This window comes from Struthio camelus, chromosome 17 (assembly GCF_040807025.1).
Source record: "Struthio camelus isolate bStrCam1 chromosome 17, bStrCam1.hap1, whole genome shotgun sequence".
Taxonomy (NCBI): Eukaryota; Metazoa; Chordata; class Aves; order Struthioniformes; family Struthionidae; genus Struthio; species Struthio camelus.
In genome coordinates, this window is record NC_090958.1 from 9722412 (window position 1) to 9861538 (window position 139127).

At 50.4% G+C, this 139127-nt stretch overlaps 8 protein-coding genes and 1 long non-coding RNA gene across 13 annotated transcripts; 4 read left to right on the forward strand and 5 right to left on the reverse strand.

Moving 5' to 3' along the window:
• Positions 1–660: 660 nt before the first annotated feature.
• Positions 661–52970, reverse strand: DGCR2 (DiGeorge syndrome critical region gene 2). 2 transcript variants are annotated; one of them, XM_068910971.1, is made up of 11 exons: positions 52595–52836; positions 35838–35870; positions 31047–31169; positions 20438–20563; positions 17950–18160; positions 16913–16989; positions 13795–13971; positions 11511–11714; positions 7529–7681; positions 6641–6877; positions 661–5867 (listed from the first exon to the last, which is right to left on the reverse strand). In XM_068910971.1, the coding sequence occupies exons 1-11, from the start codon at positions 52671–52673 to the stop codon at positions 5626–5628; spliced, it is 1662 nt and encodes a 553-aa protein (XP_068767072.1). In that variant the 5' UTR covers positions 52674–52836; the 3' UTR covers positions 661–5625. The 2 variants fall into 2 exon arrangements, with proteins under 2 accessions (XP_068767072.1, XP_068767073.1); XM_068910972.1 differs by lacking the exon at positions 35838–35870 and having other exon boundaries at positions 52595–52970.
• On the forward strand, positions 11721–15461 carry LOC138061366 (uncharacterized). The gene is made up of 2 exons (XR_011135029.1): positions 11721–12454; positions 14266–15461. It is a non-coding gene; the product is annotated as an uncharacterized lncRNA (long non-coding RNA).
• A 180-nt stretch (positions 52971–53150) lies between the features above and the next one.
• Positions 53151–62369, forward strand: LOC104138928 (testis-specific serine/threonine-protein kinase 2-like). Of its 2 annotated transcripts, XM_068911136.1 has the most exons (4): positions 53151–53268; positions 56757–57757; positions 58919–58961; positions 60024–62369. In XM_068911136.1, exon 4 carries the CDS (start codon positions 60117–60119, stop codon positions 61332–61334), a length of 1218 nt encoding a protein of 405 aa, XP_068767237.1. In that variant the 5' UTR covers positions 53151–53268; positions 56757–57757; positions 58919–58961; positions 60024–60116; the 3' UTR covers positions 61335–62369. The 2 variants fall into 2 exon arrangements, with proteins under 2 accessions (XP_068767237.1, XP_068767238.1); XM_068911137.1 differs by having other exon boundaries at positions 58919–61595.
• Positions 61819–71169, forward strand: LOC104138877 (testis-specific serine/threonine-protein kinase 2-like). The gene is made up of 2 exons (XM_068911138.1): positions 61819–61901; positions 67441–71169. Exon 2 carries the CDS (start codon positions 69415–69417, stop codon positions 70603–70605), a length of 1191 nt encoding a protein of 396 aa, XP_068767239.1. The 5' UTR covers positions 61819–61901; positions 67441–69414; the 3' UTR covers positions 70606–71169.
• Positions 71170–71258: 89 nt separating this feature from the next.
• Positions 71259–80533, reverse strand: ESS2 (ess-2 splicing factor homolog). Its single transcript, XM_068911135.1, has 10 exons — positions 80318–80533; positions 80013–80181; positions 78799–78894; positions 78049–78215; positions 76220–76337; positions 75367–75500; positions 75072–75174; positions 73604–73713; positions 72557–72672; positions 71259–71981 (listed from the first exon to the last, which is right to left on the reverse strand). The coding sequence occupies exons 1-10, from the start codon at positions 80465–80467 to the stop codon at positions 71696–71698; spliced, it is 1449 nt and encodes a 482-aa protein (XP_068767236.1). The 5' UTR covers positions 80468–80533; the 3' UTR covers positions 71259–71695.
• Positions 80534–81070: 537 nt separating this feature from the next.
• GSC2 (goosecoid homeobox 2) lies at positions 81071–84645 on the reverse strand. Its single transcript, XM_009666823.2, has 3 exons — positions 83476–84645; positions 82400–82647; positions 81071–81810 (listed from the first exon to the last, which is right to left on the reverse strand). The coding sequence occupies exons 1-3, from the start codon at positions 83777–83779 to the stop codon at positions 81706–81708; spliced, it is 657 nt and encodes a 218-aa protein (XP_009665118.1). The 5' UTR covers positions 83780–84645; the 3' UTR covers positions 81071–81705.
• Positions 84646–89182: 4537 nt separating this feature from the next.
• Positions 89183–105898, forward strand: LOC104138924 (tRNA (32-2'-O)-methyltransferase regulator THADA-like). Of its 2 annotated transcripts, XM_068911148.1 has the most exons (31): positions 89183–89326; positions 89457–89634; positions 90316–90402; positions 90688–90715; positions 91062–91210; positions 91428–91550; positions 91822–91942; positions 92225–92376; positions 92922–93006; positions 93349–93485; positions 94031–94228; positions 94835–95549; positions 95645–95797; positions 95898–96007; positions 96191–96351; positions 96627–96793; positions 97062–97247; positions 97891–98036; positions 99198–99338; positions 99573–99677; positions 99887–100087; positions 100393–100543; positions 100788–101007; positions 101153–101389; positions 101494–101716; positions 102031–102237; positions 102550–102788; positions 103036–103218; positions 103944–104210; positions 104712–104917; positions 105113–105898. In XM_068911148.1, the coding sequence occupies exons 1-31, from the start codon at positions 89223–89225 to the stop codon at positions 105394–105396; spliced, it is 5664 nt and encodes a 1887-aa protein (XP_068767249.1). In that variant the 5' UTR covers positions 89183–89222; the 3' UTR covers positions 105397–105898. The 2 variants fall into 2 exon arrangements, with proteins under 2 accessions (XP_068767249.1, XP_068767248.1); XM_068911147.1 differs by lacking the exon at positions 104712–104917.
• Positions 105899–108770: 2872 nt separating this feature from the next.
• LOC138061422 (somatomedin-B and thrombospondin type-1 domain-containing protein-like) lies at positions 108771–112705 on the reverse strand (the record flags this gene model as incomplete). The annotated part of the gene is made up of 5 exons (XM_068911504.1): positions 108771–109869; positions 109991–110146; positions 110238–110328; positions 110416–110598; positions 112489–112705. Coding segments are annotated over 5 exons (753 nt in total), but the record flags the coding sequence as incomplete, so codon positions are not given.
• Positions 112706–114645: 1940 nt separating this feature from the next.
• On the reverse strand, positions 114646–133378 carry SLC25A1 (solute carrier family 25 member 1). 2 transcript variants are annotated; one of them, XM_068910980.1, is made up of 9 exons: positions 133202–133378; positions 120743–120850; positions 120264–120363; positions 119368–119506; positions 118482–118566; positions 118041–118145; positions 117315–117430; positions 116672–116745; positions 114646–116185 (listed from the first exon to the last, which is right to left on the reverse strand). In XM_068910980.1, exons 1-9 carry the CDS (start codon positions 133311–133313, stop codon positions 116071–116073), a joined length of 954 nt encoding a protein of 317 aa, XP_068767081.1. In that variant the 5' UTR covers positions 133314–133378; the 3' UTR covers positions 114646–116070. The 2 variants fall into 2 exon arrangements, with proteins under 2 accessions (XP_068767081.1, XP_068767080.1); XM_068910979.1 differs by lacking the exon at positions 133202–133378 and adding an exon at positions 125557–125593.
• Positions 133379–139127: the final 5749 nt, after the last annotated feature.

Sequence of the window (139127 nt, forward strand, 5' to 3'; positions counted from 1 at the left end):
CCTCACTTAATAAATCTACTGCAAAATTTGGCTCAGGCTTCAGAACAGACTCTCCCCCCAACCAAACTGAAGGGATCAGCACAGCTGGATCTCTTCACTGTACTTTCCTTGGAGCAAGGTGCACGCTTCCTCAGCATCTGCCAGCTCACATAGGCAGGACTCGGTCAGCACTAATAGCTCTTGCACTGCTCTCACAGGTAATTATCCCCTGCTGATTTCACATCAGTTCTCTGGCAGGATCAGGCGATCGGCTTGCATTTCTGTCTATCACAAGAACCACACTGGTCTGTCCAGGAAGCAGCTGGTGGGCTCCGAGAGGGGTTTAGCACCCTCTCACATCCTAACACGACCACGTGCATTTGCTTCCCACTGATTCCGGATGTTTTTACAGATGGGTTTGGGAATTTTCACCAAGGCAGCAGAAATGGGCTGTACTTTTCCTTCTCAGGTATAAAAACAAAAAACAACATTGATTAATATAGCTAAATTCCACTGGTATTTCTATGCAACAGGACTTCTACAGCCTCCCCATTTGAAGTTAAGTGCATCTGTTGATCTTTTTGCAAGATCATAGTTTAGAAGCATAATATGACAAGAATTCCCTTCGCAATGATGAACCACCACACTGATGCAAAAATCAGGAGACATTACAGCAGACCATTTCTCTTACAGAACACAATTTATTTGGCATTTGGATGAAATGTTTCTCACAGCATCTTGAGAAAAAAAGAAAGATTAGTGCCAACCCCAAAGAAAGAAGTTAAAACAAAAAACAATGTCACAGGGACTGAATTATTATAGTATCAAATTTAAATTCTACATGGTATTTCACAGAATATCAAAATCTTTTATACACTGCCACAGTTAAATCCAGTCACAAACCAACTACACAGGAGAAGCCTGCAAATGCAGCATTGGCTAAAATTATTTTCCAAGAGAAGGTAAAAAGCAGTGTCTCACTCTCTCTCAGCCTCCCAGGCATACAGAAGTCGGACATTCAGGTTACAGTGTGGCGTGGCCATGCACGCAGACTGCAAGTGCAGCATCTCTGCTGGCATCAGCTCCAACCCGCTCAACTTTCAAGGTGCACAATACTGAAAAATTAAAGCTATGTCGTACCGTAGCAGGCAGTTAACGTAGAATATTGATAGGGGAAGCAGATCTTTACTGTTGAATGCATCTATTTCAAAGAAATGCCTATTTCATTTGGAACCAGGTTAAGTGTGAGACCCAGAACATATGAACTTTGACTGATTTGCCTCCTCTACACCAATCTGCTCCAGTTTTAGGTTCCAGCTCCCAACTTGGGAGGGAAATTTACAAGAAATTTCTGGATATACTTCAGGTTCCTTAACTGATGAGAAAAAAAGATTTTTCAGAAGCTAAAAAAAGAAACGCGTGCTACAAACTGTATGAGACAACATTAAAACTTCAGTGCTTTGCCACTGAAAATCCCCATCTAAAAGATGAAAAACATTTTAAAAACAGCTTCAAATTTATTTAACATTAGATGGGGAAAGAACAGCAATTACTGGTCACAAAAACAGTTTCTTCCCAAGTCACACTTCAAAGACATTTGAACGGGCAATCCTGTGATCTTTACTCAGACAGAGAACCCAATGACTTAGTGAAGAATCCTGCCTGAACGGAGACCAGAAGACTAAGCCTTCGGAAAAAAAAAATTTTACCTACTTCGTTTTTCTTCTAGATCAGTGTCCTGTCATGAATGGATAAAGGAATAGTCTGAGGCTCAAAAACAGACAAGACTGAACATTATGCAAACAGACACGTTCTTCATACATCTGAATGACAATTTTGATCTTCTAGCATAGCATTAAACCCACTGTCTTTCTAACATTACAATATTCTACAACTCGTCTAGTAAAAAATTAGAGGCTGCTGTGAGACTGTGTACATGTATCACTGAGAACATTGATACGAGTGAATATCTAAAACTGTTCTTGAAGGAAAAGCAAAGACCTCAATATGGCACCACAGTATGTAGTAAGGAAGGGGAATCTGAGGAAGAGTTTTGTCAGAGGCCACAATGGAATGCATTAGCCCTGCGCAGAACAGTACTGAAACCTTACAAAATTAACTGCCGCCAAGAATACTCACAGAGAAATGAACGCTTTGCTTACTTGCGCTGCTAGGAATGCTCAGGTAATGGAATCTCCTCCACTGTGTCTGGAGGAAGATTTGAGATGCACCAGAATTTAAGAAAAACATCCAGAGAAGTGAATGCTGATGGGACCGGGCGGGAGGGAGGGGAAGAGAATGCGCTAAATATAACTTCAAAGATCCAATCAATGTAGTGACAATCAAAACAGAAAGGTCTTCCTCAAGCAAGCATCAATCCTCTGTAAGTGGTGTTCACAAATGAAACTTCACACCGGTCGCCTTGCCAAGGGCGAGGAAGTCTTGTTGAGAAGTCAGCTGCTATCAAGAAATATAACTCTTCCTCAGTTGGTCCAGAAGTCTTAGTAGTTGTGACATTTTCTGATACAAAGGCTCTTACTCTAAGAGAGAGGACCCTGTGTGAAAAAAATCTACACTAAAAAGGGGGGGAAAATAACAGCTTTATTGCCAAATTAGAAGCTCACTGAGAGGTAAACAAGAGCTGTACTTAGTGAGCTGCTCTGTTCAAGGCAAAACTTCCCTTGTTTAGAGATAAGATGAAGGAGGATAGGGAAAAGGAAAATAGCAGCCTCTGTGCCAATACTGAAGTGGGAAAGGCTCAGAAGCTACGAAAAAATATTACACTGAGGCTTCTACAAAGAAGCCTACATTTGGAATAATTACAACCAGGAGCCATCATGAAGTTGCAAATTGTTAAGAGCTTATTTTCAAATATATTCAACCACAGAATTGAAAGTAAAAATAAAAAAATACTGAACAGATTCCCACAGTCCTATGAGATGCGTGAGGTAAGGTATCTGTTCACCTTAACCACAAAATACAGCTTTAGAGACTAAACCAAGCCAAAAGGCCTTTTGTTATTGCGCTAGGATACTACAAAGAATGAATATTCCATCTGGCTTTAAAGGAAATTAGAAGTTTTCTATTTTGCACTGCTAACAAAATATTTTTCAGGAACAGACTGTAGTAGCATAGACTTTGCATCCTACTCAAGTGTACACTATCACATCCTGTCCTACAACAGAGTGTAGCCAGCTTTAGAGAAGTATTAACTCTAAGAGTCTAGTTTATATCCCAGTGCTTAGCTTCACCTAGCTGGACGCAGCACAAAGGGTACCATCTACAGTATATATATATATATATATATTTATATATATCGCCACCCAGAAACACACACACGCACACACACATTCGTACCTATAAAAACTAAAGAAAAATCAGTACATACAATGTATAAAACGTATGAATGTGCTCAAAAATGCACAAAACCCGCTTTATTTTCATACTTCAGAAATGCTCAATAATTTGTATGCATGGTTCTGACTACTGCTATCCATCCACTTCATTAGACCAGGACTCGAACTCAAGAGGAGGAGCCGGTAACAGACCCACAGGGTGGAGAACGGCTCCTCTCATTTCGTGCCACTCACGTTAGAGTCAGTCAAACCAGAGGACAGGAACGCACCGCAGTGTTAAGCGTCCAAACAGAGAGGCTTTCCTAACAGTGTTTCCTCCTGCTCGTGTGCCAGCAGCACACACGAGAACTGTGATTCACACTCTCCAATGGATTCAAGATTGTTAGCAAGCGTCTGAATGTCAAGACACTGGATATGAGCTGAATAATGAAAGTCACAGTTTTCTGTGCAAAAGGAGTTGAATTGTCAAGACCAATCCCCAAGTACAGTATAAGCCTATAGGCAAGACACAGAATAGAAAGTAGCAGCATATTCCATGGGGAAAAAGTCAGCTGCACTGGAAAACCACAATAGTGGGTCAGGATTTGTCATACAAGAATGATTTCTCATCAGTACTAGAAAAATAATTCACATACACACCCTCATGCAGTGTTTTCTTCCTGTCCCTCTAGGCTTGTGTACCTTTCATAAGGTATTAGGAGAACACTCGCAAGGGGCACTCTTTACAAATTCCTCATAATCCTTATAGTTTATCTCATCTGCTGACTGCAACAGTAAGTCAGGGAAACCCAGAGGCAAGAGGAGGATGGGGGAGGAGAAAATTATTTGCACATTAAATTTCCACTTAAAATTAAAATCGCCTGTAAAGATTACTTTGCAGTCTTTACCAAAGCGAACAGTGCTGACTTTGGGTTTAGTAAGGATGTAAATGAATCTCACTTTGCCATACATAAATTACCTTAGCTAGTTTAAAGCGTTCAATCTGAGGGGAAAATTTAAGATGGCATATCAGAGTGAAAGAAAGCACTTTATTGATTTAAGTACACTAACCTCATTATAACCCATCATGGGACCTGGATAAACATTTATTCAGGGGGAAGGGGGAAGAAGTGGGGACTAGGAAGAAACCCTAGAACAGGGTTGGCAATTTATAGTATTAGAATAAGGAACAAGTGTCCAATTAGAATTGAACATTATGTATAGTACACGATCACTGTTTTTAAACAGTATTTGTAACACCTGTAAAGAAGTGAAATGCAGGGGAAGGAACCAGCATGCTAAAAATAGCATGCATTAAGAAAAGCAAGAACAATAGCCTCTTTATCCAGGCCAGTCTTGTGCAACTGTTCACTGTAAAGAAGCTACACCACAAAGAAAAACACCTTAATCTTCCTGATGGGGTTACAACACAGGAGCTTGAGATAGTGAAGTTGGATTGTATCAGTCAGAAAGCTAGCTGCTCCCTATCTCTTCTCTATGGTGCTACCTAACGCATAGGAAGACTCTACTGAAGGGACGCAAGCATTACACAGACTCAGTTTTCTTTATGGGCCAGAAGTTTACCTGACAATACCAAATTTTGCAGCTACCAATAACAATCAATTGTAATTGCAAATCCTAGTTTTTTTAGTACCCACTGCCATAAAAAGACAAAGTCATTGCGTACATCACTTATCCTCTAGTCCCTAGGGTGTTTTGAAGTAGCGGGGCAAATCAAAACACACAGCTGTTCTATACCGTGCAACTCTTACTCGGTGGCACGTGTTCCAGCTCCTCAGTGCTCCCACTTTGTAACACAGACACCTAGCCCCTTCCCCTGCAGTTCAGCCTTCTCTGCCTTTTCCAAGCGTAGCACACAAGCAAGAGAGAAAGCAATTGATTAAACAGTGACTGCCCCCACCCTCCTTTTCCGTTGTCTGTTCCCTGGGTCCAGTGGTACACAGCCAAATCCAAGCAGCTTTTTTCTGATGTAGATTTTTGTTTCCTTTCAGGTTAAGAAAAAACTACCCATACTCTTCCTCTCCTTAGAAGTCAAAGGAATTCTCTGCACTCTTTTCCATCACCAATGGAAAAAAAGAGCAGTTTATACAATCCATATTTACAGGACAAATCAATTAGTGAATGAATAACGACAGCCAAAAAACGAGAGGCACAATTCTAAACTAGAACATAAAAGCAGTGTTCAAAAACAAAGTGGAGATTCCTTCTGAAGTTCAAACCATGGATTAGTGTTTGTCTGTGCAAACAGTTGCTAAAACTATTTCTGACCGGCAGTCAGCTTTTTATTCCTTTATACAATGGTATTGAGAGAACAGTGGCTGTGACGGCTGCCTGTAAGAGTTTCTGCCGGTGTGTTTTCACCTAGCGGTGTGTCAGGAGGGACAAGAAAGGTGCTGCTGTCAGCAGAGTCTTCCAGCTCTACTGGAGAAGGACCAACTGAGGGAGGAAGCGATTCCTCTGTAAGCTGTGGGGATACATCACAGTTTCCTAGTGATGGAGGACTGCTTTGCACTGTCTGAGAAAGAACTCCATCTGCAAAAGAGGAAAACAAGCAGAATCAGGGCATGAAGTGCATCATTTCACGTTCCCAAATAAATTTACTATTCGTATTTCTGGAAGCTCCAAATTTTTCCTATTTTTGTATTACTGTATAAAGAGATGACATTGCAAAAGAGGAAAATTATGTAGCAAATATAAAACTTTGAAATATAAATAAGATACTTGCACTAATCAGTCTTGCTTATCTTGTGAGATGTGCTGCTTTAAAAATCCCAAATTGGAATGAATTTTACAGTATGTTAATATTGCAGCTGCAAAACTGAAGAGCACCAGGTGAATCATTAAAAAAATGATATTTTTGGTTGATTTTTTCTGAAGGGAGAGAGGAACAGAGAGGAAGAAGCTGGAAATTTTAGAAAACTCTTGTACGTGAACATGCATTCTATTCTTTAACAACACTCTCTTCAGACCCATCTCCAAAAGGCCAGACAAGCTGCCAGCACAGCGGAAGCTAGGTAACCCATGTAAGTTAATATTTTAAAGTAGGTAAAGTCTAAGAGTTACATTGCTTGCAGCACGGATTTCCCTTTTAATTTAGGCAACCCAAAAGAATCTTTATTAAGAAAAGCAAGCCTAGTGATCCATGTTAACATAAGACTTTTCCATCGCAGAAATAGGAGATTGTATTGTGGAATATATTTTTCCATCACAATCACTAAAACATGTAAAATTATAATTCAAAACAAATTATCTACCCTCAAACCAAACTAGACAACAATAAGAGTAAGAAATTATTGCCTGTATACCTGGAGTAGAACAAAGGATACTGTCTGGATTGACAGAAGCCTCATAAGGGGGAGGTGGGTCATCTGGATGTTGAATATCTGGATACTTGTAAGCAGTATAGGGTGGAGGCGGATCATGGAAATGAAACGCCCCACCTTCTCCATCATCTGAAAGGTGCAGCGGAGTAAGGCCTGTTCCAAAACCATCCGGACCATAATCAAAACCAGGCATTCTGCGGCCCAAGTTAAAATGGTGCACTATTTCAAGAGAAGAGAGAGAAGAAATAACTTCATCCCATGTTTTTCTTCTTCAAGCTAAGGCAGATCAACACCTTCTTCCACTTTCACACCCCAAGAACTCACATCTCCTGAAGACCTAAAAAAAAGCCAGCTATCAAGAAGCCTGCATAACCTATACAAGTCAACTCACCTAGTTACACAACAATGCCCAGCATTGGTCCTGCATCACATCTAAATCTGAATCTAAGCTCTTCAAATCAAGGAGATCGCCTATACGTTTAAAGATATTCCACCTTCAGACTACACACAAATAACAAACTCTTTCCATTAGTGGCTAAAAAAGGAGTTATTTAAGTTTGAAGAGCCTACCAAGATACACAGATTCAGGCATGGAGAGACATGCAAGGCTGAAATTTCTCAACTTTCTACACATCAACCTGTCAACAACAAGCATAAGGAGTAAGATAAGCATTGATACAAAACTTCTACAAATCAGGATCAGTTCAGACAGCTAGCACAGAGCTACATTTGGATACAGTACTTAGCAGTATTTATAACCAAGCTTCCACTGATGCTCTCTACATAGACTTGCATTTCTTCTACTCTCTTCATCCTGAGGCACGTTTACATGACTGAGATCAAGACTCATTACGGATACAGACTACTTACAATTTGCTCCTATCAAAGACTCTATGCGCTCTCTCCGCCTCTGGCGTAGCCGGTGGACCATGAAGAGGAGCAGAGAGAGGATGAGGAAGGAGGAAATGCAGCTCACTATCAGACGCATTCCACTGGCCATCGAGTCAAACAAACTGTTGCCATCTGTTACAAGAAATATATTTAAAAGTCTGTTACTTCTGTTCAAGACTCATTTTTCTTGATGTTTTTCTGTCAGTACTAGAAAGATAAACGTAGAGTTAAGATTCATACCTGTTTAACACTTTGCTGCATTTCAAAAATGTAAAAAAATACAAATCATCATGTGATTTATCTATTTATTGTAAAAGGACCTAAATGCTTCTAAAAGTGTGTTAATCAGCAAAAGTGAGAAAACAGTGAAGGCTTCAGATATCTGAAAAAGGGAAAAATAGAAGTTTAAGAGCATTCTGGGCACCCACTTCTCTCCCTGTCACGGCTATTGGTTTTACATACCAAAGAGAACAGCAAGCCTGGAAGCTGTGGAAGAGGCCTGGGAACTGGCATGCCTACACTCTATTTCTACGTGACTTCTGGACATCTTAACTTTTGCATTTCAAACAACAAAAATCTCTACGCATTTTCGTTATCACCAAGATGTGGTCATCCTAATTCCATATGTTGTTTCTAAATTGGTGATACATTAAACGTTAGGAACTAAAATGCCTTAAAAAGGAGATTGACATGATGATAATCTTTCAGGAAGTGAGGAGATTAAGGTAAAGGGGAATTAGAGTATTTTCCTAGAACCACACAGCAAGCAAGTGGCAGAACATGAAACAGGCCCAAGAGCTTCGGACTTTTAGCTCCATTCCATAGCTACCAGATCTACCCTTGGAAAGGTGCTGCTAGCAAGTTATCACTGTTCCAGCAATACCAGACATGAAAGGCATTTATTACTCACAGTTCAACTGGTAACACTTGATTATGTTTAAGTGGCGCGCACACACACACAAATACTCTGCACAAAGAAGAGATAAAAATGACTAAGGTGACTAAAGAACTCTGAACAGGAAACACACCCAGGCTAGGTGTGGATAAGAAAAGGACAAGGCAGCTGTACCGCGTCGTCATTACGGTCACACACTGCCGGAGAACACAAGCAGGAGCAGCTCCTGAGCTACTGCTGGGCACAGATCCCCCAGCCAGACTCTGGTCACCTCTTCTTTCCCACATCCACCATGGCCATGAGAGCTCTCTCAATAACTTTCCCTTTCAGTAGCAGTAGCAAAAGTTGTGTCAAAAATTCCTTACAAAAAGGAAGCTAGAAGCCTCACAAAAACTGTAAATACTAGTTTCCTACAAACGCTAACAACAGAGAAATCCACCCCATTTATGCATAATTAAAGATACTTGGCTAATAGGCTGGTATTTATTACATAACGTGTTCTTGGCAACAGGTAATTCAAAGTGTACTGTGCAGAGAACTAATGTAACACCCTCCCAAATCCAGCCAGATTGTACAAAAACCTGCAGGCTGTCAGATCTTTCAGCATCTCTTACTGTCACCTTAAACTGAGGCAGTCATACAGCAGCAGTAACCCTCCATCCCAGCACACCCTTTTGAACAACACAGACTTGCCGTTGCATCTGCTCCGCTTTACAGCGATGCTGACTTTGTGAACATCATAAATTAGTTGCAATAAACTGTCTTAAATAAAATGTTTTAATTAAGTAAAATACATATAGTCAAGCATGATACAATCTTGTAATCAGAAACATGAGCACTTGCTGCCTTTTCCACACATTCTCTCTAAATCAGCTAAACTGCAATTCTCAGACCCTTTGGGGAGTCATGGACCTCTGTCACACTGCTGCCAGCCTGGATCCTAACATCCAACTGTTTGGCTAGATAAAACTGCTGTCAGACAAAGTCCTAGACAAAAAAAAAAAAAAAAAAGACAAAGACCTAGTTTCTACATAACAAGATAAGTCTCCATGGCTGAGACTTCCAAACTACATAAATACAAATAGATCGTTTCAGAAAGGCTGTTTTATGCTCAAGACAGCAGTAATATCCTGCGACTGCACTGCTTTAGTCACTAGAGAGTCTCCTGCACTGTCAGCTCTTTGAAAATATTTTACTCTATTTTCACAAATGAGAGTTCAAGATCTGTCTGAACGAGTGCCATGCAGAAAAAAACCTTTTCTACCACAGCCATAGAGAGCCAATAGACAGACTACCTCAGTTTCAGCACTGTGCATGAAAGATTTTCCTGAGTTATTCATCTTCAGTTAAATGAGGAAAAGCATCTTTCAGGAAAGTACAACTGTGATTGCTCAGCTTACTCCTACCACTGAAAAACTGCTCTACTACCAAGCCCTTGAGTAATGTTCTTTATCCAATTGTAATCGTTGCTCACCCACTCACACAGCAAGAGCAGATTACCAGCCAACCCAAGAGAAGGATTTATTTCCCCTAGCCTCTCCTCAGGTGATTAATTTACTTACTGTTGATTAGTAAATTTTCTTTCCTTTGCAACATAGTTTAGGGAAGATATACATAAGAATTGGACAAAGACAAATACGTGCTGATTAAAGAAAGTAATTCATTAATTTTGTCATCTGGAATAGCCATTTAAACATCCTTCTGGGTGTTTATAAATGAACTGAAATGGTTCATTTCAAAATTTCAGTGTTTATCACCAGCTGAACTGACTTCATTACAAAGGAGGTTTGACAACTGCTTGATGATTCTTCTCTCAGAAACTAAGTTACTAAACAAAGCCAGAACAGTTCAGACAAGAACATAATAAAACAGTCTCATTTAGTATCAGTACAGAAAGAGCAGCTTAAGGATCAGAAAGACCGTGGTGAAATATACTCTTCAAATCAGTATTCATGAAATAGTTAAGACCAACAGCATAAGCGAAGACTAAAGAACGCTGCACGAGGTTATCCCAGGTCATCTTATCCTGTCTGTTGGCCGATGCTTTGTTGACATTGCTTCAGAAGATTAAAAAAAAAAAAAAAGTGAAGACAAAGTCTTATCTCTGCTGATAAAAGAGTGGGAGAAAAACTGCTGCTTTGTCCCACTCTTTCCCCAACTAACCTGCAACACTAGCTACAAACATGTGCAAACACAACCTTCAGAACGAATGAGAACGACAGCAAGAAGCAGCCAGTGGCCTTTAATCATTAACACGTGCAGTTAAGACATAAATGAGAACGACTGCAAATTTGGAAGCCAATAAGCACTCCTTTTTTTGGAATAGGCCAAAGCAGAAATGACCTTCCACGTTTTCCATACTGCAAGCAGTTCTAAACAATAGCTTATTTGTGCGCTCAAGCAGGTTCTTTTAAATAGATTAGGTTCTTTTAAAGTACCAGGAAATGCCAAATACGATATAACATTTATTTTTGCCAGTCTTTTTACAGAGAAAGAAAACCAAATATCCACGTCTCTAAATGGCAACTGACAAACATTGCACAGAAGAATCAATGTAAACTTTATCGATCCACAACAAGAAGTTGCACTGAGATGCTAAATCCAATGAGCAAGGTCACATGCCCTGATGGTTACTAAATCTCTGTATAATTTCTAAAATGTACTTCCTATGTCATCCTTGCATGCAGGCTTACACACACACACACACAAATACTCCCGTCCTAAAAACAGTACTTTAGTATTAGTGCTCAAGTAAAAATATTTTCTTTTCTTGACAACTAGGCATGGCAATAGTCGCTCTATTATAAATCCACACTACTGTCAGCCTCCATACAGAATATAAGCTACTGCCTCTCTTATGTAAGGAGCATCAAAGATGACTAATTATTTCTAGCAACAGTCTGAAGTGTTTCATTTCCTGTGAGTTAAGCTTTTTCCCCCACACAGGGCTTGTGCTCGACAATGTCTAGGAATTGAAAGGATGTATCTTCTCAAAGTTATACCCAAAGATAACCAAGTTCTGCCAAGAAACATGAGTTTAGCGCTCAACTGCAGCGGTCGTCTTACCTGGGTCTAAACACGTAAATTTGCAGCACTCCTTAGGGTCTTTGCGATACTGCTGACATCCCTGGGGCCGTTCACATAAAGCAGCCACACACATTTCAGGTTCACCGTTGTGGCATGTACAGCTCAAACAGGGATCATCCCCCTTTGGGGTGAAATAGTAGCCTTCATCCACAATGTTGTCTTTGATATCAACGCAAGTCTGGCCTAGAACAGAAATGTGAATCAATACCCAAGTGTCTATGTGCCTGCCAGATAAGAGGTCCGGTTTGATCTGTAATCTGATTTGTAGATATAAGCAGAAGATTAATGTATAAGTGTGACATTTAACCAAAGAAACTTTCAAAAGGGATCTCAAAGGAGTGGGGAAGATAAATCATCCCTGCATGTGTCCAGACTATCTGTTTAATACTTGAAACTGACCAAGTAAGTTTAAGTATTTAATGGAAGTGACAATGGTTTCAGGCATTCGTTCCAAGACACAGAGACTAACATAGCAAAGTAAGCAGTCTGAGAAGGATATGCTTCACTATCATGCCTGCTACAGCTCCTTCCTGTCTGGGGAGGCTGGGTCTTCTCTGTACCAGATCTGAAAGATTTTCTTAGTAGATCAGGCCTAAGAAGGGAAGACAGGCAGTAGTACTTCCTGCTGCCACAGGCACATCTTGGTCTCTGCCCATTGTAGGAAACCTAGACACCTGCTCATCATCCTTTCCTCCCCACAGACCTAAAGGGAGGCTCAAAGCCCCAGAATCAAACAGAGAATGGAGACAGCGCTCGGACCCGCAGCCAGCCTGGAGCATCTGCTCAGGGAGGGCTGACTGCCCTCTCTGCCTTAAGCACAGGCCAGCTGGGAGGACACACAGGAGTCACAAGAAAATTCAGGTTGGAAGGGACCTCATGAGGTCTCTAGCTCAATCTCCTGCTCAAGCATGGTCAGCTATAAGGTAAGACCAGGTTGCTCAGGGCTTTATCTAACGCGGTCATGAAAACCTCCAAGGATGGAGGGTGCACAACCTTTTTGGGAACCTGTTTCACTGCTTGGTCAATGGTGAAACAGTTTTTTCTGACATCTAGCCGAACCTCTCGTTTCAACTTACGCCTGTTGTCTCTTGTCTCCTGCCATGCACCACTGTTAAGGAGCCTGACTCCATCTTCTTGATAACCTCCTGACAGGCTGCTATTAGGTCTCCTCGAAGCCTTCCCTTCTCCAGGCTGAAGAAACCCCAGTTCTCTCAGGCCCTCCTCACAGGGCAGGTGCTCCAGCCCTCTTCACCATCTTGCTGGCTACCCACTGAACTCATTCCAATTGGTCCATGTCTTTCTTGTGTGTGTGGAAACTGGATGCAGTGTTCTTCTGCTCGACTTACACATTTTATCTTTTTTCCCCCTCATCCTCTGGTTAAGATTGTTTGGCAGAGCTACTGCCTTCCTTACACTGTCCTAAGATGATGATTAAAAATTGTCATATTTTGACTAAACGCGTGGCCTTCAACACTAGATTCCAAGAGTTTCTTTTATATCAAGGCAGACAAGGCGACATCATTTCTTCCTAATTTTCAACCTTGTGGTGGCAAAAACAGGCAGAGAGAAGCTGAATTTTCCTGCCTTCCCATTCTGTAAGTTTTTTTTCCGTTTTAAAAAGAGAAAGCAAGCAGGAAATACTTTAAGAACCATAGTAAAAGTGCAACACCATATATATTTACTTTCTCCTTTTTGCAGAGGAGTATCAGCTGTATCAGAGATCTTAAATGTTATCTGAAAATACTAAGGAGTGTTTCCCCCTCTAGTGATACAAAGCTTTTTGAAGTAAGGAAAAGCAGGACACAGAACGAGCGTGCTTTTTTTCCCTTTAACTGGGAAGCTACAGTTGCCTTTCTTTTTCCCATGGTTTGAACTATTGGCTGGAAAGAATTTAATAGAAGTTGCTATATTCAAAATGAACCAGAAATAATTGTTCCCTCATTTTCATGTGAGGTTAATAGTTTAAAAATAATGTTTACTAATAAGCCTAAAAAAAAAGAAAAAAGAAACCTCATTTTGGGGCTGATACGCTTGCTTAACAAAGAGCGGCACTCTTTCATTTTTAAGTGAAAATCTGTACTACAGTTGGCAACCGACCATATGGTGTTGCTATTTAACTCAGGAAAGACTTCTGCATTTCCCCTCCCCCCCTTTCTTTATTCTCTGGGCAAAAGGAAGAAAGGATAACGAACAGATTTCCCTGTATTTGTTATGTGCATAGTTAAACAGGCAACACAGTAACACTGAACTAAAACCAACTTACTTCTTTTGCAGAGGAACGAGGATTTCTCATAGCAGTTTTCAGCATACCAGCTGTGTAAACCATGGTGCCGAAGGGTAGGAAAATGGAAACACTGAAGCTGAGCACAAAGAACGTTTTCATTTTCAGACATAGCCGTACCAAAGATAGGGTCAGGGGGCAGAAATACTTCTGAAGAGCCTAGAACAAGATGCATTAAGTATAAGCATTAAGTATAAGCAGCCTGCGGGTATGCAAAGCTTTAGAAAGGCTCTGTAATGTCACTTACTTCATGCACACCAACTCTGCTATAAGGCTACTGTCCTCTAGCTTTAGCTTCCATTAGCAACATTCCTCCGGGGGAAGGCAAACAGCAGGGAGGGAAGGGATGAGTCACTGAAAACAGTAGCTTCTTCTCTCTAAGTACTGCACAATTTTGTCATTCTGCAACTGTAGGAGTAATGTTTTGATATCTCTGCAAACACTTCTTTCCAGAGGCCTGTGGGGCTCACCTGCCAATTTCTATGGACCCCTTCAATCGACACCCAGCACAGATATGCTAGCAGAGGAAAACGGAGCAGTGACCAGCAAACCTGAGTGTCTGGCCAAATGCTGGTGGAGCACAAGACCATCAGGATCTCCTCCCTCATATTCCAAGCACCTGCTAGTGCTCCTAAAGATGCTTGCACATGTTCATCAAGCCTGGGCAATGGACTGCAGAGCTGCATTTCCATGCCTCATGTTGCTCCTTCAGAGTGCAGTGCAGAACAGTGATAAACAGTCTGAAACCTGTGCTGCTTAGTTCAGACCTGAGAACAAGGCTGCACTGCCATTTCCGCTCCGGCAGTGGTGGTATGTACCGTGTGTCCTTCCAACTCACATAGCTGTTAAAAATTTGTATTGTGATGGGCTCCATATAGTCAGGCCTGAGCAGCCAGTTATTTTTCCCATGGTAGAGGTTAGTTTATGAACATAGACCCACACAAAAGCAAAAATAAATCACTTGTGTACACAACAACCTTGTATGCTTAGATTTCCTACCAGTTTTTTCCCCCCCTTTTACTAAAAGGGGAATAATTTCCTACAATCGAGGTTTACTTTTGTATTGGCAACTTCTTTAAAACTTGTGCTTTTTAGCAACATACAAAAGTGACATCCAGTTTGGTATCTCATACTGCAAGAAGTGTCAAGGGCATCTTGTAACTTTACAAGTGTTGCTTCTGATCAGTGTCTGGCTTCACTGTTAATCAGCTGGTACTCCAAGCTGCAGAGGACTTGAAATTAATGAGAGACCAAGAGACAGCAAACTAGCCTATTTGAGATGGCTACAGACATCTACTTTTCAAACTTGACTTAAACAGCTCCTGCATTTAGCATATAAAGCAGTCTTCTCACATGATGGACCTCTCAAGCAACGTTAGGTCAGGTTTTTGGGTTGTTTTGGTATTGAAATGGCATGCTACTATCATTTTTGAGGGCTCACCTTCTACAGTTTGAAATAATGGATTAAAATTTTCAGCTGTAGGACCCTAAATCACTTTTCAAATAGATACAAGCAGTTTAGAGTCTGCTCCACTATAAGTCAATGAAACTTAAGTAAAATCTTTCAGAAGCTTCTGAAGTGCTACTAGGAACATTGTTTCATTTAGGTATCTGTTCATTAAATAAATTCTTGCAAGCAAAAGATTCTATGGCATTGAGAAGGCTGAAGTTTATATAACGCATCAAAATAAATATTCAATTTGTATGGTATAAAGCAATACCCTGACTTGCTACAATTTACGCCTTCACTGTTGTAAACACTGACAGCAGATGGCAGTGCAATCAACTTCCCAAAGAGCACAGAAAGCTCCTCTTCAGAAGAAGCTTTCCTCGGGCTTCTAGACTAAACCTATCTGCAGATAAATAGTTTTGTCCAAGCCAGGTATCACCAACCCTTATCAGGAAAAGTTGCCATTTCCTTTCTCCTCTTCCCCCCGCTGCCAAAAAACGTGTCTTAGGTGCTTTACTTTAAGGAACTGAATGAAAATGCTACTGCCTCCACAAGACGCAGCGGTTTTCTCCGAATATTCAATCAAATTTTTCTACTTCAGTGGCAGAAGAAATCAACACTTTTGTGCATGTCAGCACAGTAAAATCAGCAATGTCACTGGGAATCTTAGCTGAGTTCTACCAAACGCCTCATGTACCAAGAGAAGTATTTTTCAAGACCTAAACCGTTTAGCAAAATCCTGCTCGTTAATTATGTAGATATACATAATGGACAGTTTTCCTCACAGATTTCCCGTTCCTGAAAGCTGTTCATGAACAGAGAGCAACTTGGATTAGCTTTCAAATGCTACAATGGAATTCACAGTGTCGAAACTTAAAGAAAGGCCTTGTTTTAAACTTTCTATGATGCTAAACTGGTGCAGCATTTAGACATGTAAGAGTGTATACAATGACTTTGAGATTGACTAGTCACTCAACTGAATTAGTTTAAAAAAAATGCATAAAAAAGGATCTTTGTGTTTTCAGCAGAGGGAGCTGCTTGTTCTGTAATTGCATAAGCTGAGCCAGCAGTGCCTACCAGATTAATGTTTGGTTCTTTATATAAATCGAAATGTTTTAATCTGGGAAGTAGGCTTTTTTCTTGGTTTAAGTAAATTACCTGAAATATTTTAAAGTGAAACAATTTCCAGGTAATTATTCAAAATTCAAGTTTTCTTTTTTTTTTTAATCACATAGAAAGCTCCCAAAACACAAAAAAAAGCCAAAACAACCCAAATATCCCCTCCTAGTGTATTCAAATACTAATACTAGGAATCAGCAGTAAAACCAGACATTAACCACATAAAATGAGAAGCTTCTGAGTGGTTTCCTTTTCTCAGCTAAATCAAAGGGAAATCCCAAATAAACGGCAAAGCACTCACTGTTCCTACAAGCACTTACTGTGAACAACTATGAAATTTCCGACACTTGAAAATGAAGCATGTGCATAATGTATTAAACTCTTCCATTTTAATACTGTAAAGCAAAGCAGTTCCCCTTATCTATTTCAGCATCATCACTGAAAGAAGCAATGTTCTTCTAACAGATAATATGCAAGCTTTAAGATATTTTTCATGGGACAGTTAACTAAGTAATAATTTCAGAGGCCTACCTTTATAGGCTACTTCCCAGTGACCTTCTAGAGAGTGATTTCGATTGGTGATGACATACTGATATCCAACCCAGAACCTATAATAAAAATATTTAAGGATTCTAAAGACACAAAACAAAACAATAGTAACACAATTAAAAACTAATTATATAGAACCTTACAATTTCTACTTAAAACTAGCTTTTAAAACACTCTGATGATCTTTTCCTTAACGTTTCAGCCCATACATTGGAAATGTAGAAAGAGAAACTACAACTGAGCAATAAAGGAGAACACCTCATAGTTTGTCATGTCTGACATATCGGTATGACCTTTATTTCCACATATAAGTGGCACCTTATTCTGCTGTTATGGTAGCACTTCAGTATCTTGAGCCCAAAACCACACAAAAGCATCCAGTAGCCAAATATTTTATAAACATGCACAATTTGTGTCAGACTGCTCAGGATCAAACCATCTAAATCTCCAGAGACAGAGATAAACAATTATTGGACTACTGCTGGTGGATCACCAGCATGGCAGCACATAAGACTGAACAAGAAACCCACAGGCTAAAAAAGGAACTACATTTGCTGTGAACTAACAGTATAAAACATTTAGTCACCAAAACATAGTTCTTACAATTCAGAATGGCTCTTTATTTCTTATGTCAAGTTTGCAGTCTTTGTCAGAACTACTGGTACTTAATGGAAATGGAAACAAAAACGTTGTTGAAAAGCTTAAAGGAACATTATTTCCACACAAAGCAGATGCAGCAATATGTCATTGTAAAATTCATCTTCACTGTTGCTCTTCAAGAACACTAGTACCTCGCCTGAAAACAAAAAGACTAGGCCAAGTTGTAGCCTACTTGTTAATGCTGATTAAAGCTAAAACTCTGACCGTCACTGCCATCAACCAGCATGCTCCTGCAGGGTTATTAACCCAAAGTCAATTTTAGTTTTAGATTTTCTAAGCAAACTGAACTACCAGCATTTACAGCACACAGAAACCATTCTCCCCTAAAACACAGCCTCTGTCCTTTCCTTCCCACTCACCTACGTTGGTCCTTCCTTCCAAATGCTTTTTCTTCCAAGTCCCACTCCTGTGCCAGAATAAACCTTAGCTCCTGGTCTGCAGTGAAGGTGGCAAGGGATCCATTCACCCGCTGACATGTCTGCACAGCGTCCCAGTAGTTCTCCCCATTTAAATAGACTCTATAACAGCTGGCCGTGCCCTCATAGTGGTGCCATCCTGTTGGGCACTTTCCTAGGAAACATGAAGAATAGAAGGGAAACCATTCCCCCCAAATTAGGATCCTCACTCAAGGGAAGGCCTTCTCATCAGTTTATGACACCTTAATAGGTAATGACTTGGATAATGTATACACAACAAGCCCTGTATATACTTTACCTCACTAGGAGATGCATGCATTACAGATCATAGAAGGTTTACTTAATTAATGCTGTTGTTAAAGGAAAACTTGAAATTTGTAAAATGCATTTCAAAAGAGGCAACTCCAAGTGATGTTTCACTGCATTGTGACAGCATTTAAAGTCTTAATTAAGACTGATGATCTACTGTGGAAGATACTTCCCTGTCCACCTTTATAAATTTGATCAGTTGGATCAATCTAAGTCGAAGCAAGCAGCTAGAAGCAGGAAGCAAAAACCAGAGGTGGGCAATTTAATGCTCCTGTTTTTCTACCAGGTAGTTAGCCCAACTTCTTTTACAAACAGTCTCAGCAGTATTCACATCCTCCTGCTCTCACAGTCAATCGTTAGATACAATGGGGGTTCTGGGACAACGGTTGTTTTGAAAAACATCACTGCAGAGCGGATCTTCAGGAAACATACGAAGGAAAAGAAGGTGATGTGATGAACTGCTCTCTCTCAATTAACTCAATTAAGCAAATATGCAACAAAAAGCCTTGAGACTTTTCTGGATGAAACAGACCTGCAGGCTTTGATGACTGGCATTCTTGGAGGTGATGGGTAACGGAATAACAGAGACAGATAGGCTGATGAAACTTAAAACAGACAAGAAATATGATTTTAGCACCTGCATTTGCAATATTCATTTTGCACAACACCTAAGAAAGGTACTAAATTCACATACTTTTAAGTTTGTTGCAAGCATTCAAAAGAGGTCCTGCTCACAAGCCTAAGGACTTTCTTCCCTTCAGAAACAGTGATCTTTATCATCAAATAATGACACACAAACTTAGATTTGAAGCCCTTTAATTAAGCATATTTCTTCATTCTCCATTTATATTTAAAGAGCAATGGGAGCTTTTAAAATCTACTGTTCACATCCCTGTAAGATGGGACAGAATACAGTATCAGTCAATTAGATTGTAGAGCATTTTAGTTATTTCCACATCAATTTCTAAATTGCTTTATTGCCTTCTACAAATCTGTTTACCAGAACAGGTTAGATACCGCAATCCATGACAAATCAAGATACCTATTTTAATAACAGTCTCTTCCCTAAAATCAATGAAGGGAAGAAATTAGATTTTGCTAATCACTTGTCTCTTTCAAAATGATCACCACCTGGCAAAGCAGTCATTCCCAACTTCACTGCTTCCATGTGGTCTTCTCCGCATATCCTCTTCTTGGCCTGCCCACACCACCCCCTGCAACTAATCAGGGCTCTCTTGCCTTCCCAAATCACTGGACGATCCCTGGAGCACACAGGGACTGAGATAAGAGCGAGAAGGCACCGGACAATAAGATGTTCTTGGACCTGAAGAGATTCAGAGGCAGCAGTCACTAGGAACCACGACAAGAGGGAGGATAGCTGCAAGTTATTTGTAAGTATTAAGATAACGCTGCCACCAGGGTGCAGGCAGCGGGGCTAGCAGTACTGCAGGGGAAGAGACTTCCTGAGTGATCGATGGAAGTGACAGAGAAACCCGGTGAGAGCTACACACTTCTTTGATAGTCTTTTTCTTCAGAGAAGCAAGAAATGAAGAATTCTCCCGACTTTCCCACTCCCAAAAGAATGTTTTTTCCCTTAAAAAGAGCACAGAACTCAGAACATCAGACATGTACTTAAATTTCAGCTAATGACAGTAAGCTGATTTCTGCAAGATCATCTTCAAAATGATTTCTATTAAAAGCAATCAATTCTGTTCCCCCCTCCCCTTTCCAGGAAAACAAACCTGCATCCAAGCTCACATCTAGTGACAAAAGGGCTAGATTATGACCCCTGCTTGAAGGCTAAAATCAACACTTAATTTATTGTAATTACAGAAAACTAGGCCCATAGTTTGTAACAGAAAATTGCAACTCCTGTTTCACAAAAACATGATTACTAGGGAGAAGGGGTCTGTGCATCAGCCTGCTACATAAATTATGCAATATAGCAGGACATATATAAATGAAGTGTGCAACAACCTTAAAAAGCACCACACGCAAATAAAATCTCCCCACCCCCCAACAAAGGCAAAAATCTGTTAATTTTTCCTCGAAAGAAAAAGTAGTTTAAATTAGTAAATTAATTAGTAGGGAGATGGGCCAGATTTCCCGGTCTGCAACTTACTGCTAAATCGGACAGGCTGTGCTACATTGACAGTGTGAAAGCGGGTCGTCTCTCCTCCTCTTCCTCGATTATGCCTAGAGTCCACATTTTCCTTCCCATGGTAAGTTCGCTGGTCCCCTGTCAAGCCTAGGGATAAGAAGAAACATTCAGTACACGTGCAAGATGCAAGCAGACACAGATCTCATTTTACTAAGCTTTTCCTGGGTTTTAATTCAAGAGAAAAATACGATAAACAACGCAGGTAGGTAAAAAAAAGAACGGTAAATCCCTCCAACGACAGCTTGGCCATCTTATGCAGTATATAACAAAAACGCATGCAGTTGAAGAGAGTCAACAACAAGAGAGCCATTAAACAAGTCTTGCAAATTAAGCTAAATATTTTGGCAGATTTTCAACTGCAGTTGTGCACAGATCTTGACACCTGTCATTTCAGTTGCTGCAGCAAATGCATCATTCCCAGTGCATTTTATCTGTTCTTGTTTACAGAACTACCCACTCTCTCCAGCTGCTTAGTTTCTCAACTGTACGTGCAAGTATCTAAGACAACTCCTTCAACATATTTTCCAACACGTTCTCTGAGATCTAGGACAAAACTGAAACTAGAAAAATCTATCTTCAGCCAGAAGGAAACCGCTTTTCAATTACTCTCAAGCTTCTACAAGAAATGTTAGCTCATTATTTCTGGAGAAAAAAAAATTTTTCCTCTCTTTTAAACATACCCTAATTTAACCGTCAGGTCTTCCAAACAGGTATATGTGATAAACTATCAGATTCAAGAACTTACGAAGATGTAATTTCAGACAAGATGCTGGGAGGTCTCACATGCCTACCAGGAGTAAATAAGGAGCACACAAGTTCAGGTGCAGACACTACAGGAATGACCTTAGCCAGCAAAACTAACGTTCCTAAGTAGGAAGGCTGGATTGCTGGTGGAGAGAGACCTTTGAGAAAGAGGTGAACACAAAGATAGATTAATCTGGAAACAAGGGATTAACCCTAAAAAGAGAAAGATGAGGAACCCAGGAACGCAGGCATTAGAAGCGTCTGCTAGTACATTATTTAATACTACAAGATGTTACTTAAGCTAATATAGTTTAACCAGTGCAAAGAGCTATGCAGACATTTGTTTCTCTTTAAAAAAAAAAAAAGCTTATTTTGCTTTAAAGCTGATTAGCTTATTTACCCTAGCTAAACCAAATAAGCCAGTCATGGACCAGCTACATAGTCTTTTTCAGTAGGTTTAACGCTATCTGTTTAAACTCTATTCCAAATTATATCAATACAACTTTCTCCTTTCTGACTATCCTTAAAAAGCAAGAGGTCCACAGCAATTTCACCATAATTCAAACCCAGCGTTGGAGGCTACTTGATATATTAGCCTGGGAGGAAAGACCTCCTTGTCTCACCATCAAACAATTGCACTCTTTGGAATGCAGTCTTAGCAGGGATGGGCAAAAAAACACTAGCTGGAGCCTAAGAGCAGCAGACTAGTTTTGCCTTCATCTGGCTCTAGCATACTGACTTTGCCCTGGGTTAATGGGATAAACAGGGGATATTTAATTATCACATTATCCCAGGAGTTGCATGTCTGTAGAGATCACCCTTTAAGAAATGGCATAATACACTCACATGGCCTTACAGGAATAAAGTATTCAGTATTAGAATATCTACTTCATCACAAGCAAGATGTTTGTGTCTAGAAATTCAGTTCCTATATGTTTCAAAGGCCACAAAATGGCAAAATTATTCGACAAAGAAGATCACTGGTTATTTGCAGCACTTTAAAAGGCCAATCTATTTTTTCTTTTACAGTTTGACTGTTGTTAACCCTAATGGTTCAGTAGCAGTATTTATGCTACAATCTTCAGAGTGATAACTAAGACATTAAAAATAGCCAAACTTTAATTATATTAAGACTTTTTAAAAAATAATATTAATTAATGTAGAACGCTTTACCAAAGACAAACTGAGGTCAGCATGGGAAGCTCTGTTTTTCCATGAAATTAAATGGTAACATCTAAAACTAAAGAACCAGTAAGAACTGAACGCAAAAGAATTACTTGCCTCTCCGAAGTCTGCAGAGCAGATGCAACGCCATATGGCTGTCCCTCCAAGGCTAAACAGAACGCCCACAAGTACTTAACAATTTAACTCCCCCAGGAATAAAACAGAAGTTCATAGGTTTTAATACGCAAGGTTAAGAAAGGGTTACTTGGGATAACATGTTAAATTGCCAGAATTTATCCCAGATGCTAAGAAATATAATTGTTTAGAGCAAAGTGAGTTATCAGTCATCACCCAGGACGCAGGACGTTCATTCCCTCCACAAGATTTGCTTATATAATGTACCAGTGTCAGCAGATCTGCACCAGCAACCCAACAGAACTTGAGAGCCATCTCAAGTAAGTTATCCTTTAGGCCCAACATTGTCAGTTGCTTAATGAATTGGAGCCCTTTAAATATAAAATTGCTTCTGTTTGTACTGAATTTTCTGTCTCTGCGTAAAGAGAAGATGACAAGCTTTTCCGGGGCAAAAAAAAAAAAAAAAAAGAATATGCTAAGCAAGCCTGTAAATCACCTGATTGCAGTAAAAAGCAGCTGTATATTCTGGTGGCAAAGGTAAAATAGGGATTATTTTTCTATTGTACTATTTCAATACCCTGCAGAAGATTTTTCGGCATACTTTGCTTCCTTTATAAAATCTTTTATCTTTAAAAAGAAATGAATAGTGCCATGGACTAAGCTTTAAGACATCAACCTAGTCCAGAAGTTCACCATCTAACCACCCTGGAGTGTTTCAGAAAGGAAAACCTTAGTTTTGGTGTGCACCTTAGTGCTGGGTGCACACTTAATATTCTGAAAGCTATCACTTTTGGGAAGATGAGTTGTTTTCAAAAACTTTTATTATCTAGATATTACAACCACAAGCAATAACAGCAGAAGAAGTATCTTTACTAGCCAAGACAGTTCTATGTCCTCTTTGACTCCATACAATTATGCCAGATAAGGATTTTGTTTGTTAGTAGGTGGGGGAAGTGGAAAAAAATCAGCTCAAGGACAGATTTGTGGGGTACAAAATTTCTTCCCGTCTCCCCTGCCCCAATCCACATCATGGTAGACTTGAACATCCTCCAATCTGTTTCCAAATGGAAAAAAAATCAGAATTGGTATTCTTCTAGCTCCTTCCAAATTACAAATAGTTGCTATCTAATTCACTCTAGTATGATTACAGTCTGAGTAATAGTGCTACACATCATTAAGTTGCCCAACACTTCTGATTATGTGACTGTACTTTCAGTTGTTCAAAACTTCAAATTCCTTATTCAGAAGTGAAAGTTTACCATGATGGATGGCTCCTACTATATTTATATTGGCAATCGTTTTCAGATTTAAATCAAAACAGTTCAACTATTTTTCAGAACAAAAACGAAGAGACTGGAAGGCGGAGAAGTTTTGCCCACGCTACTAACTACGATTCTGTAGCAAGTGCTGTGGCTTCCAAATGCAAAAGAAAGCCTTGAAATCCAGCAGAACATTTTTTGCTCCATGTGTATAGTTATGCTTTTCCTGTTGGGGGCAGAGGGAAAAGGAAGGGAACAACACGCAGTTGAGTTCATCCGAAATAAACAGGAGTTTGCCCATAATTCTTTCCAGCCTCTGTGGATGAAATCCCCCACAGTCCTTCACTGTACACGCCCATAGAAATCCCTCTGCATCATGTGCCCACAGGGTCACAGCACTGCTTTCTTTGCATTTTACATCTCATTTGCAGAAGCCAAGCACACAAGGAGAGCAGAAAGCTCCTTTTTCGTACCCTCAGTGCCTCCTTCATTCAGACCAAGTAAAAGGAAACAAAAACACAAATGGAACGTGAGCTGAGAGCGGCGACCAAACAAAGCCAGAGCCGGCAGCAGCCGAGACAGGAACAGGCTGAACATACGCTTGCTGAGAAGCGCTGCATGGGGGGACAAACGCGATGGTGAATGGAAAACAGTGTTTAGAGGAGCTGGAAGAGAAATTGCAATCTGCCATGCATCCTGAAGTCTGCTTTCCACCAAATAAGGGGCAGACCGAAGAGACTGTCAGGATCTTAAATTAATACGAAGAAGCCCTTGTAGGGTCAGGACTCCTCTGGGTAGGAATGTTGAGATTAGGACAGCTGAACTGGTGTCCAGAGTTACGGTGTCCCAGTAGACAAGTCACTTAAGCCCAACACTTCACAAAGTCAGATGTTAAGATATTAAGGTCAGATGTCAGATATTAAGTCTTGCCTTTTTGCAGAACTGCTGAGATACTACACCTGTCACTGAATTCAACAGGAACTATGCTGAAGTATAGGACATGCTATCTAACATGGAGCACTTGGAGTAGTCAAACCTCCTGCAAACCTCAGGTTGAATACTCAAAGCATAACACTTGACCTCAAATCTTTGCATTGCCATCTCTGTAAAGTGGGAATACTAAAGCATCTCTCCACTGAAATGGCCTCAAAATAAAACTGTTTGTGAAGTAAGGTCGTGCAATACCTTATTTGTTCTAAGATTTAGTTTGTTCCTGTTTAAACATACAAATTCTCAAAATTTGCATGTGAAAGCTGCTTTGCTCCCTAAGACATTTCAGTGGCCTAGTTTAAAAAAAAAAAAAAAGTCCAATACAGGAGTTTTGCTATGTCAACTATGGTGGGAGGAGGAATACAGTCATCTCAAAATGAACTCAAATACTTTTAAATACACCTCCAGTAGCGGATGGTCTTCTCCCATTTTTCCCATTCTTTTATACAAAGAATATTGAATAAGGCTGATCCAGAATTTTTGTAAATAAAATCTTACAGGGCTGATGTTATTTCAATGTAGTATCAAGCAACAGCTAACTCAAATTATATGCCATGCAAATTCACTGTTTTCACAAAATTAAGAAGAATGACTCTAAGAGATCCAAGTTCCCGTTAGCTGCTAGTAATTTGTACAGTGTTATTCAGAGCAAGACCAGAGTACAAGACAGACAAATCTTATGAGGGTAGACTGCAGATCGTGGAAGTTCTTTTCTCTTATAACTACACAGACAGGAAACGTGAGGCTCATTGTCTAATGTATTACCTACCAAAAGCTTGGGAAGCATTTAATTCAATCTGGTAATTTAAGAGGTGAGGGAACTTCAGGATTATATCAATTTTTGCGCCTAAAGACTTATAAATACAGTTCACATGTCCCCAGAAAGGGGCGATTCTTCTCAGATGATGCAGCTCCATGCTTTACTTTATCAATTGCATTATGCTAATAAATAAATGCCAACCAAAAAGAGCATCCTGCTGTGCACTATTCAAAATAATAGACTGTCCTGACAGTAAAGAGCTTATAACTTAAACACAAAAAAGTAGGGTAAAAGGCTGCATCTCACACGAGTTCAGTAAGGGTTCAGAAAAAGCATGGAAGAGATCAGGGGCTTTTTATCATTATTGTTTAGCTTAAAAAGGAGATGTGCTAAAAGTACAAAAATCATAAAACAGTTTAAAGAAAGCAGATTGCAAATCTCCGCTCGCAGTACTTCATAATATATGAGCAAACGCTCAATTAAGGAAGGAAATGCCAGACTAATCAACGGAAATGCTACTCCCAACGCATGATTAAGCAAAGAGAGGATACTGACAAGAACAGGGCTGAAACCATTTTAGAAGGGATATTAAAGCTTCTAAGCCCATGAGGCAAATTGAAAATTAAATGATAAAGATATTTAGTGAAGGAGAATATACTATATCAACCACCTAAAGTGGCGTCTCGTTCCTTCATTTGAAACTTTTGGCTGTACTGACTCTCCTGAGGTGGAAGAAACTAGTCCTGATCCAGTTTGGAAGCTCCTAAGAGGGAGCTAAAAGGAAAGGGCGAATGGAAAGAACAAGAGATGAGGTGAAGCAGGTGAATTATTGGGAGAATAGGAGCTCACAGTCACTGCACGCTAAGCAGACTATCTTTGGCAAAATGAAACACAGAAAACTGTTTATGACCAATGTCAAATAGCATGCTGCAGCTGCTGCTTTATCATTTACTGGCCATACCTCCAGCTGGCTCCACACAGGAGGCTTTCCAGATCCAAAATGATACAGCATGTATGAGCTAGGTAGGGCAAGGGTGTACATACAGTATTAGGAAGAAATATGTAAACCTGCATCTTGGGGAATCCGTAAGAACAGTATACAAGACGACATCGCTCGAGAGCGGCATTCACAGTTAGCTTCCTAACAAGATTGTTTCTGTATGAAATTATGCTTTTTTCAAGTTTAAAACACGTAAAATCTTACTGCTTAACATGGAATCACAGAGCAGCTCCAAAATGATCTCCTCTAGCAACATCTTGCAACCACTGCCTACCACAGCCTTAAGGGATGGCCATGTGTCCAGCTGGATTTGTGGCCTCAAACTCAAAAAAAATATTATGAATTCAGATCAGCTACATCCAGAGAAACCGTGCCGTGTCCTCACTTCTGACCAAGAAGCTCTAGAAAACAATACTGCGACACACCCAATACAGGAAGAATACAGCATTAAGCAAGGGTGTGCACTAAAGGGCTAGCTGAAGGTTTTCCACTTCACACATAGGGAGAAACACAAGGACTGTTGACAGCACAATTTAATCACTTGTACTGGAAGAATTCTATTTATAAAAGAAAGAGAGAGAGAGAGAGAGAGAGAAAACAATGATCACCCATACAATCGCAAGTTAAAAAATTACTGTGGATAGGATTTGGGAAAAGCACAGGAATTTAAGACATCCCTTCTCTGTCCATATATAACAGAAACTAACAGCTATTATGCAGCATAAGCATAAAACACAGGTAAACAGCCAGAGCTACTCTGAACACTGCTCCACTCATACTGCTGAAAATGAGTTTTGACCAGAGGGTCTGTACAGAAGGCAGGATATTTGGAGAAGCTGATCTGACATTCTGGTAGAAGAAAAGCTGGAAATCTAATGAGCATTACAAAGCCAAATACAAAACTTGTATATGAAGGTGGAAAAGTTAAGCTACTTTTGACTACTTGTGTAGAAATGGGCAGTGCAAGGAGGTCGAAATAAGAAATTCCCATTTGTAAGTACCACCTATATAAGATACTAGCATGTTTTAACCATTTCACAGAATATACCAATTCCGGTTAAATTAGTTTTAGGATCAAGCACTCTTGATATGGAAGAGCATACAACTTTCATGAGTCTTCTCAAAAGCCTAAGCAGAAGAGAGAGTTGTAGTCACATCCTACATAAATCCTCCCAGTAATTTTTCGTATGCCAACAGGAGTAAGCAGCCAAAAGGCCTATCACACAGATAGGCTGAGGGTAATCACTGATGCAGATCCCACCAATACTCACATGCCCACTAGGAGGGGCAGGGAGAATTGCACTTTACCCACTAAGGCTGGAATTAAAAGGAATTCCATGCTTAAAGGAAAATGGTCATTTTGAAGAGAAGCAATAAGAATGAAAACAACTATGATAACACTATCTTCTGAAAAATGGTCTACCAACAAAAGTATACATTCCATATACTTCCTCAGACTGTCAGTGAATGAATGACTTACCTAACTGTGCTCTGAAAAAACACTGAAATAAATGGTCCTAACAAAAATGTCCTGGGATTTGGGGGGTGGGAGGAGAGGGGGGAAGGGTGCTCTTGCACTTAGGACAACACGATTACCAGACTAATTTATTACTAAATGATCCTCTTGAGTTAAACAGGAGTTCTGTTACTAACATGAATGAAATCAGGCATAAAAAGGTGAACTAAACTAACAGTGCCAAATAACTTACAATGGCTTTGTATTAAACCTTTGAAAAAAGCAATAGAAGAAAGTAGTTATCGAAAGACAATGCCATCAATACCGCAACCTAACTCACTGCTATTGATCTTCTTCAAGTTGCTCATAGTGGAGCGGGCCATTAGGAGCTCAAAGGCTGAAACATAACAAGTTTCCCAAACAGATCCAGAGCCCTTCCTTAAAGGCTTTCTCTTAATGCTTGAGAGAGACTTCATGCCTTTTAATTTAAGAGATGTTTTAATTGTCCAGGTTTCACAAGTCCAGGTGGCTTCACTAAGTAGTTCTTTTTGGTGTTCAGTCTGTCTTTTTTGAAATTAAGAACCTTAACTTAAAAATATTTAACTGAATCATCTCATGATTACTCATCCAAATCTAAAGGTATTTTCTAAATTTAAAGCTGCATCACTTCTTGTTAATTCAGTGACCAAAGAAGAAAGTTATCACTCCTGAGTATGACTAGGTCCTACTGCTATTATTAGCATTATTTCTCCAGTCAGTGTCTCAGAAGTTAAGTCTCTCCTATGACATCTTCACAGATGTATTATTTTCCCCAGCATAAAAACCCTATTCACACATCAGTGGTCTAAATTAACAACTGCAGGACTGTACTTTTCTAAATTTATTTTGGCCCCAGATTTACCTTTAATACACCATTAACAAGCACATCAGCACACCAACTTGTCCTTATTCTTGACAGCTGTGAATAATACCTGCCCTTCAATATCTGTTTCAGGTCACTATGCTATCCCACCAAATTTTTGTTACAGGTATAATACAGTTTTACATCCTACACCAGTAGTTCTCGTTCCTCTGGTTTGCTGGCTATACTCCTTGCTTTACTGTGCAAATATCTCAGTTCTTTCATAAATGCCACACCCAGCTTTCTGGCTGTTTTACTGAGTACAGCCCTTTCACCAATTACTTATCCAATTACTCTTCTCATCAGCTGGAGTACTTTCCTTCTCTACACTGTCCATCATTTTCCCCTCTAATATTCTTTATAGATGTTATTCTCCTCTTCCTGTGTACACATACGGAGGTGGAACAAGTCTCTCCCACTCACCTCCTCTAATTTCGTAATTTAAAGCTCTTCTCATCACGTCAGGCCAGGCAGTCCCGTGAATCTTACACCTCAACACACAGGCAGAGTCTATTTGTTGAGAACTGTTACTTTTATAAAACCCTTTTCCTAGCCAAACACCAAATATTCTTCATAACTCCAGTCCCTGAGTCATGATCATCCATTTTCCCCCTTTCTTCCACAGCAAGGTATTCTGTGGGAGACTGCATGAACAGCGTCTCCATGCAACAACATAAATTGTTAACTGATATACTAGGCACCAGAAGATAAAAACACTGTTTTCCACTAAGAATTCCCGATGTTCCATTATTCCCACAAGTCAAGATATCAGTGCTTTTTGAATAAATCAGAATATTAATGTGACTCTGCTTTATCTATCCACTAATCTTCATTGACCCCCAGAACTTTTAGATCCCTAGTCCTTCACATCTGGTCAAAATTAGCTAAAAAGGACAATAAACAACAGCACAACGATAGAAGCTTCCTTTCTTCAGGATAGCCACCCTGAAGATTAAGTATAAGTAATCTCAAAAGTATAGCTTAATTTGAGTATTCAGAAGAAAGTAACAGTTTGTTTGTTTATTTCAAATGTATATACACACACAAACTAGCCAAAAGTCTTCTAAACAGAGCACTGAATACATTTTAATTCTGTATGCAGCACACAGTGGGGAGAGGGTAATAAAGTACAGTTTCAAAGTTCAAGTGTTAGACTTACTTTTCTAATTCCCCTCAAAAATAGGAATATTTAAAAGAGCTTGTTCCTGTAAAACATTTATGTTACTATTTGGTAGCACCTCAACAACTAAAATAGCTCAAAACTCATAGTGATGGACTGAATGCTGCGATGACATTATTGTGAAGTTCACATGATCCTCTGCCAAGCACATCAAGTAGCTTAACGACAAAGAATTTCTGAAAACAGTCCTTGAATGCTGTTTAGTCACATGAGAGATACAAATTTTGAATTATGGCACAATTAAATTCTAATTCATGCTTTCAGATTCCTGCTTCACTGTCCTTAGCAAAAAAAAGGCAGGCCCCTTCTTCATTTTAAAACATATGGTGGGGGAAATTGCACTGGCCAGTTTTTCAAGAACAGAAATGAAAGTGTTCAAACTTGTGCATCTGTGTTCAGAAAATCATTTAAGATGCAAAAGTTTAGCAAAGAACCACTGCTGGGTAATAAGCTCCTGAAAGCTTGTATGACCACATGAGTTTACTAAGAGTAAATACACCAGTTTGTTTGGCGGATCAAAGTTCTCCACATATGTACATGAAGCATAACCAGTACAGAAGCAAAGAACAAGCTCTACACCTAGTCCAACAACGTTGCCCAGCACAGCTTGATATGTTCAGACAACTAAAACAGAAATTCACAATGTAACTGCAAGCTTAGATGCCATTTTGGTTAACTGCAACATAATTTCTCTCTAACATGGATGTCTTTCTAAATTACAAACTCTCCTCACCTCCAGAACATCTACTCAGACTGCAAGAACAGAAGTATAATTCAGGCTGCTGAAAAACTGCTTGTAGCATTAGCCACACAAAGTAAAGAGACGCCAATTCAAAGCTTATAAATAAGAGGTACAACCCTACGAAACTCACTCCCTTTCCAAACAAAAATAAGCAAGCCTTCTTACAAAGAGAACTGTCAAAGTACCACGGCAAAACAAGGTGACTTTCAGAGATGAACAGTTTTCTCAGCTTTACTTACCTGGACAATCAACTTCATCACTCTCGTCCTCACAGGTGGGCCATCCATCACACTGCCAGTTTGAAGGGATGCACTGGATGGTACCACTCCGACAAGCAAACTGTCCTGGGGTACAGCGGAGCTCTAGGAAACAAGCAGAAAGTTGTGGTCTGTTTGAAGTGGTATATGTGGACTTATGAGAATAAAGACTAACTGCTCCTCGTAGCATGACACTGGACAATAATAGACAAAAGCTTTGGATAATTCAGTCTGCTAAGAACAGCTTAGTTTCATACTACTTCCATGTTTTGAACTGGACGTTTATGCGTTTAATAGACAGGAGGTTCTGCTGCCTGTCTGAGATTCTATCAGATAGCCATAGCAAAAAATTTCCTCAAAAAATACCACATAAGATCTATACGGCTGATTTTTGGTTGATGCAGTCTCATCCACTTCAGTTCAACTCTCCTAGAGTACAAAAAATAGTGTTCGGATCTTACCACTGTAGCCTCTATGCCTACACTAACTTCATCTAGGAAGAATACGGATAAAATTTAGCGGTAGAGTTTCCAACTTAGGGACCGTTACTATGAATACAAGTTGATAACGTCAGAACAAAACATTTTCCGAAGTTTTCTGGTTTTTCAAAACCAATTCCAAAAACAGCACCATAGCCAGTCTTATTCCTGCTCCTTTCACGTATTTGCAAACGTGATGGTGTCTTTAACGCAAGAGGAGGAAAGAGAATCCTCATCTGCAAGGTGTTCCCAAGTCTAATTCTAGGTTGGAAAGATGAGATTTACAGGAACCAAGAGCAACTATCATCACTACGTTACCCATTTTACTTCTTTCAGGGCATAGAAGACGACTTGTTCACTCTTCTCAGAATCAAAGTTTAACAAAAATATGCTATGGTAGCCTTTCAGAATAAGAGCTAGGTTACGCCATAAATTCAGAACATTACTTCCATTCCAATCAGTAGGTATGCCAGGACCTACCTAGATTTGCACAGTTGTGCAGCTTGATTTAGAGTCCTTCTGTAAAATTATTTCTGAAATAATTTCCAGATTCATGAATCTATCTTCATTTTCTAGCTTAAGCTCTTTCTGTAGAATTCCTACATACAAGCATATCTTTTGAAAGAAACTGTCAATATCTGCAAATATGTAGTGCTTGCTTCTACAAGAGTACTGCCTACTTTCTGTCATCATACTGTCAGACCCAATTAGCTTTCTAAAAAGTACAATGTTTCAAAGCTCTTTTATCAGTTCCATCCATCAAATGCCACAATCTAATAATTCAGCTGTAATTTCAGTGTTCCTCAAAATACTTTGCAGGGAAAAACTGCCAATACAAATGCTGAACAATTTTAAGCTCATTTACAGATCGCAGGTTATCTGCCTGCAAGCCATCATTAGCATCAATAGGCTCACCTTCATACTAGACCATCATCATTCACCTTTCCTTAGGACAGCGGATGGCAATTTTCCATTCAAAGTTTTTGAACAATTTAACATGTTTTACTCTCATTGAACTACAGTAATCCCAGTTAAGCTGTTATCTACAGAACCAGCACTTTTTTTAAACAAAACAAAATTCAAAATTAATTGCTTTCAAGTAAAACATACTCATCCCTGGTTTTGAAAGAGTCAGGTAACTGTTTTGCTTTTTTATATACTAAGAAAAAAAAAATCTCTAAAAAAAATTTTAAATACAGGTATATACTCTCTCATCCACAGTTTACAACTTGAAAGAAGAAGTTTTAATTGTTAACTATCAAAAGCCAGGTCTACACTAAAAGCAAATCAAGACACAGGTTACGTTTAAGTGTTTGGACAGCATAGCTATCGTCCATTCCTAAATGACAAGCACTAATAACTGGCAGAGTTTACCAATAACGGGCTTCTAATTTGGTAGGAGACTAAAATCTATGTCTTTCAAACACATTCCTACATAAACACAAAAATTAGCAGTGCAAGTTTCTTTCTATTCAGAGCACAGATCTGCTCTTATGGAAAAATAAAAGTGGTCATATCCTCCTAACACACCACCTACTCGGAACAAACATTCAGGTCACAAAATAGCTAAGAGCTGAAACAGACCTGCTAGACTACTACTGACAACAACGTACGCTGCAGCTAGACAAGAGCACTCTGACCCATTTACAGCATTTGCCTCAGTCCATACATAGTTGACAATGAAATAACACAGTAAAAAATAGAAAGAAGTTTTAATAGCTTAGATCATAATGCAGAAAAGTTATTTTCAGAACAAGAACTAAAAAATCTCATTTACTCCAAAGAGGAAAAAAAAAAAGTTTGTGACTAGGGGAATAAACGGTTAAGCTTCATTTGCCCAATGTAACAAGAGAGAAAATTAAAGAAAAAAATGCACTTTTTAGTTAGAAGAAACACAACTCACGTTGAAAGTCTAACTACTCACATTTTCAATTCACAGAAAAGCATCACTTCTACAATAAATCACCCGCACTCGTTTTACCATTTTAATGCAATGCCAGCATGAAGCGTAAAGTTTCTTAAAAAGTTTTATTATTGCCATTTCAGGTATGGAAGTTACCTGGAGGGGTACAACTAGAGGTTTCCATTATACCTGGCCACAGGTATGTCAAAATTCAGTTCAAAGTTCAACACTTCGAATAAACTCTTGATTTTTTTATTGCTTGGTTTTAAAGGAAGTCACACACACAACCTGTGAAGTAAGCTATTCTGCAGCCCTATGTTTCACATATAACCACTATAAGACATTGAGCACGTGGTGCAAAGAGTATCTTTCGTCTTTCTACAGTTCAATACAGGCTATTACTATGTTATGTACAATTAAATACTGACAGGCTCAGATAAAAGGATGACCCCATACTAATATTAGAGGAATTAAAAATGGCAATTACATGTCATTGTCATTACTTCCTGCATTACAGACACTCCTCTATGAAGAACGTGCGTACATGAAAAAGTATTAAACATTTTTATTAAAACACCACTCAGAATAACCAATTGAATATTTTCTCCAAATGGAAACGATGCTATGTTTGATGAACTAATTATTTCAGAATGAAAAATGGGAACTGCTATGCAAATTTACTGCACTGAAAAAAACCGTCACTGAAAGAAATACTGCAAAATGAAAATCTCCATACGCTGGAAACATTGCCAGTAACGCTTCCTGAACTATCTTAAATCCTAAGCCAACATCTCCATGTACTACTGAACTACTTAATTCTTTGTGGAGTTTCATCCTCATTGTTTTGCACATTCTATCTGCTGCCTCTTGTGGTTTAGCACGAAGACAAACAACACACCATCAGCTGAGAAAACCTTACCACCTCCCTCACACTTTCATTCACCAAACGGAGCTCAGTCTGGACATCTCCAGTGGCCTGCTTGACGGTTTATTTTTAAGACCAGCCTCACTGCTGACCGAGGACACTTTTTCACTAGCCCCCGAGGCTCGGCGGCGCGGGCCGGGCCGGCTCAGCACCACGGCCAGCGCCCGGCCCGGCCCGCCCGCCGCGCACCGCCGCCGACGGCTCCAGGCTCGCACCGCCCACTGCGCAGGAGGGCGCGAAATGAAACCGACCCATACAAGACTGCTAGGTCTTCCAAACTCAATGGCAAAAATGCCGTTGTCACACTTCCGTACCCAAAGTCACATATCCCTGGCCCACACTTGCTGACAGCATGAAACAAAGAGGAATAAAAGCAAAGAGGAATAAAGCTCACCTACTCTCTTCCTGCTCTTCAACAAAAAGAAAGCAGCACTGAAAAGGCGTATTTTTCATCAGCTCTTAAAGCAGTAGTATTTTGTATTTTTGATATTGTTAGAGAGACTCTAACTCCCCAAGTTCAGCTACAACAGAGCAGCTGTTGTAGTAGAGGTATGCATACAACATTCCCTAATGGTCAGTAGTGGGCCAGAAGTTAAAGGTTCTAATTAGAAATGCAACTGCTTCCAGTGTTCATGCAAAATGTGGTGAGCTACATCAGCAGCACTGTGACTGACATAAGAGACTCTCAGATGAAAGGCTTATTTTAAGGATCAAATACAGCCTTTTCTGTGTTATAGCACAAGATTCAGTAGAAACATTAAATTTATCTGGCATTGTGGAAGGGCACGGAGGGAAAGTAATACACTGGAAATAGCAACCATCATAGTTTTTGTACTATACGTAGTTGAAATTTATGATAGAACACAAAGTTCAAGTGTCTGAGAACGTGAAAACACTTAAAGCAGTGAGGTGTCATTATAGTCCCTTCACTTTGCAGACTCAAAGCACTTCTAAAAAGTTCACCCTCAAAAATCTTGCCAAGTACTGCATCCTCCTGCAAGTGGCTAAAATAAAGTACAGAAAATTTGATAGTAAAAATTAAATATATTACCACGGACTACGTACAAAATCAGCCTAAGAGTATAAATTACCTGTCCTGACTCCAGGTTCTGTGCTTTCACTACAAGACCATACTTTTCCATTAACATCTAGGCAACTTCTCAGTTCACCAGCATGCTCCTGCTTGAATGAACATTCATCTTCCAGAAATATCAGTGATTAACCACAGTGTATTCTCTGGACAAGCAACAGTTTACTAAGAACTGTAAAGTGGCCAAAGGAAGCAAGAAACAAAGAACTACTTAAGGGTATATAAAAGAAGAAAAATTGAAATACAGATTCAGGCTTGTTATCAGCATAACACATAACCCAATGTTATATTTACTGTCAAGTGAAGGCCAAGAAACCCAATACCAATCTGTTGGGACACATTATCGGATAATATAATCTGTCCACGAGACACTCACCTGAAAGAAGTCTTGCCAAAGCTAGTCGTGGACCTGTAATTTGAAATTTAAAAGAAAACTTACAAAACAGTTGGAAACTTAATCAATCAAACACCAGAAGTAAAAGGTAAGATTATAAATAAATTTAAACAGTGTCATATAAACAGGAAGTTTCCACCTACTTTAGCTGCCAAATATTATTTTCCCAAGTTAATCAATGACATAAAATAGACTAGATTTTTGACTAACATCTAGGTTTTATACAGGAAAAAAAATTTAAGCTTTCTTCAAGGCTGTTTACAGTTTTACAGAAGGCTTTTGTTCTTACACAGATCTTCACACACTGAATGCCAGGTGCTTAACAGCACTCAACACATTTCAACACTGGGCTCAACTTTGGGGGGGAGGGGAGGTACACACATTAATCTCCAGATTTCCCAGGTACTCAAAATAGGCATTTACAACAAGTATTAGCCACAACTCATGAATTCCAGGAGGGACTTCATGACAAATGTATTAAAAAACCACACACACACATACCCCACCATTTAATTTTAATTTCCAGTATAGCTTCACAGGTTTCATAAAACAAACACATTTCCTCTATTTCAAACTGATTCAGGAAGCCCTTTTGGGTTTAATCATCTCATTTAATCTTTCTGTCTACTGAGAACGTTTTCCTTCTAGAAGGAAGCCTGAACACTGAAAGGTCACAGTGCAACCTCTTGCAGCAGATACACACTTGAAGTTGATTAATATAAGCTGCTCTGGATGTTATAGTAACTGCTACCTGCATTTTCATGCTCAGTTCGAGTCCTTTAGAGGCTTCGCATTTGGACAAGGACACTCCCTGCTTTCTTTCAAACTGAAACCAATTTCTTATTCACTGTTCCCACTTTTCACACAGAAAGACACAGGGATATCTACGACTTACTCGAAACATTTTTTTTTTTTAATTTGAAAGAAAAGGAAAGGTCCTATATCCAATATTTGAAACTACTTTTCAACAAATACAGTAAATCTCGTTTTAGGGCTTCCAATGTCAGATCAAGACTGTTATAGCCACATGAGACAGTGTTGATTTAATATAAGTTCGTCTTGCTAGTTCAGAATTTTCTGAATGAATTTGATGAGTTAGCTTCGAAACAGCAAGCTCCAGATCAAATCAGATATTGTTTGTCCACATTATTTTTAAGCCAGATCAGCTACAGTTTGTTCTCCTGCAACCAGCAAGATCACATGCTCCAACTAATTTAGCAGAAATACAATTGTGCAGATCTAGTATCAATGAATGTGAAATCAGGATCTCATAACAGTTGCTTGCTGACCAAGCTAGGGGAATAACTACTGCCTGATGTGCTTTTTTTAAGTTAGCTCAAACAGAAGACATTTTCTAATAGGCTAGGATTACACACACTTTCTCAGTGGCACAATAGCTAGTTTCAGCCCTGTGAACAGGACCGAGATCTTCCTCTGAAGGCCAGAAGTGCCTTAATTAATGACCAGAATCACAGTTTTGACCTACAAAGAGCTGCATCAGCTCGCAACAATACAGAGGTAAAAGCAGCAGCCAATAACAGGCATTTCAAATAGTTCAAAGTGGGACTGGCAAAAACCATCAAGCTCTAAAAATTTTCACCTAGTTACAGGAGCCAAATGCCCATGGATCTGAAAAAGCACCTTTCTAGTCTACAAGCACTACTGACTCATCAAAACACTTCTGAGAAGACGACCTGGTAGGCGAATGAGAACGTCTTGAAATAGTCGTTACAGGACTACTTATCCTCCCTCACTTCAACAGAGATACAAAAGAAATTCACTCCCAAAGAAATTCCAAATAGAAATGCCAGAGGCCTTGTTTCAGGTATATATAATAAACATCTCCTGTAAAGTATTACATGAACACAAAGTTTTCAAAATCTAAAATTCAACATACATTTCAAAGAGATTGAAGTTTAGTGTCTATAGTACCCATAAAAAAAAAAAAAGCTTTAACACTAAATCTCTTCTAAAGTAGAAACATTTCAGTGACAGAAAGAAGACTTCCACTACTTCTAAACCATGCGTTCCTACTTCTGATACACATACCACCAGCAGCACACAAATTCAATGCTCTATCAATTCATAGTTTCAGAAGTGGATAAACATATGAAACAATATAGTTTGAGAGCTAGAGCTCTAAACTAAAGCAGTATTTGCTTTAAAAGACATATAGGCCTCAATTCAGGAGAATACTTTGACAGAAAGGTTAAATTAAGTGACTGTTATCAGTGATTTGGAAGGTTTTGAGTTCTTCCAGCTGCAATGAGTTAATTTCTCTTTATTAAGAAAATCACCAGTTGGTAAAGGCTGATACATTAAGATATTCTTTTGGTAGCTAAGAGTACAGATGCAAGTAAAGTTTTAAAGTTTATATAGCTGAATACAGATTTGAATCTATTTCAGATTTTTTAATACTGAGAAATGCCACTTGCTCCTTTTATTTACTATGTTACTTGTTTATTCTTGTCTGCTGAGCTTCATTTGCATGGAAACTGAAATTTGAGTAAATGCACAAAACCAGCACTTAATGTTATTTCAATGATAAAGCTTAACTGAAATACATGTACTAAAAAAGATAAACTGAAGTATAAAACCATATACCTCAAACTTTTAATGAACGATGGTAGTTTTACACATACCTCATCCATACTTCACTTTGGACAAGTGAAGTCCAGCAAGACTGGATCCGATAGATCCTCTGGCATAATCTTTATTTATAGATTGAAGGAAAATAAAAGACAAAAATACTTCCTGCTTCTCAACTGAGAAGTTACTCATTGTACCAAACTGGATGAATCAACCTATAAGAGAATATTATGTTCACATTTGAAGAGGCAATTATTGCTATCAAAAGCTGATTAAGCATTAAAAAAAAACTCTAACTACAAGAGCGTAGGCCAGTAACTCTTCTCATTCAGATTTTCTTTACCTTGTCCAACAGGTCCTTCTTATATTTTATAATGGTAAACTTACATATTTAAAGTAACATGTTGATACAGGTCTTCAGTAAGTTATCATTTCACATTTTAATACATTTAAGAATAAATCTATTAAACTGAAAGTTGTTTTTTTCTTAAATCACTATTTTATATATTCTAACCCAGGCTAAACTGTATGAGTATGATTAGATTCCAGCATCTTCAGGAAGAAGCCTAACTCCCTTAGTACTTATCCCCTGGAGACTTCAGTCAACAGCACTGCTTAGTAAATAAACACCTGCAAACAAACACTAGAAACATTAGAAAACCCTGACCATCATCATTACAAAAACATACACCTCCCTAGCTAATACTTATGCTTAAGAAGAAGTATAACAAGCAATATTCCCCTAGACTGATACTCACTGAAGCAACAGAAGCCTTAAAAATATTCTCAATAGTTCCAACACAGCAATACCACAATGGTTCTCTTTAAAACCTCATCAACCACCTGAGAAAACTGTCCTTAAACTAGTCCACTGCACTTGAAAACCACTTTTCTTAACTCAGAATTCTCTCAAGTCCACAGCTGAAGTTCCCTGGAGCAGGTACTGCATCTTGTACAGGACCGACTGACCACCAGCCAGGATGCATCGCCTTACTCCGCTGCTCGTGGTTGTCAGAAGTCAGTTGCTGAAATAGAGAGCGCTTTTAATGACAGAGCAGCAAGGCTACATACTGCACTGAAGGATGTTCTGACATGGCCTCCGAACAGGTTGCTTATTTTCAACTTGTCACTGAGGTATAAGAGCACCAGTGATTCCAAAAACTGCTCTCCAAAAGTGAAGCTATACTTCAATGATCCTGCCTCTCAGCTACAGGTCCACAAATTTTCACTATCCACTCATTCCACAGCAAGTCTTTACTTCACTAGATGAATCTTATTTCCATTACATTTATTTAAATTTATCCTTACCACTCCCACTACTGCATTCAGTGGGACAGTGGAAGTAAATTACTTTCTAATAAGGCCACAATAAGAGAAAAGCAGACTATGATAACATCACCTCATTTTCAGAGAACAGTTGTTGAAAACTCACAGATCGCCATCAGATAATTATCTGTTCCACAGATAAAGTCATATTACTACAAGTTTCTCAAAACAATTGCTTTTATTTATCGTCCTTCAAATTAAAAACCTATAGAAGAACAGACTACTGCATTTTCATGGTCAGTTCCACAGAAAGATACAATGCTTGGCGGTTCATCCATGCTACTGAAAATGTGCTTAAACACAATCCTTAGGCCATGACTAACAAAAGCAAGTTACTCAGCCCAGGTGTGTTTAGGAGACTGTGAAAGCACAATGGTTACATAGTACAAAGCCCAATAAGCCAAAAATCTTATTAGGACACCACCTCTACCATATCCTCAAATTTAATTCCAACTCCTCCAAATTAGATTCTGAAGTTACGATACCATTTACTAGGAATGATCAAGTTCAATAAATAAATAATACATCTTACAGGCATCTGAATTTTCTGCATGACCTCAGCATGCAGTTTCATGAAGAATATAAGTCCTTAATAAATAACACTAATGAACATTGTTTTACTCATCAGTAGTGTTTTGTCATAGGAAGTTATGCTAGATGACCTCAAAATCCATCAAGAGATTTTACATCATGTTAAGGAACGTTAGCAGTCTACTTCCCTCCATCTCCTTTCATAGATATATACATATATACATATATAGATACACACACACACATATATATATATATACACACACACCGCATGAGCTTGGAACTGACCCAGTTTCTCCTTGCTCACAAGTGTCGCTCACTGCAATTCATTGTCTTCGTCTGAAGGATAGATTCAATGGGGGTGGGGGGGGGGCACTTAACCCTCCCGACACCCTCCCCACACACTAAAGCAGTGCGATAGACCCAGCACGCAGCCAAAGCAACAACATCAGAGCTTCCTGAACGGGAACCCTGGCTACGATTTCCTAGGACCCAGAAAATACAGACTTTGTGCTTTATGAATGTGGACACTTATTCCTCAAACTGAAACAGGAAAAATGTATTCCCCAATTCCCCAGTACCGCTAAAACCACAAACAAAATGTGCTACTTAAGCTAAACAGAAAGATTATTTTGAATTATGCAGGTTAACAGTACAGCCTAAAGAACGTTTTATTTTCATGCTAGTGAGGAAACCAACTAAGCAACAGGCTTGCCTCTTTTTTTCTAAGAAACTGTTACATCACCATAAGTAAATAAGCAAAAAGGAAAGGCAAAATACAACACTGGCACAAAAGAATACTCAGTGCAAGCAATTTATTACAGAGTTTTGAACCAAAATAGTAGGTACTCTAGAATCCTTTAAGATGGCTCAAAATTAAAGCCTACATTTCTACTCTACTAACCACCTTGTTCAGGACTTCAGATGTATTTGTAAAGCCTTACACAGGACTCAATGTTTTAGTATAACAGTGACAAGCGAGCTAAACCTGTGCCACACCAAATTTCTGACCCCTTCCCTAAAGAAGGTCTGATGAGCAAGCATATCAGTACAACTGCTGACTCTACCTCACAATTTAACTCACTAGCCAGTTTCAGCAAGCTTAAGAAAAAAGGCTAGACCAGAAAGATATGGTGTTCGTACAAGTTTTGAAAGGCCTAGAGACAGCATAAGGGAAGGAAACGACGATCGCCTTGAACTTCAGAAGGCAGGAAAACCCCACTTGTTTTGCACTGTTTAGCAGTAGCTAGGCAGACAGCACATCTGCCCATCAAGCTATCAAAGAAAGGTGTCATTTCTCAGCTGGCAGGGAAGGGAAGCGGTGAGCTGGGGGACCGCAGACTCTTACAAGACACAGCAGCACTCCCAGCTTCTTCATGTCAGAGGACATATTGCGTACAGGCTGACAGAGGACGTGGGGACGGCACAGCATTGCTACATCAGCACTGCCAGGCAAGGTTACTATAGCATAGGGCACACGGGACACAAACCTACTGGAATCCAGGCTTCATTAAACCCCGCTGCTCAGGAAACAACTTGATTTTTCACCACACAAGCCGGTTCTAAGCAAACAGAATCTTTGAGATCCTTTCAAAAAAGAGAGGAGACAGATAATGCTTCGAATTGTTAAAAATCAAACTGCAATTTATATGTTAAGACAACAGCACTGCTCTTCACATAGAATTTAACACACATGCACAACGTATTAATTCTCCCAAGAAACGCAATAACAGAAAAAAAAGTCCATGAAGACATCAATACTGAAATAGTCAGCAAGTTTTCAATTCTGTCCAGGAAAAAGCATCATCAAGAACAGTACTTTCCCTTTTAAAATTCAAATGCCCATGTCAGGACAGATATACTGTGTATGTAGGATAATCTATTTTAAACTGACAGGACTACTTTGGTACCCTCGCCTAGCTACTTCCTGGCTCCATCCCCAATCCTCACCTCAAAGCTTTACCTCGCTCTAAAAACAGCTTTTATGGCAAGATGATACTACTTTGCATCCGAATACTCTAAAAGCTTGCATTAATACACACACACACTTGCTCATTTTCAGTTTTGCACAAAAGCCGGGGTCATTCTGAACAAACATGCTGAACATGGGAAGAGAGTATGAGGTTCTCAGCTCTGTCTCTGGAAGTTTGCCACGTTATCTGTGCCTCTTTCTGCCCAGAAGGCATCCCCAATTGGCCCTTCATTGATACAGTCTCTAGCAAATTTCAGAGTCACCTCCAGGATGTTCAGAACTACACAGTGGTGCCAGCAACTCTAGAACAATCAGTCCAGTAATCAGAAACTCTTAAATAACAGAATCACTATTTCTTCTTCAATTGCTGACAGTCTTTCCCACAAGCTGCTGGTCAGAATGCCTCTAAAGAGAGATCTAGAGAAAGCAGCAATACAAGTCATCCAGAAAACATTTCTATATCCTAAGTCATTACCTGATAGCTGCCTACCCAAAACTGAGCTAAATCGATTCAATTAGTTCCTCTCCTCCTCCAACTAACTGTATTCTCAGGATGAGAAAAGTACACCCCCTTATCAAGCCAGCCATAGCTATTTCAAAACAAAAGCTAAGACACAGTATTTCTTCCCACGTGAAATATAGCTATCACTTAAAGATCACCAGGGAAAGAAACTGTATTCCCTATGCTAAATAAAGGCAGGAACAGAAAAAAAGCTAGAAAGCAACCAATACTCTGTAGAGATGAGAGAGTTTTTCATAAAGCAATGGGAAACTTAAATCCAAAGTTATTACATGAACCGTTGAATCCTGAAATAAAGAAAATACAGTACGAATATTCATCTGAAACATGATAATAGCAATTTAGGAACTATCCTAGTAACTAAGGCTATTTTGTAGAGATCGTTAAATTGAAAGCAGGAATTGCCAGATTTCAGAATTATTAGTTAGCAATCCATTTCCAACAAGACAACACAGGTTCCTATTTTGCAAGAAAAAAAATTAAAATCATATTAACCTTTTCTGTACAGGATTCAGCAGTATTTATGCATACCAAACGGTCATCACATAAGCAATCCAAACAAATTCAATGAAAACCCATACTTCAAGGTCAAGCACGCATTTACAACACCTTGCTGAATTAAACCATGAGGAACTGCAAGTCTTTAATGCCAAGTAAACAAGTGACAAAATCCTACCTGTTAAAAATAATAATAATAATAATAATTTAAGAAAACCATACTTTCTCCAAAAAACTAACCCTATTTCTTAATTTTAAAACCAAAGGAACATTGAAGAAGCTCTTCACATGAACATGGTCTTGAACAAAAATCTAACAGTTAAAGGAGTTAGAAAACTGCATATGCACATGAGCACTATTTGAATGCAGGTCACACTAAAAAAAGCTTTTGCTACGGCTTCTTTTTTTTTTTTTTTTAACATCTCATACAAGACTTGATGAGCAAGCACCGAGAATACTTAAAAGCAAAAATTTGATATACAGAAACATTCTGACCTTGAATACTGAAAACATGTTCTGTCCTTTGCAAAGTAGCTGGTGTAGTGGCTGTCATGTACTAGAGCAAATGGCTCATGCTTTGAATAGCATTCCATTGCTTCAATGAAGCCTAACACGACAGGAATGCGGTCAATATTAGTTACTATTACATTGTATGAGGTACTCTCCTTTCTTATTCTACAGTAAAGCTGTACAGAACTTTCATACATAAAAATTGCAAGTTTAATAGTTCTATCAGAAGTCAGCAAATAGAAGTCGAACACATTTATAAAATGCTGCTTAGACCTTTAAGAATAGTTTAATCAGTCCCTGCACCTTCTAATAGCTAAAACACTGCCAGTGCTCTTTAGCTCATTAACCAGCTTCTATCATGCAAGTGCCAGGTACTATACCATGAAATCTGATCTTTGCCATTTTTTAAGCTGTCAAATCAATAAAAAAAATACTAACTACATTCAACTCTTACACTTAGAAAGTCACCGATGAGCGCTCATACAGTAGAGCATCCTCGGATGATTTCTCTCCAATTTACTACCAGACTTAGAGGCAATGCTTCAAATTAAGACTTTACACTTAGGTCTTGCCAGTGCAAGAACCCTAATTTTTTCCTGCATACATTTTCAATAAGATTTTTCTAAGATCTCAGTGATACCAAAGTACATTTGTGTTATTGCATTTTAGTCGGGAAACAGTAATTTCAGCGGAACCCAAATAATTTCACAAATTCATCACAAACACAAATGCAGTTTTGACCTTCCCTAAATCCAAAAAAGAAAAAAGTTGTAACATATTTTAGAAGTTTAGCATACACGACGCAAAGTGCTACTGGTGCACAACTTCAGACTAAGCAGATGCCAGAAATAGCATGATTTTTGTTTTTCAAGTGCATAAAATAACTTTTTTATCTGCTAAAGAAATATTAGCACAGATAAAGTAAATTCATAAATGCAAATACTGAAGGACAACACTAACTCAGTTTTACTTAAATATCTCAGACACTCAAAGGCAGTACCTGACACTACTTTTATGTCACTCCGTCTATTCTCCCAAAGGGATGCAAGGGCAGAGCACAGAGCTGAGTTGGGCAGCTGGGACAAGGCATACTCCAGGCTAAGTATGCAGTAGGCTGACCTCCCTGAGCCTGTGCCTTCCTTCCACACAGCTCTAAAGGCCTTTACTCATGCGCTTCAAATGTCAACTCCTGTGGTATTGCCCACTCTGTAATGCAGATTTGTGTGTCAAAACACAAACCAGTGGAAGCTTCAACATTTCAAAGTTACACCTTAAGCTCCCTCAAGAAAACAAAGTGGCAGCCAGCACAGAAGAGCCATCTACCTTCTAAGAGAAATGCCACTCAACATAGATTTTTTTTTACTAGCTTTCGTTCCCAAAATGATCTTCTTGTCTCTCATGGTGGGAAAGATACAAAGAAATACAGCATAAGAGATACATATGAAAGACAGAAAACAACACAGGAATAAAAGTTACACAAATAAAATTATGAAAAAAAAATCAGTAACAAGAGAGCACAACTGTAGCAAGTGCAGTAAAACAGTCAGATAATTTCATGCACTAAAAGCTACTTCAGATATTTCCATCCATAAAGCTTGCTGATGAGCATCAAGCGCTAGTCAATAAATGCAGCAGAAACTAAATATAATGGTTAGCCAACCAAACTTAGTTTTAATTCACTACAAAGTTGAAAACTGTTCTGTTTAGCTACAATTAACGAAACAAGGATCATTTTCCACTAAACTTAAGAAAAGTTATGTTTCTAAATAACCTAAATGGTAGGTATCAAACTCTGTTTGACAATAACTTGATCACTCCTTAGGAGTTCCATATAATTAATACCACTAAAACGCCATTCATCCGACACAGAATTAGCAGGCTGACCCTTTAATACAAAGATAAAATGAAGAGTGTCACAGGAAACCACAACATGCTAGAGGATTTGACAGTTTGGGGAATGCAGATTATAGATTAATCCTGAACTCATGTTTTTAAAGCAACTCTTTTCCACAACTATAGAAGCTACAGTTCTTTCTACAGTTAATCAGTGACTTAGCAAAATGAACTGAGATTTCTCCTCTACTCTCAGTAAGGTCTCTACAAAATCACCACTATTATAGGTTATAAAGCAAAGCATCGAGTCTGTCACGTAAGCACCTTTAATGGTACATAAACCCTTTCCAGAGTGGTAAACAGGCCAGTGGAAGGACAGGAAGGAACTGGTACTGCCAGGTACCTACCCACACTTAGCACCAATTAAAAACTGGTGGGCCCTGGCATCAGAATGGTCTTGGGAAACTGGCAAACTGTTCTTTAAAAAGGAAAGCTGTAACATAAGAGGGACACATGCAAGATGCTGTATTTAGACAGCAATAATCAGCTGCAACTGCAGAACAAGCAACAGATTAGCAAATGGCTTCAACAGAATCTGAATTTGGAGTCTTTATCATTGAAAATCATTAAAACCATGGTAGACAAATCTCCTTCAGGAATTGTCTGGGCCTAGATTTTGTTTTGGGAAAGGAAGATGGACTACCTTACCTCTTAGTATCCTTTCTAGCGATAATTTTCTACCAGCCTACATAAAAGAAAAGAGTAAGACACAAGTCTCCTTCCATCACAGGCTAACCTTCTAGATCAGTTGGACAAAGACCGACAGAGCCATTCTGATCAAATCTGCCATTAGCCACAATCATCATTTTTCCTTTCTCAAAGAAATCCTTGTTTGGGCTATCGATGCAACAACTTATGCACGTATTTATTTCATTTTATAACACTAACATAAAATCAAAGCTGAATACACAAATTAACACTTTCCCTCCCTCACAGTACAGCATCTGCAGGAGTGCGATGCCACTGAACTATTTCCACATTCTGTTTCAGCAGCATTTCAAATAACAGAAATTAGATCCTGCATATGCACAATTACTATTGTGCAATTCATGTGAACAAAACAGGAAGTTCTACTAATCATGAAAGAAGTTATTTACATGCATCCCATAGAATTAAACAAGACTTTATAGAAGTTGCAAGAAATTACCACATTAAAAACTCAGAGATTTAGGCATTACTCAAAGAGATTCTAGAAGTAGTTACTACTCTTGAATAACAATTCAACATCAAATAACAATAACTATTTGAGATCAAAAACAGCCCTAGCAAAGTTAATTCCAGGGGACGGAATAATTCATTCAGATCTGGGTTGTGGTTTTGGCACTCACTGGGGAGTTTTACATCTTTGATATTTAGCATTTAAAATTCTTATCTCTTGAAATTACATTTGCCTTTGCCCCTAACTATTGAGAAACTTCAAAGAGGAACTTCGACAACATCCTTCTCATGCCACGGAGAAAGGCTGCAGCAGTGCTTTTTTCTCTCTCCTTTCTGCCTTCCTGGCCTAATGTTACTCTGCACCTCACTCTACCTTGTGGACATAGAAGTCACACATCTGTAAACCCTCAAATTCCCCTTTTATTATTTCTCAGAATCAAAGCAATGCATGTAAACTGCCCTCTGTCTACAAACTCCTTTCTTAACCCTTTACTTTCTAGCCACAGCGAATAGCAAACGCACTTACAGCTTGTAAGTTTTGCTTTTTAACATCAGGAATTACCAGTGAGGAAGTATCAGATCTGCTAATCTGGTACTTTCTGCCTTGTCCCTCTGCTACACTGGTAACAGCTGCAGGGAAGATTTTTCAACTGGATCAAGCTCGCTTTATGCTAACAGCAAACAGCAGAGCACAATCTGATAAAATGCATGCCAAATGATTTCAAAACCTGAAGAAAACACCTGGAAAAGAGTGCTAATATATAACAGTGGGAGGGGGAAAACAACAACAAACAAACAAACAAAAAAAGGTACAGGAAAAAATGGGAGGGTGGAGGAGAGCAGTAACACCGGAAGACAAGACAGGTCCACATCTAGCAAAACTCAGAGAGGAGGTGTGATATAAGAAAGCAGTTCTGCTTCCCAAATCGAGAAGGCCTTCCTTAGAAATTCAGTTAAAAACAAAGACAGGGATTACGGTTTGCAGCAACATGGAACTAAGTATTACTATCTTCAGCTTTCTCTCTAAGGTAAACAGATATAGTGAATCAAAAGCAAAATGAGGACTTTATGCGCTTATCAATGAACTCTTTAGAGCAGAGGAATGCTATGCCTAGGTCACATCTGATGACTGATGTATTTGGGTCTTGATTTCAATTAAATACAGTTCGGTTGGTCAAAAATAGACAAATTCAGTCACATTGTAAAAGTGGATCACCTTGAAACAATGTTTACTATGTCTTTTTATTAGTCTTCTACTCTGAGGAGCTCTGTTTTGTATTTAAGACCTATAAATACAGCTTAATTAGTCAAAAGTTAAGACCTGTAACTTTTGACAAGAGTTGGTGACTTAAACACACTTCATGTGTCAAAATACCCACACCGCACTTGGTAAGTTCTAGCACAACATTCAGCCACATACACTAAGCAAGTAACTTTAAGCTAAGGTTGGGGGGGGAGGGGTAATGGGGGGGTGATTAAATTGCTTGCATTGGCAAATCTTTCTAACTATTGCTGATTAGCTCAGTTGTGCAGGATTTTTTTTTAAAAAAATAGAATTTAGGTAATAAAATTACTTCCTGTAGCTAGCTTTGAAGTGGAGAAAAAGCTGCAAGAATGAGCACTCAGTTGGCCTTTAGCTGCCTGGCAAACGCTCTAATAAGAAAGCCCAATGACCTACATTCACAAGCCTCTCTACTGAAACACTATTACAAAACCCAATATGAAGTCTGACCATGTTTAAATGTTTTCCACTAGCAAGCAGCAGTATCTTGTTAAAGAAATAAGAAAATGGGTTGTTGTCTTTAGTAATAACCGGATTGTTCCAGACTATATTACTAATATTGCATAAAAAGACACCACCTTTGCTTTTTGTTGTAATGGGATGTTAACAGAAACAGGACCTCTCACATATTTGCAAACAACGCTGCAAAACTGAATTAATAACAATTTATATCTCTGATGTGCTTTAGGCAACTGATAGAAATGCATTAGTGTTCTGAAACTCAATCTAAATCCAATCTGGCATGAATACAGTTTATTCATGGACCAGCTAACACATCATCAAAATACTTCTTTACATAAAGACAACAGTTCTCAGCCAGCTGGTCAGATAACCAGACACAAATTTTCTAGACCGCCCTGGAAAAATATTAAGCCTAACCTTAACTGTGATAAAGCAAGTATCTGAACACCACATGCAATCAATTCCATAACAGATTAAGGGAAATATTGGGTTAGCCTTTCACTGTACACCCATATAGCTGGAGAGGTCCGATACCTTCAGCTTTGGTTCATATTAGTAGTTTCCAAACATGTAACAAATAATGCAAGTTAAGGAGAAACATCCTAGGGCAAAAAAAAAAAAAGAATCTTTTAAACAGTGCATTATAGCTAAATATAATGCACAAAGCAGGGCAGTAGTCAAAATAAGCAGTTTATAGTCAAAAGCAGAAATTCTTAAGAGTTACTGTTGAAAGTTCACAGGCTCAGGAAATCTAACCGCCCATGGTACCTTCAGGAATGCAAGTTTCTACAGCTAGTGCTGATGTCATGGTATCTTGGAAGTACCTGAAGTTGTTAGTGACAGTAGAAGGATATAGCTGACCTGCGTAACTGAGACAGAAAAATCTGGGAAAAAAAAATGACTTTTTTAATTAGTTTTTCTCCTTATTTACTAAAAACCTTCACACTCTAGAGGCGGAAAAAAATAGGTTCACATAAAATCGCTGTCTTTCAGCTTCCCTGAAAAGATGCTACAGTTGAGAAGGCTTAAAAGAAGGTTTTATTTGTCTGAGGAGCACAGCAAGAACATCGGTAAAGAGCTAGCATCACATTACCATGGAAGCACAAAGAGGTGCCTGATTTGCTGGGACTGAATTGTGAAGGGACCGCACATTCATTTCAAAGTATATAAAAATCTCGCATCACTCTGCAGCACTCTTTTGGTAGCTCTAAGTATAGACTTAAGCTAAGCAAGCTACAGGACTCCTCTCCAAGCCAACAGCACAGTTACTACAACATACAGGTTTAAGGAAGCGGCAGAAAAAACAGTACTAGCAAAATATATTCTACATCCAAATACTATCCTAACTCTTCTGAGGAAATCCTCACACCCTCTGCCTCCCTCCCCCCAAAAAAGACAGGAAAGATTTCATTACCATTATCTTTAACTAAAATGATAATTTTGGTTCTGTACATACTTTGTACTTGCATGAACCAGCTTCTCCCTGCTTGCACCTTCTGTCTTAGAATCCACCCATATACTATTTAATCTATGAAATGGCTGATCCATTTGAGCTGGTAACTTCAAGATGTTAAATGAAGCAAGTTAAAAAAAAAAAAAACACTGGCAAAAAGATGTAAGGTCACAGGCTCTCTTCTGAGGAGGAAGAAAAGGCATCACCATGGACAGCTCAACAAAGACACTTATCTGGACCATATCAGCATTCAGAGTAAACAGGATGGATGAGTGTCTTCAGAAAGAAATTCTGAAATTCCTCAAACAGCATCAGGTTCCAGCTGCAATACTACATCCCATTTTGATTACTTCACATTAAGGTAACAGCAACGTTCAGGGAATAGACATGGATTTGCTACAGAGGAAGCCCGATGCTACAGGTTACAGTCAAGAGTTGTGTAATCTGAAAATACGAGAGTTAGGGTTTGTCTACGAGAAGGATGTTCCCACCAGTATAGCTACAGCACCACAAATCTCTAAAACAGATGAACTAGAGTACCAGTGCAAAAGTTTCATTTGCCTTAAAGCACCAAGCCTCAACGAAGGACTTGTCTTTGTCCGTCAAGCATCAACTGCTGATAGACTTGATAGTACGCTAGACAGATGAGTAAATGTTCTGATCTAATACGGAAAATATTGTTTTCTAATTTCTAGTAAACGTCAATGATCAATTCCATGCCAGAGTTCAGGGTCAAATTTAACAACCTGTGTAAGCATGCACAAAGCTATGAATCTCTACTGAATATTTTTACCTAGCAACTCAGCTGTCCATAGCACTCAGTGCCAGCTATAAAGGAAATTTCCTGAAATCAGTTTCACACAGCATCTTCTCCAACATGAAAGCCTCTAACAGTAATAATACTAGGTTAGCAGGTGGTCTTTTTTTTTCCTCACTATTTAAGAACATAACATAAGCCCTATGTACACTGTACTGCCAACAATGCCAGAAAAGCAAGATAAAATGAAACAAGTCACACACACAGCAGTTTCAGCATCTAACTTAGTTATTTCAATAAGACTGCCTACATTGGCGCAATTGTGTTTTAGCTGTGCTGGGAATTTGCTTAAACACAGTTCATTAACACTCTTAGCTTTAGTAGTTTGGGTCATAAAAGTTACTTTGAAGAGAAAGAACAAGGGCATTTCAAAGTTATAATAAGAACTTCACCATTCTTACTTCCAAATTTACAGAAGAGTCTGTATCACCCAGGAATAAACTCACTATTAGCACTTTGGGAGGACAGTTTCCAAACCTTCAAATCTACTCCAGACACCCTCATGCTTCAGCTATTGATTGTCTTTGGCAAGAACACTCTAAGATATGGGACAGTTCTGCCAGCCTCCAAGTAAGATGAACATCCAAAAAGGAACTCCAACCGGGCGATGTATTTACAAAAGCAGTGGTTTGCAACCAAACACCAATCATTTCTCAAAAGTTAATTATTTTAACGTTTTAAAGCACTGTGTCTATCATCTACCAGCCAAACTCAACCATTAGACTATTTCCCTAAAAGAAGCCAAAACAGAACTAGGAAGGCATCATAAGAACTGAAATGCAACAGAGTGCTGCTCCTTTTCTGGCTGATTAAGTAGCACTTCGAAAGTGAGGTCTTAAATAAGTTGTTGTTGTTTTCCTTTTAACAAAGCAGCCAACAGTGGTTAAGAAGAAGGGGATGTTTTCTTAGATGGGAAGGAGAGAAGGGTCAGCACCCAAGGACCATAAAACAAAAGCAGGTAGGGAAGAAGCACCTCAAAACTGAATTATACTGCTGCATTTCCATTGCTGTTTTATTAGTAGGGCTAGGTATATTTTCTACATAAGTTCTCAAAGTTTGTAACAAAAACGTTTGTCCTAACTCATGTTCAACTTGTTCATCACGAAGATGAACATCAGCGAACACCGGGACTGAAGTTTTGCCTAAAAGATGCAGCTAAGCGACATCTTTTGTAAAAACTGTAAAGGAGTGGCAGAAGACACTCCCGCCTTTCAAACTGCTTATAGAGTATTACAAAAAAAAAAAAAAAAAAAAACTTGCACTTGAAACCAGTTTTGAGTCACCAAGGCACAACCTGAACTTCACCCAGCTCTCGGGCGCTGGAGCGGGCCGAGGTTCGAGCGCACGAAGGCATTTTAGCGCCACGCACTCCTGGGAAAACCCACCTCGGAGCTCAGCTCCCCCCGCCAGGCCAACTGCCCACCCCGCACGGGAAGTTGTTCGCAGCGAGCGTAACTAGAGCGGCGGCCGCGCAGCAGCGCCCGTGGCAGGCTGAGCTCCGGCGCGCACGCACGGCCCCGCCGGCCGCCCCCTCGCCGGGGCGAGCCCGCAGACCGCCCCCCCCCCCCCCCCGCCAAGGGAGGACGCGGCCGCCAGGCCACAGCAAACGCTTGCGGAGCCGGGAAAACGCCTCCAACGGCCTCCACGGCGGATGGCCCCGCACGAGGCGATGGGGAGGGAGCCTCCACCCCCCCCGAGGTCGGCGGGGCAGCCCCCCCCCCCACCTACCTGGCCGCAGCGGCTCGGTGATGCTCAGCACCAGGAGGAAGAGGAGGAGGAAGGTGCCGCTGTCCGCTTTGGGCACCATTTATCCTCCGTTCATCCTCCCCCGGCGCAGCGCCACAAACCCGCCGGGAGGGAAGCGCAGGGCGAGGAGAGGCGGGAGGAGGAGGGGCCGCCGCCACCGCCGGGCCCGCTGCGGGCCGCCGTCTGCACCGAGCTTTCCCCCCCCCGCGTCCGCCGCCGCCCCCGGGCGGGAGGCAGCGGCCCTGGCTGCGGCGGGCAGCGCGGGGGCAGCGCGGAGGTCGGGCGGCGCCACGCTGCGGGCCGCTCGCCTGGCTCCGGCGACGCACAAGATGGCGGCCGCGCCTCCCCGCCGCCTTCCCCCGCCCCGCCCCGCCCCGCCCCTCCCCGCGGCCCCGGCGCCCGTCCAATCGGCGGCGCTCGGGGGGCGTGGCCGAACGCCCTCATCTGCATGCGCCCCGCCCCGGCAGCGGCGCGCGCGCGCCGGGGGGCTCCGGGCTCCCCCCGCCCCCCTCCGCCCCCCTCCCCCCCCGCGGGAGGCCCCGGCCCCGCGCGGCGCCTGCCGGACGCGCCGGGCCCCGCCACGGCTGCGGGCTCCCGGGGGCCGCCGCGGCCCGCCCGGCACCGGCTCCGGCTCCGGCTCTTCGAGACGGGAAACGGTGAGGGAGCCCCCCCCCCCCGCCCCCCCGGAAAGCTGCCAGCAGGGGAACGACGGCCGAGGCCCGCGGAAGCCCTTCGGGACGGCCTCGATCGGTCACCCCCGTCCCCACCGGGACGGCCTCCACCGGTCACCTCCGTCCCCTCCTGGATGGCCTCCACCAGTTGCCTCCAACCCCACAGAGACAGCCTCGATTGGTCACCTCCATCCCCACCGGGATGGCCTCCGCTGGTCACCTCCGTCCCCACCCGGATGGCCTCCACCGGGACGGCCTCCGCCGGTCACCTCCGTCCCCACCCGGATGGCCCCCACCGGGACGGCCTCCGCCGGTCACCTCCGTCCCCACCCGGATGGCCCCCACCGGGACGGCCTCCGCCGGTCACCTCCGTCCCCACCCGGATGGCCCCCACCGGGACGGCCTCCGCCGGTCACCTCCGTCCCCACCGGGATGGCCTCCACCGGGACGGCCTCCGCCGGTCACCTCCGTCCCCACCGGGATGGCCTCCACCGGGACAGCCTCCACCGGTTACCTCCGTCCCCACCAGAACGGCCTCCACCAGTCATCTCCATCCCCACCAGGACAGCCTCCACCGGTCATCTCCATCCCCAGCCAGGGCAGGCTTTCCCCCTCCCCTCTATCCCCACTAGGAGGGCCTTTCCCCATCACCACCATCTCCACCAGGATGGCCTTGACCAGTCACCTCTGTCCCCACCAGGGCAGCCTTGACAGGTCACCTCCATCCAGCTGGCATGGCCTTTCCTGGTCACAGCCATCCCCACCAGGAAGGCCTTAACAAGTCACCTCCATCCTCACCGGTAGGTCTTGTCCCAACACCTCCGTGCCCACTGGGACAGCCTTAACCAGTCACCTCTGTTCCCCTTGGGGTAATCTTTCTTGGTCACCTCCATCCCTGGCAGGATGGTCTTTCCCCACCATGTCCCCAGCTAGGATGGTGTTCCCGGTCACCTCCATCCCTGCTGGGATAGCCTTTCCCTGCCACCAGCTTCCCGGCCTCAGGTCCCTGATGCCTCTGTTCGGGACAGCTGGAGCTGCACATGCCACGTACAGAAGTGAAGCACACCAGAGTTTCCTAGCAGAAGCTGACTTGTCGCTAGTCTCTGAGGTTGACCATCCTTTGACTGTTTTATCTAATCTACTCCAGACTGTCTAGCACACCCAGGCAGGGATAAGACACACCATAGTTTCATATGCTTTCACCAATTTTCCAGGGATTTTCAGGTGTGCAAGACACAAGCAGGTAACTCCCTGACACTACATTACGGTGTCCAGCACCGCGACATTTCTGCAATAAGTGCATTAGTTTCACTGTGCATATAGCTTTCGTAATTATGACAATGACAAAGCTGGCTGGTATTTTTATACCTCCTGGAAACAGTTGCATTCCAGGATCTCAAGCCCATCCAGAGAGGAAATACAGAGAGAAAAAACTAATTGTGCAGCTCATATCATCTTTAATGGCCCTGCAAATGACAGGTGCATTTAGGAATTTGACCCTGGGTGTTGCTCGACGTCAAACAGGGTGGTGGTTGTCCCTAAAGAGAGCCGCTGATATGAGTAAAGCCTCTGCAAAGGGAGGCTGCCATCCCTCAGCGCAGCAGCATTTCCTGAAGCAAGCGTTGCAGATTGCAGCCCGCTAAAGCTGGGGAGCGAGATTGTCATCTCGGATGTGATTTAGGTAGTAGTTGTTTCCGGCAAAACTGCAGCAGCGTGACCCTGAAGATTGCAGAGGACGCCGTAGTGGTGGCAGCGCTCGCGAGGCTCGGGGCGAGCAAAGCACCCCCACCGAGAGCCGCATTCCCCATAAAGCCACCATGTTTTTAGCCCCCCAGTAGTTTTTCTCTCTGTCCCACTTCATCCTGTCCCCTCTCTACTACGGTCCCTCCGTGTGCCACGCCACTAAGCTGAGCGCCAGCCCCTCCCCTCCGTCCTTGTCCTCTGACGTGCGCCATACCTTGCCGTTGAGCTACATCTTTTAACTGCTATCTTAGGCTTTTAAAAGTATAGGTAAAGCCTCGCTTTTTAAAAGCTCAGGCTGCAGCCGTGTGAGTGATCTCTTGGGAAAACTCTCCAAGCTGTTCTCCGCTCTCTGTGGACACTCGTGCTCGTTTCTCCAATGCAGGGCATGATTCAGAGCACTCACGTCAGGACGCTTTGCAATTTTAGCCACCGAGGTGGCTGGAGCCATGATTTCAGCCAGCTCGTGTGCTTGTGCTCACGTTAGAGCCGACAGGCTCCCGGAGAGTGCAGCCCACGCTGCCCAGAGAGATTATCCGTTGCTGGCAGGCCGCTGCCTGCTCCTGCCCCGGCGGTGGCCCGCCCGTGGGGGCACGCCAGGCTTTGGCAGCGGCTGCAGAGGCATCAGGGTGGCTGCTCCTCTGCTCAGAGAAACCTGTGCCACAGCAGCGAGGAGGAATCGGAACAAAATGACAAACCACCTCCACGCACAAGGCTCTTCTCTAGAAGAAGAGGCATTATCTGAGGCCCAGACCCAGGCTGCTGGAGAGCTCAAGTACCAGTTCGTAAATCTGTGCAAATTTTCTAGCCTTTTCCACCTTTCCAATGCCAGATTTCCTAGCCTGTGCATGTGTTCTGCTCTGCTGTTCCCACAAAACTTAATGGAGCCTTTTTCCTTCTTGCAAATAGGTTGATTGACATCAGCTTCAGGGACATTCCCCTGCTGACATTTAATTCAGCACTAGCACAGTTACTCTCCCTAAGACAGGACTTCAGTGTTTAATTAAAAGGCAGTAGGGAGGTAGGAAAATAGAGTGTGCTGATCCTGAAGCTTTTAGGAGAAAACTACCCAGAGCCCCTGCACTTCTTGCTTGGAAGGGAGGAAGTCTAGGAAGAGATCAAGCCGGTCAGCATCCCGCCCTTAGCAGCACCTGCCCCATCATCTGCCCACCAGCTCGGCACGAGCCTGCCTTTCCCAGCACCATGGCTGCAGTGCACAAAGGCAGAAGCACATTTCTGGAAAATAAGGAGAGCTATCCTCTCACAAGCTCCAGCTGAGGCACTAGAGGAGCTAGAAAGCAATGGCTGGTGCTTTCCACTTGCATGTGAGCTGGGAGAAATCACTCTGGTTTCATTACTTACTGAAAAGTCCCAAGATTTGATTATAAAGGATAAAAAGTCAATTTTACCTTGAACACCCACTTCCCAGATTAAGTTGGAATTTCCTCAGATGGTCTAAGAGGATGCCGTGGTAGTCAGGGAAATGCCGGAGCATCCAGCTGGACCGCAAGCTCCACGAGGGGCTAAGCGCACCGTTTGCCTTGTGGTTGCCACGGGGGGTAGGCAGGAAATTCCATCTTTTCAGTAAAATTAAATTCAGAATTGAGAACAAAGACAAAACCTGGGGAGCTGCCTGCGAAGGCCTTCTTTTTAAAATGTTGGTGAAATAAAGGATTTTGGTATGTTAATAAACAAAAAAAAAAAATCCATGTTCTTTGTTGCTTATGTTTCAGCATAACACATCAATAATGAAGGAAGCAAGCAAGCCAGTGCCACTGCCTCTGGGATCATTGCTCAATGAAGGGATGCGCTGCAGCAGCAGCTTGATCACCATGGACTGTAATTTGGTAGGGCACCCACCAAAGCCTGAGGCCCGTAGCATGCCTGTAGCGTGCCCATAGCCATGGCCCCCAGCCATGCCACCACCCAAGCTCCTTCCCCCAATCCCAATGGCTCGGGGCTGCACCAGTCTCCCCAACCAGCCATGCCTAGCTGGATTTCACTATATCCATCAGCATCCTCCAAGGAGTATCTGCACCTCCTTCTCATGTGGCTGCACCTTAAGCAGCAGGAAACGACCACTGCCTTCCTTGGCATCTTCCCAGCCCTCCTGCTCCGCACAACTCCTGACCTCGGCCATGGGGACACGGGGCACCCAGCTGACTGTGGTCAGGAGCAGGCTGCTGGCTTGCTGGCATCTTGCACAAGATGCATTTGCAGGCTTTCTTGGGCACTTGCTGCTTCTGCTCACGTGGGAGACGTCACCGTGCTTGGAGAGAAAGGCTACATCACAGGCAGCAACATAGGGGAGAGCTCCTTCGCCAAAGTTAAATCTGCCTACTCAGAGCAGCAGAAGTTCATCCTGGCAGTGGAAACTGCTGACAGAAACAAAGTGCCCGATGTGTTCCTGGACCAATTGCTCCCCAGGGAGCCTGAGACATTGGCAGGTGGGAGCCACCACTCCACCCGCCATGAGAAGTTTGAGACGCCCAGGAAAGTTTGTATCATCATGAACAGGTGCATGCTTGGAATTCAACGAGAGCAACAGGGGTTGCCTTAAGACTTAGAGCAAAAGATATTTAACTAGCTCTCATGTGCTGTCAAATACCGTCATGATCCGGATATTGTCCATAGGCACCTGAAGCGTGACAACATCCTCTGGGACAAAGGCATGGACATGAAAGTGTCTGACTTTGTTTTTTCCACGTGATGCTACCCGCGTGGGAGTGGAGAGGTAATTCTCAGCTTAGCTTTTTGCAGATCTGCTGCATATGCAGACTCCCAGAGTGATCCAGGGTGTTCAGTATCAGCCTCTAGCCTATGACATCTGGGGCCTGGGCCTCATTCTGTACATGATGATCTATAAATAAATGCCCTGTGGTAACTCCCACGTGAGGCGAGAGCTCTGCTTGCAGAAAGGGCACACACTGCCCTTCCCTGACTTTCACAGAAAAATGCAAAGACCTTATTTTCCATATGCTGTAGTCCAAAGTGCCACACCAGAGCACTGGACAGAGCAGGTTTTGGACCACACTTTGGTGTGAGGCAAGCACCAGAAACCATACAACATGCTTGAGTAAACAGTCAATAACCTACAAAGCCACATGGGAGCACCAAGGTGCAAGAGGCACTTATTTCCATGGGCTTTTCCACTGTTGCAAGCAGTAACTCCAGCGGAGACCAAAGCTGGCCTTTGCTCAGTGACCTAGGCAGCACCAGACCAGTGGGACTTGCACACATGAAGATCAGAGCAGTACCAGCGCACCAGGGGAGGGAGCCACCATTGCAAGCGCACTGGAGAGGAAGCGTATGCTCCGTTTCTTAGACAAAACTGAGGGTGGTACTTGTAGGGATGCTGTTGTTTAGCCAGACCCAAGATGGGGGTAGCGGATGATGTCCTGAAGGCCAAGTGCATCCAGCAACTCCCAGCTAGGGAGGACCACGAGCAGGCCATTCGTGGTAAATTGCACCATTTACATTCCTCTGTGCCACTCACGGCTCAGAGGTGAGGTAACGGCAGGCCATACGCAAAGAGACGATTGGGCGTTGATATATCTCCAAAACATTGGGGAGTCAAACTCTTGGGGCATCTACTTGGGTTGTCAAGTGCTCTTGGCCCTGGGGGTTGACAATGTGAAGGTGGGGATGAAGAGGAAGGCACTGGCCATGCTTTCCCCTGGCATGACATGAGTTTCTTCAGGACCTACTCTGACTCCCTCCTGGTCATTCTCTTCATGACACAATTAGTGCTGACAGGAGCATGCCTGGAGCAGGCACAAGCATTGCATGCCAACTAGGTGCTCAGCTTCATACGTGCAGCTCCTTAGGTAATCCTCATCAGCTATCACAAGGACAATTCTTGTTATTATTCACTGAGTTTTCTTTTTTCCCCTAGCACAACCCAGGAGCTGAGCAGAGGGTCCCTGGGCTCACTGAAGGTAGGAGGTGCTGGCTGTGCCAAGAGGAGCAGAGCCAAGGGAGGTCAGACAGGGAATATCCGGTGCCAGCTGTCATTCTAGGTCAAGGGCCCTATTTTTGAACTGATGTTTGCAGACTGGTTGCTATGAAGCCAGGGCCTGTGAAAAGCCCAGCAGCTGTGAATGGGGATTGATAATGAAGAGGCTACAGATGCAAATATGAGGAAGCAGTAATTTTTCCACCTTCCCTCCCCGACTGGTCAGATCCATTTCCTTTATTATTGCAGAGAAATGCCACAGTCCTCTCAAATAACAAAATATTTCCAACCACAGCTTCCCTTCTGAGCTAAGTAATCAGAGAAGTAAAAACGTGTGTTGTTTTTACATTGTTGACATAAATTTCATTTACTGAAACTCAAACAAGAGCCATCCTCCAAGCCAGCCCACAGCACCCCAGCCATCTTGCACCCAGCCCTGGCCCTCCTCTGCATCATCCGTGCCCCAGGCGCCCCAGCATCAGACCACGAGAGAGTTACTTTTGCCTCAAGGAAATACTCTTGGCCCCAAAAAAGAAGGATGGTTCAGTGCACAGGGAACTAGAGGCTTTGGGGAAGTCAAGCAAAGCATCCTGTCCTTGGGACGTGCTTCTGTAGTTTTGCGGGGGCTCAAGCCAGGACTGCATGCACTGGCTTGGGTGGTTGCTGGAAGCAGGTCATGATCTTGGGACTTTTTGGTGAGGCTAATCAGTAAGCACAGAATCTGTGCTGTTGCTGTTCCGCTGGTCAGCATTTTCTTACCTGTGCCCCACAAAGAAAAGGAGAAACAATAAGCTCTGAAGCATTCAGTGCTTTGCTTCTTTAAAGCACCTGAACGCACCTTCTCCGTAATGGTTATAGCATCTCTTCCTGTGCCCTTGCTGGCTCTTCTCTAAAGGTTCTTGTAACTTTCTCTCTTTTAACGATTACATCCTGCTGGTTTTTAAAATTACCACCTGACAAAAAAAGAGCTAGAATCCTGTGTTTTTCTTATCCACTTAAATGAACAAGAATCTCTTGTGGTCTCTCATCATCTCCTTTTTTCCAGCATGGGGCAGGAAGTCAAGCCAAAGACTACACATTCAAGCACAAATAGACTCTTTATGTAACGACATCACAGCCCTACACCACACATCACACAATGCCCCCAGTTCCACCTTGCCCCGTGGTGGGAGCAAAGCATACCAGGCAGCCACCATGGAGCGGGGACCCACAGCCTGCCAGCACAGATGACACACACCCAGCACCAGCCCCCATAACTGCCACCTCTTGCACAATGGAAGATAACATAGCGCTTGGAAAGAGAGGCTATATCGTGGGCGTCACTCTGGGGGAAGGCTCCTATGGCAAAGTGAAAGCAGCCTACTCTGACAGGCTGGAAAGCAACGTGGCAATAAAGATTATCGACAAGACGAAAACTCCTCAGGACTTCCTGGAAAAATTTCTCCCAAGGGAAATAGCTGCTTTGAAACATATGAACCACCCCTCAATTGTCAAAACCTACGAGATATTTGAAACATTCGCAGGCAAAGTGTACATCATAATGGAGCTGGGGGAAAAGGGAGACCTTCTGGACTACCTCAAGATTACTGGAGCAATGAAAGAGAACGTCGCTCAGAGAAAGTTTCAGCAGTTGGCTTCTGCTATCAAGTATTGCCATGACATGGATCTTGCTCACAGGGACCTGAAATGTGAAAACATCCTTCTCGATAAAGACCTCAACATCAAGCTGTCGGACTTTGGCTTTTCCAAACCCTTAACTCGGGATGAAAACGGGAAAATTATTCTCAGTAAAACCTTCTGTGGGTCTACCATATATGCAGCCCCCGAAGTGCTACAGGGCATTCCTTGTAACCCCAAGATTTGCGACATATGGAGCTTGGGGGTCATCCTATATATAATGGTCTGTGCATTAATGCCATTTGATGATTCTAACATCAGAAAAATGGTCTGGATTCAGAAACAGCACAGGATTCACTTTCCCAAGTCCAGACACCTGTCTCTAAAATGCAAGGATCTCATTTACCGCATGCTCCACCCAGATGTGTCTCGGAGGTTGTGCATAGATGAAGTTTTAAGCCACCCATGGTTGCAGGGTCTAGAACCCCAAATCCCTTCCCATCTGCAGGCTGCAGAAGTGGGCGAGTGTTCCCAGAATCTGCACGAGGAAAAGCCTGAGCACAAAGAGCAAACAGGCACACCTTCCACAGAAGGCCACTCAGCAAAGGATTCTTCTGCCACGGAGACAGTCCTGGGAATTGTGAATGCGGTCAGCATTAAGCCCACTGAAGAGGCAGATGAAGCGAATACTTTGACAAAAGTCACAGAAAGAAGAGCTATTGAAGAATTTAACCATTAAAAGCACATTATTATTGACAGTTTTCATGATGCTTCCTGAAGATGCTTTGGCAGTGGAAGTTAGATTTACACAATCTAACTGCAGGCACTCATTTACTGTTAAAAGTTTATGTGCTCTCTCCAGCAGCAGAAAGCTTCAGAGTCCCATCCAGAGTACTTACATTGGAAACTCTGGTGTCTCCACAGAGAAAAAGAGGAACTTAAAGCTAGATGCTTCAAGTGAGGCAGTATGAATATCTTGTCTTCAAAACCAGAGAAAAAGATTACAAAATGTAGTGTCCTTTCCAAAATTTTTCTGTTACTGTAGAGCACGCCGGCCTGAAGTCCCACCCTGGAAGCAATTTGCAAAGCTCTCTAATTCTGCACCAGTTCTCATGAAATACACGTCCTGGAAAGCTAACACATTTAACTTGTAACACAGCAAGTTAAGGCAGCAAGTCTTGCTTCGGATACCTCACTCATCTCTAATTGCTCCTCTCCAGCCTCACTTTAGAAGGTTTCCTGGCAAAGCAGGTTCACTCTCTACTTCATCATCTCAGTGGACTTCTGCACCCAACTTATGGCCCAGGTAAACATTTCCCTGGGTTCACTCGAGAGTTTACTAACCCTCCCATGAACCATCAGGATATGTCTAGCAGTGGGAATCTTCAGAGCCCTTTGTCATGGTAACATGTTTTGTTATTAGAGGAACATTTAGGTCTAGATTTGTATTAAAAGGTGTGAGAGGAGCTAAGAATGACATTTAGCAACAACTCAACGTAGCAAACATATTGCACAAGGCGACTCCCTCCCACCCATGGAAGCAGAGGCATCACCCAAGCTATGAAACAAGTCAGTGTGGCAAGAGCACTAATCCGCACCACAAGAAAGGCTGGGGCTGGACGGTTCAGCTTCAGGGAGATGGAGCAGAGCTGGCTGCAGCATGTGCTAGGCTCATATCCCTGCTCCCTCTGTCCTCTGTGAAGCTCTGCAGTCTCCCCACTTCTGAACAAGCTGCAGAGTATTACAACAAGGTATTAGTAAACTTCTGTGGCCCTAAATCCTCAGCTTCTCGGTATCATCCTTCACGCACTCAGCGTACCTTCACATTCAAAAGCAACCCACACTCTCCCCAAAAGTCCCACACAGTCAGTAGTCATCTACCTTCAAAAGATGGCTGCTGCCTTCATCTTACAGATCGCTTACCAAGTCCTTTATATCTTCAAAGTAGGCATTTGTTCTCCCAACAGCCCCAAGAAATAGCCAGCCTCACCCCACAACTGGAACAACTGCACAGGCTGGTAGGGTTAGGCAGGTGGAAGAAGTCACCATGCATGGCATACGTGTGCCTTAGTATCACCAAGAACTCACTTACCCAACAGGACTAAGCTCTAAATGCTGTTTCTGTTGAAAATGCAATTTCCAAGAAGCAGGGAGCAAGGGTGAATGAAGACCCATCCAAACACCTCCCCTCCTGTGTCAGGCCGGAGGCTCGGCTCTTCCTCATCTCACCTTCTCCACATGTGCTTTGCTCCTTACGTGCTTTCTGGAGCATCTGCAGCCAGGTGCTTCCCAGGACACAGCACCACACTAGACAGTCGATCTGACCCAATGTGGCCGGCCGGTCTTGTTCTAGCATCAAATGAAAGCTGAGGCTTGTTTCTCATCCTCTTGGAATATAAAAGTCTCCTTTCTCTGCTACAGAAGAGACAAAGATGACTGCTGGTACTGAGAATTATTTCTTTGTGAATAAGAAAATGAGGAAAAAAGGAAAGAATAGAGCTATTTAAAGTCACAGTATAGAACAGTTCTGGAGAGCCTCTTTTTAACTGTTGCTTACCCTTGCTGATACACATCCCAGATCTTGCTGTTGACCACAAAAGCAATTCAGGTGTTTACAAATAGATGTCCAGGGCTATTTTGTGCCTGGTAGAGTCTAGAACATCCACAGGGCCTGACAGACATGGAAGAGCCTGCTGCAGACCCACACTTTTAAGCAGCAGGTAGAGGCCAGCTGAGGTATCCTAACATACCAAAAAATAACACTAGAGCCTCTGTTTGGGCTGTAAATCTTTCCCATCTCTACAGATAACTCTCCTGAGGGGCTGATCTACCTTCCATTTGATTTCAGTCAAGAGAACAGAAGGAATTTATACTTGGTTAAGGATGTGTCACACTCAAGCTTTTGCAAAGCTCAAAAGATCATCACAGCCACCATGAGGCCTTCCAGAATCAAAGCACTAGCCTTGTTCTGCTTTCCCAGGAGTGGTCTCCCAAAATTAGGCACCTCTCTGCTAAAAACATCACCCACAAATCTCCCAGGTATAATTTTATACACTCCTGCTTTGAAGTGTCTTCAGTCCGAGTCTGGATCAGTCTTCAGTCTGAGCACTTCCTTGGCTTGTTGTATTTCTCCAATTTGGCCGGGTGGCCCTCCTTGTCTAAGGAAGTGAGAGTCACGCTGCACACAGGAATGGAGGAGAATCTACATGAACATCTAGATAAATCAGTATGAGTGCTGTGCTCTGCTGTTGTTTGCTGTGCTTGTTGGGGAAACCATTCCTGGTGGCTATCTGCCACCCTGTACTCCACAAAAGGGAGCATGTTAAGCGTCCCTTGTTCTCTTACTCCCCTTTGGAAGGTTGTTCCCAAGAGCCTGCTGAGGGAGAAGCACCAGAAGCAAAAACAGGCTCCAAGCCTGACTAGCCACATGCAGTATTTCTGAAAGAGAGAAGTGTCTTGGTTCTGTTTTTCCATCCAGCAGTGGGGGATGCTCAGGGATATCCCACGCATCAGCTCCACTGCAAGGTATCTCCATGTCTTACCTGCCCAGATGTCTCTGGATTGCCCCTTGAGGTCTCAGTCAGGGGAGCAAGAGGGAACCATCAAAGCAGCCAGGGGAAGGCTCCTGGCCAGAAGCCCCCTCTTCAGCACGTGTCCAAAACCCACCAGGGCCACCCCTGAGCTTCAGGGAAGGTCATGGCAGTGACACAGTCAGAGGACACAGGGATGTTCGCCCCTGTGGCCTGCTGTCCTGCTGGTTTCTTCATCCTCACAGAAGAGGGGGAACACGAGATTGCCTCTTCAAAGCTGCTTTCAGAGCTCCTCTGTTCCCAGCATTTTTCCAGCAGAGCTCAGAAAGAAATGGTCCTTATCCACAGGCTGCCCAAGCATCACCGCAGCACAGAACCACCTTGAGGTACTGCACCAGCAAGCTAACTCGGCCTCCAATTTGGACAGAGAGGCAGGTTATAGCCAGGAGAAACAAAGCACAGGGAGGAAGGCTGAAGAGAGACCCCCAGAGCGGGAAGCACAGCAGCAGGCTGGAACTGAAGCGACACACAGCACTGAACATCCTGCGCACGCGTGCAGGCCATGGCCAGGAGGGTTCGTGCAAGCAGGCAGTCACCCACCACAGCCAGCCCCACCAACTGGTGCCTCAGGAGAGCCAGGCTGCTGGCACTGCTCAGTGCCAGTAGGCTGGAGATCTTTAGAAGTGCTCTGGATGCTATTTTGCGGAAGGGAGGAAGTGTGCTTGGGCCTTGCATATAAGAAAACGCAGATATACAAGAACAACAAAAGGAAAATAAGGCATCGAAAAAGGGGGCAGAGCAGGCAGGGAAAAGCCACAAGTCATCCATAGCAGAGTTGGGTTTTTGACATTTGATTTAGCCTTGTAAGGCACATTATCTGTTAGTGCTACGCTAGCAAAAAAAAATTCTGGCAATGAAGAGTCTACTGATTCATTAATTACAGATAACAGGCTTCTTGCAATTGTTGCAGGAAGCAGAGACTAGACATTAAAGCAAGCGTTACAGGAATAGCCCATCTGAAAAGCACTATATGCCCTTCAAAAGATCCAGTTTTATAGCAATTCACTGAAAATAAATTACTTTCCTAGCAAATATGTAAAGGCCCTTCAATCTGGCATAATCAAGACTATGATTTTAGTAAGGCTATCTAGGTTAATTCACTTGAGGGAAAACACAAAGCCAGCACCCTCCCACAAGATATTTAATGCAATCTGCTTTTAAGTATGAATTGCACAATACAGATCTAGTAAGTCTCGGATATCGTATTCACCTACCTATTATTCTGTGAGGTGGCTACTTCTTGGTATGAGTATAGCTGGTTTGAAACGCCTAGATGCTTTCAGCCAAGGCATTTCTGAGCATAGAAATGGTCCTGTATGTGAGTATCATCTATTAACTACAGTCGTTGACTAAAGGAAACTGATGGTCACGTTGTCTTGGATATAATGACACAGTAACAGTGAGAGGCAGCATTAACAAGAATTTGTGGCTATGCAGTTGTGTGTGTGTGTGTGCGTGCGTGTGTGCGTGTGTGCATGTGCGTGCACGCGCGTGCACATTGAGTGTTAAAGGAGTAGCCAAATCCAGTGAATTTTAAGACCCAAGTGATTTCTCCTCTCCAACCTGCTAGATACCAGGCAGCTGCTTTTCCCATTCCCAGGTCCAGGCAGTAGTGTATACTCCCAACTGGCACACACTCACAGGAAAATACAGGCAGGACCAGCCACACACAGATGGACACAGGCAGAGAGCAGTGCCTTTACCACCACCGTATGAACACCACGATCACTCACATAGATATAAGCACCACCAACAGCCTGATCCTGTTCCTCCTCTCCAGCTGACCAGGCTTTGAAGTGGCCAGCAGACCAGGTGTCCCCATCACACTCCTGCCTTGCACCTAAACCCCCCATTCACGAGTCCCTCAGACACTGCCCAGCCTTTGCATCCCTCCACAGTCCAGAACAGAGAGCACTGGCACCCAGGAAATAGGGATAGTTTAACAAGAAGATGGAGGAGACTGTTGTGGTCAGGCACATGGGACCAGAGCCTGCTTCCACACACCCAGCCCTTCATCCCCCCTTCCTCTCTGTTTTCCTCATTCTTCTTCCCTGATCCACCTTTATACCTCCCTTTCCCCACTCATCTCCTCCCCAAAATAATTACTCCTGTAATTATTTTTCCCCATTGGTCCCAGTCTTTCTACATCCATAGGCAAATTTAGTATTTCTGATACCTTTTCCTAGGTAACCTCCACCTTGCCAGATTCTGCTCTCCAAAAGGCCCCTAGTGCTCCTCTGCCATTATCTGTGAAGTCCAGCCTTTTCTCAGGGTGCTATCTGAAACCTTTGTTAGCTGCTCACACCACTATCTGCAGCATCCAGCCATTTATCGTGCCAAGTCTAGTTCTTTCTCATGGTCGGTTCAGTGAGCTAAACCTCAGCCCAGGGCCTGGTCACCTGCCTGCCTATCCTAACAGAGAGATCCTGCATTTCATGGAGGTAAGCAGATCGTGAGATCATTAGAAAAAATTATCTAAGAAGTTTGTGGCTATTTAGCCCGTCCAGTCCTTAAAGAGCATCTCTGAAAACATGGAAACGTTAGTAAATTGATTCTCTTTACATTCATGTATGAATATCTGAATAACTTTATTGCCTAGCTTCAAGAAAAAGTTTAGCCTTCATTTATTTCTAAACTAAAAAAAGCAAAATTATTCTTTTCACACAGTAGCTATTCCTATCAATGCCACGTTGATTGGCAGATTTTTAAAAGGAACACTACAAAAATCAAGTACTTTGGAAGAGCTTTCGTAGCATATTTGCAGCCAAGGGACATGAGTTTTGGATGTGGCAAGAGAAAGCTCCCCTCCAAGACAAACAATGCATCAAACATCCAAAACCTTACAGAAGTTTGTAGGCACTGCTCAAAGAGCTGTACAAAATTTTCCCTAGGTAAGACATCACCTGATTGTAGCAAATATCAAGACTGCCAAACATTACATAGACGGTCTTGTATTTTGGTGTGGTACAAGTGTAAACATTTGGCTATGCCTACTTCCTGCTGCAAGGTGTTCACTGCTTCTCTGGGCTCGAGCACACACCGCAAGTATTCATCTCACATTCAAAGGTCAGCTCACACAGGGACAAGCACAGCTCTGGGTGCATATGAGGCATGCATAAAGCAACTCCTGGTTTTTTGGATATTATGAAAATTAGCCAAAAGCATCAAAGAAAGGGGAGGGAGAAAAAAAAGCCCCAGTTTGGCTGTCAGAGGTACCATTTCTGTTCTTTGGAATGATATTGTTATCCATTCCAGTGAACTAAGCAAGACTGTTCCTGGCCCCAGCGTTGTCATCATCATCAAGTCTTTGAACTCACACACATGGGAGCTGAAAGACCAATTTGAAAAAGCTGAAATCAAGATAGCAAAAAGCCCCAGAGGCTGATTATGGTGAAGCAATCAACATGCAAAACAACAGTAATCCTCTGAACAGTTCTGAAGAAGCTGTTAGCACAAGGCTTCCTCAAGAATACCAGAACCTGGAAGTCAAAAGAGCTCATCCACTGCGTAAGGGTTTAAGAAGGCGGCAGCTGCAAAGCCCACAAGAGCAGCCAATCATCAGATTTACAAAATACAGGAGCTGAACGAACACCAGAGAAAGCCCACCCCTTCTCATAACAAGGGCATGGAAAAAACAGTTATTGAACATAACCATTTTAAAGACAGAAAAGCAGCATCCCACATTCCTCAACATCAGAAGTTCTTCATAGATGTTCTTGCCTCTGTGGTGGCAAACTATCTCTTTTGAAGAAAGCTGACTGAAGGGGAGCGAGGCCGATATATCCTAAAAACAAGTCTGAGTGGTTTATCTCCAAGGAGTACCAAAACATGCCATTCCTTCGGAGACCTCAGGTGCTATTCACAGCTTTAATGCCTGCCAGTCTAGGAAAGGATTTCACACTGCCAGGTGTGCTGCTGTAATGTATAACTCAAACTTGGAAAAAGCGTATTTTGATTCATTTTTTGACCACAAAGGACTTCATATATATTTCTCTCCCAATCAGCACTGTATTGAGAACCTGCAGGTTTCTCAGCTATCGCTGCGACGCAATCGAGCGAGGAAACAGGAGCCAGAGACCTCCCATTCCTGCTTCTGGTTGCTGCAAGCCCCCACCCCGAGAACAGCAGCACAGCAGGGGGAAGCAGAGTCAGGGGGAAATATTCCCAAAACTGAAGGGCAAGTTTAGGGACTAATCAGATGTGCCATTTAGCACAAGTGTCAGTTAATCATCTACAGCTCCCTGAGATCTCTGAGGAAGGCAGCTGTAAGAACCAAGGGAGTTATGTGAGACAAATTTAGAAGACAGAGCATTTAAAAAAAACCTGAATAAAAATGCTACAGAAAAAAAGCCCATTAAAAAAGTCAGCTGAGACATACAAAAAAAAAAATTGTCTTCATGAAAAAAAAAATTTAAGAATAGAGCCACAGTACCTTCATTTAGTACTTACATTGTGTGCCTCACACAAGAGATGCATACATGAACAAATAACTTCTTTAGAAAGGTTTTAAACACCCCACTGCAAGGATGAAAACTCAGATATGTTGTTGTGCTCAGACTGCCAAGCCAAACAGCATAACTGAAGCATTGGTCCAGTGCAGAATGAAAACACTTAAGTCAACTAGTTTACCAATGCTTATTTTGAAAACTTAAGATACCCAGTAAAAAGTGCTCATACTAGGTTTCAGTGTATTAGGGGAAAAAAAAAAAAAAGAGAGAGAGAGAGAGAGAGAGAGAGAGAGAGAGAAAACCTCCAATAGTATAAATACTTTAAAAGCTCTACTTCAGTAAATTAAGTTAGTTCAGAAATTTTTTCCATGCTTTTATGCTTCAGGAAAGAACTTATTTTGTAAGTAACATTATGAGCAATTCCTTCTCCATTTTATCTCATGGAAAACACTTCTAAAAATGACCAAGCAAAGTCAGAAGCAGCTACCCCTCGCCCTCAGAAATGACCTGTGTGCTCATGTTAATTTTTCCTTTCATAAGCCATAGAAAATATCAAAATAAATAAAGCAAGCTTAATCATTCCCTACCAAATTATTTTAACATGCAACCGAGTACCTGACTAACATATGAATAAATATAAAAAGTATTAGAGACATTTATAAAGGAAAAACATTTAAGCTACTTCCATCTCAGCAAAACTACACATAAAGATCACTTATGAAGGAAATAGAGCACAAGCCAATGCCTCTTGGAGGCTCGATGCTAAGTTTTGCCCTGCATCATGGCATCCAGTAGCTTCCTGGGGCTGGAAACGTCCCTTCGATTCCCCGGGACGACTAAGCGCCCGGCTTGTGACATCACACAGCCGCCAGCGCTGGGTGCCCACCGGCCCAGCGCAGGAGCGAAACGTACCAGGCAGCCACCATGGAATGGCAACATGCAGCCTGCCAGCGTGGATGACACACACCCGGCCCCCCTGGCTCACCCCACCTCTAGCACGATGGAAGATGTCATAGTGCTTGGAAAAAGAGGCTATATCGTGGGCGTCACTCTGGGGGAAGGCTCCTATGGCAAAGTGAAAGCAGCCTACTCTGACAGGCTGGAAAGCAACGTGGCAATAAAGATTATCGACAAGACGAAAACTCCTCAGGACTTCCTGGAAAAATTTCTCCCAAGGGAAATAGCTGCTTTGAAACGTATGAACCACCCCTCAATTGTCAAAACCTACGAGATATTTGAAACATTCGCAGGCAAAGTGTACATCATAATGGAGCTGGGGGAAAAGGGAGACCTTCTGGACTACATCAAGATTACTGGAGCAATGAAAGAGGACGTCGCTCAGAGAAAGTTTCAGCAGTTGGCTTCTGCTATCAGGTATTGCCATGACATGGATCTTGCTCACAGGGACCTGAAATGTGAAAACATCCTTCTCGATAAAGACCTCAACATCAAGCTGTCGGACTTTGGCTTTTCCAAACCCTTAACTCGGGATGAAAACGGGAAAATTATTCTCAGTAAAACCTTCTGTGGGTCTGCTGCATATGCAGCCCCCGAAGTGCTACAGGGCATTCCTTGTAACCCCAAGATTTGCGACATATGGAGCTTGGGGGTCATCCTATATATAATGGTCTGTGCATTAATGCCATTTGATGATTCTAACATCAGAAAAATGGTCTGGATTCAGAAACAGCACAGGATTCACTTTCCCAAGTCCAGACACCTGTCTCTAAAATGCAAGGATCTCATTTACCGCATGCTCCACCCAGATGTGTCTCGGAGGTTGTGCATAGATGAAGTTTTAAGCCACCCATGGTTGCAGGGCCTAGAACCCATGCTCCCTTCAACAGCACCAGTTGCAGAAGTGGGCGAGTGTTCCCAGAACCTGCACGAGGAAAAGCCTGAGCACAAAGAGCAAACAGAACCCCAGCCTGCAGAAAGGGAAGGAAAGGAGAGGGAAAAGGGAGCCTCTTAAATATGGCTGGTTTTAACAGTATCACGACAATTGATTTAACTTGTGAACTGCTAGCTTTCAACTTCTGATTCTCTGAACCCATTCAGAAATAGTCCTTGTCTTTTGCTTTACAATCAAAGCATAGAAAATACAGTGCATCTGTTGAGCTGAATGAACAGCTTAACACCACTGTTCCCAAAAGGCCTGTCTCTGATATGGTTTGCAGGGACCAGAAGTTACTACCAAATGCACGTTGGAAAGCTTTCTCTCAGGTCACAGTGCTGCTGACTGGCATTCACAGATCATATGCTCACATCTCTCAAGTTCCTGATTGCACTGGCTGAAGAATTCACACATGCATTAACCACATTATGGATTCAGTGCCACCAGGGCAGGTTATTAGAAAGTGTGAGCTGATCTCTAAAACTGTATGTGTATACTGTTCTCATGAGGTACTAATTCTCTTGACAGGCCCCTTGTACACTCAAGATCATCAGTTTAAACTCTGGTGAAATTAAAGAGAAGCCCTCTAAAATTCTGGGTCCTGTCTCAGTATATACACAGTTGGAAGAAGGAAGTGAGGAGCTTACAGACTTGACTGCATCTTTGTTTCTAAGTCACAAGATCTACCCCCCTTTTCTGCAAAACACAAAAACAAACACGCTAGAGGAAGGTTTAGTCAGCCTTTGAGGAAGGCTTACCACATTTTATAAATAGAGAGATCTGTACACAGAAGTATTTAAATGCAGTCCACAGGGTCATGTCAAAACGAGAAAAATATCTTCACAAAATCCTTGCTGTTTTCCAAGAGTCCAAACTCTTCTCTGCCATTGCAGAAAGCCTCCTTCTGCTGCTGCAGCCCTGTGTAACACATCCATGCAGTTCAAAGGGAAGTTATACCACAGTAGGAAATATTTTGCTTCCAAAAAGCACATCATAGGCTACTTCAGATATATGGTCTAGAGTAGAGCTGGTCCCAGATCTAGCAGCTGCTGGGTCCTGTTCTGGCAGCTGCATTTACATACCCCTTACTACTGATGGATCACAAAATCCAGTTGGCACACAGCTGGGTACAGCCAATTCACTATTGCCTTGATGATGAAAGGACTACTTAGAAAAAATCAGATGCCTTCCTTCTTTTAGGAAGCTGCAGTAAGTTGTCTGTGATTGATGTAGTATCCTGAGACACTGGTGTCTGAGACACTGTCCTTGAGAGCGGGGTGCTTGTGGGTGTATTAGGCCCACCTGCTGGGGTCTTGTAACCAGGAGTTCCAGTATGGGCTGGGGAAGGAGTATAGCTGGCTCGCAGGGCTTTGTCAGTATATTTACTTGCAGTCCTGTTTACTAGCCGTTGCAAAGCTGGTGACATAACCGGGCTTAGTCCTTTTGGAGTGAGGCTGGAATAGAAAAAAACATTTTAAAAGATTTTACAGTAAAAACTTGCCATTTATCAAGAAAAGTATCAATGCTTCCACAGGAGAGCTTGGTGTCCACCCCTCCACAATCCAGAGCCACTGGCTGTAGAAGTCATTCTGCCTGCCAGTAGGTGCAGCCTGTCTCTCTAGAGAGCTACAGTATCACAGATACATCTAACATCCCTCTCAAACATGAACAGCAATGCCTGTCTCTTTTCCTTTGAGCCTGCTCTGTCCTTCCTGTGATCCAGTCAAGCAAGCCTTAACATGTCTCCTCTTACTGCAGCGAGGCAGGACACCTGTGCAGGGGCACTGCCTGGGTGGCTGTAGGACAAAACAGGAAGGGTCACAGGAGGAAGGATCAAGGACAACTACCAACCACCTCCCCTTAGGAATTAAGTCTTTTTACTTCTAAAAACTTTTAGCTTGACTATACCTCTTCCTGCTTCCAGCACTGTAATTCCTCCCTTTCTGCACACATTGATTAAAATCTCGTCAAGAAACACCCATCCCCAATTCTGCTGGCAGACTCTGTATAGGCAAAACAGAAGTCTTACCTGGCCAAGTTTTCTGTGACTTTTCGAAGTGCCTCCTGCTTTTTTGCTCGGTTTTTAGCTGCTACTTCGTTGGCCATCTTGAGTCCTAACCTCTCACGGCGCCCAGGCTCCAGGATCTATAAATATACCTCACAGTTCACTCACCAGGGTACTAATATGAGTGCTGCATAAATGAGTCAAAGCACCTTCACAGTTGTATTCCAGACCACAAAGATCTAAACTGGGGAGGAAGGGGGTCAGCCCACTCCTCCCTGCTGCTATACAGCAGCCAGAGAGGACAGAGCGAGACCTTCAGCCTGCCTTCGCAACTAACAAAAATGGTAGAACCAGTTCAGTCCAGGAAGCAGCCATTACCTCTGGCGTTTCCTCCCGCTGTCTCTCCTAGACAAACAATGTCACCTGTGTCTTGCCTAGCCTGGCCTGTAGCCAGCCAGCTCTCAGGCAAACACAGACATTGCTAAACAGTGGGAAAACCAGTCAAGGGCTTCCAAGTCTGACAAAACAGAGGCACATACAGTAAATTATGTCTTCCCTAACTGAAGGGTCTCAGACAGCTCACATTCAGTGACACCAGTAGCATACAGCTAGCATGTAGGGTCAAGTGCCATTAGGAAATCCAGGGTGCTTTTTCTACCCTCAAGTGATACAGCTGCCTCAGGATGTGACAGCCAGAAAAATTAAGATAGAGGGAAGTCCTAAGATTTCTACCCATTCATACGCTACAATCAGAGAAATCAGGCACCTCTCCAGCTTCCTCAGAAAGTCCCTCTGTCTGGGCCCATCATAAAATATCGAGTCTCACCCTCTTGCCAGCAACGAGTGTTCCACCCAGGTATCTCCACCAAGTAAGTACCTTTCATGTGGAGCCATGTCCATCTCCACCCTCCAAGCAGAACCTAGATCATTAGTCTCAAGGACTGGGAACACAGCCCAGATGTGTCACACACCTCACAACAACGTTAATCTGTGAGTTACTCAGTTCTCTTTCCCTTCTTAGTCTGTCTCCCCTCAGAAAAGAATGACATGCTGACTCTTGACATGAAATACCTTGAAAGCTGGTCCAGGTGTTCTGTCCACATACGGCGTTTCTGAACCATCTAAACGCAAAGGGGTGCTTTCGATTTCACCCCATGTCATAAGAGGAGACTCATTCACACCTAACAACAAATTAAGAGTCAGACTGATGCAAGACATTTTTGTTCATCACAAAAAAAAAAAATAGAATGGGGGAGGGGGGCAAACTATGAAATGCAGCAAATGGATCAACACACAGTGGAGCCCCTCCACCTGGAGGGGGAGGGAATCACATCCAGTGTTTAATAACAACAACATGTGGTTCCCATTAAGAGGGCCTGACCTTAAACCCACAGGATTGCTTATGGCTGTGTCACCCTCTAGGTTACAACACCCAAGCACTGTCCTTTCAATGCGTTTACTTTTCCATTTGGTGTGCTTTTGCTTAGAGACACTTTTATATTTTCCTCTACAGCATTAGTCTTCTGCTCTGCTGTGGTATGAAGGCTCCTTAAACACAGTTAACTATTTAAAAGCAGGAAAATGGGCAGAGGACTTTAGACAGATGTAACAGCCAGATATACTCTCAATTTGTCTTGAGGCTAGCATGTGACAAACTGACTATATCTTTCCTAAGCCTGATTAAATCACTGGCTAGAAAATCTTGCTGTCCAGGGTTTGGAAAAATGCATTTACACTGCAGAAAGGAGGTGTGTTGCAAATGCCACCTACAGGCTCTTCAGAGGAAAAGCCTCACTATGCTTGCCTTTCAGCATAGTGACAAAAGTCAGGGAAACAGTGGCTGGTGAAGAAAAGCTAAAAATTCAGATGCCATATTTGAACTAGTAGAAAAATAATCAATATGCTCTACCTAGAGGTACCCCACAGCTAACATATCTGAACAAAAAGAATCTACAACACACAAGCATTATTTGAAGGGAGAAAGAACCTAGAAAGCAGTAGAGCTGGAGGAAACCAGTAGACCACAAAGCAAGGGCAAGAAGCCACACCCCTGTGAGCCAGCCTGAACCATCACTCAGCAAACTACTGGACACACATTTTATCATGAATGCTCCCCATTCTGCAATATGAGCAACTGAACTTGTTGGAAGTTGAATGCTCGTGAAATGTTTGAGACCCTTATCTTTGAACACTAGAGAAGCATCGCCCAGGAATAAAACAAGCTCCATAGCACCCCAGTTGCCCAGAATGCCTCACCCCACTCTGTGTGATTTTAATGCAACGGCACAGCAGCGTGTTCAGAGCCTCTCAGACAGTGCACAACCTCTGTCTCCAGCAAGTGGACTAGAATTTAAGCATTGAATTGGTCTGGCATACACTACACACTGGAAAGCCACCAGCTCATGAGACATATACAGATAGATTGCTTATCTTCTTGTCTAAACACCAACAATGATACCCCAGTGCTGGACAAACAGTACATCAGAATAAATGTAATATTAGTCCTCTTGTAAGAGAGCAGCCAAGAAAATCCTCTTACCAGGGGCAGGAGAGGGAGTAGCCACAAATCCATATCCATTCACTTTTGGAGACTCTTGGGGTATCAGCTCTTTCCCATCTGGTCCCACTTTGCCCTGTTTGTACTGGGGAAAAAAAAAAAATTGAGAGAGAGAGAGAGAGAGAGAGAGAGAGAGAGAGAGAGATCATTCATTTGCCTTTGAAGAAAGGCATCAATCAGTTGTATCCAGCACAAACACAGTTCTCCTGGTTGATGAGCAACACAGGAAAGCAGAGTCTAATAAGGTTTTGATCAGAAGCAGTAAAAGTTATCCAACCTGGGCATTGAGGGCTGCAGCTTGTTGGAGCTGGGATTTGCTCAAGGCTTGGCTAAAAGGGTCCTTCACAAAACGGGTGTTTCGATGGACAACTTCCCTGGGCTTCTTAAATACATCATCCTCATCAGGTACACCTGGAATGGTACACAGATTTCTAACAAAGGGCTCAGGTACTACTAGGCAATGTGCCCTGAAGTCCTCAACCAACGTGAAACTGGCCATACATTTCTACATGACAAAGAATCCAGCAGCAACTGCAGTTGTTTATCTCTAGCAATCTAAAATAATATTTGCATTAAATGTATGCTGTGTAACAGCTGAAAGCTAGGAATAAATTAAGATTAGAAAATAAATTAAAAAGAAAGTCAACAAGACTTTAACTTCTGCGAAACAGAAAATACTGATGGCACATTTACCACCAGAAAGGAAGCTGGGCTTACTAAATGATGTAGTTTTCTACAGCAACCAAGAGACAGCAAAGCCAGGGAGCACTGTGAGTAGGGGCAAAGGATGAATAAAGATGACAAGAAAGTGCTTGTAAATAAGATAAACCAAACTGGAAAGGGCTATGGCTCCTGAAAACAAGTGCTTCTATAATATAGATACTGAGGGTCCCGGAGACAAATGGAACATGATCAAGCTTTGCAGTCAGAGACAAAAGGAGCAAGATCCAGAGGAAAGAGAGGAAAAAAAAAATCTTATGTTAACTTCACATATCTTAGCTTTACAGAAGAAAACCAAAACACAGCATTGCCAGAAAGAACTGCTTAGTCAGCTACAGAAATACTACAGGTATTGTTTGGAATGAGCCCACCTAAACCAATGTCTCTACCGAGGGACCTGCATGCCTCACCTGTGGGATAATACATGAGGGAATTCCGAGCTGTGTACTCCCAGGTCTCCAGCCCAGCTTTCACGTTTTCAAGGGCTTGCTGCTCTGCTGAAGGAAGTGCCAGGTTCTCATTTTGTCGCTGAAAGGATGATGAGGAGAGAGAAAGAAAGAAAGAAAAAAATCAGGTCTGAAACAGACTCCTGCATTCTTCTAAGCAGGCATACACATCTGGGAGAGTTCAATCAACAGTTCAGCTACGTGCCCTCTCACACCTTGCATCTGCATGGCAAAAGCCTTCTCTCTCTCTCTCTCTCTGATAACTGGCATTCTGAAAACATCCTGTTTCTAAGTGAGCTTGCAAACAAGAACTCCATATGAAGGTCTGGTATAAAAATCAAGCGAGGACTAAAGACTTAACTTCTCAGAAAGACTATGTTTATGACTTTGTTCATTACATCTTGTAACAACACTTATGCTGGTTCAAGGTTCTTCTGCTTCTTCTCAATCTACTAATCAAAATTAAAACAAGGCCTTCATTGTTCAAAAAGGGAACAACAAGCTACATTACTCATATCTAAAGTAATGACAATCTACACGGCCAACTGTGTAACCTTGGGAGCCCTACTCTCCTGCAACCTGTATTATTTGAAGCAAGCAGCAACAAAAGACTTCAAACTTCTTGAATGTTCTCCCTAACTCAGAGAGCTTTCCTATATTTCCATAGGCAATAGAGCTATTGAAGCATTTGACATATTCTCATTGTTACCTGCATGCTCTTACCAGAATACTAGTACCACCAATATTAACAAGAAACGAGTAGAATGCAGTCAGTCACTGGTAAGTTACTCCATTTGAGAACTGTCACACCAGTCAAACTAGATGAAAACTGCCAAAAGTTATATTAAAGAGACTTTAACTGATCTTGTCTTCAGTGGGTATCATCTATATATTTTTAAAAAGCTATGTTGTCACTGAACACATCAAATGAGGCATAGTAAATTTGTCTGCTACACTTATAGGCATGTTGTGCAAGAAAACACAAGGTCTGGTCACAGAGTACTGGCTGACAGAAAGACACAGAACATTAGCACAAGATTGGCTCAGACAGCGTCACCTTCCTATCTCTCAGTAACGTGATGTGATACCGCCCCTCTGCTTTGGGAACGTTGTCCTGCTGTCTAAACTCTGGATTAAAGCAATGAAGATATGTAAGGGGTCAGAGAGGCCATGTTATTACCACAGATTCTTTAAGGGTTTACATTAGCTAGGATAAAAAACCCATAATCCTCACTTAAAACAATGGCAGTTAAGAATGCTCAAGAATCAGTGCCAAACTTCATTAAAAAGCACTGCAGCTTACATCTGTCACTGACATCCGGCAACAGTGCCAGCTGCTTACCACTGCTGATCAAGAAAGTCATGTCAGCCCCAAAACATCTCCTGTGTCTCCTGCTAAGCTAGCCGAAGACAATTCTTCAGCATAGCTAGCCATACTGTGTAAAATATTTTGTATCACCAGCTGAACAGATTATTACTGGTAATAGAAACAGAAAGCTGAAATGAGAGAAAACATCTAACCGCAAATAATAAAAGGCTGATGGACAAAAAACTGGAACTGTTCTTCAGCTGCTCTCCATTGTATTGGTGTTTACGGAAGAGATTGTCCAGAACACTAATACTTGTGCTTAGTGCTGTGCTTCACAGCTTCAAAGGTCTAGGCAGAGACAGATCCTCAGTTCCTCAGTGACTAAGTCAATATTGTCCTTGAGTTACAGATGGAAAAAACAGATGGCATTTTCCCTTTTGTATCATTTCAGAAGAACATAGATACACTGGAGCCATTTCCCTACCTGGGCATACTCCTCTTCTGCACTGTACAACCAAGCATGCTTGACTTTCTCCTTCTCTTTAGCCACTTCCATGATCTGCTCAAATGAAGCATTATCTTCACTCGTGTGTTTTGCTAAGAAGCTGTCCAAACTGGGAAGTACATCTTTATCATCTTTTTCTCCTTCTCCTAACAAGAGGAGGGAAGAAGCCTGAGAAAGTGATTAACACTTCCCTTTCTAGAAAGGAGCTATACATAACTCTTAATCCCTTCAGAGCTAGCTTTCTACTGACCCACTAATAATTAATTACAAAGCTTGTGAGAGGAAAAAAGTGTACACACATAATAGTACAATAATAAATTCTTTTTAGAAGATGTATAACTAATTTTCACATAAAACCTTTTATGGCATTTATAGCTATTCATGTTAAAGGAAAAACACAAGAGTGACCAGATGCTAGCAGACATTTTCAGTACCACTATATGGATAGCTTTGTTCCTGGTTTGTTGCTTACTGACAAAATTAATTTCATACAGCAGGAAGAATTTACTGTCTTCAAAGAAATGTTATGACTATGTAAATTCTCAATTCAGTTAGAGATTCACAACTGGGAATTCATACAGCTGTAAAGTATTACGTCCAACTTCAGAGTGATTATTTTCACTACCATAAGGTTAAAGGAGACTCCTTATAAAACCATTACAGGAGACAGAGCTCACAACAGTACTTTCCTGCTGCTGAAGAGTTCAACGAGGAACAACATTCCCTTACCTTCCTCTGCAGCTTTGATGCCAACCTTGGGTTTATTCACGAGCGGAAGACCACCTGGATGCACTTCAGGGGTTTCAAATGTGGCTGGAGTAACATCTGTGACAAAGAAAAAGATTCCCGTGGTTACTGGAGCACAGAGCAGGACATTGCCTGTGACATTTTGCAGCATAGTAAGGATCATGTGCCAAATAAGTCATAGAAGACATATCAAGAGAAGAACTATTGAATTAAAAAGGTGCGAAAAGACTTCAAAACAGTCTATGCAATTCAATTCCAAAACTAACAAGATTTCATTTCCATCTAAGACATTATTTTTCTTCTACTGAAAACAATACAGAACAGCTGCAGTCCTACATATTTGCCATACTGTCTACAGCTTCACCCAAAAAAAGCAGGCAGCAATGTTAATGTGGTAACAACCTTAACCCAGGTCAGTGCCAGCACCTACGATAGGGGAAGGAAAGGAAGCCGCTTGGTGACACATGTCCTTTGCCATGAGAGCGAGCTATACTCCATAGCAAGAACTTACCTAGGCACTGGGCTCTAGCTTCAGAAATATCTGAACATCTTAAAGCAAGTATACAACTGCACACTTGATACTTGCTATGTGAAGCTCTGATAATAATGAACTTTCAACACCCTCTGTCCCCAATATATTACAGTGTTATACCTCTACATATACAGCAAAAATACCTAACATTGTAATAATGATTCAAAAACAGTCTAGAATTTTTGACAGTATAATACTGCAAGTTAGAGCAAGTAACAGCCTCTCAAGAACAAGACTTGGAACAATATGCCTATGGGGAATAGTTATTCTATAGCTGTTTTTCCAAAGAACAATTCCCTCAAGGAATTATTAGACACCATCAAAGTCAAGTTCAGCAGTAGGTACTAAATTACTTGGTGATCAGATACTGGCTACTGCCCAATCTAGTATATTAAACCCCCCACAACGTCAATCTTGATTCTTTAAGATAATCACTGCTTGCACAAAGTTAGATAAAAGGGAACTATAACATTAGCTATAAGCTGTTATGTCTTAAAAAAGAAAACCTAATGAATAAAAAGCTGAGGTCCTAATCTGTTAAGATAACTTTTTCTCCTTCTTGCATAGCCCTTGGCATAAAAGTGACAAAACACAAACTTTTTTGTAGCAAGCCTCTATACTCGTAGCTTGAACGTGAAAACAGCCCCAGCGAGCCAGTTCTTACAGGGTGCGGGGGTGTCCCTTGACGATTTGCCCAAGGAGGAACCAAACTTGATAGCGATTTGTCTCATTTTCTCCAAGTCACCGTTTTCTTCGGCCTCCAGATATTCCTTCTGCGCTCGTAACTTCTCCACATCAGGGAAGAAGTCCCGCTGAATGATTTTCTCTAAGCTCTGCAAACAGACAGACGACTGTAAGCGCAGGACTCCTCGGCCGGGGGGGTCGCGCCCAGCTGCGCAGCGCGGTCAGCCCGGGCCGGGCCGGGCCACGGGGGCCGCGGGTGGCCGGCTCGGGGCCGCCGAGGCTCACCTCGATGTAGGCCTCCTCGTCCAGGATCTTCTTCGGGCGCCTCGGGGCCGGCTGCGCTGCCTCCCGCCCCGCCGCCACGACGGCGCCCTCGGGCCCGGCGGGCACCAGGGCGCGGGACGAGGCCGCCGGAACCGCCGCCGCCGCCTCCATAACGCCGAGCGGGCCACCAACGCCGTGTCCCTCCTCAGCCGCCGTCGCCGACGCAACGCGCCGTGACGCAACACCGCTGCGCGAACGGCAGCCGGGAAGCCCCGCACAAACCGCCCCGCCCCACCCGGGCGAGCGGGAAGGAGGGGAGGGGGGGGGTCATAGAGCGCTGCGCGCGGCTAGAGCGTCGCAGCGGCGCGCGCGCCCCCTGCCGCCAGGGCAGGCCAAGCCCGCCCCGCGCCCTCCTCCGCGGCCCGGCCGGTTCCCATGGCAACGGCGCGGCCTGGCCCCGGGGGCGGCGGGGCCCGGCGGGGAGGGGTCTTCCTTCCCCAGAAGGGCTCGGGCTCGGGCCTGCCGGGGCTCGGGGCCGCCGGCGAGCTGGGGTGCCCGGGGGCGGCGGGGGGGGGGGCGGTTGTGCTTCGGCGGGTCCCCTGCGACGCGAGCCGGGGCTGGCTGGGGGCGGTGGGTCCTGTCGCGGCGGGAAGGGACAGGGCTGGTAAGGGCGGCCGGGCCTCGCCGCGCTCCGTGTTGCACAGCGCGTAGACGTGCGTCGGGGATAGCTTTATTCACCTCGCTCTTTTACAGGACGTGTTTTCTCTTGGGCCGGCCAGGGACACACACACACAAATACGCTAACGAGGAGCTGCACTACCAGTCCGAGCTGCGGCACGGACGAGCCGAGGAGGCGAGCCGAACTCCTGCTCTCGGCAAGAGTTACTTGTTCTCCCCTCAGGCCGTAAGGGAGAAATCCGTGTTTGTTTGCTCAAGGAGCAAATCACCCGGTCAGTGAGCTTCCACATCGACCCCAGTGGCAGCTCTCCATGCCACGTGGTGCTGCAAATCGTGAACATACATTTGCTGAATATTTTGTAAATCTATAGTAGCAAAACAAGCACAAATGCTACCTGCACAGAGCAAAGAAGCTGGGGGAAATCCCCCGTTCTCTTGAAGCACACACATTTAACACTGATGCAGCTCTGCCCCTGCACTGGCTTTTGGCAGCTGCTTCTGCTTAAGCATCTGAGGCTCATGCCTCAGGATTTATTTGCCGCATGAACTACGTTTGGAAGAACTAAGGCTTGAAAGTACACTGTCTGCTTTTACCTGCCCTCCCCCTCTTAGAATCGTGACGATTCCCTTTTGCTTCATTACTTCCCCTCAAGCTACCCCACTGCAGAATCTGATGGCTAAGGGAAAGCGATGCTCTTGGTGTTCACCCGCTGAGATGCAGCCTAACACCACTAACAGTTCTCCTCAGGGGATTTCTTGGTGCCTTGAAGGATGAGAGCTGAAGCAGATGCCCTCTTCTGATGCCGCCACTTGGCTCGTCGATTTTTAAACCAAACCTGAAAAGCAAAGAACAAGAAAGGAAGAATTTCTGCATTTCATTTGCTACTTGGAAGAGGTGAGGCAGTTACCCTCCTGGACTTTACAGGGTGGCACTAAGCTTTAGGATACACCTATGCATTTCCCAATGTAAAATCTCCTGCAAAGTACACTTGATACAAGATCTATCCAGCTGGGACCCCCATGGCAAATACAAAAGTCATGCAGGCCACAGAAAAAAAGAATATACCCTTGGGTGTAGAGTTGTATCAGCAGAATTAGGTGCGTGCGTGCGTGCGTGCGCGCGCGTGTGTGTGTGTGTGTGTGTGTGTGTGTGTATTTATATAGGTATATCTATGAGAAAGTTCATGGGGCCAGGCCACCAAAATAACCCAAGCCAGCAGAACTGTTTTATACTCTTCCATTACATGCCAAATACCCATCTGTGTTTTCTCAAATACCTAAAAGTGGTTTTTAAAATGAGGCCCTGGGTCTGCAGCCCTGAAACAGACAGAACAATGCCCAGGACTCTGTTCTCCTGGGGGTGCTTTCAGCAAACAGAATGGCAAAATACTCATCCTGGCACCTCACCAAATGGCAGGATCTCACCTCCACCCTCTCCTCCTTCAAGTGAATGCGGTTCGCTAAGTGCTCTCTGGTGATGACGTCTGGGTACTGATTCTGATGGAAAAGCGTTTCCAGGGCCTGCAGCTGGTCCTCAGTGAATATGGTGCGATGCCGGCGTGTCCGTCTCTGGATCTGGTGGAAGGTCTGCAGCTCGCTCGGGCTCCCCTGGGGACTCTTACAGGCCCTGACCGCAGAGTGAAACAGCCGCATGGGCCAGGGGAACCTGGCGTCTGCAAAGGAAGAGTTACAGTCAACACCGTTGGGGACAAAGGACTGAAATAAAGATCCTGCTCAAGGCAGTTGAGGTGCAAGCTGGATCCACACGTGTGGCTTCGAAGGAGGTGCAGCTGGCCAGCTGGAGTGGGTGAAAAGCTGCATGATCATGATGCAAGCAAGAGAAAGGCTCACGGCATCACTTCGGGAGAAGCGTGCAGGAAGGAAGTGCTGGCTGCATTTTCCTCATTTACTTAGCAGTCGCAATATGCCCAGCTCCAGAAAATCACTGGAAACCCACAGACCAGGTAGGAAGAGAAGAAATGTCTTTCAGTAATGAAATGGGGGATTTTTGAGCCTTCAGGATGCTCTTGAACCACATTTTTAAGGCTTTGCTACATTTTTTTTGCTAGATGCAGCCAAAAAAATCCTTCCCTTAAATGACAAGTGACGTTCCCCACAGCCAGCATTGTCAAGAAGAGCAGGCACAGCTCTGGCCATTGGCAGCATGACCGTGGGGCCCATGCTCCACAGAGAACTCCCACCCCTAGAAGCATCACCCTCTGTAAGTGTTCTACAATAAAACATCAGTGCCTAGTAACAAATAGCACCTGCAGTTTTTAAAACCCAGTAGCACTGCAGGACTGCCTGTTCTTAGAAGCAGTGCTGAGAACAGGTCCAGCCACCCCTTGCCGGAGCTGAGGTCTAAGAAAACCACCGTGGCAATGTGGTAGGCCAGACACTGTATTTACTATATACCCAGGTTTTCCCTTCTACCCAGTGTTAGCACCAGCTGTAATGCCCCTTCCACTGCCATATGCAGTGAATCCAGCCCAAACACTCACCCAGCCAACTCGGTGAGTCCTGCAGGGAATGGGCGCTCGTGTGAGAACAGCAGCAGCAGTTGCAACCTGCACGTTCCAGCTCTTCCTCCTCCTCCTCCTCGTCCGGCAGGGAGCTGGCTGCGACGGCCTCCAGTTCACACAGCCCCTTGGGTGCACAGTCCAAGAGCCCCTGGAGGCACAGTGGGACCAGGACCTGAGGGCTTTTTTCTGCTGGGCTGGAGAGGATGTTCTCGATGCTGAATGAACACTGCTTCTTCAGGCCTCTCCTACTGAAGTCGACGCCCGACGCCGGCTCCGAAGACATCCTGTGCCAGGCGCAGCGGCCGTGGGAGCGGGCAGCTCAACGCTGAACGGCGCTGGCTCTTGTGAACTAACTGTGGAGTGGGGTCTTACAAGGAAAAAGGCTGCTTACACTCACATAACTTTTAAAGCAGACCAGCGAAGCCATCCAGAATCACCGTTTTGCCTTGGAGCTTGAAGTGACTGTCGTTCTTGCACCCAGGTTTTTATTTTATACACACCCACACATGCACTTTCCGTCTAACCTAGCTGCTTTATGACTGAAGCCATCCTAAATATATATATAGAGAGAGATATAATCCCTTTGGAAAGAAAATCGTAAACCCTTCTGTGAATAAAATAAATTCTAACTAATCTTGGCAGCTTTGTGAAGGGTTAGTGTGGATCTAAGATTTAGCTAATCCCACAGAAATGACTCGAGAAGGAAATCTGATTTCTCCATCTCGGGTGTAGATTTGAGGTGGTTATGATCTCCATTGTGCTGGAGCCTCCAATCCAAGGAAGGGGGAGGATAGCTGTTCCCAGCCCGGAAATGGACCGGAGGATTAACTCCTTAAAAGAAGCAAATTATCCCTTTCTCTGTCCAAATGAAAGCTTTCCCATCAAAAGAGACCTGTCATATCATACAATATAACAGAGAAAGAGAGTTCAGCTTAATGAAAAATCATTTTTAGTGATAGCCTAGCCTTTGGCTGCACGAGAACTCTCTGTGAAAGTTGATGTATTTTCTGCTCAGAGCACAGAAATCGTATTTTCCCTCCTTCCCCTTTCCCCCACCTTCATTGCTTTAATCACAGTAACAATGCAGATGCTTTGCATGTATCTAACATACACTTTGTAAGGATTCAAAGCCCTTAATAAATTAGATTAGTGGCAGCTCACAGCCCCTCTGTGGCACAGATTAGTGGCATATAGTCACCTGCGGTACAGCCACCCACAAGGGCAGCAGATCAGTTGTAGCTCTGCTCAGAGTTACAGCAGAGTTTGGAAGGGGCAAGGATGAGCATTGCCTCTGCGCAAACATAGACAGCAAGGCCCTGTAGTAACTCATGCAGGAAGGTGGCCTGGATGCCCAAGCTAACATTGAAGAAAACACCAAGGGCTATTGAAAGAAAGCACCACTCTCTCCATTCAGTGAGTCCAGAGCAGCCAGAATTTTTACCCAGCATGGCCAAGAGCAAGTGTTTAATGAAACAGATTGGCAGACATGACGTGTTAAAATGTTTTCTTTGTCATTCTTCCGAATTGCTTTCTGCTGTCAAGAGTTTTTAAGGATCATATTTGTAAGATTTTCTCTGATGGTGGGAAGGCTTCAGACCCAGCTCTAGAGTCTTACATGCAAGGGTGGGACGTGACCCTGCTTTCCCAGGCTCTGCTGCTGGCTAATGCCCACTCAGATCCACTTGTGTGAGTTCAAGGGCTCTTACATTCCTGTTCCCTAACAGGAAATTAAAGCTTTTCAAATTCCCAATGCCTTCTAGAGAAAGCCCTCCTGAGGGTCAGTCCAGTCAGGTTTACACCTAATACAACACTGCCTGGGCCGCTGGCCTTTAGAAATAGCTGAGCATTGATTTTATGACTATATTGGGATGACCAAACATCTACAAAGATTTCTTAGTTCAATTACCAATGTCTCCTTCTGCCTAGAAACAGAAACTCCAGTGAGGTTATGTCCAAGGGTAGAGAGGTCACTAAACTGTGAATCAGGATGGGAAGAGGAGCTTGGAAGGCTGAACCTCTGCAGCACGAGCAGCAAGGCCTGGTATATATGGTCACCACAGAAGGACATCTTCCACGTCAGCATGGCCTGAGAAAATTCACAGCTCGAAATATCACTTGTCTTAGAGGGTTAAGTCTTAAGCAAATCTTTTTTGTTCCAGCCACCACGGTGTACATCACAGTGGGAGAGAAGGAGCTTTCCTAACTGAGGAAGACAACAATACCTCAGGTTAAAATAGCAGTGATGACAAGGTGCTTGGGTTTATAACAGAGTAGTTGGAGTTAAAATAGAGAACCTGTGTTTGAGCTCAAGTTGCTTAGGAATATTTAAACCCAAATTTTCTTGTCCTCAGTGCTGTTTAAACTAAGGTGGGTCATGAGGCTTTGGGGACTTGCATGGGGAACACTCTCCCATGCTGTATTGCTTTGTGGGGTAGACAAAATATCAGTCACACTCGTGGTGTGGTGAGGAGACACACAAGTGAATGCAGTGAAACTACGGCAGGTCAAAACGCCCGTGTGATGCCTTGTGACTTCAGGTTGAACAGCCCAGCAATACCTCCAGCAGCACACTGAAAATGAGAGCCAGTCTTCAGGAAAGTCCCCTTTACCAGTCCCCTTTCTTTTCTCTTTGGCCCTGCTTTCTGCCTGCCCTTCCTCATTCGCTGGTGGTCATCCAGTCTTGGGAACAGATGCTCAATAGCCTCTCTGCCTACAACCTCCCAATCTCTTTAAAATCTGACTTAGAAACAAAACATTATATTTTCTTCCACCTCTTTATTTGCCTCTCCTCCAGCTATTCTGATTTTGTAATGCAATTTATAACTCTGTCCTATAAATCTCTAATATTTGCTGTAGGCTTGAAAGAAAAACGTCTTTGTAGCGTCTTGGTTGGAAGTGTTTATCACTACGGTGCCAAGACATAAATGCTACCTGAGATGCACTGGAGAACTGAGTTAGTGTCACTGATCATTACAAATTGCTCCCTAGCTTTCATGTAAATACCCAAGCAGGGACACACAGGATGGATGTGGGCCAGGCTCTGCTCTCCTGCGCACCGGGCAGGTCACCTGCACAGCAGGCAAGCTGGGATCAGACCTGCTGTGGGCAGGCAGGATCCGACCCTTTCTGCTCCCTGCTGCAATAATCATACGCCCGAAGCAGATTAATTCTTATTCCCTACCCGTAACAAAGGACGTCTTTCCCTGGCTTCCCCTGCCTGTCCCTGCCTTCCCACCACACATGCACTTAGCCTATTAGTATCTCCACTGATTGCTTTCTTTCATTTCTCCCATACCTTTCACTTCAGAAAATGGACTGGTAATACTTCTTTTATCAAAGAATTATGGGATTTAGGACCCAGATCTTACAAAGAGACTTTTGATAGCTGCTGGTAATCAAATCCCGATCGGCAGACACTTCTCTGCACCCTGTTCCCGGAGAGGAATAAAGGAAGGGGATTATTGATGTTCTGTTTACTGAGCCTCCAGGAGATAGGATCGCTGGGCTATTTCATATTAGAAAAGGAAAGGAAAATAAAACAAGAAAGAAAAAAATGCAGACAAGGGAGGACAATATAGATATAGATAAAAAGGAAAGAAACAGGCTCTTATCATTTTCTTATTGGTTAAGGAGATTCCAAAGCCATTATAGAGGATTAGCAAAAAGGTTAATCTGCTTTAGCCGTTTGCTTGTCAAAAGTGAATTTATAGGGTTTGAAAATCCTTCCTACGGTGAAACTAGAGAAAACCCCCCTCTTCCTCCCCTTCCCCTCCCTCCTGCAGGCAGCACAGGGGGAATGGGACCAGGGCCGCCAAGACCCTAAACCGCACGGCGCCCTCCCGCGACTTGCCCTGTGCCTGGACACGGACACCCACGGGGAGCGGGCAGCTCTGGTTCGGTAGCGCTTTTCCCACTATTTCGCGGGTTTAAAGTGGCCACGATGCTCAGGGCAGAGGAGGAGCAAGTGTGGGAGATGTGAATGTCCTCACGCTTTGCTCTGATTTGCTTAGGGTAAATCCGGGGGTGTTTTGCTAGTTTATAACGGCAGCAGTGAGGGCAGACCTGGATGGGTTTGGACTTCCAAGTTAATTTGTAAACAGAACAGAGAGGGATGTTGCCGGTAAATGTGGCTGAAAAGCCCGGGCTGCCTGTGCCGGTCCCCGAGGGCATTGCTCGTGGCGGGAGCCGCAACCCCCCGAAGTCCTGCCGGCTCCCTGGCGCAGACGCCGTGACCTCCTGGGCTGCGCGCTGCCGGCCGGCACAACCTCCCGGCCAGCCCGTCGCTCCCGTTAGCGCGAGCGAGAACGGCACTGTGAGGAGCAAGCCAGCAAAAAACCAACAGTGCTTCAAGGTCAAAACCGGCACAGAGCGTTTCCTAGTAGTTCCTAGATGAAGTTCAGTGGCGGGTGTCACTCAGGGGTTGTATCGCCATTTCATGAAGCCAGGCAGGATCCTGCCTCATCAACCTGTTAGTTATTCAACTCCGTGTCAGTCAAAAGGAGCCCAGCTGGATGTGAGGACGTCTCCGAGGAGGGGAGCCAGGCAGGCACAGCGCGAGGGCGAGGGCGCCGCGCCGGCCCCGACCCGGGACGGGGCAGAGCCCGGGCGCCGGCGAGCGTCAGCCCGGCCCCTTCCCGGCGACAAGAGGCTCGCGGCGAGGGAGGAACCCGGCTGGCGCTGGTATACGAGTCCGTTAGCGGTTTGGAAACTGCGGCGGGCAGCAAGGAGGCAAAATTAAGACGATGTTGAATGAGCAGGTAACAGGCGGAGGAACTTCACGCGTCCCCAGTCACATCGGGGAAGGGACGATAATGGCAGTAGACGGTAATGCACAATGATAACAATTAACATCCCCTCCCGTGAGAGAGGCGGTTCTCCTTCTGAAGGCCATCGCCCCACGCGGGAGGAAGCGGCGCTCCTCTCCGCCCTGCCCGGGGTGACTCGGGCCAAGCACCCGCTAGCAGCGAGCGCAAGCGGCGCCCGAGGGCGCGCTGCAAAGTAAAGCGGCTGGGCAAGCACCCCGAGCCACCAGAGCCTCCTCCGGCGAGGAGGCGCGACGGGAGGAGACGGCTATTGCCGGCCGAAGCGCCAGAGCTGCTGCTCGCCTCTCGGCCTCGCGGCGAGCTCGGCCGCGCGCCCGCCGGCTGTCTCGGCTCCTCCGGGGTCCGCAGCGCGGAGCACCCGCCTGGGCGCCCTCCTCGGTCCTGGCGGAGGAGCCGCTCTCCCCGCTGACCCTGGGGGCAGCTCCAGCTGTTACTGCTTTTAACCCAGAAACGTCTAGGCAGGAGGAGTTAAACGGGACCAGCCTCGCTCTTCTGTCTGGCCCCCGGTGTTTCTGAAGCGGACACGACACGTGCCATCGGACGCAGGGCCCGGGCTGCGCCCAGCGGCGCTCAGGGCCGCGGGGACGGCGCGGGGCGCCAGGCTGGCGCCGCGCTCGGAGGCGGTCGGGGGGCAGGATGCACCCAGCGGGCGACCCCGACCCTCACGCCCTTGGGCAGCAACCGCCCCGACGGCAGCAGCCGGGCGCCGGCCAGCAAGGGGCCCGTGGCGGCGGCAGCGGCAGCGGCGGGGAGGCCGAGCGGAGCGGCCGGGCGGCCCGCCCGGCCCCCGGCAGCACTAGATGGGGCTGCTGAGTTTGCACAGAGCATTTCTGGACTCTATGATCGGTGTGCAGCCGCGGGGCCGGGCGCGCGGGGCCGTGCGGCGCTGCCCTGGGCCCGGCCATGGGGGCCGAGCAGGAGGCGCAGGCCTGCGCCGCCTTCTACGGGCCGGGCGGGCCTTGCCCAGCCGCCCTCTCCTGCGTGCAGAGCCTGCGGCGCTTCGCGGGGTAAGGCGGCCCGGTCGGCGGGGGGCCGCCGAGTCGCCCTCCCGCCCCGGCGCGGGCAAGGGGGGCGGCCCGGGGAGGGGGGGGCGAGCTGGCGCAGCCCCCCCAGCCCAACGCCCGTCGCCCGTCGCAGGAGCGCAGCCAAGAGGTGCAGGGACAGAAGCCTGGCGGAGGCGCTGCGGCTGTCGCGGGCGGCGAGCGAGGGGCTCGGGGCGCTGGGCGACGCGGCGGCACGGCCCCTGCTCCGCTGCGTCCTGGCCTTCCAGGCGGAGGCGACCGGCAGCTCCAGCTCCTTCCAGAAACTCGAGCAGGTTTGTCATGCAACTGGCTGCCGCTGGGCTGGGGGAGGAAGACGCTGGGCTGGGGGACGACGCTGGGCTGGGGGAGGAAGATGCTGGGCTGGGAGAAGAAGATGGTGGGCTCGGGGAGGACGACGCTGGGCTGGGGGAGGAAGACGCTGGGCTGGGAGAAGAAGATGGTGGGCTTGGGGAGGACGACGCTGGGCTGGGGGAGGAAGATGCTGGGCTGGGGGAGGAAGACGCTGTACTGGGGGAGGAAGACGCTGGGCTGGGGGAGGACGACGCTGGACTCGGGGAGGAAGACGATGGGCTGGGATTTCAGGGCAGGCAAAAGGGGCCGAGACTGCTGTCAGCACTCAGCCTGCCCAAGGGCTGAGCTGCAGCAGGAAACGTGGCGATGGAGCCCAACTTTGGGGCTAAACTAACGGCCGGGGTTAGTTTTAAGAAATCCCTCGGGTGCGGGCTGCCTGATGTCACAGCCGGCAGCCCTCTGGCTTTTCCGGTGCGTTCCTGCTCCTTCTTCGTTCTCGCAAGCGTGTCGGCATTAAGCGACGCTCCGCCTGCCGCTGGCGCGGTCGTGGGGCTGGAGGCGCGCGGACGGACGGCGCGCGGGAACGTCGCAGCGCCGCGGTTGGCGTCTCTCGGCAGGTCTGGAGCGAGTGGCCCACCCGCGCGGTTTGTCTCCCCCGGCAGATCGTCACCACGCTGGCGGCGGGGCGGGAGGCGCTGCTCTCCCGGGAGGTGGCTGCGCTGCTGGATGGCCTGGCGGCCCGCGCGGAGGTGAGAGCCGCTGATTATGGGAGCGGCGGGTTTGGGCTGGCGGCTGCAGCGTTAGCCCTCGGCGGGAGCGAGGCAGCAGCGCGGGGAGGGACGCCGGCACGCCGCGGGGTTCGGGTGCAGCGCCAGCCCCGCTGCCGGCCGGTCTCCTCTGGCCGGGGAGCTGGGAGCCGCGGCAGGAGCGGCGCTCGGACGCCGTTCTCCCCTAAACACGGGCATCCCGCACGGTGTGTCCCCGCTGCTGGCGTCGTGCCGAGCGTTAAGGGCGTCTGTCCTTCTGCCTCGCAGGTGCTGTCTCCAGAGGACCTTCAGTCAGGTCAGTCTGTCCTGCTCCCGCGGGAGCGTCTCCCGGCCCCGCGGCGCAGCCCCTGCCGCCATGCGCAGGGACGTGCCCGCCGGGGCCGAGTCCTCTGCACTCGCGGGAGGGAGGGCAGGGTCCGCTGGAGGGCTGCGGCGGTCCCCGACACAGCGCCCGCTAGCGCTGCCCGCTCACCTGGGGTGGCTGGAAACCAGACAAGCAAAAGCAGCGCCCCGAGTCCCAGCCCCATCGTCACCCCAGTTAATGGCAGCGCGGCCCTTTCTTTAGGCCGGAGCAGGGTGGTCTGCGGGTGCTGTGCCGGGCGGGAGAGGGGCAGGGAACGAGGCTCTCCCCTTGCCCGCAGTGTGCATGTTCATGGAGGAGAGCAGCCTGGGCCGGCTCCACTGGAGGCAGAACGTGGCCCCGCTGCTGCAGCGCCTGGCCGCGACCTTGGGCTGGGTGCTGCAGAGCCCGCCGGCCAGGGCCGGCCACTGGGGCTACGCGGCCGTCAAGGTAAGAGCCGTGTCTGAGGGCGGGGAGGATCCGTCCCCTGCAAGGACAGGGACCTGCTGGGACCCCCTGCCCATGGGCAGGGACAGCCTGAGGGGATCCAGCATATGACCTGCTTCAAACGGCTGTCCCGTCCCCGGGGAGCCCTCGAGGAGCAACCGGGGGTTTCTTCGGAGGTGAAGGTTGCTTAAAGCCATCCCTGTGGTCCCCTCTGCCCCAGGCCTGCCTCCAGCTCTTCCAGGCGCTGCCGAAGGACGTGGCCCCCCTGGTGTGGAGCGAGGCAGAGAGGAGTGAGACGCTGCAGAGCGTTTTGGGACTGCTGCTGCAGGTCGTCATGGGGAAGGTGCGTACGACCCCAGCGGCCCCCTGCCCGGAGCCCATGGCACCGCGGGGCAGCGCTCGCCTGGCCTGGGGAGCAGAGCATCACTGTCCTCCCCAAAACACCACTGGTGACATCCCAGTTCCCCCAGGAGGTCACTACAGAAACAGCCTGAACGTCCTGAGGGACCTTGCCTCTGTGTGTTACATGTGCATGGAGAGAAGGAGGGTTTAAATGGAGTTTTGTTTCTTAAATGGCATTTTCAGCTGTGCCTTCACCTCCCCTGTGTGTCCAGGCCCCGAACAAGGACACGCGCCTGCTGGCGGGCACTGCGCTGAGCATGCTGGTGAACACGGCCCCGCAGCCTGAGTGCGGGGCCAGCGCCGCACAGGCTCTATTCCAGCTCGCCGACCAAGGTTCGCACTCGTTCCTGAGCTGGGAACAGCCTCTTACCCAGGGGACATCGAGGCTAGGCATGTTTGGGTGTGAGGGGACAGAGGCTGATGCAACTCACCAGGAGTCCAAACCAGATTGCACAGTAGTGTCCTGCTCTCTGAGCCCCAGAGACCCTACTGCCACCAGCCTTCTCTGGCGGTAGCTCTGGGATTAGCCAGACAAGCAAGGGGAGTTTGCTCTTGGAGAAGTATTTGGGCTTGGCGCAAGTCCTTCTCCCAGCTAACACAGCCATTTCCACCTAGGTGTGGGGGAGCTGAAGTTTGGGGAGCTGACGATGGAGGCCATTTCTGTCTTGGAGCCAGACGGGCTGGAGAGGCTGGTGCTGACCAGAGGTTTGCTGACCTGCTGCAAGACGGACATCCTCAGCTGCCAGCTGGAGAGCTCCACCCACCAGGTAGGAGTGCTCAGGCTCAACAGCCAGAGATTTTGAGAGCCTTTTGTGGGAGGTGTCGCTTTGGAAACCACCAGTGAGGGTTTTAGATACCAGCAGGTAAGACCTCTGCCCGTGTAGGCAGGCTGCACCGGCTGGAGGCGTCCCACAGAGCGCGCTGCCTTCTCTGCGCATGATGCGCTAGGCAGGAGCGTGCTTTCTGCTAGAGACACCTGAGCAGTGATTTCCCTCTCCTGAGGGGCTGAGAAGTCAGGCAGGGCCGAAAGCAGCCCTATGCAAGCAAAGCAGCAGCCACGGTGTTAGCCCCCAGCTAGTACAGCATAAACCCCCGGGCTGCCCCTGGACACAGAGCAGCCTCCAGCTCTGCTGAGTAGCAGCATCTCCTAGACTTAAGAGTCGAGGACTTTCAGACAGGAAGATCAAGGTAGCTATAAGCTGCTGTAGCAGCAGAGAAACACAAAGTGGCCTCCTCTCCTGTCTCGTGGAGTGGTTTTCTTGCCCTGGATGCCCCTATCTGCCTGCTCCCTAACACGGCCGTGTTCCCACAGGCTTGCCTGCTGCTGGACGTGCTCTTTCCCACTGTGTGCGCCCTTAGCAAAGAGCAGAAGGACTGCCACTACTACTGCTTCCAAGGTAAGAGACTACAACCCCATTACAGCAGAGCAGGGGAGTTTAGAGGATTCACTGTCCTTGTGATGCACTACAGCAGCCACCATGGAGCTGCCAGAGCATTTGATCTTCTCTGGGGGAAAATTCACTTCTGACTCTAGATAACTGGTTGGAAACTGCTGTTAATATCTACTTCAGCCCATTTAATCCTAACTCACACGTACTTCTGTATATCTGCATGGGCTGATGAAGAAACTGGCCGCTTTGTGCCTAGGTTCCCCGAGTCCCCCAAACGACCCACACTGGGCCGTGCTCCACGTGAGGCTCTTGGGCTCACCGCTGCATTAGGCCACTCTCTGCTTTCAGTTTTCTCCCTGTGGCTGCAACGCCTCCAGGAGAGCCTGCCTGAGATCTGGCGCCTGAAGGGGAGCCGCATCCTGGCTGAGGACTCAGATCTCCTCAGCCAGCTCACCCAGCTGGTGTGGAACAACGCTGAGACCCCGGTAAGGCCAGGTAGAGCCAAAACCCAGTGCCACTGCAACCAGAAACAACCTTTTCTCTGCCCAGCTCAGCCTCCGTTCCTGCTACAGGTTGTGCATTGCACACCTGGCCTGTTTTTGCTCCATCTGTCCCCTGGCCAAGCACAGCACTCTTGTTGGGTCCTCCTGGAGCTGCAGGCAGGAGGGAGAGCTGTGCCCCCCTTGCCAGCAGGCTGGCTGTGGCTGCCTTGGGCTTACAGGGGAGGGGCACCTGCACTGCTGAGGACTAAGCACTCATCACACATGGCCTCTGCAGGGCTGGATTGCAGTTCTTTGACCTCCCCACACAGCAGCTGGTGGTACAGTCCCAGCTGACTGAAGGCCACGCATGGTCACACCCTGGCTCTTCTCCCACCATCCCCGCTGGTGGATGAAGTGATGCCCAGCTCCTTAACCTGTGGCTACCCAGTGAAAACACTGGTCACCACAGAACGGCAAAGGAGTTTTTCTATAAGCAGAAGGGGGAACCACCTCTAACCTCTCTCGGTTGCTGTCCTTCCCCCTGCCAGGTGGAAGGGGTGTCCGAGTTTATCCACAACTCCTTTCGGCTGCTCCTGGAGATGTACTGTCTGGAGTGCAGGCACTTCGAAGACCAGGAGAGGCCTCTCTACAGGCAGATGCTGCAGAGGGTTATTTCAATGCCGTGGCAAATCAAAGCCAGATACGTGCCTCTGTGTGCCATCGTCCCCTACGTGGGCAGTCAGAAGGTAGGGAAGCCCGGGCAGGAGGAGGAGAGGCAGTTTGGGCCAGCAGAAGGAGTTGGCCGAGCCGGGGAGGGCTGACACACGTGCGCTGCTAATGGGGTGACACAGCATCTGGCAGCTCAAGCCACAGGGTGGGACACGAGCTGGAGGCACCACAGCATGTACCGCTGATACGTTTAGGGACAAGGCCCGTTAGCTCTCAGCTGCATCCCCAGGACTGCGGGATCCCCTCTCCCTGCTGGCGACCTCTGGCAAGCCTGCATACACCAGCTCGGTGCTCCCGGGAACATTTTTCCGGGCTTCGACATGAAAAAAATTATGTGGCCCCAGGCAGGGACCCAGGGGATATTGTCAGATGTGTCCTGGGGGATTGCCAGCTGGGAGCAGAGCTCTCTGTCACTTGATGCCCCCAAAATCTGGCCAGAGCTGGCTGAAAGCAGTGGCTCTTGGGGTACCAGCAGTTGCCGGGGCACAGCCAGAAAGTGCTGTCTGTGCCGAGACATGTCCTGCCCCATATGCAGCCTTTACTCCAGTGGTGAGACGAGGGGACAATGCATGCCAGCCACCCATCAAGTGTCCGTTACAGCCATCATTTGGCTTTTCTCCTAGGTCCTGGACGCCTACCAGGACCTGCCGCAGCACCTCCTGAGCTGCCTTGCCACCAACCACCTGTGTCCGGCTGCCACCGAGGTGTACAAGGCGCTGGTGCAGCAGCAGCGCGCCGAGTGGCTGGCGGGGCGGCAGGGCCCCGAGGAGGCTCTGGCCAAGCGGTGGGCGCTGCACTGGCTGCCTCTGCTCTCAAAGGCCCTCCGCTCCCCCGTGCCCATCCTGCAGAGCAATGCTGCCAACCACCTCCTGCCCTGGACCCTGCGCCTCTTCCCGGCCTCCTACGTGCCACTGGCCACCCAGTTTGGCGGCTGGGACGCGGCCGCGCTCCGGGCATGGGTGGCGCTGCTCAAAGCGCAAAAGAGCATCACGGGGACGCTGGCGGTGGAGGAAGAGACGCGGGAGCGACTGTCGCGCTGCCTGCACGCCGGCGAGGAGGGCGTGCGCCTGGCAGCGCTGGGGCTCCTCTGCTGCAGCCCCAGCACCAGCCGGGCCCTCTCGGGCGCCGAGGTCCGTCTGCTGCAGGAGTTCCTGCCCCTCAACCTCAACAGCGACTCCTCGGCGTTTCGGCAGCTGCTGCAGGCGGCGGTGAAGAAGGCGCTGGTCCGGCTGCGGGACAGCTCGCTGGCCCAGCTGCGAGGGAGGGCACCGAGGGGTGCTGAGCCGGGCGATGGAGCCGAGCTGGGCGACGGAGCCGAGCTGCTCACCCAGGCAGTTGGTGAGGCAGCTGCCCTGGCACCTCCACTGCCAGCGGTGGCTTTGAACGCACATGCCAGCTCCGTAACGCGGTCCTCCTGCACTCCCTCCCCGCAGGCTTCGTGGAGTGGCTGCTGCAGCTCAGCGTCTCCTCGCTCTCTCCGGGCTCCAACTACCAGAGGAAGAAGACGGCTCTGCTCCTCCTGGCTGCAGTCTTGGAGACCTGCACGGACACCTGGAGCCCCGAGCGGAAGAAGGGGCAGCCTCCGCGTGAGTAGGAGCCACGAGCCCAGCACATCACCCCTTGGCTACTTTCCGTTTGCACCTTGCTCAAGGCCAGACCTCGGCCACCGCCTCCGTGTCCCCGCAGAGACCATGGCTGCGCTGCTGAGCTACGCCAGGCACCGAGGCTGCTGGGACTTCTTCTCGCAGCCCAATCTGTTGGCGCTGCTGAGCTGCTTACAGGACAGCACAAATGAGGTGAGCATCCCGCGGGCCCATCGCGTCCCCGTCCCATAGCCCCAGCTGGACAGGGGTGGCCGGAGGCGGTGAGAGGCCACCCGGGAGAGCAGCTAGAGCATCTCCCCGACAGCCGTGCTCACACCTCCTGTGTCTGCCTCTGCTCGAGCTAACACTCCCCGTTATGCTGCGCTGTCTCGACAGATCAGGGATTTGGCCTCGGAACTGCTCGTCCGCTACTTCCCAGCGCCGTTGCCTGAGCCCGTGGCCCTGGCTCTGTTCCAGCTCGCCCAAGAAGCCCTGAGCAGCCCCCGAGTGCAGGAGGCTGAAGCTGGAGCCGTGCTGATGAAGACAATCCTGCAGAAGTATGACCTTGCAGCCCCCGCTCCCTGGGGCACGGCAGTCCTCAAGCCCCAGGAGGGGGTCAGCAGTGCTGGTCCCTTACTTTAACACCTCTGGGCTGACTGCAGCCACGGTGGTTTGGGTTTGAAATAGCCTTTTAGCAATGTTGGCCGGTGGTAGCATTGGATAAGGTTGGGGTGCAGGCCCCAAGCTGTGGGAGGAAGGCTCGTCCCAGCACACATCAAGCAGAAAACTCCCTTGTGCTTGCAGCAAGGTCAGTGTTTGCCTCTTCCTCCAGGTCGGACAGCAGCACCGTGAGGAGCCTGCCCCTGGAGGCCGGAGCAGCCCCGACGCTGCAGCCCCGAGGGCTGTGCTTCGCTCAGCACCTTCTCCACGTGCTGCAGGCCCAGTACGCTGCGGCGCGCCAGGACTTGCTGCAGGCAGCAGCCACTAAGCCGATGCACGGTACGTCCCCAGCCTTGCAGAGGGAGCAAGTGATTCCCACAGCAAGTCTCTCCTTCCCATGGTTTTGGAGCAGACAGGTATCGTACAGGCAGACCTGAGGCTACAAGTCCATGCCGACGCTGTCACCCTGCCTCAGTTTCCCTGTACGGTTTTTGGCTGCCCACCAGCCTGCCCTTGATCTAAGGACCCTCCTTCCCCCGCTTCCCACGGGGGACCCTTCTGGGGTCGCTCCCACTGCCGCTGTAACCGGAGTGCGGTGTCTGCCCAGGAGCGATCGCAGCCCTGCGGAGGTGCCTGCTGCAGGTGCCGGAGGTGGCCGCCTCCATGCGGGCGGCAGAGTGGGCGCAGAGCTGGCAGGAGCTCCTTACCAGCCTTGTGGCCACGGCGAGGGACATCACCTCCTTCCTCCTGGGTGCCCTGCAGAGCCAGCAGGGCCCCGGCACCGACCAACAAGGTGAGCACGTCCCTGAAAGGGAGCCGCAGCCAGCCTTGGGAACCCCTCATACCTGCGTCACAGAGGTCCTCGACCCAGCCGTGAGCTAGAGAGAGGCTCTGCCCATTGCTGCTGCCCCAGCAGACCCCCTGGTCTGGCCCTCGCTTTGGGCTGGCTCCCTCAGCAGCAGGGGACCACAGAGGGACACAGTGGGGAGGGCTGGCCCGGGGACAGAGCGGGATGCCCAGGAGCAGGAGCCAAGGGAGCCAGGCAGCTAGCAGCCATTTTCAGGTGCCTTTCTCAACTACCTGAGAACAGAAGTAGAGGTAGAAACAATTGCCTTTAAAAAGGAGCAAGACGCTTGCAAAAAAATCAAAGTAACTGGAAGAGCAGGGGCTGGAGGTGTCCTTACAGCAACAGTTTGGGAAGGGCAGGGGTGAGCAACGTGACCACTGTTCTCCTGTGGGCCACGTGGTGAGGGGGGAAACCTCTGCCACGCATGTGCACTCTGCACAGGTCATGGCAGGCCTTGTCCCCAGCCCCCTGTGCTGCCACGTCCCCCTCCCTGGGCCCGCGCTCCCCGCGGGCTCTGCCCGGCCCAGCTCAGCAGCACCTGCCTGGCTGCAGCCTCACACCCCTCGGACTGGGTTTCTGTCTTTTGCAGCCACTGCCCCATCATTTGCGGACATGGGGAACGCAATCGGCTCCCTCATCATGCTGGGGAAAGGCCAAGGGCAGCAGGAGGACGACTCAGTCCTGCTGTCAGAGGAGCACAGCCTGATCCTGACCTGCTGCTGGGTGTCGGTGAAGGTACGAGCGTGCCCAGGGCACCAGGAGGAGGCACGTGCCCCGGCCAGCAGAGAGGGGCAGCCCAGCGCGCCCCCAGCTGTCCCCTTGGGGCATTCCCCAACCCTGCTCCCTGTGACGAGCACGGGGGATCCCCATCCCATACCTTGGGGTTGCCTACAGGCATCTCCAGCATCCTTTCCCCTCCACAGGGGGGTACAACAGCCCCCTCACCTCCATCACCTCTCCCCAGAGGATCCTGCCTCCCGCTCTCCCCTTACGTAGCGCAGCTGGTTCCCTGGGCGCCGATAGAGCCCAGCTGTGTCGTGGCTGGGCTCCCCCGCTGCCTGCAGCCCGCGGCCCCGCCGGCTCCTCTCCGCCACTGCAGCGCACAGCTGCCTGATAGCGTGTCGTGCCGCAGAGCTTCTGTGCGTGCTCTTGGGCATCGCCGCCGCCTCGGGCTGCGACCTCCAATAGCGCTGCAAACTGAGCCTCTTTGCTCCGAGGCAACGGCAGCATTCACTGTGCTTCCCAGCCATGTGGGGCAGGACGGAAATTTGGGGCAGCCCTGCTGCCGTCAGCACAGCCTTGTCGCTTGAGATCATTTGAGCCCCTGGAGCAGCAAAGCCCGGGGCTGAGAGGCTGCGGTGGCTTGCTGAGAGCTGCGGGGGCCAGGCTGGGCTGAGGAGGTCATTTGGGAAGGTCGGAAAGGGTCTGGTGTCCCCCTGAGCATCATGTGGCTGCAACTGAGCGCGAGTCCGAGCCGCGTCCGAGAGCAAGCGATGACCACGCAGGCTGGCCCTCCTTGCTGCAACAGGACTCTGCTTCTGCCGCCACGGCTGCAAATGCCCCCGACTTCTCAGGGACTGCAAATATCAGCGGTCAATCCGCAAGGTCAGACACAAGGACCAGTCCTTGGCCCCTTGCAAGGCAGCTTTCACCAAGGTCACCCTGCACAGAGCAGGGCTGCAAGGATAAATCGTCCATCTGTTGCACACGGGCAGGAAGGCCAAATGGTGGCAGCTTCAGTGGCTGGTGTCCCATCGGGTCCCATCGGGTCTGCTGCCAGGGAGCCCATCATGCGCCAAATCGAGCGTGCCGCGTGCCTCCAGCATGCACAGCCTGGGGCCAGGGGGATCGTCCCAGCGGCACCGGCTTTTCCCCCAACCTTTGGCTTTCTCTCAGGAAATAGGGCTGCTCTTGGGAGGCCTGGTGGAGCTGCTGCTGTCCCCGGCACCCGCCGGGCCCGGGCCCCTGCTGCCGCTCGCCAGCCTGCAGACGGCAGCCAAGGTCTTCCAGGAAATCCTGCTGCGGTGCCGGCACTGGGTAAGGGCGCATCCTGCCTGGGGGGAGGCTCAGCCCTGCTCCAGCCCCTCTGATCTGCCGAGAGCAGCGGGGCAGGTCGGCACGAGGCACGGCCCAAAGCGCCTGTCTGAGCTCCCGAGCCCGGTCTCCTTCCCCCCGCCGTTACATCTCCTTGCCCTCTGTCCCCTGTGCCCTGAGAGCCTTTCCGCAGGGCTGGGGGGGCTGGCGGCAGCCCTGAGCACGGCTCCGTCCTAGGGCGCCGTGGAGGGCTGCAGCATGGGCTTCACCAAGTTTTGCGCTGCTTTGCTGAACCACCCCGACACGGAGCTGCAGGCGATCCCGCAGACCATGCTGGCGCAGGTATCGCTCTAGTCCTTCCCCCAGCTCTCCTCCTGCCCCGCGGAGCCCCCAGCGCTGCTCTGTGCCCCGCCGGCCCTGGTGCGAGCGCCAGCCGGGACGCTGAGGTTCAGCACCGGCGGCGAGGCGGCCGGTCCCCTCGCCCAGGGACAGCTGCAGGCTCTGAGGCCAGCAGGTTCCCAGCCGTCTCTCAGCCACATTTTGTTTCTCAGGGGCTAGAGGCGCTGAGCGGGCCCCGGAGCAGCTCGATAACGCGCCGCGCCGCCGGCTTCCCCATGCTCTTCCTGTGCATCGTCAGCGGGGAGGCCCCGGCCCAGGCCCGGCCGCTCCTGGCCCGCTGCGTCCAGACCCTGCTGGCCTTGGCCGCCACCGCCCTGCCGCGGGACTGGGACCAGACCCTCGACCTCCCGCAGGTGAGAGCGGCCGGCACCTGGCCCGCGGCTGCTCTGCCCCGGCCACCGAGCTCTTCCCCGCTGCAGCCGGTCCGGGGACAGGGTGAGCTGCACCTCGGCCAGCTGGGTACCCCAGCGCATGGAGTGGGGGCGGCGGGGTCACCCAAAAACTGCAGCTCCGGCAGCGCTGCCCGTCCTGGGAGCCCCAGAGCCGTGCGCGCCCGGCCTCTGCGCCTCCTCCCAGCAGCTTTGCTCTGCGTTTCCCCGTGAGCCCCCACGCTGCCCCGCGCGGCTGAGCCCGGCCGGTGCCATCCGTCCGCCCGCAGGTGTGCGCCCTGCACGTGCTGCAGACGCTGGTGCGCGGCGCCGGGCTGGGGAGCGCGCTGCTGCCGTATGCGACGCCCATGACGACGCTGGTGCTGCGGGGCCTCGGCTCCCCGAGCTGGGCCATGAGGAACGCCGCCATCCAGCTCTTCAGTGAGTAATGCCGCAGCCCTGTCCCGTCCCGTGCCCGCGCGCGCCCTCTCCTCCCTTCGCCTTCCCTCTCCAGCAACGGAGCCACAGAAAAGACAGCGACAAATCTTAGCAGAAATGGTGGCAGACATGGCGCTGGAGAGAGCAGGCGTGCTTGCAAAGCAAGGGGGCCGGCGCGGGGAGCGTGAGACTCGGCGCAGGACGAGCACCTCCCGGCCTGACGCCGCTCTCTGCCGTTGCCCTGCAGGTGCCCTCACGGCCCGGCTGCTGGGCCAGAAGCGGAGCCGTGCGGAGAGCCGCCCCGCGGACGGCGTGAGCCTGCAGGCCTTCCTCGGGCAGCACCCCGAGCTGGGCGCCGTGCTGCTGGGCGAGCTGGGGGCGGCCGGCGGGCCCCCGCTGCGCCCCACGCTCCACCCCGTCCTCACGCTCTTGGCCCAGCTCCAACCTGGCGCCGACGATCCTGGCAGGTAGCCGCCGGCGGCTGGGGAGGGGGCCCGGTGCCGGCGATGCTCTGGCCCGGCCCAGGGAGGCCGAGGGTGCTGCCGGAGTGGGGGGTTCGCCCCGCTTTGCCGTGCCGGAGGGCGGCTGGCACCTGACCCTCTCGTTCCGCAGCGCCTCCGCTCCCTTCCTTGGGCCGCTGCTGCAGCTCGCGGGAAGCCCCCTGTACGCTGTGCGAGCCATGGCCGCCAAGGCGCTGGTGCCCCTGGTCCCGCCGGCCCAGCGCCACCGCCTGCTGCTGCAGCTGGCCCAGCAGCTGCCCGAGGCCGGCCGGGTGTGCTCGCACAACGCCTTGCACGGGCGCCTGCTCCAGATGCGGGCCCTGCTGGCCCCCGCCGCGGGCGCCGACAAGTGAGTGGGCCCCCACGTCCCCTCCAACTACAAGACTCAGCCTGGCGGGCGAAAAGCTGCCCCGCCGCCGTGCCAAGCAGTGAGGAAAGGCGCTTCCTTGGCAGGGCGGCGGAGGCGCTGCGCCCCGTGGCTCGGCGGCTGGAGGCCCGGGCCTGGCTGCTCACCCCTGCGCAGCGCTGCCCGCTCGTCCGCGCTGCCTTCCTCCAGGTGCTCGCCCTCCTCGCCGCCTCCTGCAGCCCCGGCTTCGCAGCGCACCTCTGGGACACCCTCGCCGCGGAGCTGCAGGGCCTCGAGCCGGAGCGAAAGCCGAGCTCTGCCACGCTCCAGGTACTGCCCCTCGCGGGGGACACGGCGCCCGCAGGAGGGAGGAGCGGTGGCAGTGGGACGCGGCTCCCGTCTCTCCCAAGCCAAACTCACCCAGGGCTGCAAAAGTCTCCCCTGGTGGTATTCAAAGGGTGGCTAGCCTTTATCACCCTTGCTGAACAGTGGGAAAATCATAGCTGTCACTACGTACAGCTAGCACGGGGCGTGGGACGTGGGGTGCTGGGTCCAGCGTGGCCCATGCTCCGGAGCGCGTGTCCCACTAGAAACCCCTACCTGCGAGGCAGGACATTTGGAGAGCGGCCCTGCTTTTCTTCCAGGTGGGCTCTGCTGTCCTCCACCAAACCATCGTCCGTTTCCTGTGCAGCGAGGCCGCCCGGCTGGCGGACGAGGAGAGAATCGGCACCGTTTGCTTGCTCCTCCAGGAGCCCAATACCGACGTCCAGTTTGCCATCCTGAGCTGGGTGATCAAAGGGGAGGGAGGAGAGTGTGAGACCTTGGAGAAGGCTCTCCGGCTAACACTGCTGGTAAGACAAGGCCCAAAAGTCACGAAGTCAAACTGGAGGCTCATGGGCTGATGGGTCCTAATGCACAGCACTGGGTAGATGAGATGATACCTCTAGCTTTTTGCTACCTGGATGCTCATTAAAAAGCACAATATTCCCTAGTGCTCCTTTCCCCTGTTATCTCCCTCTGGGAGGATGCACCAGGTCTGGAGCATTCATCCAGTTTTGCTGGGGTTAACGTGCAGCATTTCTAACAGCTTTTCTGAAGGCTGGAAGGACCTCACATTCCTTGGGGAAATAACTAACTGTCTCTTCTTTCCCATTATTGACCAGGAGAACTTACAGTCAGTGCTGCAGGACAGAAGGAACAAAGAGTTCCTGAAATTATACCTTGAGGCTTTGATGCATCTTTACAGAAATCCCTCGTCTTGGTCCCAGGATGCTTCCTGTAAGCTCCAGGGTTCCTCATCAGCATGTGTGGAAATCCTGCTCCTCATGATGGAAACTGAGCACCCTGGCCCGGACCTCCTCTTCCAGGCCCTGTGTGCCGCTAGCCTGCTCCTCACCCTCGGGTGAGTCTGTGCTGCTTCCAGAGGTGGCTTGGCCTAATTATCTAAGGAGCTTTTCCTTAGTTCTCACTAGAAACAGATCTGGGCCCTTGCAGCATAACTTCTTTCCGCGGCCTATAAAACAGTCGCCTTTGCGCCTTGGTCCTGCGATCTCAGGGCAGTCAGTGGCGTTCTGCACCATCAGAGGTCCTGCAGGAGCTGACCTGAATTGACTGTCCCCTCTCCCGCTCTCCTTCCCTGGCCCCAACAGGTCTGGGGATGAAGCCCAGCCGCTGGTTGAGCGATGGTGCGCGATGCTGGAGAGGTGCAGCAAGTGCGTTTCTTCAGAGGTGCTGAGACTGGCGGCAGCGAGATCTCTCCAGCTGGCTGGCGTAGACGTGGTGCAGCGCTGCCGGGGAGCCGTCTGCCCCTCTCTCGTCCCAGTGGCCCTGCGGTAGGTGACTGAGTCTGCACATTCAAATGGCCCAGGCTCGCAGGAGCATCACTGACAGTGACCTTTCCAAGCAGTGCTTGCTCAGCAGACACCCCAGCCCCAGGGCACTGAAAGGTAATAGCTTGACCCTCTGAAAGGCTGTTTGCCCTTGGAAAAGTTCAAGGACAGTAGAGAATACCCCACCCACTTAAATATCGCAAACACCCAAAAGCTCGCATCCTGTAAAAGATTTGAGAGTGGCATTTTAATCAAAATAAATAGCAGAAAGGCTTTGGTGGATTTAAGATGTAAAAGATTTTGTTAACTTTCCAGCAAAGTTTCCAAAGTTTCCATTATAAAAACTCTCCCTGTTCTTTCGGCTGCGGTGCAGTCACCGTCTAACACATCATGATTAAGTCTGAAGTGATGGGTCTGTGCCTTAGCTGCAGATAACAACACCTTCGCTAAGGGCTAGCCAAAAGAGGTCAGTCTCTAGTGAGCAGTAAACGGCACTGCTGTCCTTCATGTTCCGTCGTGACTCTGCCCTTTCAGACCGCAAGCTTTCGGGCTGCGACTGTGCCTTTCACGAGAGTGTCATCCATGAGCCCCCACACATAATCATCAGTGAGGAGTTGCCTTACAGGGTGCCTCTTATTCTTCCTCACCGCTGTGCTGGGACAGGCTGGGAGCACGCTGGATGGCACTGTGTGCTGCCTGTAAAGTGGAATTTGCTTCCCTTCCTTCAGGCTGATAAATGTGGGCATCCGCCTGCTGCAAGATGAGGAGCAGGAAGTCCGGCATGAGGCCTCCAACTTTGCCAGCCTAGTGCGCCAGGTCCCAGAAAAGCAGGTCCAAGGCGGCTGCATCTTTGTGCAGGCCAACACAGGGCTCCTGGGCCTCCTGCAGCTCCTCCTGGAAAACTTTGGGGATCACCCGGAGACCTTTGGCTCATTGCTGCAGCACCTCCCCCTCCTGGATCTCAGGGGCATCTTGGAAGAGCTGGAGGCCAACAAGTAAGTTGCTGGACCTCTGAAATGGGTAAAAAGGAGGGCCACACACAGAGCACACTGATATTTAGTCCTCTCACCCATCAAACAGCAAGTGCCTGCTGGGATGCAGTGGATGCTTCAAAAGCATCTTTGTCCCCTCGAATCGAGGTCCACATTGCACTGGGCAAGCTCCCACTAACTGCCAGGCTCGTGCTGCCCTTGCAACTTCAAGGGATGAGGTGCAATAGGGAGTGCCATGATCTGTGTTCCCCAAATCCCAGGTCCTGCTCCAGCCTTTCTAGGCTGATCTCTAGGGCAGAGCTCTGGCTTTGCATCCTGGGAGCAACAGGGAAAGCTGCACAGGTGCAGGATTGACTCAGTGCAACAGGCAAAGCCACCCCCTTTTCAGAGTCAGGAAGAGGGGTCCCGGGGTGCCGCATGGCTGACCCCGGCCAACATGGGTCCCTGGCATTAGGCAGCATCAGATGGCCCGAGGCTCCATGTGTGGCTTGGCTTCCCTTCCAGAGCCAGCAGCCTGTATAAGGAGGATGAACCCAACGTTTTTGCAGAGCCAGCTGTCCTCTCGCAGCTGCTGCTCCCCTTTCTGCTGCAGCTCCTCGAGAAGGCGTCTGTCTCCAGCCCGCTCCACGAGTCGGCTCTCTGCTGGCTGGAGGCCGTAGGCCCCAGCATCCTACGTGACCTGCAGTACTGCAAATGCCGGTGGAGCCAAGGTACAGCAGGGCACTGCATCCCTTCCCCAGGGCCTGCCAGGGGCACGGGTCAGGTGGCAAATTGGTGGGGAGGAGCAGGGTGGCATGAAGCCCTCAAGATAGGAAACGTGGTCTCCTCGCCCCTCCAAGGCCACCTGTGCCAGGAGGAGGAAGCACCACTGCACTCATGCCTCTTCTTGCCTGCTCTCTCTGCAGAGGCCGCTGGACCCTGGTGGATGAAGGCCCTGGGTTGCGCCAAGCTGCACACAGCCGTGGCCGTGCTGCTGGCCAGGGCCAAGCTCCTGGCCCGTGCACTGGAAGTTGTGCATGGGAGCACCGCAACCGCCCCGCAGCTGGGCTGCAGTGCCCGCGAGCTGCAGCAGGAGCTCGCGCTGGTGCAGGCACTGCTGGCTCGCCATGGGCTGGCCCCCGGGCTGGCCCCCAGGCTGGCCTGGGGCGACGGGCTGAGGGAGCCAGGCCCTCTGTCCGGGGCTGCCTGACGGCGTTGCGCCGAGCCCCGCAGCCGAGGGGATGCTCTGCTCTCTGGCAGCCGGCCAGACCCACCGGCTCGGTACATAACTCAGGGAAACCCTGTTCGCCACACGGGAAACGGTCGCTTCATTCCTGTACCCAGGCATCGTCCCCAGCCCCGGTGCTCCGTGCCAGGGCAGCACGCGTACCTACCAGCCACGCGCTCCCTGCACCGCAGCGGCAGCTGGCCAGCCTCCGTTCTTCGGTTCATGCGGCTCTTTCGTAGCCCTCCCTCCTGATAAACACTGGTACAGGGATGCCCCAGCCTTGCGCCTGCTGGGCTCTTTGCAGACTTTGTGGTCTCCTGTGCTCTCGGCGGGGCTGGACACGCGCCCTGCGAGCCCCTGAACCCCCTTGTTCTGCTGACCTTTCGCCACCCTTTTTTAACCATGATTTTAGGCCATTTCGTGAGGCCAGTGAACATGCTGGGGCCAGCCTGGGTTTTTACCACAAATAAAGAGGCCGAGAACATGCCGAGCGTTGAAGCCTTTTACTTTCCCGGTTCAGGAGGGAGGTTAGGGGCTGGCAAGGCTCCCGCAGGCGGTGCTGGGCAGGAGCCGCGAGCCTGCAGCCTGCCCCTGGGGAGCAGGAGGCTGGGGGCGACCCAACAGCAGCCTGCAGCTCCCGGCAGGGTTTAACATAGCAAAGCTTGGAGCCACCCCAACAGCCAGGGCAGCCAGGCTGCACCCAGGATTTGCCCTCCCACCTTGGGGTGTCGGGAAAGTCCTACAGCCGCACAACAAGGCCAGGGCACCCAGGCTGCACCTACTGCTCACTCTCGCCTTGGGGTGCCGGGAAGGACGCGGGGCCGCCCCACAGAGCCAGGGCATCCACACCGCACCCACGATTTGCCCTCCCACCCCGGCGTGCTGGGAAGGAGCTGGAGCCACCCCAGATAGCCAGGGCACCCAGGCTGCACCCAGGAGTTATCCTTGCACCTTGGGGTGCTGGGAAGGTCCTGAAGCCATTGCATGGGGCTGGGGTGCCCACACTGCACCCACTGCTCACCTTTCCGCCTTGGGGAGCTGCCCCAACAGCCAGGGCACCCATACCGCACCCATGATTTGCCCTCCCATCCCACGGTGCCAGGAAGGACCTGGAGCCTTCACTGTGCCCTGGCCCCACTGCCGCTGCTGCTCCATCCTGGCGTGGGACAGGATGCGGCCACATCTGCTTCCCGCAGCGACCCGCCCAGTGCCGCTGCACAGCGAGGTGAGCCGGGCCAGGGGCTGGACCAGGAGCTGGACTGGAGCCGGGCCCTGCCAGTGCCCCCCGCCTGCCCCACTCCGCCCAGCCATGCCACCCCCCAGCTATGGCACTGCGCTCCGGCCCCGGCCCCACAAGCCGTGGCATGGTCTGTCCATGCCCTGCTCCATCCATGGTGTGCTGCATCTGTGGTTTGCTCCATCCGTGGCACGGTCCATTCATGGTGCAGTCTGTCCATGCCCTGCTTCATCCGTGGTGTGCTCCATCTGTGGCACGGTCCATCCATGGTGCAGTCTGTCCACAGTGCAATCTGTCCATGCCCTGCTCCACCCGTGCCCTGCTCCATCCGTGCCCTGCTCCATCCGTGCCCTGCTCCATCTGTGCCCTGCTCCATCCATGGCACAGTCTGTCCATGCTCTGCTCCATTCATGGTGTGGTCCATGCATGCAGTGCTCTACCCATGCCGTGGTCCATCTGTGGTCTGGTCTGTCCACGGCATGATCCATCTGTGCCCTGCTCCATCTGTGGCCCAGTCCATCCATGTCCCACTCCATCCACAGTCTGGTCTATCCGTGGCGTGCCAGTGCTGTCCATGTCCTGGGCACCCAGGGGGTGGGAGCAGCAGCCGGTGTGATCGCATTTTGATGGGGACTGTTCTCTCCTGCTGCAGAGGCGGCATGGCTACAAGCAAGCTGAAGCAGATCAAGTTCTCCGAGGAGGAGAAATTCCTCATCCTGGAAGAGTTCAGCCTCCACAAGGACATCCTGATCCCTAAGAGCGGGTGATACAAGAACACGACGGCCCAGCAGTGGGCCTGGGAGGAGATCGCGGCGGCCGTCAATGCCCTCAGCCCCCTGGTGCAGCGCACACCTGATGAGATCCGCAAGAAGCGGCACAACGTGGTCATCGACGCCCAGAAGGAGCTGGCCATGGAGAAGCACCCTCTGCTCCAGCAGCAGCCCCAGGAGAAGCTATTCCACAACATCTTTGCGCTCTTCAACAAGCCAAGCCCGGAGCTGCCGGATCGCTGCTCTCGGGCTTGTCTTTTGGATCGAGCCCTGCCGGTGGCCCAGCCGGACCCGTGGCGCCCCTCTGCGCAGCCCCGGGCATGCTGGAGACCGCCCCGGACTCGTTCCTCCACGGCCAGAGCGATGCTCGCCCCACGGCCGCCCCGGGCGCAGCCAAGGCGCCGCCGGGTGCTGAGGGCACGTTCGCAGAGGAGCGCTTCCTCGGCGCGCCCGGAGATGAGCCTGGATCCAAGGAAAACTTCTTCCAGGGAGGGTCGGGTGCCGGCATGGAAAAGAGACTGCTGGCGGCCGGGCGGGCCCCCGCGCCGCCCTGCGGCCGAGGTGCCCTTCAGGACCAAGCGCCCACCGAGCCCGGCGCTGGGGTGGCCTTGCCTCGGCGCGACGGCCGGCCGGGCGGCGCGGAGCAGCGGCCCCGGCAGCCCCGACGCGGGGCCGTGTCCCCCCGCAGAACGGTGAGGTACCCGCGTCGGGTCGGGCCGGCCGGGCAAAGCGCGGCGGGGCTGCGGGACGGGGTCGCGGGCCGCGAGAACGGGCCAAGCTCTGCCCCTCCCGCCCAGCGCCCACCTCAGCGCCTGCCGAGCCCCCGACGCGGGGCGCAGCCTCCCGGTCCCGTTCCCAAAGCCGGGGGGGGCCGGGGCCCCGGCCGGCGCAGCCCCGGGCTCCTTCGCCCGCCCGGGAGCCGCCCGTGCGCAGCTTCTCAGCCCGACGCGTGCTGCAGCCACAGCACGTTCCCAAAGTCGCTGGCGCTGGAGCTGGCGGTTTCCCTCCCCGCCCGGCCGGCAAGTAGTTCGGATTGAGCAAAAAAAACAAACCAAAACAAAACAAAACTTGCCCCGTTTTGAGTTGATGAGCGATGCTTCAGCTATTTATTTGTGTCTCATCCTTTGCCATCTTTCCAAAACACACGTTTTTTTCCGCAGGAAAAGGGCCCGGCTGTCCTCCCCGCGGCTCCGAGCTGTCAGCGCCAGCCAGGGAGAAGGGGCGCCCTTCCCGGGGGGTGACCCCCGCCGCAGGGCAGCCCCGCGGGCCGCCGGACGTGCCCGGCCGCGCAGGGAGGCGAGGGAAGACCCCGGGGGGAGCCGGCCCGCTGCGGCCCCCCGTCCCCGCGCTAACGGCTCCATTTCTTCGCCCGGGCAGCACGTCGGCGCCGGGGCTGCGCCCGGGCAGCCGGCGGAGAGACGGGGCCGGCTGCGGGCGGAGGCGCTGGCGCCGCAGCAGGAGACCTCGCGGCCGCGGAAGGAGAAGGTCCTCCTGGGGAAAGTGAAACTCCTCCTGGGGGCCGCCGCATAAAAGGCGACGTTTTCGGGGCGACGTTTTCGTTTCGCTGCCTTTGCCCCCCCGTTTCAACTCCCGCTGCACAAACGACGCGAAGCAGAGCCGGGGCGCCCGCCGCAGCCCGCAAAACACCTCGCTGCGGCCGCGCGGCTCACCCAGCGAGCGGGGCTCACACGGGGGGCCGGGGGGCCCCCGCGCCGGCCGCCTCTGCCCTTTCCCGCGGCCCCGAGGCCAGGCTGGGGCGGCCCGTCCCGCGCAGGGCGAAAGCGGGCCGGCGCCGCCGCGTCACCCGCGTCACCCGGCGAGGCTGCACCCGCCACCCGGCAGGGGCGCGGAAGTGCCAAAGCGCGGCGGAAACCAGCATTTCTTGCCGTTTTTGGCCCGTCCAAAGATGCCGATTTCGTCGCCGCGTGGCTGTCAAGCCCCGGGTCCGTGCCCCGCGCCCCCGGCGGCGTTCCCACGCCCCCCGCGCCGCCGCCTGCTCTCGCGGGCGCCGCCTCAGCCCGGCCCTCTTCCCCCGGGGCCCTTCTGGCCGAGAGGGTGTCAGAAACGGGGCGCTGGCGTCGCCCTCGCGCCGCTCCTTGAGGGAAACGCAGGAGGGGAGCCGGTCCGCGCCGCCGGCTGCAAGGCTGCGGGTGGGCGCCAAGCGCTCGCGGGGACAAAGCGGCCCGACTGCAAGAGCCGCGTGCTTCGAAAGCAGCCCGCGGCTGTGCGCAGACCGCGGTGGAAAAGAGGGGCCGGGAGGGAAAGCCGCGCAGGCACGGCGCAGGCGGCGTTTACCCTTTCCTTCCTCCGGCTCCGGCGTCGGCGTCTCGCCTTTCCGGGGGCTACACGAAGAGGAGGGAGCGCGGGGGGCAGGCGCAGGGCTCCCGCAGCGCCTCCCGCACCCACGAGCCCTGGCAGCCGGCCACGGCCGCCGCCGTCCAGAACGTCCTGGAAGGCAAACGCGGCCGCCGGGCTGGAGCGGCACGGGGCGAAAACCCGCCCGAAAGCGGCCGCGGGAAGCGGGCCGAGCCGAGCCGAGCCCCTCGGCGGGGGCGGCCCCGGCACCCACCTGGCCCCGGGCAGCCCGTCGCCACCACAGCGGGGGCGGCCGGCCGCGGCCCGCCGGCACTCCACGCACACCCGCCGCCCCGGCCGCAGCCGGCTGCTCCAGGCGCGCCGCCCGCACGCCGCTGCCACCTGCGTCAGCCGGAAATACCCGCAGTAGCTGCGGAGGCGGAGAGCGGCCCGTGAGGGAGAAGGGGCCGCGGCGGTCATCGTCGTCGTCCCCCCCACCACCACCTCCCCGTCCCACCTACCTCGGCGGCCCGGGGGGCCGCAGCGCGGGCGCTCCTGGCCGGGCGTCCCCCAGCTCCCGCTTGAAGGAGTCGGGGAGGATCTTGGCCACCTCTGCCGGGAAAGGAGCGGCGGGGTGAGGAGGTGGGAAACTGGGGCCGGGGGCGACGCCGCGCAGGGAGACCCCGGCGCCCGGGTTACCTCTCGCCGTCCGGCACAGCGCGTCGTCCCCCAGGCAGCCGCGGCGCTGTTTGAGGTCGGGGCAGGGCTGCCCGCCGGGCCGAGGCGGGAGGGCGACGTGCCGGGCGCGGGCCCTGCTGCCCACGCCGCACGGGGAGCTGCAGCCGCTCCAGGGCCCCCAGGGCCCCACCACGCAGTCCGGCGCTGGGGGGCGGCCGGCCGGCCGGGGAGGAGGAGAAGACAGCTCGAGTGATGCAAGAGACAGAAGGAGGAGACGAGGGCGGCAGCAGCGGCAGAGCAGGGAGACGGGGGGGGGGGGGAACGGCGCAGGCAGGGGGGCGAAAGCTGGCCCGGCCGTCCCCCACCCTCTGCCCAGGCCGCACGTTTTGTCCCATTTCTCTTTGACGGGCGCTCGGCCCCGCGCCGGTGGCCGCCTGTTTTGCACCCGCGGGGCCCCACAGGCGCGGAAACCTCCCTCCCTGTCGTGGGGCAAAGCCAGGCTAAGCCTGGGGGGAGCCGTCCCGCCGCACCAACGGGAACGGTCAGCAGAAGCCCGGAGCCCAGACGCCGACGAGAGGGGCAGGGGGCCTGCGGGACGGGACGGGACACCAGGCGGCGGTGCCCACCCGGCCCCCTGCCCCAGCTGCGCGGACGGCACGGGAGCCGACGAGGCGCCGGCCCGAGGCCTCGCCGGGCGGCCGAGCTGCGGGCAGGCGCCGTGCTGCCGGGAGAGCGGCACCGTGCGCAGCCCCGGGAGCCGGCCGGCTTTTCCTCGCCTTCCCCGAACGGCCCCAGCCCAGACAGTGAGAAGAGCGGATGGGACCTCTCCTTTGTGACCGAGGTTATAAACGAGCAATCGCATCTCCAAAAATCCCACGGGGCCGGCTCAAAACCCGGGAGATGTAAAGGCGCCGTGGGGACCGGCTGCGCACGGTGCCCCCGTGGGCACTTGCATCTGCGAGGCGAGGGGCAAGGCGGGCGCCGGGGCTCGCTGGGGCCGGCCCTGGCAGCGGGGCGCGTTGGGGGCCGCAGGCCAGCGCCCGGCCCTGCGCCCGCAGCTCGTCTCCCCGACCTCCGGCCGGGGGCTGCCTCTAAGCCAACAGGGCGCCGCCGCTTTGTGCGCCGCATCCGGACTCTTTTCTTCTCCGGCAGCTGCCAGGGCTCAGCAATCCAGCTGAGCTGGGAGCGGGCTAATCCCTGCAGGGATTAGAGAGGGCTGACTGGCACTATTTCCCGGGGCTGGCGGCGGCCGCGGTGGCGGGCAGCCCCCCGGCCTCCCCGCGCAGCGCCCGCCCTCGGCGCGCCGAGCAAGGGAAGCGCAGCGTGGGTTTGAACCCGACGCTGCCCCGCTCGGGGGTTCCTTCACCTCCGACAGGGACTGAATGCCCCCCCGCGGGGCTCTCTCATTGCACAGGGAACAGTGGGAATTTCTGAGCTAGAAATGTGAAAAAATCGGGACACTGCTCCAAATCCACCCGGAGAGACATCCCAACGCACGGCCCGTTGCCCCACAGAGCAACAGGCTGGTAGGTAACAGTAAAAACCCACCACCAAAATCAGCAGCGCAGGCTGCTGTTGTCTCTCCGCACCACCCTCATCCCTGAACGGCTGCACGCTTGGGACCTGCTCTGGTTTCAGTCATCTTTATCAATCGGCCTGAAAAAGAGCTTGTGCCTGTCCCCAGCCGCCTGCCCTGCCTTGCGCCCGCAGCCAGCGCCAGCCCCGGCAGCGCTTCTCCGGACGGACAACCCTGGGCAGAGACAAGGTTACTTTTGCCAGGCCGCATCAAGCAAGCACCTGCTGCAGTAAAACCGTGCAGCGGTTCCTTTTGACCCTTCTAACATTGTTTTTAAACAGACACAGCCTGCTCTCCGCCGGGGGTCGACGCTCGTCCCTGCGCTACCTCTCGGGGAGGGATGGGTCCAGACGCCAGAAAGAAACGCCCGGGGCAGCACCGGGAGCGCCGCGGAGAGGGGCCGGCGCGCCGCCCGGGGCCCGGGAGCGCAGCGCTGCGGCGCGGCCGGCGGGAGGGGCCGCGGGAGCCGCCAGCCCCGACGCCCCGGCGAGGGGCGCCGCTGGCCGGCGGGCACTCACCGGCGCGCCGGCACGCCGCCTGGTAGTCCTCGCAGCAGTCGCCCGCCTTCTCGCAGTACGTGTCGCAGTAGCAGCGAGCCCTCCCGCCGCCGGGAGCCGAGCACTCGTTGTTCCTCCCGGGGCAGCAGCGGTGCCCGCATCCCGCCTCGGCGGCTCCGGCGGCCCCGGCCAGGCAGGCGGCGGCGGCCAGCAGCAGCCAGCCCGCGCAGAGCAGCCGCCGCCGCTGCGCCGCCGCGGGGAGCCCGCGGCCGCCCGGCCCCGCGCGGCGCGACCGTGGGAGCGGCCCCGGCCCCGGCATCGCGCCGCGCACCGGCACCTGGCGGGCGGCTCCGCGGGGAGCGCGGCGTCACCCCCGCCCGCCGCCGCCGCCGGGAGCCCCTATCGGAGCGCGGCGCCGCCCAGCCCATGGGCCGCCCGCGCCGGCGCCTCCCGGCTCTCGGCCGCCGCCGGCGCGCAGCGGCCCCGGCCCCGGCCCCGGCCCCCGACCCGGCCCCGGCCCCAGCCCAGTCCCCAGAGCCCAGCGGCTGGGAGCCCTGCCGCCCGCTGCCCCGGGAAGCGCGGGACCTCGAGCTTCTTCCCTGAAGCTGGAGCAGCCACCGCGCGCGGACCCAGCCGGGTCCCCGGCGAACTTGTAGCTTGACAGCTCGTAAGAGTGATTTACTCGCAAAGTAAAGCAAGGGGCACCGACCCAGCTGCTGGCGGGCTGGGCAGAGCAGCGCTGGCTCCCCCCAGCCGTCGCCGCCTTGCTCGCCGCGCTGGGAAGCAGCCAGCGGGGTTCGGTGGGGACGCAGCTCCCCAGCTGCCCACGGACAGAGCCGTCCCGCCCGAGGGATTTTTTGCAGCACGGGCGCAGGAACGGGGACGTGGGGCCCTGCGCGCCTGCAGCGCCGCCGCGCCCCCGTCTCCTGCCAGGACGCAGGCCCACCTCGACCCCCTGCCGGAGGGGCTTCGGGCCAGACGGGGCGAGCCCACGCGCTGCTCCCCAAAGCAGCGCCTCGGACAAGGCAGCGGGCGTTGAGCTGCAGAGCAGGCGGCCGCCGAGCCGGGCTGCCGCCTCAGCAGGCCCGCACTGTCCTGCGCACGCCATCCGTCCCCCGAGCAGCACCCGAGGCGGCAAAGACGACGCGGGCCGAGGGAGGGCGCGGACTGCAGCAGGCTTCGGCTCAGTTACGGCATCTCACGGCTAGGGAGCCGTCCGGCGGGCGCGACGGCGCGAGCAGACGACGCGGCACACATCCCGCGCAGCCCGGCCGCCCACGCCAGCCCGCAAGCCCCCCGCAGCCGGAGCAAGAGGAAGGCAGCCCCAGCAAGAGGAAACGCGACCCCTGGGCGCCGGAGCAGCGGACAAGAGAGCTGGGACTGGAGGGATTAGACCCGAAGGAGCAAAGCCACGAGCGCTGGGCCGCGGCACCGTGCAGCCGCTGCAGCCTGGACTCCGGCCGTTTCCCGAGTCGAAGAGCAAAGCAAGGAGCAGGCGGCTCCTCCAGCGCCGCTTGCTGCCTCGGCGGGCCCGGCGGCAGGCAGTGGCGAGGCGCTTCGAGCCATGACCTGCCCAAAAGCATCACAAAGCAGCGCCAGCTCCTGCCCCGGCTCCGTGCAAGGGGAAACAACCATTGGCGGCTGTTGGCTACGCCCCGAGGGTGACCTGCACCCGAGCACCCGCGGTCCAGCCCCGCGTCCGGCGCACCAACGCCCGGGCCCTCGGTGCTGCCGTGGCCTCTGCTCGCCCCAGCGCGGGAAGGGCCGGAGCAAAGGTCCCCCCGCAGCGAGAGAAGCCGTCAGCAGGCAGCTCCGGGTCGCTGCCGGTGCCAGGCCGGCCTGGGAGAGCCGCGCTGCAGCGCCGGCCTCACCTCCCCGCCGGGGGGTCAGAGGGGATCGAGAGGGGAATCGCAGCGCCCGTGCCAGCGTGGGAACCTCCCCAGGTGCCCCGGCGGCAGCAGCCCCCCCACGGCAGTGCTCGGAGCCGACCGCGGGGCGGACGGGGGACGTGCCAGGAGCTGCGCGCGCCGCGGGCACGCCACCGGAGGCGGGCGCAGACGCCGAGCTCCGGCCGGCGCGACAGACCCACGCGCGAGGGCCTGGGCCCAAACCGCCGCGCGCGGGCCTCAGGGCTGCTCGCTGCCCTCGGGGGCGCTGCCCGGCCTCCAGCACAGCTCCTGAAGCCAGACTGGTTTTATTCAAGTTGCGAATGTAAAACAGAATTAAAAAAAAAAAACAAAACCAAACACCCTTCACTGGCTTAAGAGCAGAAAGCCCTAAAGTAAATCTTTTCCCGGCTTTCCCCTTTCCTTCTTCGCCCTCCCATACGCTAGTGTTAAGGCTGCATTTGTTACTGGCAATATAGTAAAGAAAAAGAAGATCCAGCCCCAGGTCCCCGCTCACCAGCGCCTTCTCCTCCTCCCGCGGGAAGTTTTGGCACGAATCTGGAACGGCCGAGCTCTCAGCACGGCCAACGGCAGCGCTCCGGTCCCTCCGCCCGCAGCGCGCCGCCGCTCTGCCAGCCACGGGAAACGCCGGGCCGCGGCGGGAGAGCGGGGCAGGCAGGGAATGTGCAGAAGGAACGGCGGGGCTGAGGGCGGGCGCCCCAGGCCCGAGTCTGAGACGCGGTGGCACCTCCTCGCCCGTCTCTCACGCGCGGTGCAACTGTAAACATCAGGCGCTGCGCTCGCCCGGCTGGCGCTGAGCTCACCCCAAACCCATCCCCTCAGGAAGGCAAATCAAGGAGGATCGTGCAATTTTGGGCAGCATGTGCTCAGCGGCCCAGGAGGGCTGAGACCCCTCCCGGCCGGGGGGAGCCTGGGCGCCACGGACAGCTGTGCCCCAACGCGCCTGCGGAGCCGGGGCGGCAGAGAAAGGAGGTTGCTTCCCCAGCGAGCCCCGGGGCCAGGGCCGAGGGTTGCCGTCGGGGCTGCCTTCCCGCGGGCCGTATGGTGCTCGCAAGCCCAAGGCGCTCCGGAGGCGCTGCGAGGCGAAGCGCTTGGCTCGCCAGCTGCAACGGCCACGCAGGCGCTTGGGCAAGCTCCTGGGACAGCTCGCTGGCGGCCTCTCCGGCCACCCCAAAAGCAGGGGTCCTGGGGCAGCAGGGAGCTCTGCTCGAGGGCGATCCCTCGCCGCGAGCTCCTCGCTGCCGGGACCGCGGGCACCGCAGGGCCCCCGGGACACCTTGCCCTCGACAGCTGGTTCTCGCAAAGGCAGGAGAAACAGCGCTGGGCTCAGCCTAGCCGGGGCGGCGGGGCCGGCGCTCCCCTCGGGGACGGGAAGCGACTCGTGCCACCGCCGGCCGGCAGACCCGGCTGCCGGGGCGCTCGCAGACGGCTTCTCCTCCCTCCCCGCTCCTTTTACTTAAACTTAAACTAATAATTTAAACTGCTGCACAACTCCTTCCTATAAATAAAGGTCATCAGGTTGGTGAGGGGAGGGCTGGGGGGGCTTTCCCAGCCCGCGTGCACGCGGTGGGAGACTTGGACCCTTGGCAGCGCCGGGGGGGAAGCGTCCGTGCGGTTCCTCCGGGGTTGGTCATCTTTCTCCAGCTGTTGCCTCGCGGTGGTGGAGACGGCGCGGCTGCCCCGGCCCGCGCCACGCTCAGTCAGTTTTCCACACCTTGTTGAGGAACTTGACCACTTCGTCGTAGATGACGAAGACAATGGCCACGTCGAGGCAGACGCGGCCCAGGCGAGGCACCGTGCCCTTGTAGAACCTGCCGGGGGAGGCGGGGGTGAGCCGGGCGCCCGCGCGGGGACGCAACGGCCGTGCCCCGCTCCCCGGCCCTGGCTCGGCAGCCTCCGCCTGCCGGGACAATGGGGCAGGGGGGCGGCATGCAGCGGGGTACAGCTCCCCCGGGCCGCCCTGCCCACCCCGGGAGCGGGACCCGGGCACCGCACCGCCTCCCTGGAGGTTTGCCTGCCCAGTCGGGCCCGGGGCAGGGTGCAGCGGCCAGCTGAGCCCTGCTGGCTGCCTGGGGAGGGCGGCCGCGGACCCCCACCCGGGAGCAGCCGTCGGCGGCCCCAGGGACAAGGCAGAAGCTGCAACGCGCTCATGCCCCCTCCCCAGCCATTCCTTCCTATCGCCGCTCCTCCTCTTGCGCCCAAACCTCACCCCAAACGCCCCCCTCACCCTCGCGGCCCCCCAGGCCTGGGGCCACCCCGCTCCCCCCTCAGCCCGGCACCCGGCTGTGAGTGCTTACGCCAGGGGCCCTTCGTATTTCATGATCTGGTAGGCACAGTCCCAGGTGCTCTTGTACTTGTGCGCTTCGAGCCCCTGCGGGAAGGAAAAACACGGGTCAGAGACGCGGGGCCGAGGAGTGCCCAGGACGGATTTGGGGAGAGACGCAGGGAGGTGGAGGTTAATTGGGAGGAACTGATCCTCTCTGCCACTTTGGGTGCTGGCCCTGGCAGGGACATATTCCATGTCTGTGCGTATACCTGCCAAAGGCACAGCCACTGCCGTTTAGACTAAACCATTTCAGAGCACCATGCTTGTCCTCCAGGCCAATAAGGACAGAGCCCACCACTTCAGGACTCCAAAAATGCAGAGTTCTTTCCCACATCTGCCATGGCTTCAGGAGCCTGCCCCAGGAGCTGCAGGACCCAGAGCAGCGAGTGACTCAACCACAGCAAACGCAGAGGGGTCCCAGGGCCGCACAGCAGGGGCACCATCCGCTGAGCTTCAGACAGGGGTTGCTCTGGGTGCAGCCCTCGAGAGCCAACAGGGTCGGTCACAGCTCGGGGGTTTGGGGGTCAAACCTCTCCATTTCCCCCCAGCTAAACACCCCAGAGGAGGCCAAGGATCAGGAGGCGACAGGGACTCCCACGTCACTGGTGCCATACCTGCATCCTGGTTTTCACCACGTCCAAGGGGGTATTGCCAAAGACGCTTGCAGCTCCCGCAAGGGCTCCAAAGACCCCTGTGACGAAGGGGTTGATGACCTTGTTGGGATCATCCCCTGGAAAAGAGGAGAGAGTAACACAAGGGCAAGGAGCGAAGGGCAGAGCACTAGCACGAGGAGACACAGCGAGAAGTACAGCAGAAGCAATGAAGCCCAGGAGGCAGGTCCCCGAGTTTCGCCGGCTCGCGGGCAGGGTTAGCACTGTGCAGTGAGCAGGAGCCCCAGGGTGTTCGGAGGGACAGGAAGGAGTGAGGAAACCCCAGAAGAGCGGTCACTGGTTGCTGGAGGCCAGAAGACATTTGTAGAGGGAGCAGGGCAAGCAGCAACCCTGGGCGGGCAGAGCGGGGCTGGAGATGAGCACTGTCTGGTGATACCAGCCCTGGAGAGCCAAGGAGCTGGCAGTGCCAGAGCCCCACGCAGCGCTCAGGAGGTGCAGGAGGGTGGTGCTCCAGCTGGGAGCCCCAGCACTGGGCCGGCTCGGCCCTGTGACCTGGGGGCACCCCTTCCCCTTGGCCTGTGTCTTCCTCCCCTTCACAAAAGGCCAAGAAGATGGAGGATGCTTTGGTGGAAAGGCCAATCGTGTCCCCTGCAGGTGGGCTCAGGGAGCTGGTGGGCACAGCTGGGGCAGCCCGGGGAAGGCAGGGCTGGGGGGATGGTGGCTCAGTACCTTTGTACCAGTTCTTGAGGGACGTCATGACGAAGAAACGAATAGCCTGGTTCGATCCTTGCTTGAGGACGGTCGCAGTTAAGCCTTGGTAGGTCCCCTTTAGCCCTGCAGCAAGGGACAGTGTCAGAGGGCAGCCCCAGCCCCGTTCTAACCACCGCCCTCTGCGACCCGCTCCAACGGTGTCTTGCACGGCACCGCCGCGTCCTCGGACAGACACGAAACCTCCCTGTTGGCCTTCCCGTGCTGCGAGGGCGCTCGCAGCCCTCGCCAAGGCTGGAGGAGCCCTGCTGAAGCAGGGACAACCTCGCGCCGCAGGGCTGCTCCTTCGGAGGTGGCTCCCAGCCCCGGCAGCGAGGGAGCAGGTCCCAGCCCATGCCCCGTCACCCGCCTCCTGCTCCATCCCCGCAGCGCGGGGGCACCCGGGGGCCCTGCGGGTCTCACCCTGTTCCCGAACGATCTCCCTCACGCCATGGAAGAAACCACGGTACTTCGGCTTAGGGGAGCACTGGTCATGGATAAACTTCACCTGTGGGGAGACAAGACGTTTATCCCAGCTGCAGTGAGAGGAGACCAGTCTCTGAATTAAAGAGGCTGCAGGCCAGCTCTTGCTTTACTCTGAAGACAGTCCTAAAACCAGAGCTGAGCCGCACGGTCGGGGGACACTGAGCAAGGCTGTGCAGGGAAGTCTGTGCCCCCAGACCAGCAGCACATTTTGCAAAGTGAAAGCTGGAAAACTGAAAACAGAGGCCACAGGGATCACGTCCACGTGTGAATCCGGAGGTGAGATGCGGAAGCAAGGAGACGACCTGAGTGCGAGAGCAGGCAGGCCCCAGACGAGGACGGGGACGCACCACGGGGAGGAGAGGCTTCAGCGTGGGTCACTGCATCCATCTCGGCAAGCAACCGGGCAGGTTTTACAGGTTAAAACTGGTGATGGCTCCTGAGCAAAGCCCAGAGGGATTCCTCCTCTGGGAGCAAGATGATGGGGAGGGGACAATAGCACTGAGGACTGATCTCTCCCTTATACTTTCCAAATTCAAGTCTTCCCCTAGAAACCAACCAGGCAGAGCAAACCCACGCCCTGCCTCGTGTCCCCAGAGATCCACCACGAGGGGGCACCCGAACCCAGAGGATCTCCAGCTCCACCTCACTCCAGATCCATCCAAGCCCTAGGCTGGTTTCTCCACACTCTGGTGGGAGAAACACCAGAGCGGTGTCAAGGTGCTCCTTCCAAAGCAGGACCCCTCCGGCTCCCTGGCCAACACCGCCAGCTACTGCCGAGGGGGCACCTTCCCCTGGCCAGGGATGGCTGGTTTCCACCTCCTACCTTTATGGTCTCCATGGGACACACCACCACCACGGCCTCGGCCACGCCGGCGCCCAGCCCGCAGACGAGGCCCCGTGTGCTGTCCAGCTTGCCCTGCTCATCTCTCATCTGGTTGCTGAGGAACTCGAACATGCCGAACCTGCAGAGGAGGCCACAGTGCCAACCCCGAGGGCGCAGACAGGGCGCCAGTGCCATCACCAGCCCGGCAGAGCTCACGTGCCGAGCAAAAGGAAGGGGCCAAACGAGCCCAGCGCCAGCGAGAAATGGGAGGGTGATGCCAAGGACCAGGTGGAGGCATGGCTGATTATCTGCCTAGGGTCCTTCTGCAGGCAGCTCCCAAGCACCCTGGCTCAGGGCCTCACTGCCGGCCGTGTGTTACTACGGGGGACAGCAGGGCTGCTCTTGCTGGGTCCGGTCCAGCGGCCACCCATCCTGATTCACCACCGCACAAGAGGACAAACACGGATCCACAAACGCTTGGCCACCACCACCCAGGAAAAACCCACCACATCGCAATGACTCGCTTCCCTGCGGGGCCAGGCGCTCTCGCCCCGCTGCCGGGAGAGCTTCCCTGGGAGCCAGGGCTTCCTGCGGACACTGCCCCAAAAAGCAGCCAGCTCCGACAGGGAGCAGCTCAGGACACCGGGGCCGAACCCACGCCCCTTCCCCAGACCTAAAACCATCAGGGACTGCTGCCTGGGTCCGCTCTGCTCCTCGGGGTGCCCCGACAGACCCCGCTCTGTCTCCCCACACCGCACGTGCCCGCGGCACGGCTGGCACGGCCACAGCCTGCCAGGTAGAGCGGCCTTCAGCATCCGTGACCCGCTCCCCAGGCAGGACAGCTGCTGAGAGACGGCCCCGGCTGCCTCCTGCCCTTCCACGCAGGGGACACCTACCTCACGGCGGCCTTTGGGATGGAGCCATACACCAGTGAGCTGAGGCCCCGGTACAGCCCGCGAATCCCATGGTCGCGGACAGTCTGCTTCACACAGTCACCTGGGGCAGAGCACACGAGCAGAGGCATCACCCAACGAGCCGAGAGCACTGCCCACGCGCTCACCTTCCCCCAAGCCGGCCGCGAGACCCGCAGAAAGGCCTGTCGCCATCCTGCTGGCTCCGTCCCATGTCCCTGGAGAGCCTCCAGATCCTTCAGACCAGCTCAGGCAGGGCTGCCACTTCGGCGCAGGCCACGCAGCACCCTTGCTCAGCCCGCGTGCCCAGCACTGCACAAGGGCCAGGCTCGCCCTGAGCCCTGCTCATGCAGTGCTGCACCTCAACTTCTAGCTGCCAGTGGGGAGCAAAAGTTGGTGCTGGTGGCCCCATGCAGATACATCCCATCTTAACTGCCCACGCGCTGCCCAGGCTCTGCACTCACCGATGCCCTTGTACCGGGGTGGGTTTGCTTTTTCATCCAGCTGCAGCTGTGTCTTCACATACTCCGTGGGGAATGTAATGCAGATCTCGATGCCTCCCGCGAGGCCACCTGGAAGAGAGAGCAGGGGATACATGGGGCTGGGAACGCAGCCGTGCCTGCGGCGTTGCGCCTGCCCCAGCACCCAGCGGCTCAGGCACCATGGGACACACCACCACCACGGCCTCGACCACGCTGGCTTGGACGGACAGACTGCTTGGACGGACAGACTGCGGCCCTCTGGCTCCCGGGAAGGGCCAGGTTTCCGTGAGCACTTAGCAAAGGAGCCTTTCGCTTTGGAAGCCGCTCATTTCAGCGCTCCCTGAAACAACTGCTCCTTCACTGACCGGCACCTTCTGTGCAGGTGTCTTCTCCATGACAGCGAAGAAGGGGCCTGCTGACGGCCGGTGTGCTCAGGGCTGGGCTCGGGCTGCCCCGCGCCACGGGGCCCGGCTCGCACGCAGAGCACACCACGAGCAGTACGTTGGCATCTCTGGCCGCGGGCCCAAGCCCTCAGTAGCGCCATTTTGAGACTGCAGGGACCTTGCCTGCCTGGGAGGCTGCAGCCGGACGAGGCGAGGCCAGACGGACGGACACCCACAAGCTCGCACCAAGCTGCGGGCAGATGCCGGCCAGGGAGCAGGAGCTCCTGGGTCAGGGCCGCGGGGAGACGGAGCCCGTGACCTCGCTGCGCCTTCCCAGCGTCCCCGGAGGGGAGAGCAACGGCCCTCTCACCACGGAGCTGGGGGAGGCCGCGGGAGGTTGCCGGAGACCTCCGGAGGGGTCGGATAAGCGACAAGCAACAGAAGAGGGAGCTCCGACGTTCCTTCGCCCCGGCGCGCCTGCCAGGCGCTGCTCCGGCCTCTCTCCCGCCCTGCTCCTCCTCGGCTCTCCAACACCTCCGTGAAGCAAGAAAGGTGGGAGAAAGCTCTGTGCGGGCCGTGCACAGCAACCCGGAGCCTGCGCGCAGCCGCAGGGCCCCGCACCACCGCCCGGGGCCAGGCACCGCACGGCAAGGCAAGGAGAGCCGGCAAGGGGGAGCGGACAGCTGAAAGGGTGGGAAAGGGGCAAAACGTTGCACCTGCAGCAGCAATTTCAGAGCGCTCCCTGGAAAGGCATCTCTCGTCCCTTTGGAGCCCCAGCAGCGAGGTGCCGGCGTGGTGACTTACAAACGAGACGAAGGCAAACGGCCCTGCGCTCCCGGCCCCGCTCGGCCTTTAGCCCCCGGGCCGCAGCCCTGCTCCTTGCACCAGCTGCTCAGGCACCCTGCGCTGCCCGCTCCCCCCTCCGCCCCGGGGCTCGCTGCAACACCAAGGGACTTCAGAGCATCCGAGGGGTCACGCGCGCACCCCCCACCCCCTAACCCTGTTCCTACTGCAATGCACAACGTACACCCCAAATTCAGCGGTGCTTGCCCTGCACCCGAGAGCGGCACGGGGCCTGCGGGACTGGGACGGCACGGCCCCGACGCGCCGCAGGGCAGCGGGACCTGCCCCTCCTTGGCTCCGGCGGCCCAACGCCCCATGGGAGCCCATTTGCAGACCCCCCGCTGCAGCGGACGCCCCATTACAATCAGTGCCATGCTGCGCCCTGCAAGGGCCCGCGCTCACGCAGCGGAGGCTGCTGGGCGTTGATTGCACTGCTTGAAGACGCTCCTTCCGCGCGCTGCAGCCCGCGACGCTGCTGGCATCCGCACGGTTGGCGTTTTTGGCTCAAGGTGATTTTATTCCTCTCCGCACACATGAAGCTCTGGAGGGGAGCTGCTGCACTGACCCCGGCTGCCCGCGCGGGCTGATCTCTGCCTGCTGCCCCCTCTGAGGACGCGGTGCCAGACTTAACCCTGGCTGCGCTGCCCACTGGTGCTTTGCCTCTGCCAGAACCACTTCGCCCAAACACGACTCGAGCTGAAACTGCTACAAAAGATCAGCGGTGGGGGGGGGGGGAAGCGCCTGTCATAAGGGCCGGTGGGTAGCTGCATCACGAGAAAAAGCACGCGAAGTATTTGCCTTGGAAGAGCGGCTCCGCAGCAAAACCCGCCCGGCGGCCGGAAACCCGGGGAAGCCGGGTTCCTCTCCGGCAGCTGGGCCGAACGACACCGCAGCTCGCTTCCTGGCTGGGCCCGGCGGGGCGGCGGGAGGGCGGCGCGCACGCAGCCCCCCGGCCCGGCCCGGCGCCCCACGGCACCCAGCACCGCCGGCTCGCCGCAGGGCACGCCGCCGCTTATCAGCAGGCTCCCAAGCGCCGCGCGAGGAAGAGCGATAGCGGCCCCAGGAGCGCGCTCGGAGGCGGCGGACGAGGCGGCGCTGCCGCTCCTGCCCTCCGGGTGCCCAACGCCGCGCCGCGCGCCCTGGGCCGCTCCTGCGCTGGCCCCAGGCCTCCAAGCAAAAATCAGAGGGCGTTTCTGAGAGCACGGCCCCGGCCTCCTCAGCCCGCCGCTTGCTCTCCTGGGAAAGGGGGCCAGGCAGAGCCCCCCGGCCCGGCCGAGGCGGCCGCTCGCTGCGTCCGAAACGCAGGGAGAGGGGGCCGCCCTCGGGAAGGCCCCAGCTCCGGGATCAGGGGATGAAAGGGGCAAGTTCCTCACGTAGCGCTCTGTCTTCAGGCCTGCCGCCAGCCCTCCGCGTTTACAAAGACGACCCGTAACCCCCCAGAGACACCCCGCAAACCGCAAAACCCCCGAGCGCGCTCAGGCTTCGATGGCTCCTACTTTCCCTGTTTTTTCTGCCGCTCGTCTCGCGGGTTTGGGACCGGCCGGGGGCATCCCCGACAGGCAGGCAGGCAGGCAGGCAGGCAGCCATCACGCGGCACCGTTTTCCCCAAGGGCAGGAAAATCCCCCGTATGCCATTTGGGAGGAAAACCAACCGCGCTGCACTCCCTTCTCAGCGGGCCGGGACTCACCACCACACAGCTTTCTCCTACTCTTTTCCCCAGACACGAGAAGCAGCGGCCTCGTCCTCCCCGAGGCGCCCGGGGGACGGCGGGAGACGCCAGCCCCCCCCCGGGAGGGGGCCGCGAGGCGCCTCCGCAGCGACGCCGGCCCGGGGGTCCCGGCGCTCCGCCGAGCGCGGCCGAGCCAGGGCGCGAGGCCAGCCCGGGCTGCCCAGCAGCGGGCACAAAGGCCTCTTGTCTGCCCTCGCAGCCCCTTCGCGTTCCCAGGCGGGGAGACAGAGCCGCTGAGCCCCGAGGCAGCCCAGGAGCTCGCCCGGCTTCCAGGACTCCTGCCTCCGCTAGGCAGGTACGCCCCAGAAGGGAGCGACGGGCCAAACGGCCTTTTGGGCCCCCACCTCTCGCTTTGCCTCAGCGGCGCGAGGGGAACGCGCAGCCAGCTCTGCAGGACCCGCTCGCGGGGCCCGACCGCCTCCGGAGCGCCGCAGGGCTCTTCGCCGCCGGGCCCTGCCGAGGCGCTTCCACCCCTTCTCCTGCGCTGCGCTTTCCTAGTCTGGAACGCTTTAAGAGCCATAAATCATCTGTTCCCGCTCAGCGCCGCTGCTCCCTCCCTTCGGGCTGCGATGACATTACAACGCCAGCCGAGGGGCAGAGCTGACAGCAGCCGCACGCTCCTCCGGGCTCCCGGGCTGCCCGCTTTTAACCGTTTCCCACCGGCTCTCCTGCACCTCGAATGCTCACTTTAGCTCCTGTTGGTAACTCAGCATGGGCGATTTGTGTCACTGTCACGGGCCAGGTTACCTGTGCCAACGCCAGGGGCTGCCGCCCCGGGGCAAAGGGAGCTGCTCTGCTCCTGCACTGCGTAACCGGACGGCACTTCCAGTCCCCCCAAGGGACCCCGGAGACCCGGCTACGGCCTGGGCAGTCGCTTCATCCTGCTGCCCGCGGTCCGCGTTAGGCACCAAAGCTCGGGAGCTGGAGCGTGGCAGGCGGCGCCTTTGGAAACGGCACCCGGCACGTCCCTCTGCCGGCGCTGGCCACGACTCCTGCGCTGAGCAGCCCCGCGTGCCCTGCGCCTCCCGGCCCGACCCCAGCTGGCGGGGGCCGCGCCGTGTCCCCGCTCCTCCCCTTGCCCCTGCCAGCACCTCCCGGGGCCGAGCATCGGGGAAAACATCTGAAACGCAAACAGAAGTCCAGGGGGAAAAACAGCAGCTGAGGTCAAGGGGGGCCAAGGGAACGGCAGAGGCGACATTGGGGGGGGGTGCCGACTGCGGGCCCTGCAGCCGCCTGCGCTCAGGGCCGTCGCTCGCAACGCATATGCGGCTCCAGCGCATCATCTCGGCAGCCACGCGGGACAAGGACGTTTGCCCGCCCGCGGGGCAGAGGCAGGGGTTCTCTGCTCCGCACCGCTGGCAAAGCTGTGCCCACGGGGTCCCAGAGCACCCGGGGGCTCCCGGAGGGCTGGCAACGCCTGCAGCCAGGGTGCTCGGCAGCACCAGGCAGGACGCCCAGCCTGCACCGTTGGTCTAGCTTGGGACGTCAGCGGAGTCTCTCGTCACAAGCAGCACGCTCAGCTCCGAGAGCAGCAGGAGCCCAAGGCGCGTGCACGGGGCCGACCATGCCGCCAGCTCGTTTCACGGCTCTCCTAACGGCCGTCGCCTGGCAGCACACGGCAGTCACCCCCGGACTCGAACAGGGAGCTGGATGCAAAAGATCTCCCCACCCTACAGTCACCCGAGAGAGCGGCCGCCTGCGGGGACACGCTGCTCGGGCACCTCGCAGCAAACGCCGTTACCGCACAGGAGACCGGCCGGCGGCACCGAGCAGCGGGAGCCGGCCTGGCTCTGCCGCTGTTTCGCAGCTCCCTGGAACCAGCCAGGCAAAGATTGCTCACCCCGCGGATGACTGTGCATCATGACTCGAGGGCAGCCCGACAGGCCTCTTCTGGGGAAACACACCCAGAGCAGGATCTTTCCCCGCCTCTGCTTGGGGACACGTGCGGCTTGCAGCGCCAGCTCCCCTCCCTGCGCCCAGGTGTTGCTCAGCATGCTCAGGCAGCAGCGGGGCCCGGCCCCAAATCCCACAGGACGGCGCCCTGAGCAGGGACTCGAGAGGCACCTTGGGACTTTGGGCAACGTTTTCTTCTCTTTTCCTCTCCCTGCAGAGACAGGGCAGCACAAGCCACCCGACGTCCAGCCCCTTCCCGCCCTGGGACGGAGGCTGACCGAAGGTACTTCTCTCCCCTCTCGGCTTCCTCTCCCTATGCTGTTTTACTCCAACAAAACCTGCTGCTCCACTCCCTGCAAGCCACCTGAGCACCGGCTCCTTTCAACACATCTCCCTTGCCAGGGGCGCAGAGGGCTTTGCAACCTGTTTACCCGGACTTTAACCGAGCACGTTAGTTCTTGCAGCACTGCAGAGTCAGCATGAGCAGCCAGCACTGATCACTCAGGAGGTGAAAGAGCACGAGACACACACAGCGAAGGCACAGCCCGGACTCCGAGCCAAGGCTCGCAGCTATTAGCTGGATGCAGCAGAGCCAAAGGAGCAGGGACGTCCTTCAGGAAAGGTCACGCTCTCCCCTTCTGCCCAGCCTCGGGGAGAGGGCATCTCTCGCGGGGTGGGGGGCTTCCCTCTTCCCCACCTTGCTCCAGCTAAGCGCTCCCCGGCTGGGGACTGGCTCCCTGCGTGCGGCGAGCCTGCGAGCGCCTCGGCTGCAAACAGCCAGCAAACCCAACTCGGCAGAAGCAGCTGGAAAGGGCGAGCAGGAAAAAAAATATGCATTTGTCAAAAAACAACTGCCTTTGTTTTCCCCGAACAGCTTGCAGCCCTCTGCGTGGGCAGGCCAGGAGAGTTACGCGAGGACACGGCCGCAGCTCTTGAACGCTGCTCTGGAGGGCTGGTGGGAAGGAGGGAAGGGTTGGGGCTTCGGGGACAGCGCGAGGGCCCTGCCCCAGTGAATCCCCCGCAGCGTACGACGGCACGAGCACCACCAGACATTTCACTAATGATCTCGCCGTACCCGGCCCGGGCCTCCGCCAACACAAAGCCAAGTCACAAGCAGCTTTTCGGCAGGCCCTGGGGACGCCACCAGCTGCCCTCTGCCCAGCCGTCCCGATGCGGGACCCCAGCTCGGGCTGCAGGATGGCACCAAGGACGAGACGGGCATCAGGGCAGGGGGACGCGGCTGGTGGGGTAGAGGGGTATCTGGGGGAGATGAGCAGCGCCCAGAGCAGCACCCAGCACCGCCCCGAAGACCGGCACAAACCGAGCGGCCGCAGCTGGAAGAACCGCCCGGCGAGGTACCCTCACACAAACCCTTGCTGGAGGCGGGCGCCCCCGCCAGCACCCACTGTCCTCTTTTTGGAGGCAACAGGGGCTCTCATCAGGGACAGGAGGGTGCAATGGCCCTCTGGGCCTGCAGACGCGTCCCGCTGTGGTCCTGCAGCACACCTTCCCTCCCCTACGCCAGCGGGGCAGCAGGTGTCGTCACCGACACCGCGGCTCTGATGGAAAGCAGGCGCCTGCCTGGAGAGCCATCTCGGCCTCTCCGTTTCAGGGGCAGTTTCACGTGCAGATGCACAAGCACCTGATTTCCAGGCAAAGAGCTCCTTCTGACTTCAGCTTTCACAGGATCCTTTCATCAGGCCAGCGTAACCATCGCTAAGGGTCTGGCAGCAGCGGAGCAGAGCTGCAGCTGCAGCACGGCCAGGGCAGGGCACCTGCGACGCAGCCCTCGCGGGGGGCGCTGCAGCTCGACGCCCCCCTGGGAACGAACAGACCAGCTCTTAGCTCTCCGCAGTCCCTAGCAGCGGAGACGACCGATCCCTGGGTCCCCACCTGCACGGGGGCAGCCGTCCTGCTTGCAGAGGGTGCAGGGAGGCGCGAGCGAGCGGAGCGGCCGAGCCTGGAGACAGGCCACGCGGAGCCGTGGGAGAGCGCCCGGCACTGCCTCCTGCCTCGCACACGCCGCCTTCCCGCCTGAGGGTACGTTGTGCCTCTCCCCGCTAGCCGAGGCATCCTTCACAGCTGCGAAAACAGACCAAAGCCCATCAGCGTGCTAACAATCCAGGAGTCACCGGTTTCCAGCTTACTGCCGTTCTCTGCACCCTGTCTCCAACCGCGTCCTCCCCGTGCCAGGCCCTCTCCCCGCTGCAGAGCCGTCAAGCCCCCTCCCAGGCCCCCCAGCGCCAGCTGCTCTGCACCTGAGCCCTCACCCACTTAACGTCATTAAGCTAAACTCCGCAGTGGAGAAATCATTTCTCCAGCAGTGAAACTGGTTTAACAGGCTTCCACCCTCCCTGCCCCCTTCCTCCTGCCGCTGCAATTGTCTGTGGGCCGTGGTGTGAAGTGGGATCAGGGAAGGAGCCCAGCTCCGAAATCAGAGCCAGGCACCATGCCTGGGATGCCTCTGCCTCCGAGAGCCGCCTTTGGGCGCCGACACAGCCACCAGGGCTTGGGGCCAGTCTGGCCACGTGCTCCCTGCGGCGGGCTCGCTCCCAGCCCTCCTGGGCCGCTCCGCCAGCGCGCCCCAGGAACCAAGCATCTCAACGGCTTTCACTTTCCATTTGAAGCCCTCAGAGAAAATCAGCACTGGGCTGCCCCATGGAAAGCCACTTTGAAAGGCACGGAGGACGGGCAGGACCGTATTCACAACACGGCTGCTTCCTTGGAACCGGCTCACCAGGCGATTACCTGCATCGCTGCTAGGAGGAGGGGAAAAATAAGCATCCTGCAACAGGCCATCTTTACTCAGAAAACATCCATCTGCAGTGCTGGAGGCGTCCAGGCACCTGGCACACCTCCTATCTGGCCTAGGGCAAGGCCGGCAGGGAGCACTGGGTTTCATCAGGTTCATCGGTAAATACATACGTGGCTGCATTCGTCATGGTAACACGCTATGGCCAGGCTGGCCAAAGCCTGATACCCGCATCGGGGATATACCGAATACAAACATGAAACGTGCCGCTGTACTCTGCGCTGTCGGGTGGGTAAACAGCCCTGTGCAAACAGCGCTGCGATAATACTGTGGACCAGGATGGAGTAACTTGTCCCTAATCTTACTGGAACTGTCCTGTTTCACCAGGCTGTCCTCTCACAACTCCCTCATTCATCTTTTCTTTGCATCTACTTCAGAATTGGACAAAAATGTAATCATTCATTTTATAATATATTTTAAACCTCTTGGCTCTAAGTAACAGCAAAAGCCGTTTCCTTTTGTCTATGGTTAGAGCCCCCTCTGCCTTCAGTGCTGACATCTCCACCAGGGCCAGCCAAGCCCACGGTCCGGGCTCGCGACCTACCCGCACACCGTTCCCGGTACCCCAAGGCCCAGCTCTGCAGCCGGTGCAAGCGCAGAGGCCGAGACCCGCGCAGGGGAAATGCCGGCTCCTGGCCAACCCATCATCCCACTTCAGGTAGCTACTTAAAAATGCATCCTAAATCTTTCTACAGGCAACCCAGAGCTGACATCAGAGCTGAGGGCTGCTAGACACTTCCCCAGGAAGGTCAACGGGAACTCGGCCCCAGCGCAGCGCAAAGGGGCACAGCCAGGACTGAGGTTTCCTGAGGAGTCTCCGGTCCCCCACTCGCTGGCACGGGGATGGAAAGTGCCCAGACAGGGCTCCAGGTACAGCCTGAGTACGGGGCATTTAGCACAGCCGATCCCAGCAGGAACTATTAACCAGCTTCCTCCATGGCTTGGCTGACCACGGCTTTGCACACCTTGCACCCCGAGGCGGCTGCCTTCGCCGGTGTTAGCGGCACAGGCCCAGCTCTGCGGCTCTGTGCAGGTGGAAGATAGTAGAAACACTATAAACAGGCTGGCACCTTAGCTAATTCACAGCACTAGCTGCTCTGATATCAGATGCTCTGATATTTCATTTCAGAGCAATTCGCTGGTGATTTCAAGCAAAACATCTCTCTGAGGGTTTTGATTTGGCCCAGAGATGTCAGTGGGTGCAGGGATGGAGGGAATGACAGCTGGGGCCTGACTGTGCAAGGCACTGGAGCACAGCAGGAAAGAACAGACAGCAAAAATCATCTCCCGATGACAGGAGGTGACCCCAGGACCTCAGCTGACAGAGACAGGGTCACCAGAGCAGGGACTCTGCATTGGCATGCACTGCACAGGGCCGCCAGACGTGAGATGCTGCAACATCCCTGAGCTGTCAGCTCGCCGTGTTGATCATCTCGAGGAAGACGGATGGCTCTTTCTGATCATTTACGTCAACCAAGGGAAAATGGTACCCTGCAGAACGTCAAGCTGAGCATCAGATGTGAAAAATCTCAGAAACACATTTCAAGGCTTAGGTTTAACCCCAGCTCACCCCGAATTAATTTGGGCCGAAGAAGCCGAGCGGCTCAATGCAGTTTCCCAGTCCTGGGCTTTGACAGCCTCCTCTGCCCCAGCACAGTCTTCGAGGCCTCGAGTCTGCTCTAAGTGACTGCAGTAGCTGCAGACCATGAGGGCTCACAAGCATGCAAGGACGTGCTCGAGGGCAGCATGCTCCTTTTGCCCCACTCCCCCCCAAAAATAATGGCTATCAGAAGAGACACCTCCAGCAACTGGATCTCCAGGGGAAAGCTCCTCCCAGCACGACACATGAAGACCAGCAGACTTAGCAAGACTGGTTCCCTCCGCACTTGCTGATCCTTCCCATGGCCCTCAGAACAAAGTGCTGCATTGGGCCCACCACTTGGATCCCCTAATTTAGCATCAACGTGTGCGTGAGGGGGGAAGAGTACATCTCCTACTCTGCTGTGAGCCCCAGCAGACGTTCACGTACATCTCAACAGTAGAAAAAGCCAGCAAACACACAGGGCCCACCCCCAAGCAGGACAACCTCCCTCACTCCTCCCCAGGAGGCCCTGGCAGCCCAGAGGGACTTGGCACATTGGAGAAAGGAGTCCTACTCTGTAAGGAGCAAGTCACAGCTTTCACACTCAGCCCCTGACCTCCCTCTTCCGTGGAAACAAGGTTTCCTAAGAGAGATCACATCAAGGGATTAGCAAAGAAGGGGAAACTAGATACTTTCTTTTCCAGCTGATCCCAGGCTCCCTGCTGAAGGTGCATGCTAAATGCCCTAAGGTGATGGCCCTTCTCACTCCTGCCAGCGCTCTTGGTGAGACCTCAGTGCCTACCACTGAAGGGCACTGCCATTTCCCAGTGGTACTCAGTGTATCTGGCAAACATCAGAGCAACAGCCACAACCATTTCTAGCTCCTTCCAAATCAGGAACAGCGTAGGACAGCATCTAGGAGTGCTGTCTCCCTGGCCAGGGAAGGTTATGCGTAGGCAGGAACAGCAACAGCGCACCAGTCCACAGCCCTGCTGGGGGGATGGCTCACAGCGGTACCAACCGCAGGCCAGGAGCAAGGCAGCTGGTAGCTGTGGGAGGGAGCAGACCCCAGGCTTCAAAGCTGGCTAAAAACAGAGCAAGGCTGTACTTAACTCCGGGCAGGGCAGACAAAGCCTTTCATCAGACAGCCTCTGCTAACCAGGAGTGAAGTCCTCATGAGGAGGGCAGGAGCGAGGGAGTTTGCTTCCTACACTGAGACCAGGACCAGCTGTGCTGGGCTCTAAATAATCCTCTGCAAGCTGGTCTCAAGCTGACCTAAAAGTGTTGTGGTACCCAAAAGCCAAGCAAGGAGACCTCCAGGGAAGGTGGAGACATAGGCGTTATTCATTTCGGCACAAAGCCTGTCTTTGTGCTTACAAGTCAGTCTTTTAACCAAGCTTAAACTAAGGAAGGTTATGTTGAACTTTTGTGTCATACAGCTGTGTTGTTTCTGATCCAATATCAGGATTCCCAAACCGACTTCAGAGTATCAGTTCAGAGCTAGGCCAGGGGCTCTTTCCCTTTCAAAGGGAACATAGGGATAAAATAACAGTAGGTACCAAAACCCACCAGGCATTCCTCTGCTTAAAGGGAAAGAATTGAGATTTCCCAGAGCACAGTACCTCTAAAGCCAAGTCCAGACAGTGACACCTGTCCAGCTGACCAGGACAGTCGCACCGCCTTTGTGTGCTCGGGCTACGCAGATGCACTGGCCAGCAGCCTTCTCAGCAGAGGCACAGGCTGTGCAGTCACAGCAAGGTGAACTGCTGCCCTGGCACACAACTCCAGAAAACTGAAGTTGGACAAATACAAGCCCATTTGCAAATTACTTTTAACTTTTCCTTCGTCTTTTGTGACAAGTGAAGGACGAGAACTCCCAGCAGCAAGAGCTCCACTTCCATCTCTTAGGGAATGCCAAACTCGTACTGCTCACTTCTGGCAGCAGATATCCATCCATGGCGTGATAGTGGCCGGGTATTTAACTCCACTGGTGCAACTAGGACAGGGCAGCTTAAATAAAGCACCGTAGGATTAGTCCACTTTGAATACCTTTAGCTCTCCAAAACATAGCGCTTTGGAGCACAGACACCTGATGGGCAGATAGACAGTTGCGTGAGAAACCCCAAGAACATCAAACACCTTCAGGTCAGCACAGACATCCTCAAACAGCACCGCATACCTCCAGCAAAGGGATAGCTGGCTAGGCACAGACTGGGACGCAGAGAGTTAACACCAGCTCTCTCCCACTTATGTGGTTCTTTAATGCAATTAGATGCCACAGAGACTTGGCTGGGACTTCTGCCCATTAACCAATTACACTGATTTGCTGCATATGAGGAAAGGACTAGCATCTCAATAAGGTCCCTCTTCCAGTGCTGCAGCCTCATACAGACCCAGCCAGGGCTCCTCCAGGCGAGGCCACGCACAGCTTTGTGCTACGTTGCTCAGCCTGACTCCGGGCAGAGGCTGCAAGCACCTCGTCCCCTTCTTTTACACCTGAACACCTTCCAGGCGCACCCACTGCAACGGCACACGGGCGAGAAGGGCAGGTCCTGTGTTACAGCCTCTTTCACAATAAGCTGATAAGCAATCTACAGCTGATAATTCCCGATTAGAGCTACACGAGAGCTACGAACGTCTCCGTCTCCTGATGTACTTGGTCCAGGCAGGGAATAAAGCAACACATGGCGCGCAGGCGGCAGGTTAGCGGAGACCAGGAAGGCAGCACGGGGAGCAAGCGTCACGTCTTTCCCACCCCAGGCTTGGATTAAACCCCTACGAAACAGGGCCCAGACCGGCCGGGTGCAGAGCGACCCCCGGGAGAGGGGCGGCAGCAGACGCGCCCGAGCGGCACGGAGCTCTAGACGGGCCCGGCGGGCCCCCCTCGCCCCCGCCGGGGGCTTCACCGCAGCCAAACCCAGGCGCGCGAGCCGCCGTGGGCCTGCCCAGGCCACGGGCCGCCCGGGGCGGGCAGCGCTCCGCTCCGCTCCCCCGTTTCGGGGGCCGCTCGGAAGCGGGCGGGCAGCGCGGCCCGGGCGCAGGGCTGAGCGGCCCCTCCGCCCGCTCCCCAAACGCCGCCCCCCGGCCCGACCCGACCCGACCGGACCCGGCCCGGCCGCGCCGCTCGGGGGCCGCCGCCCCGCGCTGGCGTGACGGGGACGGGCCGCTGCGAGCCCGCCCAGCCGCCGCGCCCCTCACCTGCCAGGATGGCCTTGCCGGGGTGCGTGAGCTTGGCCTTGCCGGCGGGGGCGGCGGCGGCGAGGCGGCGGGGCCCGGCGGCGGCGGCCGGGGGGGCGGCGGCGGCGGCCATGGCCGCGGTGCGGCGCGGCCGGGCGGCGGCGGCGGCAACGGGGCTCTTTCAGGGCCGCGCCCGCCGCGGGGCGGGGCCGGCGGCGTCACGGGCTCGCGCGAGGCCGCGGGGCGGGGCGAGCCGCCCCCGGCCCCGCCCCCGGCCCCGCCCCCCGCGGCGGCGGCGTGCGGGGCCCCCAGCGCCGCTGTGACCTGGAACCGCCCCTAAACCAAAACCGAACCAACACACACCAAGCAACCAACAAAAAAAAAGCAAAAAGGAGAGAAGAGGGGGAAAAAAGCAAAAAGGAGAGAAGAGGGAAAAAAAAGCAAAAAGGAGAGAAGAGGGGGAAAAAAGCAAAAAGGAGAGAAGAGGGAAAAAAAAGCAAAAAGGAGAGAAGAGGAAAAAAAAAAAAGCAAATGAGAAATATAACTCAACTTGTTGCAAAGCTCGACAAGTCCTAACATTAACAATTTAATTCCCTGAACCTACGGGAAAAGCTGCCGGCAAGGAGGCGGCCAGGCCCGGGCTGCCGGGGCGCGAGGGGCGGCAGCGGCTCCCCCGTCCCGCACCAGCGCGGCAGGCCCAGGCCCCGCAGCATGCACGCATGCCTGCTCCAGCTCATGAAAAGCCCCTTAAAACCCGTCATGATGGTTTTCCACAGAGTACGGCGCCCTCGGACGGGGGGAGGCTGGGCGCCGTGTGCCCTGGGTGCTCTGCAAAGGGTGTCGCTATTCATCTCACCTACCCCTTTGCTTTCACCACTTTTTTTCTGAATTAGTGAGAAAGGCAGACAGGGACATTGCCAGGGTAGCAACCGCACATGAACTCCCTCCCCTCAGCGTGCATCTGTAACTGGAAAACAAGCCCACGTTAAACAAGCCGCTACGCCTGCGAGCTCACAGACACTTTGGGGCTGTTCTGGATACCTTTCAGCTTTTCTTTACGGCTTTATTATCGACTGCTACTAAATAATTAACTTGTGCAAATCTCGCCACTTCTTGTTTTTAGTTTGTCTGCAGACCTAGGAAGACACCCGTCCTTCCCTAACTCGTATGAGAGCTGTGTTTACAAGGAGACCGCCAGGCGAGAGAGGGGTGGAGAGAAACTAACGTTTTCCTTTTAGTCCTGGATTTTACGGAAAGCAGGGAAGGCTGGCTGGATCCCGGGGGGCCGGAAGGGGCAGGCCGGCTGGCCATGCTCTCCCTCACCCCCGGGGCAGCCACCATATTCCACCAAACAGGCCACATTACACTCAAAAACCTCCCCCAGCTGCGTACAGCGAGACTCGCCGGCTGAAGTGATTTTGGCTCAGCAGGCAGGCAGCCGGCTGCCGGCCTCGCGAGAACGTTCGCTCCAGCACTACGGGGGAGCGATTCTGCTGGTGGTTTAGCCGCAAAGCCGCAGCCGTAAGGACAATTTAGGAATTAGAAGCATCTTTAGTCTGCTAGGATTGAAAGCGAATGTATACTTGCATTGCAGTACTCATTCCCAGAAGAGGAGGCCAAACTTATAAACTGCCAGTCACAGAGGCAAATCTATTGAGGCGGTCTCATGTCAAGTCCAAGGTGGTGGCCAAGATGTGACCTCTGGCTAGCATGCAGGATGGCTCTTCCACACCCACCTTTGCTCCAGGCCACTGCCACGCAGGAAAGCGTCTGGACAGGCTTCGTCCAACCTAGCACGTTCCTTTGCACACAGGCTCCACTGCAGCACCCCACTCAGTTTTCCTGGACAAAATTACCAGCAGGATACAGCTTTGTTTTCTGTTTAATGCTTGGTGGCTAGAGGCCCTGCATTTCAGCAAGCAGGATTATCTAGACCGCTTTGCTTTACAGACCTGTAACCACAGGAAGGCCCTGTGCTCCACACCCTCGTGCACTTGCCAAGCATGCTACCCAATTTCAAAGCCTCTGTCAGCAAGACCTTAGCACGCCTTCACCAGCACGAGAGCCCAGTCTGTGCCCCAGCACTGCCCTCCGTACGAGCACTGACCGCTCGAACCTGCGCAAGCGCAGAGCCCCAGGGGCACCTCAACACCACTGCGAGGCTCATGTTTATGGTCACGCTCCGACTTCAGCGCAGCCACACCGACACAGTCACCTCTTCACTTAAAGTGCAGCACTGAGAAAGTAAGGGGAAGAAAAACTATATGTTTTTTGTTTAGTGAAACAAGCTGTTATTCATCTTATTCTGCTTATTACATAAGCCAGTGAGCTGCTCCCATCCTGGTACTCAGCTTATCTGGAGCTCACAGCAGCCACTTTGAATAAAGTCACAGGAATAAAGACAACGGGAAGGAACGGACATTCATAGATGCAGGGCAGCTAGTCAGTGATCTGGTTAACAGTACCTAGATGGCAAAAAATAAGATAAATTCTTTTAAAGATGGCAAACAAATGGAAATGCCTGAAGCTTTCTGAATAATCTCTGTAACACCTCACTAATTTGTCTTTCCATGAAATTATCATAGTACCTTCATGCATGCTACAAGACATGTACACTACTGCTGTGAGGCCACGATTACCTTCATGGCAAACACTGTTACAGGTTCCAAAATCATCAGGTCAGCAAGACCTGAAAATACTGCAGCGCATGCTTAATTCTCATCCATCTCAATGGGATAAACAGTGGTGCTTACTTTGCTGAACAGGGAAAAGATTATTCACATTTAATCACATGGCAGATTACAAGCCATCACAACTTGACCTCCAAGAAGCTGCTAACAACATTTGTCAGCAGAAAGACTGAAGGAGAAGACTATCCAAGGAGGATAAGCAACCTCTGAAATACGAGAGGTTGCAAAAGTTGTGTTTTAAATCCCCTCAGTGACTTACATGTAAGTAAAGACTTGACCAGACTTGAAAGGTCAAAAGCATCTCTGAGGGACAGGGTGGTCAATGCACAAAAGGGCAACTGCTGTTACAGATAGGTTATCCGCTCCTGTTTCTCACTGCTCTAGATCCAGGAGTTTTCATGGAAACAACCATCTGACAACCTGAACCCATTTCCATTGCTGGTGGCTGGCACTTGTTCCTGCTACGGTAAAAACAGATAAAAGAATTGTTACATACACAGTCTGGGGCTATTGCAGGCTGCACACCTCATGTCATCCCTCCAGAGCCTAGCAATCGGAGGATTAAAAATAACCACTCGAGACGAAAGCAACCAGAATGAAAATGTTCCCTTTGCAGCTTTCACAAGGGCTGTTTTTGTTTTTTGTTTTAAATAAACATAAACACTGATTGCAAACAGAGTCTTCGAGGATCCTAGAAAGCATGTAGACAATGACCACGCTTGATCAGTTCCAATGTGTTTGCTTCTCAATCCCCCCCCCCCCCCCCCCAAAAAAAAAAAAAACCAAACAAAAATTGTCATTATTACTGGCATTGCTTGCATGCACCCTGCAGCACACCCTGGTTTCAGGGACCATTATAAGCAGCCAATATAGGACAGATAACTTCATATCACATATCCTTGAATCAGAAAGAATCTCTCCATCTCTCTGAAAAAACAGCTCCACTGATACCAGAATTGATTAAGAAGTGTTTTCCAGACACCAACTGTTGCAAACCTTTCTTACTAATCCACGCCACTTGAGGTCTTACGATGCAATTAAAAAATATATATGTATATTTCCTCTCAGGTTCCCTGACAGATCAAATGGTTCCTGTAGGCATAACAGACTGGCTTCAAGGGAGAAGAAATCATAGTTAGGTTTTCTGAGGCAATGCTCCACCAGCTTCAGGTGCAAGCAGCAGGAGTTACAATGACTATGACAAAGATTAGACTATTCCAAAACAACTTGCATGATTCCCACTTGAGCATCCATGCAAAAAGAGCTTCTGTTGATACTCAGGAGTATTCACCGAGAACACCAGCACTGATTCTCTACAGCTCTAACTCCACACCTGTGCCTTAAAACTCCACACAGGCTCTAAGGTTTATAGTAAAAGCCTAAAAGAAGTCCTTGTTACATTAACGTTTTCAGTGTGCCTGACGCAACTCAGTAGATAATTGAAAACCACATACTACATACAGCAATTACAGCATTTAGAGCACGGTCGTGTTTTCCTTACAGCATGATGTATTACTAAAATGAACTATTCAAGCTGACAAGCCTAGTCAGCAATTTACCATATATGAGGCCATTTCTCCACTCCCTACCTCTGAAAAGAGGAAGCGTCGTCCAAAAGGAAAGCTATCTAGAGACTTAATAACTGCTCCGTCCTCACCCAAACTCGCTTCAAACTTCCTAGCTGGATAACTAGCACTTTGGGAATTTGTGCTCTGGATGATATTGGAGACCTGAGGAAAAGGACACACCAGGTGACTTTAATTTTCTTTTTATAATTGTTAGGGGGAAGAGGGGAAAAAGGAAAAAATATAACCTTTTAGATTAAGAGATTTTAAAGTCTCGATAAAAACCACAGCAGACAAGGCCAAAACATTCTCATCAAGTTATCAAGCCACGCAGGAGAACGCATGACTTAAAAAATTCCAAATTTGACTCATTTTTTAAATTCAGATAGAAAGAAAAAAAAACAAGACTTACCCTTCACTGATTGTATTTCAGATTATTATCTTAATGTTTAAAAGCTGGCAATGTTACTATGCATTTTAGCCTGAAAAAAATCTGATGATTTCTGATACCTTCCAGAAAGGTCTAAAAGGCTCTAGAAGCAGAGACCTAGACTGAAAGATACCTATGCTAAGAATTTTGCAGCATTTTACTAGTAAAGCATGAGTCAGGATCTGTCATTACCCTTGGAAAGATGCCCACAGAATACAAGCAGCACTAAAAAACAAAACTGCTACAATAGCAACCAAGTCTTTGAAGGCTGAATGTTTGCTGAAGGTATAAAAGAATAAAAAGACTCCAAATCCATTAAGCTGGACTGTGGTACCTGCAGGTTGCTATAGCAAGTACTAATTCACTTTGCAAATCACACCTTAACTATACACCAGTACTGCAAAGCACTCATGTCATTAAGTGTTTTTTAGTTCTATTTTCCATAACATTTTATCACAAATTCAAGATGTTCCAATTTCACTTTGTGGAAACAAGTAAGATTGAAACACTCTCAGGATATGCTGTAAAACAAAAAAGAAATGCACTCACAGTCTGGAAACAGAAGTGACAAGCCTAAGCATACACAAGGGAACATGAAGAACCCAGAAATACAGGAACAAATACAACAGATAAGAAACACGCTCCATCACAAGGTAGTATACATACTGACTGAACTGCTTGTTATGGGAACCTGACACATGCAGCGCTACGTGTTCCAAAATCTGCCAGTTTTCCATTCTCTCAAACGTGTTTGCAGTACAAATTGGACCCACTATCATGCTATTTTAATCACGCTACTAGTTTCTCAGTGGCTAAGTTCTAGCCTGCCAATTAAAGTGTCACACACTGAAGCATAAACATTAACTATGCAGTAGCTTGTTTTAAACAGCTTTGCCCAAGTATATCACATGTGACAAAGTACAAATTTGTCTACACTTATTTAACTCAGTGGACATCAGACAACAAAGGATTAGCTTGTCTGTTTAAAGTTCAAGAACTACAGGAGAAACCTTTTATGTTTCTGAATAACTGTTGGTTTTCCTAGGAAAAAAAAAAAGTTGCTTCCTATTTTATACAGCCTAATTAAGGGATCCACGTCATGCTAAGTGCCAGCTTTCAGTAGTGTAATTGCTTTAAAAAAAAAAAAAGCAGCTATTGCATCATAATCAACTCTTGGACCTTAGGGTTACTGCTTTTGCCCATATCACCCCCATAATTAGTACCAACTTGAACAGGCTTCAGCTGTCTAGAATTCTCTTATT

Bases quoted from the DNA above. Each gene is read 5' to 3' on its own strand.
- DGCR2 (XM_068910971.1), bottom strand. From the start codon at position 52,673: ATGGTGCCCAAAGCGGACAGCGGCACCTTCCTCCTCCTCTTCCTCCTG. The intron at 16,990-17,949 runs GTGAGTGGGAAG...TTTTTATTATAG, and splicing joins GGAAGGAAGGACCAACGTAG to GTTCTGGGTTGGATATCAGT. The intron at 13,972-16,912 runs GTAGGCCTCTGA...ATCTTGTTCTAG, and splicing joins CTGGGAAGTAGCCTATAAAG to GCTCTTCAGAAGTATTTCTG.
- LOC104138928 (XM_068911136.1), top strand. From the start codon at position 60,117: ATGCCCCCAGTTCCACCTTGCCCCGTGGTGGGAGCAAAGCATACCAGG.
- LOC104138877 (XM_068911138.1), top strand. From the start codon at position 69,415: ATGGCATCCAGTAGCTTCCTGGGGCTGGAAACGTCCCTTCGATTCCCC.
- ESS2 (XM_068911135.1), bottom strand. From the start codon at position 80,467: ATGGAGGCGGCGGCGGCGGTTCCGGCGGCCTCGTCCCGCGCCCTGGTG. The intron at 75,501-76,219 runs GTGAGGCATGCA...GTACCATTCCAG, and splicing joins CCTCATGTATTATCCCACAG to GTGTACCTGATGAGGATGAT. The intron at 73,714-75,071 runs GTAAGAGGATTT...ATTTGTTGTTAG, and splicing joins TACTCCCTCTCCTGCCCCTG to GTGTGAATGAGTCTCCTCTT.
- GSC2 (XM_009666823.2), bottom strand. From the start codon at position 83,779: ATGTCTTCGGAGCCGGCGTCGGGCGTCGACTTCAGTAGGAGAGGCCTG. The intron at 82,648-83,475 runs GTGAGTGTTTGG...CTTCCTTTGCAG, and splicing joins GGACTCACCGAGTTGGCTGG to ACGCCAGGTTCCCCTGGCCC. The intron at 81,811-82,399 runs GTGAGATCCTGC...TTTGCTTTTCAG, and splicing joins TGAAGGAGGAGAGGGTGGAG to GTTTGGTTTAAAAATCGACG.
- LOC104138924 (XM_068911147.1), top strand. From the start codon at position 89,223: ATGGGGGCCGAGCAGGAGGCGCAGGCCTGCGCCGCCTTCTACGGGCCG. The intron at 93,007-93,348 runs GTAAGAGACTAC...CTCTGCTTTCAG, and splicing joins CCACTACTACTGCTTCCAAG to TTTTCTCCCTGTGGCTGCAA. The intron at 101,008-101,152 runs GTAGCCGCCGGC...CTCGTTCCGCAG, and splicing joins GGCGCCGACGATCCTGGCAG to CGCCTCCGCTCCCTTCCTTG.
- SLC25A1 (XM_068910980.1), bottom strand. From the start codon at position 133,313: ATGGCCGCCGCCGCCGCCCCCCCGGCCGCCGCCGCCGGGCCCCGCCGC. The intron at 120,851-133,201 runs GTGAGGGGCGCG...TCTCTCTTCCAG, and splicing joins CGGCAAGGCCATCCTGGCAG to GTGGCCTCGCGGGAGGCATC. The intron at 117,431-118,040 runs GTACTGAGCCAC...CCTCTTTTCCAG, and splicing joins CCTCAAGAACTGGTACAAAG to GGGATGATCCCAACAAGGTC.